At 42.5% G+C, this 144,179-nt stretch overlaps 1 protein-coding gene and 1 long non-coding RNA gene across 3 annotated transcripts; one reads left to right on the top strand and one right to left on the bottom strand.

Annotated features, from left to right (window-relative positions):
• Positions 1–49,182: 49,182 nt before the first annotated feature.
• On the bottom strand, positions 49,183–62,779 carry LOC144504403 (uncharacterized). Its single transcript, XR_013499618.1, has 4 exons — positions 62,530–62,779; positions 62,102–62,191; positions 53,324–53,456; positions 49,183–49,292 (listed from the first exon to the last, which is right to left on the bottom strand). It is a non-coding gene; the product is annotated as an uncharacterized LOC144504403 (long non-coding RNA).
• On the top strand, positions 62,629–126,711 carry foxn2a (forkhead box N2a). 2 transcript variants are annotated; one of them, XM_078229656.1, is made up of 8 exons: positions 62,629–63,044; positions 69,714–69,786; positions 83,356–83,908; positions 98,600–98,727; positions 108,699–108,760; positions 110,921–110,989; positions 116,226–116,340; positions 118,312–126,711. In XM_078229656.1, exons 3-8 carry the CDS (start codon positions 83,369–83,371, stop codon positions 118,805–118,807), a joined length of 1,410 nt encoding a protein of 469 aa, XP_078085782.1. In that variant the 5' UTR covers positions 62,629–63,044; positions 69,714–69,786; positions 83,356–83,368; the 3' UTR covers positions 118,808–126,711. The 2 variants fall into 2 exon arrangements, with proteins under 2 accessions (XP_078085782.1, XP_078085783.1); XM_078229657.1 differs by lacking the exon at positions 62,629–63,044 and adding an exon at positions 63,777–63,902.
• Positions 126,712–144,179: the final 17,468 nt, after the last annotated feature.

Raw genomic sequence — 144,179 nt, 5'->3', positions numbered from 1 at the left:
TCGCTGTGGCACATCGGAACTGTCGATCGATGAGTCGAGCGCCATATCCTGTTCTTATGAGGATATCTTTCAGCATCAGGAGATGTCTGTTGCGATCCTCCTCATCTGAGCAGATCCTGTGTAAAGTGCTTTACAGCCAATAGAACTCCGACAGTGCAGAAGGCCATTCAGCATATTGAATCAGCACCGGCTCTCCGAAAGATCACCATATCCGGGCCCAACCCCCACACATTTACCATCACTAATTCACCTAACCTACACATCTTTGGACACTAAGGCGTAATTTAACATGGTCAATCCATCTAACCACATCTTTGGACTGTGGGAGGAAACCAGAGCACTCGGAGGAAACCCATGCAGACACGGGGAGAAAGTGCAAACTCTACACAGCCAGTGACCCAAGGCCAGAATTGAACCCGGGTCCCTGGCGCTGTGAGGCAGTAGTGCTAACCACTGCCACACCAATGTACTTATCATTGTCTGCTCTGCCTCTAAAGGAAAATACGGCTCATAATCAACAGCACAGAAATGAAAGGCGAAAAAGCAGCTGACTTGAAAACCTCAAACACACATTAGGAGGTGCTGCAAATGGTGGCTCGACAAACAGAAGAGGGTGAGGTTGCAAGGTGGCAAGACAAGTTTGAAAATAGCTTGGGAAATGCTTGTTGCAAGTGATGTCAACTTTATCCTCTTTGTTAACACCCATATTACTGATTTACTATTTCTTCAAAGGGAGGGTCACTGTGCACAGCTAAATAGGCTCCTCTGTCTTTTACACAATAGGGATTGCACTGACAATTGGGCAATCTATTCTCTGTGCACACTCCTCACATCATACTGAGGGAGCTTCTGCTGTCACAGAATCATAGAATCCCGACAGTGCAGAAGGAGACCATTCAGCCAGTCAAGTCTGCACCAACCACAATCCCACCCAGCCCTTATCCCCGTAACCCCACATATTTACCCTGCTAGTGCCCCTGACATTAAGTGGCAATTTAGCATGGCCAATCAACCTAACCTGCACATCCTTGGACTGTGGGAGGAAACCGGAGCACCCGGAGGAAATCCACGCAGACACGAGGAAAATGTACAAACTCCACACAGTGACCCAAGCCGGGAATCGAACCCGGGTCCCTGGTGCAAATATCCTCCATCATCATCAGCTTCAGCTTCCAGAGTAGCAAGCCTTTCTTCATTACCCTCTCCTGTGTTACGCTGTGGGTGCTGCGGAACAGCAGGAAATGCTGGGGCAGCCTTCTAGCAGTGTAACAGCAAAACCTGCCATTAGGGGAAAAACCCTGACTGTCCTAGGAGGCTGCCAGAGAATGCATGTTGAAAATGAAAATTTCCCAACACAATTGGGTAGCCAGCCTGTCAATCACGTCAAAATGAGGCCTCGGTATTGACATTTTCTGGGTCTTGCACTGATGACATCATGTACGCTTTTGGTTCAGGTAAATGAAGGTCGGGAGGGGAAGAAACTGAATCCAGCAAGGGTGGGAAATGATGGGAATGGACAACTAGAAGCTGCAGATGGAGATCAGATTTCAGGGGGTGCGGGGAGGGGGAATCACATGAGCTGTAGATCCGTTTATCCACTCATCATCCTGACTTGGAAATATATCGCTGTTCCTTCACTGATGCTGGGTCAAAATACATAGAAACATGCATAGAAAATAGAAGCAGGAGTAGGCCATTTGGCCCTTCAAGCCTGCTCCACCATTCATTATAATCATGGTTGATCATTAAATTCAATATCCTGATTGCTCCCTACCCCCATACCCCTTGATCCCTTTAGCCCCAAGAGCTATATCTACTACACCAATTACATTCTGTGGTAGTGAGTTCCACACATTCATCGCTCTCTGGGTGAAGAAATGTCTGCTTACCTCAGTCCTAAAAGGACTACCCCTTACCCTCAAACTATGACCCCTAGTTCTGGACTCCCCTCCCATCGGGAATATTCTTTCTGAATCTACCCTGTCTAACCCTATTAGAATTATATAAGTTTAAATGAGATACCCTCTCACTCTTCTGAACTCCAGTGAATATAACCCTAACTAACTTAGTCTCTCCTCATATGACAGACCTGCCATCCCAGGAATCAGCCTTGTAAACCTGCGCTGCACTCCCTCTATAGCAAGAACATCCTTCATCAGATAAAGACACCAAAACTGCACATAATACTCCAGGTGTGACCTCACCAATGCCCTATGTAATTGCAGCAAAACATCCCTATCCCTGAACTCAAATCCTCTCGCTTTGAAGGCCAACATGCCATTTGCCTTCTTTACTGCTTGCTGAACCTACATGCTTACTTTCAGCGACTGATGCATGAGGACACCCAAGGTCTCACTGAGTATCCACCTCTCTCAATTTACACCCTTTCAAATAATAATGTGCCTTCCTATTTTTGCCATCGTAGTGGACAACCTCACATTAATCCACATTATACTGTATCTGCCATGCATATGCCTACACACTCAGCCTGTCCAAATCACGCTGAAACATCTCTGCATCCTCCTCACAGCTCACCCTCCGACCCAACTTTATATCATCTGCAAATTTGGAGACAATACCTTTAGTTCCCTCATCCAAATCGTGAATATATCTGAACAGTTGGGGTCCTAGCATAGATCCCTGTGGCACCCCACTAGTCACTGCCTGCCAATTGGAAAAAGACCCATTTATTCCAACTCTTTGCTTCCTGTCTGCTAACCAGCTTTCTATCCATCTCAAGACACTACCGGCTATACCTTGTGCTATACCTTACTTTATATAGTAATCTGCCATGTAAGACCTTGTTGAAAGCCTTCAGAAAGTCTAAATAAACCATATCCACTGGTTCTCCCTGGTCAACTCTACTAGTTACATCCTCAAAGAATTCCAGTAAATTTCTCAAGCATAATTTCCCTTTCGTAAATCCAAGCTGACTTTGTCTGATTATACACTGCTCCCTTGCACGCTATGCTATGAAATCCTTGATAATGGACTCAAGTAATTTCTCTACTACTGACATTGGGCTCACTGGTCTATAGTTCCCTGTTTTCTCTCTACCTCCTTTTTTGAATAGTGGGCTTTCATTAGCTACCCTCCAATCTGTAGGAACCATTCCAGAGTCCAAAGAATTTTGGAAAATGTCTATCAATGGATCTATTATTTCTAGGGCCACTTCCTTAAGTACTCTGGGATGAAGATTATCAGGCCCTGGAGATTTTTTGGCCTTCAATCCCATTAATTTTCCCCAAAACCATTTCTCTACTAATACTGATTTCTTTCAACTCCTCACTAAAACTTGTGTTCTTCTGAACTTCCGGTACATTATTCATTCCTTCCTTTGTGAAGACAGAAGCAAAGTACGAATTTAGTTCCTCAACCATTTCTTTGTTCCCCGCTATGAAATCTCCCGTTTCTGACTGTAAGGGGCCTATGTTCGTTTTTGTCAATCTTGTGGAAACTTTTACAGTCAGTTTTTACGTTCCCTGCTAGCTTACTTTCATACCCTATTTTCCCCTTATTAATCAATCCCTTGGTCCCCCTTTGCTGATCCTCAGGTCTATTGTTTTTGCTTGCCAATTTGTATGCTTCTTCTTTTAATATAATGCTATCTCTAATTTCCCTTGCACGCCATAGTTTGGCCTTCCCCTTTCCACTCTTGCGCTGAATAAGAATAAACAGCTCAGCTCACCTTCTCAAGGGCAACTCAGGATGGACAATAAATGCTGACCTAGCCAACGAAGCCCACATTCCATAAATGAATAAATAAATAAAACTCCTGCCTGTTCCTGCTGGAATTAAATTTCAACCCTTTCTACTGTCAGGGATAATAAATATCTCCATAATAATATTATATTATAATACATGATAGGAGCCATAGAATCCATCCCTACAGTGCAGAAAGAAGCTTATTGGGTCTGCAACGACTCTCCAAAAGAGCATCCCACCTAGGCCCTCTCGTCTGCCCTATCCCCGTACCCTCACGCATTTACCATTGGCAATCCACCTAACCTGCCCATCTTTGGACTGTGGGAGGAAACCACAGCACCCAGAGCAGACATGGGGAGAATGTGTAAACTCCACACCAAAGGATGGAATCAAACCCGGGTCCCTGGCACTGTGAGGCAGCAATGCTAACCATTATGCCACCGTGTCACCTGATATATTGATTATTTTATACTGATAATAAATTGCTAATGAAGAAAGTTACCAAAAAACCGCTGCACTAAGTTAAATAACATGAAAAGAAAACTATAATTTATTGAGGAATTACTTAGAAGTGACTCTACAGTGACCAGGAAGCTGCCTAGGTCTATGCATAAGTGTAGTATAAGGGTGCTCGGGCAGGACAACGGTTAATGTGAGACTGGGGAAACAGTACCACCCACATTTTGATGTGGAGAGTCACATGATGGCAGACTGTGTGTAGAGTCTGGAAGGAGCCAGCATGGAGATAGCACCTGTGCAGCGCTGTATATGCATATAGTTGATGGGTATCCAATTACAGTTTATGTTCAACCATACAAGCCTCCAGACTTCTCTGTGAGACACCAAACAACCTTACAATTTGGAGGACAAGAACAGGCTCACTCGCTGTGCTCCTTATGGTCAAATAGACTCATCATCTGGCTTCCTGCATGAAAATTAGCCACCTGGGTATGGTATTGGGTGGCAGCCAGCACCGACTGAACCAGCAAGGAGTGAGGAGAGGAACAAAGAAAAGGGAAAAAGTGCCCAAACGTGTTTTCATAAATCTGTGAGGATAAGGAAATAAAAAATATGATAAATTCTTTAGGAAAAATCATCAGTCAAAAAATATTTTCCTCACTGTCATCTTGTTATATCCCACACGATAATCCCAGGAATATTAAGTTGATCTGTGTCTTCTCGCTTTTCTGTTTATAAATTGTCACAGCTAGAAAACCCCATGACAACTACCATATGGCAACTGTGAGCTGAAACACATTTGTTTTGACAGAACTAATGAGCGCCTAATTCCTAATAAACTTACCTCTGTGATTAGCCACCAAATAAAATGTTATTGATTCATATGTTCAATTTGTAGGTAAGTAGCTGTTATTAAATATATATAATGATATAAAACATGTAAAATTAACTGTAATCCCATTGCAGACTTTGTCACAATAAACCTTCACTGATGCTATTATCTAGGAGTGTCTGACAGCCAAATCTGACAGCAACAATACATTTGACTTGATTTATTATTATCACACGTATTGGGATAAAGTGAAAAGTATTGTTTATTGCACGTTATACAGACAAAACATACCGTTCATAGAGTACATAGGGGAGAAGGAAAGGAGAGGGTACAGAATATCGTGTTGCAGTTACCGAAAGGGTGAAGAGAAAGATCAGCTTAATATATGATGGAACCATTCAAAAGTCTGATGGCAGCAGGGAAGAAGCTGTTCTTGGGTCAGCTGGTATGTGATCTCAGATTTTTGTATCTTTTTCCCGATAGAAGAAGGTGGATGAGAGCATGTCCGGGGTGCGTGAGGTCCTTGATTATGCTGGCTGCTTTTCCGAGGCAGCGGGAAGTGTAGACGGTGTCGATGGATGGGAAGCTGGTTTGAGTGATGGACTGGGCTACATTCACAAATATATAACGCTTCCCCAATGGTTTCATGGGGAATGTACTAAGTGATACAGACCAGAAGCTCCCAAACTGAATCCCAAACACATGCTCCAGAATTCCTACTTCTATAAAATAATGTCGACTGAAAAATGCACGTGTGGAATAGGTTTGAGCTGTGATGTGTTCTATGGCCGAATAGTCTGCCCAAATCCATTTTCTGGACTTGTCCTACGAAAAATAACTCATCAGGTAAGGAATTGAAGGGCTGTCGCCAATGTGGAGCCAATAGTTAGCATCTTCCAAAAGAGAGGGAGAAGATCTATTTAATAGTATGACCTATTTCATTCAGTTGCCGGTATCATTCTGAGTATTGTAAACAGATTGATAAAAATATAAATACATAAAACATGCATTTTTCTTAATATATTCATTGCACTGATGCTTTGCGTTCCACTTAAGCCATACCCTAGATGCATAACAGAGCCCTTGTCATGTAGTTCAGAAATTAATGTGTTAAATACATCACAAACCACAGTCTCAGGGGTAATCTGTTAATGGTGGTTCAGTGGAAATGTTTAGGGATTAGAGCATCTGGCACCTTTTCTTAGATTCTGATTCCCTTTTAAACTCGATATAGATGCATGTTTAGATTCTAATCTATGATTGCTTTAAGTGACATAAGCCAAAAGGATGGTTTCTATTTGTGAAGGACTGTCACAAAACTCAAAATCCTGACATAATAATGTGCCGCTTGACCTCTTGTTTTGCTTCAGAGATACTGCTGGGAAGTCAAGGAAATCATAGGGATCAACCAAATATATCACTTTAAAATCGTGCTCAAACAAAGAGTGAACTGTGCCTTTGTGTGATCCTTAAGCAAGCATCAATTCAGAGCTGCGTGCTTATTAGGTTTTATCTAAGCAGGGTCCCTCTTCGTACTCAGCGTCACTTCATGGTAAGGCGGTTTCTGGTGAGCTGGAGCTCTCAGTAAACGCAGATCCTCTCACTCATTTCTCCTAATTTTAGAATAACCGACTGTTTGAAAAGACTTCTATTCTGTGGGAGTGTGAACATCTTGGGCTTTTGTGGAATAAATTTCTCTATCAAAGGTTCAGCGATAATTTCAATAAAAGGTTTGAACTAAAGATTTGAAAGTGCAGCAATACATCAAACCAGGTCAATTCAGGGTCAGATACTGCCAGAATTGGGAGTGGAATCTGGAAGAAGAGCCATCAGGGGGGTGGGGGGTGGGAAAGAAAATTAAGGTAGGGATATCATCCTGTCTTAAAATGGACATGACTCACACATGTGGGTGTTGAGATTAGATTCTCTGACAAGCAGCATTGATTCTGGCAAGCAGGGGCCATGAATAGTGTGAATTTTAATTTTACTGATTCTCTGCTGGACTCATTAAGCATGTCAGTTTCCTGTGGGTTTTTTAGGTCAGTAAGGATTATCTGTAGCTGATTTCATGACAATGAACTGTGGTTCTCCTTCCCAGGTTGTATGTACTGGCACTCAGCACATCCACATCAAATGGGGCAAAAGGCCATGAATATTCTGGGCTTTCAGAAAGTAGCTTCATGAACTTGCTCCCTTATGGACAGCATAGGTGGTTAGCACTGCTGCCCTACAGTGCCAGGGAGCCGGGTTCAATTCCCGGCTTGGGTCACTGTCTGTGCGGAGTCCGCATGTTCTTGTGTCTGCGTAGGTTTCCTCTGGGTACTCTGGTTTCCTCCCACAGAAAGGCATACTGTTTAGGTGCATTGGCCATGCTAAATTCTCCCTCGGTGTACCCAAGCAGGTGCCTGAGTGTGGCAACTGGGGGATTTTCACAGTAACTGGTTGGCTCGTGGTTGGCTCGTTGGTCTAGGGGTATGATTTTATGGCGGCACGGTAGCACAGTGGTTAGCACTGCTGCTTCACAGCTCCAGGGTCCCGGGTTCGATTCCCGGCTCGGGTCACTGTCTGTGTGGAGTTTGCACATTCTCCTCGTGTCTGCGTGGGTTTCCTCCGGGTGCTCCGGTTTCCTCCCACAGTCCAAAGATGTGCGGGTTAGGTTGATTGGCCAGGTTAAAAAATTGCCCCTTAGAGTCCTGGGATGTGTAGGTTAGAGGGATTAGCGGGTAAAATATGTGGGGGTAGGGCCTGGGTGGGATTGTGGTCGGTGCAGACTCGATAGGCCGAATGGCCTCCTTCTGCACTGTTTCTATGATTTCTATAATTCTATGAACTTCATTGCAGTGTTAACGTAAGCCGACTTGTGGCACTAGTAAATAAACTTTCAAATGATTGAAACATGGCAGTCTTATCACCAGAGGACTACCGAAGTTCAGGAAGACAATCACTTGCATCATTTCAGTCGACAAGGATAGACAATAGCTGCAGCACTCCAGGCGGGAGAATATAATTTTTACAATGCCCAACTACTGGAGTTTTTTGCTTGCTGCAACCAAGGTTGTTAAAAATGTGTCTCGTATTCAGTGTTTCTCCACCCCTGAGGTTTATGGAGGCTGAAGAAGATGAACGTGCCGAGGAGACTTGTCTGCATTAGTGATGGTCTTTCCAGGTGGGATCTTTATTCTTTCATAGGTGTGGAAAAGGGAGCAGGCAGTTGCTTAGACCCTCTCCTCAGGTCAGCACGCTGTTTACCCAATGCGAGACCAGCGTGCACTGTGTTTAAAAGCTTGCACCAAGAGCCAGAAGAGGCAATCACCTATTCTATGCAAGTGGCCACTTCAATCCAAGCTTGTTAGCTCATAGAAAGGGCCGGTTTTGTATTTTCATTCTCCTTCAGAACCACAACAGAGAAAAGGAGGCAGTGACACAGTGAGCTAGAACAATGGAGAGCAGCAAGAGGCAGCACTGAAGAGGGAACATTGAAAGAAGGCCCTCATTCACAAACAACCAGTTGGTTTCAGTGAGAAGATTTATCTTTCATATCTCTGTACTCTTGACAAAGGCACTAGGAGGGTTGGGAATTTGGGAGCATGGGGATGGTGTTCCCTCAGGTTCATGACAGCAGGAGGAGCATTTCAGGAAGAGTCCACAACCTGATGCCAGTGAAGAAAGGGCAAGAAATGCAGTCAAGTATCTCCATCCAGCGATAATGATGATTAATGATGGAGCTTGCTCCATCCAGCAGTGAGGAGCAGCATTTGCCAGAGTAGAAGCAGACTCTGGGTAGTGTTGAAGGGGTGAGGACAGAGAAGCAAGATGGTTCCAGAGTCTGCACCAATACAGGCTTCACCGAAGAACTCTACCATCTGCCAACCCTCACTTCTCATTCTCTGGAGTTTCATCAACATGAAATAGACAGACAGAAGTCAGCCTCAGTGCAATAATTTTCCCAGTACTTTATTGCTTATTATTTACATCATAAACACTCCCTGGCCTCCTCTTGACCATCTGCTGAAGCTTCCCCTCACTTCTCTGTCCAAAGTCAAGAGTAGTTTGCTTCCATCCCGAATCCTTCAGCTGCCTCTTGTTTGTTCACCAGGGCTTCCTCAACCAACCTGATGCCCAACTGATGGCACCAGTTTCGTGTCGATCTCATGACTCCAATCACTCTCTGTTCATCAATACAAGCCTTTCAGCACCAGCAATGGCAATTCGGTGAAGTTGCATATAAATCTGTTTCCTAAATGTGTTGACCAATGCATCCATTCACCCACCTGGATCCCCATTGTGTTCACAACAGCTGTACTCTGATGTGTCCCAGACACTGCATGTTCCCCAAGCCTTACTATTGAAAATTCAAAACCGCGGCTCTGAGGGCTGTTAATGAGCTTCTCAACTGGCTCAACAACCAATGAATTGGAGGTGAGTGGCTGCTGTCTACCCACCCCCTCCCTGCACCTTTGAAAATTGTGTCAAGTTCCGGAGGCATCGGGATCCCGTGACACGATCCAGAAACACTATTGTCAATGCACACCCACTGCCATCCTTGAGAATTCAGCCCCAAGAGTGTCAGTGATCAGTTGCAGCTGTAAAGTTGTGTATCCTTCTTCTGCAGTACTGATATGCATGATAAACATTCAGAGAGCTGTAAAGCAGTTTGAGTACTATGCATGTAGCAAAAGCCAATGTACACGTATACCACAGTGCAACAGAACTACTTAATGTGATATACTTGGGTTATGACTATGATAGCAAGATACAGCTGGTGCATTGTCTCACCTTGGCTAATTCATTTAAATCTAAATGCTTCCCAATTTGACACTGGCACCTCTGGGTGCCAAAGATTGCATTGATAGACTTTGGAATACTTGATAGTCCAGAGCAGAGGGTGCCCTGCATTGCCAAATGGAGCAACCCTAGTCCCCCATTTCTTCCATTTGGAAAGATTCTCACCGCTCTTCCTCCCCCCTACCCCTCCTCGGAACATTAACAGGTTGCCCATTGGGTTTTATGGGGCTGATTTCGCATTCCTATGACACAAAGAAACACAACAAAACTATATGAAAAAAATATCTTGTTAAGTTTTCTACAGTCAACTTTCTCTGGCATATATATCGTGGTGATGTGGAGATGCCGGCTTTGGACTGGGGTAAACACAGTAAGAGGTTTAACAACACCTGGTTAAAGTCCAACAGGTTTATTTGGTAGCAAATGCCACTAGCTTTCGGAACAGGCTGTCCCTTCGTCAGGTGGAGTGGAGAAATGCTCACACACAGGGCATACAGAGACACAAACTCAATTTACAGAATAATGATTGGAATGCAGTCTTTACAGATAATCAAGTCTTAAAGGTACAAACAATGTGAATGGAGGGATCATTAAGCACAGGTTAAAGAGATGTGTGTTGTCTCCAGACAGGACAGCCAGTGAGATTCTGCAAGTCCAGCCAAGCTGTGGGGGTTACAGATAGTGTGACATGAACCCAAGATCCCGGTTGAGGCCGTCCTCATGTGTGCGGAACTTGGCTATCAGTTTCTGCTCAGCGACTCTGCGCTGTCATGTGTCGTGAAGGCCGCCTTGGAGAACGCTTACGCGAAGATCAGAGGCCGAATGCCCGTGACCGCTGAAGTGCTCCCCTCTCCAGAGTCAAAATGGGGTGTAACGGGGCCCTTTAAACAAAGGCAGGTAAGCTAAGTCAGGAAGTGTTCTGACTTGAGCTACCCACCTTTGTGGTGAAAATCTGGCCCAGTGTTTAAAGAAACCACCAGAATTATCAAATGATAAAATATAAATTGTACCCAAACCACTGAAGTGTTTAAAAGAAAAAAAAAATCAATGTAATGTATGGGGTACTTCAAACAAACTTTCATGTATACCATTATAAAATTTTGTTCCAATTTTCTCCCCTTTGCCCTACTGAAGGCACAGATTTCTTGTATTCACTTTCAGAGTTATTGGCAGCCACTTGGTACCCTGATAAATAGCCATTCTTCATTTGTGACCCTGCTTAACTGTGGAGCCATGACAACTGAGGCTGAATTTACCCTTGCATCCAATTTCACAAATTTTCCAACTGGGTCACTGCGGAGTGAAAAGGAATGCTGACTGATCTTTCCGTGCCTTAGTCCAGGAGCACTCAATGCAGCACTTCAACTGATGCTGTACTTTAGACAACTAACTCAGCAAAGATCAGAAATTACTAAACATGGGAGAGAGAGTCAGGCCATCACATTCACTCCTCAGAAAAGAGTATGTGCTTAATGACTCTGCTAAACCTGAATAAACAAGAAAATCTTGAATTTAGCGGCTTTAATCTAGTACAAATGTCCCAACGAGCTTCAAAGGAGTTGCATCAGACATAATTTGACACAAAATCACATAAAGAGATATTAGGAAAGATGATCAAAAGCTTGATAAGTTTTAAGAAGCAAATTAAAGGAATTGAGGTGGAAGATTTTAAAGAGCAAGTTCTAGAGCTTTGGACCTACTGGGACTGTTCATAAGGTGGAGATGCCGGCGTTGGACTGGGGTAAACACAGTAAGAAGTTTAACAACATCAGGTTAAAGTCCAACAGGCTTATTTATACACAAGCTTTCGGAGCTCCAAGCCCCTTCTTCAGGTGAGTGGGAATTCTGAGGACAGAATTCCCACTCACCTGAAGAAGGGGCTTGGAGCTCCGAAAGCTTGTGTGGCTTTTGCTACCAAATAAACCTGTTGGACTTTAACCTGGTGTTGTTAAACTTCTTACTGTTCATAAGGCCAGAAAGGAGATTCAAAAAATTCTCAAAGAGTTGTAGCCTGGGGGAGGTCACAGTGTTAGGGAAAGGTTTGGGCACAAGGATGGGAATTTGAAAATGGAGATGTTGCCAGACCCAGAACGAATGTACATCAGCAAGCACAGGGATGATGGTCAAATGGGACTTGACACAAGTCAGGTTAAGGGTAGTAAAGGTTTGAGTGACTTCAAGTTTACAGAGAGTGCAAGGTGGGATGCAGGCCAGGAAATCCTTGTAATAATCAGAGGCAACGAAAACATGGATGGGTTAGGTGGCATAGTGGTTAGCACTGCTGTCTCACAGCACCAGGGACCGAGGTTCAATTCCGGCTTTGGGTCATTGTCTGTGTGGAGTTTGCATATTCTCCCCATGTCTGCGTGGGTTTTCTCCAGGTGCTCCGGTTTCCTCCCACAGTGGAGTTTGCATGTTCTCCCCATGTCTGCGTGAGTTTTCTCCAGGTGCTCCGGTTTCCTCCCAAAGATGTGCAGGTTAGTTGGATTGGCCATGATAGTTTGCTCTTTAGTGTCCAAAGATGTTGAGGTTAGATGGATTGGCCATGGCAAATGTGTGGGGTTATGGGAAGAGTGTGGGGCAGAGGGCATCTTAGTGATGGAGAATATATGGGGCCAGAAGCTTAGTTCAGCCCCTCCATAGGCCTGTGGAACATCCATTTGGATGAGTAATGGAAGGAATGTGCTACCAGGGAATTCTTAGTCCACAAAGACTCAATCTACCCAGACTAGAGTGAGTAAGTTGAAAGAAGGATGACAAAGAACATGGAGAAAAAAAATATACAGCATATGCTTGGGACAAATTGGGTCAAAGGTTAGCTGTTAGTTTTTAAAGCTGGAATCTTGTCCTTGGGACACAATTTGAAGCTCACAAGTTACTGGTTTCCCCTCATTACCTCAGTAAAGCAATTCTGAAGTCACATAATCTTGTAATACTCGTTACCAGAGCGAAGCACGTACACCAAATTAAATTGAAATGAGTACATGCAGCAATTCTCAGGATGGGATCTGCAACCTCATTTATTCTACAAACCTAACATCTTAATATATTTAAGCAAGTCCATTTGTTCAAAGTTTCTATTTTTGATGCAAAAGAAGTGTAATTCTGGGTAAAAGGAACTGGACTTTGCGGTGTACCCAATACATCGGATTATGTCCATTCTGAAATAAGCACCAAATCTCAGTAGAATTGGTTGGTCAGAGAAGAAACGCTTGCCTCTCAAAGTGGTGCATGAATAATGTGAGAAGAACTTGTTGTTCCAGAAATTCCATCATTTACACCAGAACTCCATCTTACTTAAACTTGTCTTCAAAGTGGTTGAGACTGCGTAGCTCCATCTGGAGAGGATCGGACTTTTAATCTGAGAATCCAGGATTCAAGTCCGTCTGGACACTACTTTTGCCTCAAGGCGTTCATTGCCCATGAAATAACAAAAGAAAAAAAACAACCCTGTCCGCTGCATGTTTCAAAGAGAGAGGAATGGTATCCCTGTGTGTAGGTCAATAACCAAGGGTCGTGGATTCAAAGTCATTGATAAATTATATAGAAAGGAACGGGAGCTGAGACATCATTTTGAGGAAGACGGGATCAGGATATTGAATTTGATGATCAAAATGAATGGCGGAGCAAGTTGGAAAGGCCAAATGGCCGACTCCTCCTGTTCTTTATGTTTCTCTGAACTGATAGATTATGAATTTGGATTTATTAGTAACTGTCTCATATTAATGAAACCTAGTTCTCATCTCCACCGTAGATGGAAATCTCCTCTGAATGCCTGCCCAATCAAAGCCTTGCATAATCCTAAAACCTTCTAGCAAGTCTTTGTATATTGAAGAATTGATGTTAGGAAGCACAGAGGTTTAACAATAACGGAGTTTTATTTAAAAGGTGGTGTTCACGGCATGGTTGCTTCGTCACTCTGGCAGCTTCCCGCACTAGTGACCTGTGACATCACGTGCGGTGGTGAATATATGAATATTAAGACACACAGCTTAGTACAGCTACCAGAAAGCAATATTGATACATAACAAAGTCATTCCTCAATCTCATTTCCAGATTAAAATAACCCCAATTTTAACTTGGGCAGAAATCAGGTTTGAGGGTGCCAAAGCAAATGGCACCCCAGCAGTGTAAACCTTGGGAGGTCTTGACTCAATGGGGTCATTTAAATTTCCTGGCACTGACACCTGTTTGAAGCTGGCAAAAATGATTTCAAGGCCGGTGGCGCGAGTGGAAATTTGGGTGACTGAGCGAGGGGAACAGTCCACAGCAGGTAAGGAACTGGGGTAAGGTGGGATTTCTGGGGCAGTCATGGCCGCAGGAGGGGAAACCTGGTCAGAGGTGGCCCAAGATTTCTTTGTTGCACCAGGGGACAGCCTAATCCAGGGACCACAAGGGACATCTCAAAAATGTTTGATACCAGTTTTTGCTGGAGGCTTGGAGATGATGAGTGATTTTCACATTTCAAAGATAAATTGGTGTCAGTTAAGAAGCCCAGAAATAATCCATGCTCCCAGGTGTTGGGGGTTAGTGGGAGGGAGTGCAAGATTTCTGCGGAAATTCCACCTGTCCTCCATTATAACCCCTCGCCCATACTGTTCCTGCAAGATAAGTGGGGTAAAGTTTTGAATTGTAAAGTACACTGTGTGGAGTTTGCACATTCTCCCCATGTCTGCGTGGGTTTCCTCCGGGTGCTCCGGTTTCCGTCCACAGTCGAAAGATGTGCAGGTTAGGTGGATTGGCCATGCTAAATTCTCCCTCGCTGTACCCAATCAGGCGCTGGAGTGTGGCGACGAGGGGATTTTCAAAGTAACTGATGCACCATCAATTATGCAAAGACTCGTTGTTGCAAAATAACAGGCTTTTATTTACGAAAGAATTGGAGCACATGCGAACCGATAGCTAATCCGACCTGAGGCAAAAGGGGCGGAGAGCAGTCGCCTTTATACCCAGAGAATGGCGGAGTCCCAGATTGAGGCAGCAGGGGCGTGTCCAGGCATATCACACAAACAGACAATACTAGTGGTTCACCACAGTAACTTCATTGCAGTGTTAATGTAAGCTGACTCGTGACAATAATAAATAAATACAATTGCTTCCGAACCATTTGTGTTGCAGAAAGCTGAAGATTTTCAATACACCTGAGCTCATCTCTGAAGATTGTTGAACAGAGAGATTCCAGATCTCGTCCCATGAAATAAATGCTGTATTTTGTTTATCGGAGCCAACTCCAGTGCCAGGGACAGGGCATCCACTGCCTAAAGAACACGTGTCTGCTCTTTTAGTCTGAGGTCTCACTGATGACCTTTCACCTACCAGCATTGCTTCGTCACTTGAACCATGACCTATTTCTGTTCCAATGGGACATCTGTAGTAAGAGATGTCAGTTCAAATTAACTTCCACAGACAAACAAAAGATGGTATGGCTGGATGCGGTCAGGAATGAGTCGCCATTTTATCACCGCTGACCTTTGACAGTGAGCAACAGTGGACTTCAGCAAGTAGCCCAAGTTACCAGTTCTCAGTTTCAGGGACAACATGTTTTTTTTGTCTCAGAATAGTAACACTCTGTACTCTGCAATCGCCTGTGCTGACTGTATTGATTTGTCTTATCTATGGGTCACCTTCAAACACCAGGACAATTCCCCTCAGTTTCCAATTACTGTGCGTTGTATTTATGCCTGCACTTCCATTACTGGAAAACAGGCTGAGTTGGCAAACAGATTGAATTCTGATCCATATTCCACACATTTTCCCAAGTTATTTTCTCAATGACAGTGAGACAAAAGATAATTGTCAGCCTGAAAAAACATTATGAAATCCCCACAGCGGGTGATGCCAAATTTGTTTTGTATTTTTGTGGTACTTCAAAGAAAATTTTGAAACAAAAATATCAATGTGACAGATTGAGTATGTAATTAGATGTTTTGTATTTAAATTTAACCTACTGTACCCGTTGGTTGTCATAGAAACTGAATAACATACCCTATAATGATTACCACAGAGGGACGTTGGTTAACTATCAGACCTTGTGCGTTTCTTTGTGACTTTTTTTGTAAACATCAAGGTGATAGTTGTCAAAGCACTTTTTCACTCACCTTACGTCAGCATCAAGTTGGGTTTAGAATGTGCCACTTCAACAATGTATCTCCTCTCGGTAATTGACAATATTCAATTTCTGAGGTCAAATTGGGGTGGGGTCGGTGTGGTAATTGTTTTTTTAAAGTTTATTTATTATTGTCACAAGTAGGCTTACATTAACACTGCAATGAAGTTACTGTGAAAATTCCCCCGATGCCTGTTCAGGTACACTAAGGGAGAATTTAGCATGGCCAATGCAGCTAACCAGCACGTCTTTCAGAACTGTGGGAGGAAACCGGAGCACTCAGAGGAAACCCAGCAGACACGAGGAGAACACGCAGACTCTGCACAGACAGTGACCCAAGCTGGGAATCGAACCCGGGTCACTGGTGCTGTGAGGCAGCGGTGCTAACCACTGTGCTACTATGCCGTCCCTGTGCACTGGCAAAGGCCTGGTGGTATTTGGGCATTCTAGCTGTTGTCTGAAATGACGGCCTGATAGCCTCCAGACTCTCAGTGGTTATGGGAAGACTTCGAGCTGAACGTCTCAGGCAGCAACATTCTGCCTATGCTGAGCAATCCCAAGGAAATTTGCATTAGGCATAGCTGGCATTACATATTTGTCACGAGTTTCCCTGCCTAAAGCTCTGGAAACCAGGGCATACTGAGCGATCGGTAATGGCGTTGAAAAGTCAGCATCTCAACCAATGCATCTTTCACTCAGCTGTGCCCCCGAGGACTTTTCTGCTGACAGTGTTTCTCTGGGAGAAAATCTCTAATGGGTCTATGCTCCAAGTCCCAAAATATATATCATCCCATAATCTATGTTTACCATTAGGGGAAGTTTTAACCCCCCACCCCCCTGCACTCCAAAAAAAAGCACATGTCAATTGAAGTGAAAGTGAAACCGAGCCCCAACCCAGACACACCCTGTTTTTGGGGAGGCAGGACAGGGAGTTGGGCAACCAACAGACTCCCAAAACGCAGGCTGACAATTTAGAAATTACAATGAGTCTTCATGCCTCATATTTATCAAATTTAACTCCGGCCAGCTCGATTTCTGGGACATTTGGAGAACAGTCAGCTAGAGGGAGGTTGGGCTGATATATCCAGGAGGTAAGTACCTTTCAACTTAACAAGTGGATTCAGCTTGCTTGACCAAGCCACCCGTGATTAGATAGACCACTGTCTCTTCAGATAACCCCACTAAGCCCTCCAGTTTCCCCCAAAACACCTCTGAGGCCTCTCAGCAACCCCCCATCTCACAACCATCCTCAGCCTCCGATCCCTCAGGCCTTCAATCTCCTATTTTCCTACCCCAGGTCTAGACATCTCCACACAATGCTGGCAACAGATTCCACCTCTACAACTGGAATTGGACATTCCTCATTCAGGGTCAGGGCTCAGACTTACCTGGACCTGCGGCTTCTTCTCCAGTGCTCCCTGCCTGACTGGGGCACTCTGAAGAATTAAAAACACTGACCTCAGGACTTCCACCAGGGTCCCCTTGTATCCTACACTTGGAAGGCAAAAAGTTAAAAATTCCTTATTTGTCTCTCATGTGGTCCATCATACTTAATTGTTATATAAGCCAAATGAACATCATACTTATTTTTTAAACATGGTGTTGCAAATCCACAAACATTCCTGTAGAGTACATCCATAACTTTGCATATAGTCTGTCAAAATATTCCAAACCTAGGCTATGATCCAGATATACAGGGAGCTCAGTGGAATTTAGTGCTGATGTATCAAGGTAACGTGTATACCTTAGTAACAATTGGTAGTTGTAAGCCCCTGGGAGGAATATGCAAGATGTTCACATCAGTGGCCAATGGCAAGAACATCTGTGTTGACTATGGGGAAACTGTTTGGTGTGAATTTTATGGGGGAATGATTCCCCTCCCCACGATCCGAGCTAAAAATTGGTTAGTACCTAGTCAACGTTAAATCTGAACGTCCTGCAATGATAATATGCTTGGGGTGGCCTTCATTACTGGAGAGTGAGAATACCAGCCCTCAGTGACATGAAGTCCCACCCTTGACTGCTCCAATCCCAGTAGCACCAGAAGACAGCAGTGGCCACTGTTAGGACTACAAGCAGTTCCCAAGAAGGAAGATGATGTCTCTAAGGCTTGAGGTGGAGTTGGAACATTTAGGGCAGGCAGGGATTGGAGACCCCAGCAAGGGAAAGAGAGCGTGGATGGGCAGTCTGCGTTTAGAGGCACGGGTAAACACGATGTGGGATGCCATCTTGGGGTTTCCCTTGATGGGCACAGGGGCTGTCCCAAATGAAGTAACCCCACTTCCAACCCAACAGCAGCCATGGGCTCAAACATTGTTGGGCTAATCATTTTCCATCCATCTTCCCCTGCAGGCTGAAACATTGTGGCAGAGGCAGAATGAGGCCCTGAGAGTGGTAGTTAATTGTCTATTTAAGGGTCTCAATAGGCCTAATGATGAGCAGCTGCCTGATATCCTGCACACATGTCCTGTAATATAGGGAACAGTTTGGGGATGGGCAGGAAGGCAGTGGATGACCACCTACATTATTCATTTTCAAATACGCCAGTAGGGAGGGGCTATAAATTTCAGCCCTTAGTTACTGACTCACAGGGAGATTTTAGGAATGTCAAGTTCTGATAACAGTTATCTTTAAACTGTATATTTAATTCCAAACAAGTATGAAGCTGACAATTGGATGATAGCTAATTGGCATTTCCACCTGGATATAAGACCCATGTGATTCATGTTGCCAAGGAGACCAGTTTTGCGCAGGGAAGTGTCCAGTGCAAAGTCTTGTCATATCAGGTTTCAGGGTTTCCTCAGTAATCGCTAAACCCCACAGACCCAAGTGAGTTTGCAAGAATCTGAGAGAGAAGAGAAGAGGAAAGAAAGGCAGCTATTCCTGCACCTGAAACAAAGAAAATGCTGACCTGATCGTTCACCACGCAGAACCTGGGCGTGAGCTAGTGCTCAGGATTGAAGAGGCTGAGTTTGTGAAGGTTTAAAGGTGGCTGGAAGATTCGCCTAGTCTGGTGTAGAAAAAGGAATCTCAGAGAATACCTTGGGACTAATTCTGGGAGATTAAAGGGCTGGATTTTTGTGCAGTCAAACCAATTTAAAAATGGTGGGTGGTGCCCGATTATGGAATTCCTGCCGCCATTCCCACTGCTGGTTATTTTTGCGAGCGCAGGGTAAGGGTACGGATAATGAGCCGGCACTCTGCTCTCCCAACCTAGCCAACTCCATTGAGGGGGTAGGCATCCCCCAGCGCCCTGCAATTTTTATGGAGTTGGGCCAGCTTCTCCCTGACTCATGGTTTACAACCCCTCAGAGGAGCTGTGAACCAAGTCTAGATTAAGAAACCTTTTGAAAGACAAATCCCAGAGAACCACCGGTGACCTTTCCAGCCAGTCTTCCTCGGCACTCAGCCAACTCCATGGCTGCTTGTGATCTGCTTCTATGATTGGCGGGTCTGACTCAATGCACCTGCCCCACCCAGTGAAAACTGTATGTGATGATCATTTGAGGGACAATGTAACAACCATGGTATGGGATTTTTGGTCATGTTAATAGGGGGATCTTTTCTGTAGTTTAAAGTATCTTGTTTACTGAATAGTATTTTAATCAATGTTGCTTTTAGTTTGTTTGTTACAGTAAAAGTCTTAAAACTTAAATTTGGTGCATGATCCTTCCAATGAATCATTGGAAATTCAAATATCTTTTTAAAGGTTATTGGTCTCTATGGAAATTGTAACAGAATAAAACATTTTCTAAAAGCTTTTCAATATGACACGGGGTAGGTGATTCTTTGGCCACTGCACTTACATTCCAGAAACAGTTTGAAGAACAATCGGTGAATCCGACCAGCTGTGTATCACTAGGAGAGCCTCACTCCAAGCTCCCGGCTACACCTCCTCTACTCCCATTGACTCTCTGACGTAGCCAGGCCCCATGTAAAATATCTTTATATACGTCTGTCGTAGCAAACTTTGAGTTATCACTCGATAGCTGTGCTGTGGTTATCTCAGAATGAGTAATCTTCCAGTAGCATTGTCAACACACAAACTGTATGAAGCATCTTGGATTTAAGTGCTTGCTTGTACCTAGAATGTGTACAGGGCAAAATTATGACACAAAAATACAGACTCCTGCTGCATTCCTGTATAGATGCACCTAGCATCCCCCATGACGATGGCATTGCTGCAACGGCCTCAGTGCTCAGTGCCAACAACTGCCAGTTTCCAGATGCAATTTTACATCTCATCCGCTTCATCCTGGACCACAATATCTTCACCTTCAACAACCAGAGTCGCTGAGCAGAAACTGATAGCCAAGTTCCGCACACACGAGGACGGCCTCAACCAGGATATTGGGTTCATGTCACACTATTTGAAACTCCCACAGTTGCGTGGACCTGCAGAGTTTCACTGGCTGTCTTGTCTGGAGACAATACACATCTTTTTAGCCTGTCTTGATGCTCTCTCCACTCACGTTGTTTTGTTTCTTAAAGACTTGATTAGTTGTAAGTATTCGCATTCCAACCATTATTCATGTAAATTGAGTCTGTGTCTTTATATGCCCTGTTTGTGAACAGAATTCCCACTCACCTGAAGAAGGGGCTTGGAGCTCCGAAAGCTTGTGTGGCTTTTGCTACCAAATAAACCTGTTGGACTTTAACCTGGTGTTGTTAAACCTCTTCCTGTATAGAGCCAGTGGGAAAATAGGCTGCAAAGGTCTGCATTGCTATGCTCCAAACATAGTGGAACAACCTAGAAATACTTACTGGACAGCGATTCAGGAATCTCTTCGTCTCCCCTCCCAGAGATTAGTGGCCACTGTTAGGATTTTGCTTTGACTGTAGCATGCCTGTAGAAGGAGAAGAACACAGTAAGATGTCTCACAACACCAGGTTAAAGTCCAACAGGTTTATTTGGTAGCATAAGCCAATAGCTTTTGGAGCGCTGCTCCTTCATCAGGTGAATGGGATTTCAGTTCACAAACAGGGCATATAAAGACACAAGCTCAATTTACAACATAATGTTGGAATGCGAGTCTTTACAGGTAATCAAGTCTTAAAGGTACAGACAATGTGAGTGGAGAGAGGTTAAGCACAGGTTAAAGAGATATGTATTGTCTCCAGCCAGACAGTTAGTGAGATTTTGCAAGCCCAGGCAAGTCGTGGGGGTTACAGATAGTGTGACATGAACCCAAGATCCCGGTTGAGGCCATCCTCACGTGTGCAGAACTTGGCTGTCAGTCTCGACTCAGCGACTCTGCACTGTCATGTGTCGTGAAGGCCGCCTTGGAGAACGCTTACCCGAAGATCAGAGGCCGAATGCCCGTGACCGCTGAAGTGTTCCCCAACAGGAAGAGAACAGTCTTGCCTGGTGATTGTCGAGCGGTGTTCATTCATCCGTTGTCATAGCGTCTGCATGGTCTCCCCAGTGTACCATGCCTCGGGATATCCTTTCCTGCAGCGTATCAGGTAGACAACGTTGGTCGAGTTGCAAGTGTATGTACCGTGTACCTGGTGGATGGTGTTCTCACGTGAGATGATGGCATCCGTGTCAATGATCCGGCACGTCTTGCAGAGGTTGCTGTGGCAGGGTTGTGTGGTGTCGTAGTCACTGTTCTCCTGAAGGCTGGGTAGTTTGCTGCGGACAATGGTCTGATGGAGGTTGTGCAGTTGTTTGAAGGCAAGAAGTGGGGATGTGGGGATGGCCTTGGCGAGATGTTCGTCTTCATCAATGGCATGTTGAAGGCTCCAGAGAAGATGCCGTAGCTTATCCGCTCGGGGGAAGTACTGGACGAAGAATGGTACTCTGTCCGCCGTGTCCCATGTTTGTCTTCTGAGGAGGTAGGTGCGGTTTTTCGCTGTGGCGCGTCGGAGTTGTCAATCGATGAGCCGAGCGCCATATCCTGTTCTTATGAGGGCATCTTTCAGCGTCTGGAGGTGTTTCAAATAAAGACACCAAATAAAGACAACTCCACACCCATCCCCACACCCCCACATCCTACCTTCAAACAACCGCACAACCTCAAGCAGACCATTGTCTGCAGCAAACTACCCAGCCTTCAGGAGAACAATGACCACGATACCACACAACCCTGCCGCAGCAACCTCTGCAAGACGTGCCAGATCATTGACACGGATGCCATCATCTCATGTGAGAACACCATCCACCAGGTACACGGTACATACACTTGCAACTCAGCCAACATTGCCTACCTAATACGCTGCAGGAAAGGATGTCCCGAGGCATGGTACATTGGGGAGACCATGCAGACGCTATGACAACGGATGAGCACCGCTCGACAATCACCAGGCAAGAGTGTTCTCTTCCTGTTGGGGAACACTTCAGTGGTCACGGGCATTCGGCCTCTGATCTTCGGGTAAGCGTTCTCCAAGGCGGCCTTCACGACATACCACAGCGCAGAGTCGCTGAGCAGAAACTGATAACCAAGTTCCGCACACACGAGGACGGCCTCAACCAGGATCTTGGGTTCATGTCACACTATCTGTAACCCTCACGACTTGCCTGGGCTTGCAAAATCTCAGTAACTGTCCTGGCTGGAGACAATACACATCTCTGTGCTTAACGCTCTCTCCACTCACATTGTCTGTACCTTTAAGACTTGAATGCCTGTAAGCACTCGCATTCCAACCATTATTTTGTAAATTGAGTTTGTGTCTTTATATGCCCTGTTTGTGAACAGAACTCCCACTCACTTGATGAAGGAGCAGTGCTCTGAAAGCTAGTGGTTTGTGCTACCAAATAAACCTGTTGGACTTTAACCTGGTGTTGTGAGACATCTTACTGTGTTTACCCCAATCTAACGCCGGCATCTCCACATCGAAGCAGAAGAAATCAGTGGGTGGCTCTCATCACTGGCAGCAAGTATGTGTGGGCAAACAACAGAATAAGCATCCCAAAGCATTTACCCCTCACAGAGGGACTGGGACCGACTATTACTGGCACAGAGGCAGGACAGTTTGTGTTTAAAACATGTCAGCAGAATTGTAGATAGATCATCGGTGTGATGAGGGCACCTGCTTCTTTCAATTGGACATCATTTAGCAGTAGTAGTGCAGGCAGATTTACAATGAAGTACACCGCGCCAAGGCAAAGGAATGCAAACAAACTCTCAACTGGCTTGACTAATATTTGAGAAAAGGGGAGAAGATGCTCATCCAATCATAGGCTGATTCCTCCCTACATTTGCTTTTTGAATCTATCAACAGTAAATGCAGAGCGAAAGCAGATTACAATTGGACAAGAAGCAAAATGTGGGAGGAAAGGTCCTAAAAGAGGGAAAAAATTTAAAAGCTTGAGTTGGGTTTGGACCCGAGCAGCAGGCGGGGAAATAGACCGAGCACTGAGCGAAGAATACACCGAATGCCAAGCGGGAGAAAAGCACCAGGCGCCTAGCGGGGGGGAATGGCACCGAACGCCGAGTGGGGGGAATGGCACCGATGGCCGAGTGGGGGGAATGGCACCGAGCGGGGGGTAGGGCGTCGAGCGCCGAGTGGGGGTAGGGCGTCGAGCGCCGAGTGGGGGTAAGGACGCCGAGCACCGAGTGAAGGTAAGGGCGCCGAGCGGGGGGAAAAGGCGCCGAGCAGGGGGGGAAAGGCACCGAGCACCGGACGGGGGAAAGGGGCGCCAGGCGGGGGAAAGGGGCGCCAGGCATGGGAGAGGGAGCGACGGATGCGGTGGGGAGAGGGGCACCCAGCGGGGCGGGGGAGAGGGGCACCCAGCGGGGCGGGGGAGAGGGGCACCCAGCGGGGCGGGGGAGAGGGGCACCCAGCGGGGCGGGGGAGAGGGGCACCCAGCGGGGCGGGGGAGAGGGGCACCCAGCGGGGCGGGGGAGAGGGGCACCCAGCGGGGCGGGGGAGAGGGGCACCCAGCGGGGCGGGGGAGAGGGGGAGAAATACTGAGCGCCAAGCGGGGCAAATGCACCAAGCATTCAGGCTTCACTTGTGAATCCAAAAGCCATTTATTTAATAAGAAAACAGCAGCGTCATGGCTGCACCAAGCTCCCTACATGTCTCTTGCTGAAGAGGACTCCACCCCCTGGAATGATTACCTATTGAGTCCCAATTGGGTGCCCCAACATAGGCGACCCTTACTCTGCTGTGTTGCCCTTAAAGGAATAATCACCACAAATCACCATGCCCTCCAAGTCACAAACTGTTCTGACTTAGATATACATCACTGTGCCTTCATCTTCACTGGTCCAATATCTTGCAAAACCCCACCAACAGCACTAAAGGGTCATTATAAATGCACAAATTGCTGAGATTCAAGTAGAAGGCCCATTGCTACTTTCTGATGGCAACAGTCAGTAAATGCTGCTTTATCGTTGTACCCCGTATCCCAAGAACAAATATTTTTAGATGAAAGAGATCAGAATGCTCTAATGGAAGACTGGCGAAGAATAGCAGAAAATGGCCATATCTTCATGGAGCAGGGATGCTCCAGATTCAATTCCTGCTATATTCTGAATTAGGGAGCTTCGGACTGGGTACAAGTGGGGCACTACATTTGGCTTCCCCAACCATATGCCCCTACTTGAAGCACATGTGTGTGAATGATGGACCAACCTCAGCCTTGAAGATTTCTGAAATGAAACAGCTAGTGACATCTACGATGAAGGCCCAGACATGATGAATGGAGATTTAGGTGAGCAACTGCTGGAGGAGCTTCTCTTACCTCTGATGGCCTATTGGTGCCGACGAAAGCAAGAAATCATTGCATAAATCTGGTAAGTACAGAAAACTGCAGAATAAAATTGAAGCAAATAAAAGGCGATCTTAAAAAAGTGCAATAATCATTCAGCTACTCATCACACAGTATCTTGTTCATAATTATTCAGTCATAGGTGCTGCAGCAGCTATGTCTGCAGTGTAATATTACTGGATTATAGACATATTCTCAGAGGGCTCCACTTCTGGGTTCAAACTGCAGCTGAACTAATATTCAGCTGTGAAGTATTTGTCACTCGCTCCCATTGTATCTGAGGTGAAATGTGTACAGAATTAAAAGGAAAATCACGAAAACCTCTGCACATTACACAAAAGGAGTAAAGTTACAGCTCATGTTTAGTTTTCCTTTGTGTCATCTGTCCATAGAGGCACTGAATTCAGCTTGCTTTGTTGCAATCACCCACTATGGGTGAACTAAATTAGGTTATGTTGAAAGACTAATGTCCCTTTCAGATGGCAGCAATAGATGCTTGGTTACAGCTGCACTTTGCTTGGTTACATTTCCATCTTCTCACAGTAGATTTTATGTGGCCTGTGGTAATTAACCAGCTGCCATTGACTCTTCTTGCTGAATCAACTCAAACCGACTGCCCAAAATCAAAAACCTGTAAGTTAAGAGTGATTTTTCTTGTTCATTTTTGGCACTGAACTTTGCATCTTGTAATTATTTTTTGCTTCTAATTTTCCCAAACGCTGTGGTTAAGGAACAGTGGTACAACACTTGGTGTATTACTGCACCAAAGCAACCTCCTCGAGTGAGTGTAGACTAGTTAGTGCCATCTGGCTATCCAGTTTCTGAAGCATACCAAAACTCATATGCACAGCAGTCACCTTCCAGGAGGAATTATAGATTAATGTCATCCAACAGAAATTGTTGACTTGTCACAGGTTGTTCTACAGCAACACCGGTAAAGACAATGCCAGTGAGGAACTCTGCCATTTAGACCAGGAAAGTGCCAGCTTCAATTGATAGTCTGTACTGTTTCAGCTAAACAAACATTAATCCAATAGAAAGGAAGAACTTGCATTTCATGACCTCAGGATGTACCAAAGGGCTCTACAGCCAAACAAATACCTGCATATGTGAAATGGGATATCTGGTGCATCATAGAATGGTTAAAGCACAGAAGGAGGCCATTTGGCCTCTCATGTCCCTGCTGGCTCTCTGTAAGGGCAATTCCCCTCGACCCACTACTCCACCTTTCCTCCATAGCTCTGCAATTCCATTTCTCCAGCTAATGATCTAATTTTCTTTTGAAGGCCTCAATTGAGCCTGCCTCCACCACACTCTGCATTCCACATCCGAACCACTCACTGCATAAAAAACTTATTTTCACACATCAGCATTACTTCTTTTACCAATCAACATAAATCAGTGTATATTGGTTCTCAGTGCATCTGCCAACGGGAATAGTTTCTCCCCATCAACTCTGTCCAGACCCCTCAGGGTATTGTACGCCTTTGTCAAATCTCCTCTTGACTTTCTCTTCTCCAAGGAGAACAGCCCCAGAACTCCAAAATACCTAAGTAACTGAAGTTCATCCTCTCTGGAAACATTCTCGGGAATCTTTTCTCAAGGGAACGTAGTAGTTTGGTGGTAATTTCACTGGTAATTCAGAGACCCAGGTTAATGTTCTGGGACATGGGTTCAAATCCCACCATGGCAGCTATAACTTCAGTTTAGAAATCTGGAATTAACAAGCTAATCTTGGTAATAGTGACCATGAAACAATTGTCAATTATCATAAAAACCTGTGAGGTTGACTGATGTCCTTTAGGGAAGGAATTCTGCTGTCCTTACCTGGTCTGGCCCATATGTGACTCCAGACTGATAGCAATGTGGTTGATTCGGCCACTCAGTTGTATAAAATTGCTACAAATTTTGAAAAAAGGAATGAAACCGGACAGACATCCGGCATCAACCTAGGCACAGGAAAGAATAACGGCAAACCCAGCCCTGTCGATCGTGAAAGTACTCCTTACTTGGAGATGTGCCAAATCTGGACAGCTGTCCCCTAGAATGGTCAAGCAATAGCCTGACAGTCATAGTCGCGGAATCATATCTTACAATGTCCCTGACACCACTAACACCATGCCTGACTGTACCTTGTCTCACCATAGAATACACCCGGTAGAGGTTGCGGCACAGTGGTATACAGTCAGGAGGGAGTTGCCCTGAGAGTTTTCAACATCAACTCTGGAACCCATGAAGTCTTATGGCATCAAGTCAAACATGGTCAAAGAAATCTGCTGATTACCACCCTACCATCCCTTTGTTGATGTTGAACACCATTTGGAGGAAAACTGAGGATGGCAAAGGAACAGAATGTACTCTAGGTGGGGGACTTCAAGGTTCACCAAGAGTGGCTCAGTAGCACCACTGGCCATGTCCTAAAATAAATAGCTGCAAGATGGTGTCTGCAGCAGGTGGTGAGTAAACCAACAAGAGGGAAAAACCTATTTGACCTCCTCCTCACCAATCTATTTGTCGCAGATGTCAATGACAGTATTTGTAGGCATGGCCGCCACACAGTGCTTGTGGAGACAAAACTCCATCTTTACATTGAGGAAAGCTTCCATTGTGCTGTGGGGTACTACAATCATGCGAATTAGAATAAATTTCAAACAGATCTAGAAACTCAAATCTGGGCACCACAAGGCACTGTGGACCATCAGTAGCAATTGTATAAAACCACAATTGTAACTTCATGGCCCGGCATATCCCCATAATGTCCAGGGGATCAACCTGTCTCAATGAAGAGTACAGGAGGGCATACCAGGAGCAGCACCAGGTATAACTAAAGATGAGGTGTCAACTTGATGAAACCACAACACAGGACTAACTTGCAAGCCAAGCAACAAAAGCAGCAAGTAATAAACAGAGCTAGATCTAAGTTCTGCAGTCTTGCCATATCAGTCATCAATAGTGGTGGACAATTAAACAACGCACTGGAGGAGGAGAGCCCACAAATATCACTGCCCTCAATGATGGGAGTCCAGCATAAGACAAGGCTGAAGCATTTGGAACAATCTTCAGCCAGAGGTGCTGAGTGGATGATCCATCTCAGCCTCCTCTGGAGGTCCTGAGCATTACAGATGTCAGTCTTCAGCCAATTCGATTCACTCCACGCGATATCAAAAAACAGTTGAAGGCACAGAATACTGCAAAAGCTATGGGCCTTGACAACATTCCAGCAATAGTACTGAAGAATGTGCCGCACCCCTCGCCAAACTGTTCCAGTACAGCTACAACGCTGCCATCTACCCGGCAATGTGGAAAATTGCCCAGGTATGTCCGGAACACAAAAAGCAGGACAAATCCAACCTGGCTAATTACAGCCCCTTCAGTCTAGTCTTGATCTTCCGCATGATGGATGGTGTTGTCGACAGTGCTATCAAGCAGAACGTAATCAGCAATTACCTGCTCAGTGACACTCAGTTTGGGTTCCAGCAGGGCCACTTGGCTGCTGACCTCATTACATAGAAACAAGGAGCAGGAGGAGGCTATTCCACCCTTTGAGCCCATTCTGCCATTCAATATGATCATGGCTGATCCTTGATCTCAATGCCATATTCCTGCTTTCTCCCCATACATTTTGATGCCATTAAAATCTAAAAACCTTTTTATTTCTTGAATACATTCAGTGACTTGACCCCCACAGCCTTCTGCGGTAGATAATTCCACAGGTTTACTACCAAACATGGACAAAAGAGCTGAACTCCAGCAGGAAGGCGAGAATAACTCAAAGCACCATTTGCTCAGAGAGAGAGAGAGAATTACAGCTCAGAAACAGGCCTTTTGGCCTTTCTTGTCTGTGCCGAACCATTTTTTGCCTAGTCCCACTGACCTGCACCTGGACCATATCCCTCCACACCCCTCTCATCCATGAACCCGTCCAAGTTTTTCTTAAATGTTAAAAGTGACCCCGCATTTACCACTTTATCCGGCAGCTCATTCCACACTCCCACCACCCTCTGCGTGAAGAAGCCCCCCCCTAATATTCCCTTTAAACTTTTCTCCTTTCACCCTTAACCCATGCCCTCTGGTTTTTTTCTCCCCTAGCCTCAGCGGAAAAAGCCTGCTTGCATTCACTCTATCTATACCCATCAAAATCTTATACACCTCTATCAAATCTCCCCTCAATCTTCTACGCTCCAGGGAATAAAGTCCCAACCTATTCAATCTCTCTCTGTAACTCAGCTTCTCAAGTCCCGGCAACATCCTTGTAAACCTTCTCTGCCCTCTTTCAACCTTATTTACATCCTTCCTGTAACTAGGTGACCAAAACTGTACACAATACTCCAAATTCGGCCTCACCAATGCCTTATATAACCTTACCATAACACTCCAACTTTTATACTCGATACTCCGATTTATAAAGGCCAATGTACCAAAGGCACTCTTTACGACCCTATCCACCTGTGACGTCACTTTTAGGGAATTCTGTACCTGTATTCCCAGATCCCTCTGTTCAACTGCACTCTTCAGAGTCCTACCATTTACCCTGTACGTTCTACTTTGGTTTGTCCTTCCAATGTGCAATATCTCACACTTGTCTGCGTTAAATTCCATTTGCCATTTTTCAGCCCATTTTTCTAGTTGGTCCAAATCCCTCTGCAAGCTTTGAAAACCTTCCTCACTGTCCACTACACCTTCAATCTTTGTATCATCAGCAAACTTGCTGATCCAATTTACCACATTATCATCCAGATCATTGATATAGATGACAAACAACAATGGACCCAACACCGATCCCTGCAGCACACCACTAGTCACAGGCCTCTACTCAGAGAGGCTCAGGTGTGACATCAAGGAGCTCCAGCAAACCTGGAGATAATGGGAATCGGGGAAAACTCTCTGCTGGTTAGAGTCACATCTAGCACAAAGGAAGCTGGTTGCTAGAGGTCAATCATCACAGCCCCAGCACATCACTGCAGGAGTTCCTTAGGGTAGTGTCCTAGGCCCAACCACCTTCAGCTGCTTCAATGACCTTCTTTCTATCATAGGATCAGAAGTGGGGTTGTTTGCTGATGATTATACAATGTACAGCACATTTCCGACTCCTCAGATACAGAAGCATTCCATGCCCAAATGCAGCAAGACCTGGACAATATTCAGGTTTGGGCTGATAAATAACAAATAATATTCGCAACACGAGCGCCAGGCAATGACCATCTCCAACAAGAGAGAATCCAACCATCTTCAATGGCATTGCCATTGCTGACTCCCCCATTATCAACCTCCTGGGATTACCAGTGACCAGAAACTGAACTCGACCAGCCATATAAATACTGTGACTACAAGAGCAAATCAGCAGCAAGTAACTCAATTCACCAAAGCCTGTCCACCATCTACAAGGCATCAGCCAGCAATGCCCACATCCCAAGAAAAGAATTTTTAAAAACCCTCTCTAATGCCTTGACATCCTTCCAAAAGTGTGGTTCCCAGAACTAAGCGTAATAATCCAATTGAGGCTGAACCGTGTTTTATACAGATTTATTATAATTTATTTGTTTTTGTCCTCTATGTCCCTGTTGTAAAGTGAAAAGGTGAGTGAATGTACCCTGACTAACCTTGACCAGTTTGCTGTAACCTTTTTTAACTTGGGTGCGATACGCGGTGAGATAGACAAAGGGGACAAGAGTAAGGTGAAGGTCCAACAACTTTACTGAACACTTTCTCAAGGAATAACAATTCAGAGCCTCCTTTTGTCTTTTAATTTAACTCTATCAATCTCTTCACAGGACTCTTCAGTAAACAGTCTTAAATCTCTAAGCAAACAGTCTCAAAATCTACACTGATGTGGAGATGCTGGCATTGGACTGGGTTGGGCACAGTAAGACTCACAACACCAGGTTAAAGTCCAACAGATCTATTTGGAATCACGAGCTTTCAAAGCTCCGCTCCTTCATCAGGTGACTTACCTGATGAAGGTGGCACGGTGGTACAGTGGTTACCAGTGCTGCCTCAAAGCGCCAGGGATCCAGGTTCGATTCCGGCCTCGGGTCACTGTCTATGTGGAGTTTGCATATTCTCCCCGTGTCTGTGTGGATTTCCTCCGGGTGCTCCAGTTTCCTCCCACATTCCAAAGATGTGCGGGTTAGGTTGATTGGCCATGATGAATTGCCCCCTAGTGTCAGGGGGACGAGGAGGGTAAATATGTGGGGTTATGGGGATAGGACCTGGGTGGGATTGTTGTCGATGTAGGCTCGATAGGCCAAATGGCCTCCTTCTGCACTGTAGATTCTATGATACCATTCAATAAGGCTGGGACAGGCTGTTTTTCATTCTTTTGAATGGTGGTTGATGTTTCAGGATCTGGAGTCATCAATTTGGACTAGCCCTCTCGTCTAGGGCTGGTTCTGGTCTTTGGGTCATCTCACCAGATGGGCTTCTGGGTGTGGTCAATCTGATGATACTCGCTAAGAGGTACATGAAGCTGGAGATGCTGTGCTGCTTGGCTGCCAGTCAAAGGTGTTCTCCAGAAATGCCACTGAAGAAAATACAAAAGGCAGCGAGCAAGCTGGGACTCCAGGTTTCCCCTTTTATCCCCCTCTTGGGTGCCCTTTTCCAAGCTTCTGTGGCCTGTGTCGAATACTAGCATCGGGCAAAGGCAGGAAGATCCAATGAAGTGACTACTTTCCATATTTGGAGGTCGCAGAACATGGTTTTGAACCTTCAACTGCTGTCCTCGTCATGTTATGCCTCTGGCCTCCTACTGAGCTGGGTGCCACCAAGTCAGCATAGCGTTCTTCTAACAAAGCAGGTTCACCGGAGATGTAAAAAGTTTGCAAATTGCAACTGTCTGGCTAGGTTTAAACTTGGCTTCCACGTTTTGAGTTTTTATCCAGGCTCATGAAAAAAATGTCAATTTTCCTGCACAAACCCTGGAGATCATGTGTTACCTGACTACACCCTGATTTATAAAGCCCAAGATTCCTTTACTTCATTAGCCACTTTATCAACCTGCTCCATCCATCTTGAATGATTAATGCACATATACCTCATGATCTCTCTGCTCCTGTACCCTTTCAAAACTGTATCTGTTATATTGCCTCTCCTCATTCTTCCGACCAATATGAATTACTCCACACTTATCTGTATTAAATTTAATCTACCATGTGTTCCCCCATTTCACCAGCTGTCTCTGTCCTTTTGAGGTTCATCATTATCTACCTCACATTTAATAATCACTCCAAGTTTTGCATCACCAGCAATTTTTAAAACTGTGTTGTACACCCAAATTTAGATCATTAATGTATATTTAAAAAATAGGTGTCCTAACACCAACCCCAAGTGAAGTCCACTACATATCTTCATCACTACTCTCTATTTCCTGCCACTCAGTCAATTTCATTTCCAAGCTGTTATTGTCCCTTTTATTCTATGATCTCCAAAGTCAACGACTGTAAACTTTGGGACATTATGATGCTGTAAGAGGTACAATGCAATAATGCAAGTTCCTTCTTTCCACTCATTAAACGGAATATTTCCCCTTAAATGACTGAGTGAAAGCAATGGTGTTCTGTTAATTCCAACAAGTTAGCATGCAATGAGCAAGTACAGAACACATATTGTATTCCACTCTGTGCTGATTACAGTGAGGCAAGGGCTCGAGCTCCATTGGGTATAACTGCCTTTAAACAAAAGTGCATTGACTACAAAATGGCTGTTTCATGGTTTAAGAGAAAACGAAAGATAAAACAAAGCACTTCCTGTTTGTATCAGTGCCTCAAATAAGATTCTATTTATAGCCCCACAACCGAATGGGTTTCTTTAACAAAATTGTGCCTGCACTGAATTGTTGCTCCTCCTCTAAGGTCCAAATAGTCTCCTTTGGGCTTGCTTGCAGTGGATTAATTTGAAAATTTCTTCCAAGATCTTTAACACTGTAGTAAAATTGTTTTCTGTGGACTAAATATCTCTATTGATGGAACTGTCATGGTTTATCATATTCAACTTTTTTTTGAACGAAAGGATGTTGCAAATGAGGTTTGGGGTCCTTCAAAGGGATCTTTTCTTTGGAACTTGTGAAGAGCAGCCTTACTGCTCTTTACCACTAAGGGCAAAGTAAAATTGGTTCTTAGTAGTGTGACAGACATTTAAAAAGAAACACATGCACAATAAACGCTCACAAACCACAATGTATACACAGCTTTAACCCATGTACAGATTGTCACAACAAATAAACATGGCAGGAGAATGCGCTTATGATGCTGAAGTACCATTAAAGAAAAGGGGAAAAAAAAGGAAAAATTGCATTTATTTTATAGTCTTTCAAAACCACCAGATGCCCCAAAGTCTTTACAACCAATGAAGTACTTTCAAAGTTTTAATACTGTTGTAATGTAGGAAATATGACATTTAATTTACACAGAGCTAACTCTGAGATAGCAATGTGATAATGACCAAATAATCTGTTTTTGTGATATTGATTGAGGGAAAATATTGGCCTGCACACAGGGGATAGCTCACTGGTCTTCCTGAAATTGTTCCAATCTTTTCCATCTACCGGTGAAGGCAGACTTGGTTTAACATTGCTTCCAAAAGGCAGCTCCACTGACAGTGCAAGCACTCTCTCAGTTCTGCACCAGAGCGTCAGCCCAGATTTGATGCTTTGTCCTCGAGTGGTACCCAAACACACAAGTTTCTGAATCAGAGTCAAGAGTGCTACCAACTGAGCCTCAATACCATACCCAAGACGACCTACTTCCATCTCTATAATGTTGCTTGTCTTCACCCAGTCCATCTCATTTTCTGCTGTAACCCTCATCCATATCTTTATTATGTCTGGACTAAACTACTACTCCAATACTCTCCTACATGGCTTCCCACCTCAAACCCTCCATAAACTTGAGATTATGCAAAATTCTGTCTTCTATATCTGAACTTGCACCACGTCCTGTTCACATATCACTCTTTAACTCATTCAACTACATTGGCTTCTGGTCTGGCAAAGCGATTTTACAATTCTCACCATTGCTTTCAAATTCCTCACTTGTCTCACTTCTCCCTATTTCTGCACCCTCGACAGCACCACAACTCTCTGAAATCTCTGTGCTCCTCCAATTCTGTCTCTGAGCATCCCACATTTTCTTTGCTGCAGCACTGGTGCCATGTTTTTAAACAACCTCAGCTCATCCTCCACATATCTCTCTGCCACTAAACTTGTCTCTCCTCCTTTAAGGCGCTTTTAAAAATTTATCGCTTTGACCCTGTCCTGATGTCTCCTTATCTGACTTGGTGTCAATTTGTTTGCTAATCACTCCTGCAAAGAACCTTGGAATGTTTTTTTTTTACCATTTTAAAGATGTTCTATAACAGAGGAAAGCTTTAGCCATGAAGTAGCTGCAAACAATCAAAACTTGCAATGAGGAGTGCGTTGAAAAATTAGATGTGCTATTTCACAAGCCACAAATGTGCAACTCAAAAGCTGGACAGCAAATTCCATCACTATCCACCACAATGCTTCCAAATCCATTTTCAAGAAATTGGCTGCAACTCCAATTAAACCCTTTGTGCACTATGCAGAGACTGCCCTAACCCATCTATATGCTTAAATCCATGCATGCTGTGCCTCACCTGAAATACTCCACTCCCAGCCATCTGTGCATTGCCTCCAGCATAGTAATCAGCATCATCACTCTGAAGCTATGTTGCTCAGTATCTCTAGGCTTGAAAGGTTAAAGTTCTGATTAAAACCGAGATAGAATTGCCAGTGGCAACTGGCCAAAATGTGTACTTCTATTCCTCAGAATGACATTAAGATGCCTAGCATCACATTAGCTTTTACTGACAAGCTGAGATCCTTGTCATACGTGTCTAAGCCTGCACATTTTAACCCATTTTTTGTGGTTTGTGTAACATTAATTTCGCCAGGTTAGCAGAGATATATGAAATTTAGCGTGCTGGTCCCCAACCAACTCTGTGTTAACTTATCACAGGTAAATTTAGGATGGCAAACTAGTGGAAATTACTAAACTGACCTCAAATGAAAATTAGTCATGCAACCAATTGCAGGTTTGGTTGCTGGAAATGAAATATATTATAGTCATCGAGGTTTACAGCATGGAAACAGGCCCTTCGGCCCAACTTGTCCATGCCGCCCTTTTTTTTTAAAACCCCGAAGCTAGTCCCAATTGCCTGCATTTGGCCCATATCCCTCTATACCCATCTTACCCATGTAATTGTCTAAATGCTTTTTAAAAGACAAAATTGTACCCGCCTCTACCACTACCTCTGGCAGCTTGTTCCAGACACTCACCACCCTCTGTGAAAAAATTGCCCCTCTGGACACTTTTGTATCTCTCCCCTCTGACCTTAAACCTATGCCCTCTAGTTTTAGACTCCCCTACCTTTGAGAAAAGATATTGACTATCCAGCTGATCTATGCTCCTCATTATTTTATAGACCTCTATAAGTTCTTGCAAGGAAACAAAGTAAGCCATGCCTTCTGTGGCAGAATTTAAAATTGCCATTGAAGGATTCAATAAAACAAAAATTGCGAAAGTCTTGGTAACCAGTAAGGACCATTGACAAGCCGGAAAAACAATTATCCACAAAGCTTTTAAAAGCATTTTTTCTATCCTCATCTTAAATTGCTAAATTACAGCACCAACCATACACCAATACCTCACCCTGGTGTATAGTAAGATGAATTGTTACAATAAGCCAAAATATATAACTGGTTGAGCTTGTTTTTTCAGGTTGTGCAATTACCTGGTACCAATTTATGTAACATGAAGCACGATGAGTCAGAAAATATTGATAGTGCAAGTGAAGCATCCTTGTTTAGAAATACAGTCCAAAGACTATTCAATGATTTAAAGAAATGAACATGCAAATCTTGGTGTCTGAAAGCCAGTACTTAGCTCTTACGATGAGTCAGCGGATTTAGTCTGTGAGTAAATGAGCCATAATGTGTAAAGCTGAGTTAGATCGAGCAAGTAAATATCTTTGTACTATATAAATGCATTCTGTATTAAGACATTTCTTTCCTATTATGTTACACTGGGTATGAAGGATAACTACATTAAAATCAATCCACCCAAACTAAATAAACAAGATCTGAAGTAGAATAACAAATAAACTAAAAATTAGAACAGAGAAACAGCCTCTATGAATTCTGCAGGGAAACAGAAGGGGTCTCCAGATTCAATATGGGAGAAAGTAGACAAACGTTAAAAGTGTAAAGAAGGGCAAAGCAGCATTAGAGCGGTGGTTACACATAACATTCAAAGTATTCTTTTACTACAATCAACAGTTAGAGGTAGTCAGAGAGGGTAGCCTTAAGCATAACTGTTTCTCGCTTCCCAGATGTTGCCTGACTTGATGACTGCTTTCAGTGGTTTCTGCTTTTATTTCAGATTCTCAGCACCGCCATATTTTGCTGTTCTGTCCACTGTTGTTTAGCTAACTGGGACAGCTCTCACATGGTTCCATTCTTAGCTAACTGTAGCCAGAGAATCACTTACAACAGGTTCCTCTTCCTGCTCTTGCACTGTTACCTCCACTGTCCCACAAGGATCTATCCTTGGTCCCCTCCTATTTCTCACCAACATGCTGCTCCTTGGTGGGATCATCTGAAGGCATGCCGTTACTTTTCACACGCATGCTCTCCCAACTCCTCCACATTTATTGGATTATCAGACTGCTTTTCCACACCCAGTACTGAATTAGTAGAAATTTCTCCAATATCGGGTAAGACTGAAACCATTGGTTTTGGCCTGACACCAAACTCCAATCCCATAACTACGGACTCCATCCTTTTCCCTGGCAACAGTATGAGACTAAGCCGGTCTGTTTGCAATCTTGGTGTCACTTGAAACCGAGTGGAGCTTCCCAGCTCATATTTGCACCATCTCTGAGGCTGCTGATTTCCACCTTCTTAACATCACTCAGCTTTGCTCCTGAAGACTGGGATAAATTCAGAATTCAGCAAAGGAGAACTAAAAAGATAACAAAAAGAAAGAAATTATGAGGGCAAACGAGCAAGAATATAAAAAGTGACAATAAGAGCTTCTTTAAACATATAAAAAGGAAGAGAGAGGTCAAAGTGAACATAGGCCCCTTAGAAAATGAATTTAGGGAAATAGTTATGGGGAACAAGGAAATGGCAGAGGTGCTAAACAGAAATTTTGCATCCGTCTATATGGTGGAAAATATTTTGAACACCCCATTAATACCAAAGAATATGGGGGAGCAATTAAGTACCATCACCATCACTAGAGAAGTAGTATTAGAAAACTAATGGGCCTAAAGGCAAATAAGTCCCCTGGTCCTGATGGCTTGCATCCTAGGATCCTAAAAGAAATAGATACAGAGAAAGTGGATGCATTGGTTGTAATTTTCCAAAAATCCTTGGAGTCTGGACAAATACCAGAGGATTGGAAAACTGCCAATGTGACACTTCGATTCAAAAAGAGACAGGGAGGCAAAAAGCAAGTAACTATCAGCCGATTAGCCTAACATTGATTGTTGCAAAAATGTTGGAATCAATTATTAAGGAAGTAATAGCAGCACATTTGGAAAATCATCATCTAATCAAGCAGTGTCAGCATGTGTTCATGAAAAGAAAATCGCATTTGACTAATTTATTAGAGTTTTTTGGGGAATTCTCAGCCAGAGTGGATAGAGGGGAACCAGTAGATGTGTTGTATCTGGACTTCTTAGAGGAGTTTGACAAGGTACCTCACAAAAGGTTAAGTCCCATGGTGTTGGAGATAATATATTGGCATAGATAGAGAATTGGCTAATGGGCAGGATACAGCAATTGGGGATAAGGGGTTCTTTTTCAGGTTGGTGACCTGTAACCAGTGGGATTTCACAGGCATCAGTGATGGGACCACAACTGTTTACAATATATATTAGTAACTTGGAGGAAGGAAGCGAATGTACTGTAGCCAAATTTGCAGATGACACAAAAATAGGTGTAAAGGCAAGTTGTGAGAGGGATACAAACAGTTTACAAAGAGATATTGATAGGTTAAGTAAGTGGCAAACAGTTGGAAAATGGAGTATAATGTGGGAAAATGTGAAGTTGTTCATTTTTTCCTCCTCCCTTGTGTCTGATTCTATTAAATGTTTGAATATCCTCCAATCTTTTGAAGATCTAATGAAGAGACACCTGAAAGATTAACCAGTTTGACTTTCCATCGATGTTGACTGACCCACTGTGTGTTTAGCACCTTTGGTCTGTTTAAAGGCAAGGGGGAAAATCCAGCTCTTTCAAATTGCTTTCCTGTGAACAGTGCTAGAAAATGCAAAGAAGTAGATGTTGGGTGAGAAGAGCAATGGCCTCTATTGAGATGCCCTCTGTATTTAACTAGCCAGCTAATTCTCAAAATCACACTCATACACGATGAATGGCCACCTGGCACTTGTTAACAATATCCTGGCAAAAATCACTGCTGTCAGGAGAGGAGGCCAGACAACTGGGAAAAAAATAAACAATGGTTGGGAGGGGGGGTTCGGGAGGGTTGTTGTGCATTTGTAAAATATATGCCTCGCTTCTCAAATTAAGAGTCATTGGAGTCGGTTGAGTCGACAGGCTTGGAATGTCCAAAAGCTTTGTTTTAAACATTAGCTTTGATTAAACTAAAAAAATCCTGTGCTATCAATAAGGGATCTGGTAGCTGCCTTTCAGCATTTTCAAATGGGCAGTCTCTTCTGTCATAGCATTCTTACTAGGCAGACTATGAAAGCAGAACTGTTTAAACTTTGGTAGATAAACAGAGAAGAAACTTTGTGTGCATTGAAAGCTGGCCTCCAAACATCTTTCAGAGTTTAGGTTTAGGGTATTTTTTTTCTTTGCTGAGTGCTTCATTGTACACTGTGCTGTCCCCTGGAGCCTCTTGGTACATGCTAATATTGGGAAACATGTAATGTTTTGCTGTGTTCCCTGAGTTTCTTAGGTTCAAGGTGAACATCATCTCGAGGCTGGGAGAACTCTTCAGGGGTCAAGTGTTGGCATTGGAATTACTTGGATAACCTGATCTTGTAAGCTGACACCTGCACGAACAGGCAATTGTTGTATGGTACAAAATGATAGGATAGCATAAAGGTGAATTTTAGTAATACTGCTTATGATGATTGTCCACTGGTCAGCAGAAGGACAAACCTGAAGATATCAGTTGGATCCTGCAGACCCAGAGGTAACGGTCTGTTTCTCTCAAAAGCCACTTTCGCTCATTGCCTCCAAATGGTTCCCTGGCCAGAGGGGTCAGTGCTCAGAGCATTCATTTTGGAGGTCTGAAGGCTTTACCAACAGGAGGAATATATGTGGATGGGCTTTGTACCACCAACTACCCCATGTATCACTGGACAGCGTCAAATACTCTTTGGATACGGGCACTGGGACTTTCGGTGGACCTTACTATAATTCTTGCCATGTCTCACATTCTCCAAGGTATTCCTTAGTGCTCCATGCAAGTCTGATGCTCATCCAATATTATTCCGAGAGCTGAATCCCAGAGTTGTAAGTTTTAAGTTTGGAAGTTTGAAGGGGACAAGCAGAACATCCATTCCACTCTAGCAAATTCCACTTTGACTTCTGACTTATCTGGTATTATGAGGGTCATGAATGAAAGAGTGACACAAATATAAAGAGACTGCGAGGAAGGGTTATAGAAGCAGGCAACTTGCCTCGAATTTCTAGTGAAGTTATTTAAATTTCTTCACACGTTGAAAAGTAGTTCTGATGTTTGGCAACACACTATGCAGAGAGTGACTGCAACAAAATGTGCACCATGTTCATGATGGGACTACCATAAACATATGTTTTCTCCTGTTCCATATCTCTGTTAAGAGGACTTGCAGGTTTAGTGTCCTGAGGTTTGCCACGTTTTTCTCCAATCTGGCTGTGATTTTTGCCACCCAGATTGCTGGCTCCCTCCAGTGTTTACTTATCTTTTAATCAACTGTAAGTTGTACATTCTACTGTTTCACAGGTCACCTCCATATATTTTCCGATTCCCTTCGCTCAGTTTTTGGAATGCTGTATTGTGAATTCTCATGCCCCACTTTCCCCAGTGTAGCTGCAGCATTACCGGCGTATTTAGGCAGACAACACCTCTACAATATTTAAATCATTTGTCCTATTTCATGCCACGACCTTGAACAGTGGTGTAATTTGGGCCGCTGTATATTGTGAGCGATATGGAACTGGATGAAAATGGTAGTGTATTCTTGGAACTCTTAGCGCTGAATCTCACCAATCAGTACTTTTCAAATGTGGGTGTGGAATCTGACTGAGTCAATAAACAGACAAAAACAGATTTCATTTTGGTAATCACCTTGTTCTAAGAGCTTGATTGAACACAACGTTACAAAGGACTGTGTGCTCTTAACTAAATAACTGCCCTATTTTTGCCAAAGATATAATTTCATTGGTTTCCCATTGCAGATGGGAAACCTAGTGTTACTGATATTGTCCCTTTCCTGGAGAATTAAATGAAAAAAAGCAAAAAAGAAACCACACTTAATAAAATCACTGCACTACTGTTACAACAAACATTAAAATTAAAAGACTATTATTCAGCCATATGATTGGGACAGCCCTGCCCAATGTAGACAAATGTTAAAGTCCAAACCAGCCAGATTTCCCTGACGTGTATGCTACACAAATATATTACTTGTACACATGCAAAAAGGCATTTAAGCAAGAGTTTAAAGTTATTCACAATAAATGACCATGTAGGAACTCCTACTTCTTTCAACCTTGACCTGCATTTCTTTCCTTCAGTCAGATTTTCAACAAGCATGCAGTTTAGAACAAAATCAAAGCTCCTATTATATATAGGTAAGCAAGGAGGAATGTTGAAGGCTTTAGAATCAGAGGCCATAATCTAAAAATTAGGGCCAAGCTGTTCAGGAGAGATGTTAGAAAATACTTCTACACTCAGAGATTGGTGGAGATTTGGAACTTTCTTCCTCAAATGGCAGTGGATGCTGGTTCAATTGTTAGGTTTAAGTCTGAGATAGACAAATTGTCATTGAGCCGGTGTATCAAAGCAATAATACCCTCCAGACTCATATGGCCACTGGTCATAGAATGCCTCAAGCATACCAATGGACACAGTGGCATACTGGTTCGCACTGCTGCTTCACGGCGCCAGGGACCCGGGTTCAATTCTGGCCTTGGATGACTTGGTAGAGTTTGCACATTCTCCGTGTGTCTGCATGGGTTTCCTCCGAGTGCCCGGTTTCCTCCAACACTTCAAAGATGTGCAGGTTAGGTGAATTGGCCATGCTAAATTGCCCCTCAGTGTTCTAAGAACAAGGAGGGAAAATTCACCTTTGTCAGTCACATACAATGTCATTTGTGTCTCTGGTGGTCAGACATCTAGTTTTGTACTGGTCAGTCCAGTTGCCAGGTATTGGATGGCTTCACATGTATATTAACCATCGGTTGACTTACCTTTGTAAAGTACCAGCTAAAAGGAATGTGCTCATTCCTTCCCCTGTCTGTAGCAGCCTACATGCAATGGGGATGCAAAAGTCAGGTTTGTTTTCATACTTGTTTTTTCTCACACACCACCTTGTTGGAGATTCTGTGTCATTGAACAGACAAATTAAGTAATGTCACAGTTTAAATATTGACATCACCCCATGTGTGATTACATCACCTTCATATGAGGTGATATTGTCCCACGTGTGATGAAATCACCAAACATGTGTCACAAAGTTGTCTGAATTCGGTGGCCTTTGGCACTGGCCAGCCTGTGGCTTTGATGAGTCATTCGGTATTGTGGCAGGGGCAGAAACATGGTTGTAGAAATTCAAACATGGAGGTCCAGGAAAGATGGACATGGGAGGTGAGCACACGTTCAAAAGCCTTGGAGAGAAAAGGGAAGATGGAGATGAACGTTAGTTAGAAAGAATGGAGGGATCAAGAATTGTTTCTTTGAGCCGGTTGATGATGGCAGATTTAAAGGAGAGAAAGAGTAGATACATTGCTTAATGCATTCGCATCAATTCCTGACAGAGCTATTAGGACACATTTTGATATAAATCGATTAATGACTGCACTAAAATGGCAGAAACAAGAACTTACACAAACATGTTAACCAATGCAAATAAAAATAGCACATGGTGTGAGTTCACAGAAGTAGCTTCTGAAATCAAGGCTGGAGAAAATGAAAGAAATTGAGGGGAGGAAGGGTGTGCATTGCAATAAAAGAATAATACAGGTACATCAATGAAGGGTTTTTTAAATAAACTGTAAAGTCTCTCACTTTCTGTATGTCTCCCTAATTTGCATTAAAAACACCTTTTTCGGTTGTATCTGCTGAGAATCCGATCATTTGTTTGAACTGGAATGTGAAATGTCATTCACTAAGTTGTTTCCTGTTCTACCCCTGCTGTTTTCTCTTGTTTGCACTCCAGCTGAGGTCTACTAAATCATTTGACTAGATACTTGGCCTCTTGCTCTTTATTCCTTTGTTTCCTATCCTGGCAGACGGTCTATTAAACTCTAACCCATTCACATTTAAACGGCCTGGTGCTTTGGTATGAAGAATACCAATGTTCCTTCAATTACTCAATACAAACACAGCCACCAGGTCACTGGGAAACATTTTAGCTTTTTCTTTCTTCATTTTTTCATATACAAAGCACTGAATGAATAATCAACTCTGTCTGAAGCTCTGGTGTCACTGCTGATTAAAAATTACTTTATTTATGATTTATAGATCTACCTCAATGGTTTGGGGTAAATGTAGTTGGAAATGGGGGAATAAACAACTTGTTGAACCCAGTCAGGACAGAGATGGGGCTATTAAAATTGGTCTCAAATGCCTGTGAGTCACGGAGGAGAAAAATACTTAGAGAGTGAAATACTCCCTCTGCCCATCCCCAAAAGGTACAAATGGACATCAGGCAAGGACGCATCACAATTGGCTGTGATGCTCACTGTCATCACTTGTGAATTCGGATATGGTACTGGAGGAATAATCACCAGTGGGTTTAATTTTCAGAGACAATAAATGTATGGAAGTTTACATGGTGAAGGATGGTTACTAGCAAAACATACCTGCCAACTACTAGTTTTCATGAACTGTACCCCAGCAAGTGTCAGTGACTGCAAAAGAGCCAACTGATGGTTGAACCTGGGATGACACATTGTGCAATTGTCAACTGGAGTGCAAGAAAATTTTATTCAGTAGTTTTAAAAGCTCAGACAAAGAGAATTGCTTCACTCCCTCCTTTTTGAGGTTTTTTTCTCCCTCCTATCTCTCTGTGCCTGAGAAGGCAGGTAGCCATGTTCCAGTGGTCTCTTAGTAAATCATAGAATCATAGAAACCCTACAGTACAGAAAGAAGCCATTCGGCCCATCAAGTCTGCACCGACCACAATCCCACCCAGGCCCTACCCCCATATCCTACCCACTAATCCCTCTAACCTCCGCATCTCAGCACACTAAGGGGCGATTTTAGCGTGGCCAATCAACCTAACCCGCACATCTTTGGACACCTTGTCAACTATACCCTAACTGTGGATGTCACAAGATTCCTGACATCAGCCGGACAAACTGTTGCCTTTTAGTTTTCACTATCTGGTTTCATTGCATGGCTGAGATTTGCAATTCACTATTTATAACATTGCACTGCAAACATATGTTCCACCATTCCCTGGCACAGAATTCCAAAACCTGTATTCCTGTACCAATTACCTTTTCTTCAGCTGCACAATTTTCCTCAGTAGGGCATGTTTCCAAGTTACACAGAGGATTTTTAAAAAAAATTGTAGTATGTCCATCCTTTCTACATTCGGCAAAGGTTACATATTCCAATTTTGCCATACTACCATTCAAATTAAGGACTTAGTACACCATAACCACATTCACCCCTGCCAACTAAACACAAACTGGTAAAATGCAGGCCATAGATTTGCAGTATGGTTTTCAACTGGACTGTCTTTTCATCACATTGTACAGGTGCAGGCTCTGTAGTAGTTTGTAAGTAAATGCACTTTCTGTGGTAGTAAGCTGTACCGAATAGGGAGGTCAGGGAGGGTTGTCAGGGAAAAAATCGGACCTCTCAGGGACAAAAGTGGGGAATTATGCTTGGGGCCCAAAGAGGTAGGGGAGATCCTAAATGAGTACTTTGTGTCGGTATTCACAAAGGAGAGGGATGTGTTGACTGGGAGTGTCTCGGGGGAGAGTGTTGAACCGTTGGAGAAAATCTCCATTACAAAGGAGGAAGTGTTAGGTTTGTTAGAGAATTTAAAGACTGACAAATCCCCAGGGCCTGATGGAATCTATCCAAGGCTGCTCAGGGAGACGAGAGATGAAATCGCTGGGCCTCTGACGCAAATCTTTGTCTCGTCACTAGACGCAGGTGAGGTCCCAGAGGATAGCTAATGTGGTCCCGTTATTTAAGAAGGGTAGGAAGGATAACCCGGGTAATTATAGGCCAGTGAGCTTGATGTCTGTGGTGGGGAAGTTGTTGGAGAAGATTCTTAGAGATGGGATGTATGCGCATTTAGAAAGGAATAAACTCATTAACGATAGTCAGCATGGTTTTGTGAGAGGGAGGTCATGCCTCACTAACCTGGTGGAGTTTTTTGAAGAAGTGACCAAAATGGTTGACGAGGGAAGGGCCGTGGATGTCATCTATATGGACTTTAGTAAAGCGTTTGACTAAGTCCCTCATGGTAGGCTGGTGAAAAAGGTTGGATCTCATGGGATAAAGGGGGAGGTGGCTAGATGGGTGGAGAACTGGCTTGGTCACAGAAGACAGAGGGTGGTAGTAGAAGGGTCTTTTTCCGGCTGGAGGCCTGTGACTAGTGGTGTTCCGCAGGGCTCTGTATTGGGACCTCTGCTGTTTGTGATTTATATAAATGATCTGGAAGGTGTAACTGGGGTGATCAGTAAGTTTGCGGACGACACAAAATTGGCAGGACTTGCAGATAGTGAGGAGCATTGTCAGAAGCTACAGAAGGATATAGATAGGCTGGAAATTTGGGCAAAGAAATGGCAGATTGAGTTCAATCCTGATAAATGCGAAGTGATGCATTTTGGTAGAAATAATGTAGGGAGGAGCTATATGATAAATGGCAGAACCATAAAGGGTGTAGATACGCAGAGGGACCTGGGTGTGCAAGTCCACAGATCCTTGAAAGTGACGTCACAGGTGGAGAAGGTGGTGAAGAAGGCATATGGCATGCTTGCCTTTATAGGACGGGGCATAGAGTATAAAAGTTGGGGTCTGATGTTGCAGATGTATAGAACGTTGGTTCGGCCACATCTGGAATACTGCGTCCAGTTCTGGTCGCCACACTACCAGAAGGATGTGGAAGTTTTGGAGAGAGTACAGAGGAGGTTTACCAGGATGTTACCTGGTATGGAGGGGCTTAGTTATGAGGAGAGATTGGGTAAACAGGGGTTGTTCTCCCTGGAAAGACGGAGGATGAGGGGAGACTTAATAGAGGTGTATAAAATTATGAAAGGCATCGATAGGGTGAACGGTGGGAAGCTTTTCCCCAGGTCGGTGGTGACGTTCACGAGGGGTCATAGGTTCAAGGTGAAGGGGGGGAGGTTTAACACAGATATCAGACGGACATATTTTACACAGAGGGTGATGGGGGCCTGGAATGCGCTGCCAGGCAAGGTGGTGGAGGCGGACACACTGGGAACGTTTAAGACTTATCTAGACAGCCATATGAACGGAGTGGGAACGGAGGGATACAAAAGAATGGTCTAGTTTGGACCAGGGAGCGGCGCGGGCTTGGAGGGCCGAAGGGCCTGTTCCTGTGCTGTATTGTTCTTTGTTCTTTGTCCCAGGTTTAATTCCGGGCCTGCGTTGAATTTACTGACCTCAACCCTAATTGATAGCAGTGGAAGGGTAACAATTGGTCTCGGCACTAAATAAACTATGGAATGGAAGATCAGCCAAGATTTAAAGTAAAGGACTCGGTCTTCAGGAGAGAAGCAAAAAATGTCAAGGGGCAGAAAAAGTATAGATCTCATGGTTCAAAAATGACACTCCACTCCACATCCAGACAAGCTTCATGACTGCAGTGATTATCCCTTATGACCTCTGGCTTTCAACACATTTGAGTGCATCACCTTCTGAAGGTGTCATTCCTTCTTTGTACACTTCTTTGGTTCTTTTCTCAGATGATTTCATTCCTGTTTGTCCCCAGACATGCTCCTTTGCATCCAATATATCCCTCAATTACATCCATTGGCCTCCCCCTATGTCTCATATGTATTCTGCAACCCTGTGATACAATTTCACAGGGTTCTCTCAATCTTCCACAGTAACACTGAAGGCCAATTGTTGCCCTTCCACCACTGCTAGCAATTAGTGTTGAGGTCAGTAAATTCAGCATAGGTCTGGAATTAAACCTGGGACCTCCCTATTCGGTAAAGTAAAGTTTAAAGTAAAGTAAAGTTTATTTATTAGTCACAAGTAAGGCTCACATTAACACTGCAATGAAGTTACTGTGAAATTCCCCTCGTCGCCACAGTCCAGTGCCTGTTCAGGTACACTGAGGGAGAATTGAGCATGGCCAATGCACCTAACCAGCACGTCTTTCAGACTGTGGGAGGAAACCGGAGCACCCGGAGGAAACCCACAAAGACACAGGGAGAACGTGCAAACTCCACAGAGAGAGTGACCCAAGCCGGGAATCGAACCCGGAGCGGTGAAGCAACAGTGCTAATCACTGTGCCACCGTTAGAGGTTCCTGATCTCGTTACATCTGCTAGGTGGTATAAATATAGGTCAGGCGAGAAGAGTATATGTATGAAACACCAGAGGACTTCTGACACTGACGGAATCATCCAGCCATTTAAACTCTCTCTCCGGAGTTTCCAATCTCTATCAAAGTTATTGTGGGAACCCTGTGGAAATTGTATCACAGGGATGCAGAATACATATGAGACATAGGGGGAGGCCAATGGATGTAATTGAGGGATATATTGGATGCAAAGGAGCATGTCTGGGGACAAGCAGGAATAAAATCATCTGAGAAAAGAACCAAAGAAGTGTACAAAGAAGGAATGACACCTTCAGAAGGTGATGCACTCAAATGTGTTGAAAGCCAGAGGTCATAAGGGATAATCACTGCAGTCATGAAGCTTGTCTGGATGTGGAGTGGAGTCATGATGTGGAGATGCCGGCGTTGGACTCGGGTAAACACAGTAAGGAGTCTAACAACACCAGGTTAAAGTCCAACAAGTTTATTTGGTAGCAAACGCCGTGAGCTTTCGGAGCGCTGCTCCTTCGTCAGGTGAGTGGGAGTTCTGTTCACAAACAGGGCATATAAAGACACAAACTCAATTTACAGAATAATGAATAATGATTGGAATGCGAGTCTTTACAGCTAATCAAGTCTTAAAGGTACAGACAATGTGAGTGGAGAGAGCATTAGCATAGGTTAAAGAGATGTGTATTGTCTCCAGACAGGACAGCCAGTGAGACTTTGCAAGTGCAGGCAAGTTGTGGGAGTTACAGATAGTGTGACATGAACCCAAGGTCCCGGTTGAGGCCGTCCTCATGTGTGCGGAACTTGGCTATCAGTCTCTGCTCAGCGACTCTGCGCTGTCGTGTGTTGTGAAGGCCGCCTTGGAGAATGCTTACCCGAATATCATTCGGCCTCTGATATTCGGGTAAGCATTCTCCAAGGCGGCCTTCACAACACATGACAGCGCAGAGTCGCTGAGCAGAGACTGATAGCCAGGTTCTGCACACATGAGGACGGCCTCAACCGGGATCTTTAACTGTATCTGTAACTCCCACAACTTGCCTGGACTTGCAAAGTCTCACTGGCTGTCCTGTCTGGAGTCAATACACATCTCTTTAACCTGTGCAAATGCTCTCTCCACTCACACTGTCTGTACCTTTAAGACTTGATTAGCTGTAAAGACTCGCATTCTAATCATTATTCATTATTCTGTAAATTGAGTTTGTGTCTTTATATGCCCTGTCTGTGAACAGAAATCCCCCTTACCTGACGAAGGAGCAGCGCTCCAAAAGCTAGTGGCGTTTGCTACCAAATAAACCTGTTGGACTTTAACCTGGTGTTGTGAGACTCCTTACTGTGGAGTGGAGTGTCATTCTTGAACAATGAGATCTATTCTATACTTTTTCTGCCTCTTGACATTTTTTTTCTTCTCCCCTGAAAATCAAGTCCTTGCTGAATCACAGGTCAATAGATATTATCCACTCCCGTCTAAGTGAACATTTTTCAAATGTGAGCCCTGGCAGTATGTGTTGAAAACCTGTTTAACAGCGGTGGAAAACTGTTTAACTATGGTGGATGTTAAATGTGAATCTGATCTAGTTCATAACCAATAATTTCCAATAGTGGTCAATGGATAGTGATAAGGAATAGGAACTCTGCCTCATTTTCTCTTATCTACCCAAAATAGACTAAAGCTTTTATAGTCTTTCTTGTTCTTCTGACTTAACTCAACTAATGAAGCAAGATGGGGAATCAAACTAATGAATTGCCTGGTCTGTGTCACTCAGTTACATGCTGGATAAAATCACTGAGCAATCAGAATGACCAAACTATACATTTATTTACTACACTTTATTTTTCTTCCTTGTGCCACTAATTACCTCCTTCTACTGTGACTGAATAGATCTACTTCTATACTCTGTCTATCCATCATTTTGCCAAGAAGAGAGTTTCTAAATACTGTGTGGTAAAGCCTGCTGTGAGCAATATCACAATGTCTACACAGCTACATTTTTGTTCTTGTGAAATGATCACTCTCTGCATTTTAACTTCTTCCTGCTGGTAAAAAGGGAACAAAGAAACAGCACCCTGGTATCACTTTCATAACAAGGGCTGCACTATTCCCTTCATCACCCCTCACTACCACACATACAATCATATTAATTCACACCATTAAAATTGTGTTTCAAGTACAACAGTGCTCTCGCTGCTGAGATAAGGGGATTTTTCCATGACAGATTGATCAGTCTGCAAACTATTTTTAATAGGTTTTTAGGTAATTTGATACAGTTGAGAGTTTTGTTTGATGGACATTTTGCCTCTGTGATTTATTGGTCTCAATTATTTTAGGTGACTGCTGTGGCAGTAGGACAGAACATCTCTATTTTACAAGACAGGAAAATTATACCATGTAAAACACAATTATTATTCTGCTGTTAAAAGTGTAAGTTTGTGACCCGTAAAAGCTACAAAATCTAATTGCTGCTAAGTAGAAACTGGGGCCCTGAGAGTGCAAAGGCCATGATTCCGGCAATGATCATACACTGGTGTATTCTAGCACTATTACCTGTTTCACACAATCACACTAAGTCAAAAATCTACCCCCAAATGAAAGGGTAAAATCTAATTTGAGCTTCCATGCAAACAACAACGAATTTAGGTACCAACTGTGATTTGTGCACAAGTCTGACTCAGCTGCAGATTTGAGGCTGCCAGAGAGCTGATTCTATTGGCTTTTGCATTGCTTGGATAATTAGTGTCTTGTAAGACCACCGTTATTGATATTACTGTCAACTTGTCATATTATCTTGAAGATGCTAAAAATGAAAATTGCAGGTTGTACTTCATTTTGATAATTACCTTTCAATCTGTCTAGCTGATGTACTCGTTGTATCAAACAGGTAGGAGAGTGTTGATTGGACAGTGTGATACATTTCCCCGAGGGCAAGGGGCATCAGTTCCAGGTCAGCCTATAATTCAATACAAATAAAGGATAAAATGTGCTTGTATGACTTTGTGGTAAGCTAAAAAAAAAGGTTCCTGTGCATAGCACAGCAGATAGTTCAGCTGATAACTTTTCTCTAGTCAATAGGCTTGGGCACTGAACTGAATGAGAACCAGTCATGGCTCAGAATCTATTTATGTTGAATAATCACTTATCACCCAGTTGCTATGGTGCTGAATTAGACTTGTTTCTTTTGTGGGATGGGTTGGGTAACATTTTTTAAAATGTTCACGCACAAGTATATGTTCCCACTTGCTTAAAAGATGCATCCATAGTTTTATTATTCTGCGTCAAGTTTCATGAATTGTTGTCTTTTGAGGGGTGAGAGCTTATTGGAAAGTGGGATAATACAGTACCCATTCACCTGTTACCAGTTTCATATCCAGACATTTCTCCTCTTCCAGTTGTAATAACAAGTTCTAAGGAAAATTGATTTGGGAAGCATGCACCACAAGCTGTTGTAAAAAAAGTGAAAGGAAATAGGGGTGGGGGCGGTAGAGAGATCACCATGTTTTTAATATCACGGTATAGAATTAGAAGAGAAACAGATTTCTCCTATGTCAGGCAAATGTTTTATTCATTCAGAGGGTAAGTGTGTCTCCTAAACTTAACCTGAAATGTTTGATTTTGACACCGGGTGGTAAAAGTAAAATTATTTTCAAGTTACTAAAATTTCCCCTGATGCCTTGGTTGCCTCAGACAAAACATGGGTTCAAACATGGTCGATGCTGAATTCACCAATTTTAGCTGTAGGATAATGGCAGGGCTCTAATGTGAACATCCCAAGATAAGCATGGAATGAATTAGCTATGTACCCGATTGCTGATTATCATTTGCTAACCTGTCATGTTTCTCTGGGCTGGAAAATCTCAGCAGGTCTGGAGCATCTGTAAGGAGAGAAAAGAGCTGACGTTGAGTCCAGATGACCCTTTCTCAAAGCTTTGACAAAGGGTCATCTGGACTCGAAATGTCAGCTCTTTTCTCTCCTTACAGATGCTGCTAGACTTGCTGAGATTTTCCAGCGTTTTCTCTTTTGGTTTCAGATTCCAGCATCCGCAGTAATTTGCTTTTATTCCGTGTTTCTCTGGGCATTGGATGAGAACAGCATCAGGATCACAGCCAAACCCTTCATGGTGGATGGACTATTAATCTAGCAGGAACCACTGGATAAAATCAGGGGCAGGAAGTGTGGCTAATGATGCAATTGAAAGAGATCCAGGGGTCCTAAAACTCTCAACATACAAAGTGTCCAAGGCAGAATGAGAATGAGAATAGATAGGGATAACTAAGAGTAGCGCATAAAGTTGATGAGTCATGCTCAAAATGTATTTTGGTCAAAATGCACAAATACTGCATCTAGCTCTGGTCACAGGCACACATTTAATTGTTGGAGGCAGTTCAGTGAGCTACAAGGAAGATCCCTCTTGTAAAGGTCTGAGGTATAAGGACAGAATGGGGAAAACTAAGCTCTTCACTCTTGAAATAAGATCTTATTGAGCTATATAAATAGTAAAAAGCATAAAAGAGCAGATCCAGAAAATCAACTCAAATTATAATTCAAGAGCAGGACAACTACGAACTAGTAAAAGGCAATATTAGAACAGGTATCAAGAAGTAATTCACAGAGGGAAAAAATCTCGGGAATAATTTAAGAAAACATTAGTTCCTGCAATGAGGACTTACAGGGACACCCTGAATAGATGAAATAAGATGTCCTTCCTCACCTGTATTATCTTGTGAAAAATTAATTAATCTGCCTCAATAGCTATCTTGCTAGGAGGTTATTCTTTTTTTAAAAATGGCTAAGTATTTGCAAAGGAAGAATGTAAAATGAGAAAGGCAAATGTGAATAAGATTAAATGTGCAGTTGAAAAGTTTATCTTAATATTACATTAACTCCATGGGAAGGGTAATGGCTCTATTGAGCAGAAGATCTCAAGTTCAATTCTTGGTCTGTGTTGACTTAACTGTTCTCAACGAGCACATCAACTGGAACTCTACCGTTGGGTCCAACAGTCGTGGAGTTTGAGAAGGAATTATCAGCAAGGGTTTCAGGAAGATTTTCAATGGAAACTGTTGGAAACAACAGAACAGTGCTTGATTGAAAGGTTTCACCAGTTGTTTGGGCTCACACAAGAAGAATGGCCACAAGATGCTGGTTCATGTGGGACAATATCCTGGGATAAGGTTGCATCTTTAAAGTCAAAAGTGCCCTTCCAATTTACATTCAAATAAAGGGATGTCCCAGTGACATTACATGCGCTTTCTGTAAGTCTGGCTCTAGAATTCAGTCAAAAATCATTTCACTGTTTTGCAAATTAATCTAACATATTCTTGATGTGCTCCTTTTCTGTTCATTGATAATCAAAATTGAAAGCTTCATTAGATACCAGTTAACTATGGAATATTCTAAGCCTCTAAACGTCACAACAAAGCAGCAAGCTCAAATTAACTACACAAGTTTTTTAAAAACCTGGAGTGAAAAAGGCTTCATTAATAGAGTGTTTATGAACACACTAACTCCTAAATGAACTAGGCTACATGTACTAATACCATTATCTCACTTCAAGCTGAATGCACACACTGTAAAATTAGTCTCTCTATTTCTGTTTGAAAAAGCTCATTGTGTCAGGTTGTCAGTGAGATGAGACTAGAACAGATTTATAGGCAATTAAAGCTACAAGACTCCTCCACGCCATGTAACATACAGAAGCCCTCTCAGTTCGCAGCTCCCCAGGTCATGATCATAATCTGAAATAATTGACCCCCAAAGTGTGTATGGCTTTACTTATCTATTCTTTATAACTTTTATTCAAATTTTACGTGAATGAACAAATAAATGGATGTAATTTTATTAAAATATTCATGGTATTTCTAGGTTTTGTACAGGATAAGGAAGCAAGCAGAGAACGTTTGCAGTGTCCTTCCACTTAGAATGCCCTTTCAGAAAACAAAAGATTGCTGTGCTACTGAGGGGAAAATCAGCTCCCGTTTACTACCCAGTGACTCTTGCTAAGTGTGTGTGTGTGTTGGTGTGTACGCATGTGTTTGCATGTGAATTTCATGCACGTGTGTGTGCAACAGTTTCAGGCCCACTTATAACGTCAGTCCCCTGCTGTCAAATCATAGAATCCTGCAGGCTGGGAAGGGGCCATTCATCCCATTGTGTTTTAGTGGCTCTCTGATACAGCAATCAATCAAACCCATTTCCCCCTCTTTCCTCAAAGCACCACAATTTTCTCTGCGACAATAACTTCTTGGACCTTACATGAAAAATGGGAGTTTGGATGTGGTAGCAGAGGGCCGACAGATCACATGGAACGGCGCATCAACATGAATCAAAATCGATCAGGAGAGTGGAGAAAAAATGCACAAAGAAAAATTAAACATTAATTCTTGCAATCATGCAGTGCCTTTCCACTAAACACACTTTATACCCAATGGTTTAATTTTGAAGAGCATTGATTTTTACTTAGCCAAACATGGTAGCCAGTATCATCACACAGCAGCATGGAGTCAAACTGACAACCAATCATGTTTGATGGTTTTGGTTAAGGAATGAATGTTGACTTAGAAAATCTGAATAATACCACAGGTCTCCATACACTTGGACATATGATATATTTAGGTCTCCATACACTGACATATGGGATATCTAATCCAAAGAGCATCTGTGAAGAATCAGTGCAGGGTTCAAAATCAAAACGTCAGTTATGGGGACAAAATGCTTTAGTTTCCACCAAAACAATTGTGTGATCATGCATAAACTAGGCTTGAGAACAACCTTAACTAACATTTGCACTCACTTCAAACATCAGCAAAACTCTGGCAACCTTTTTTGGAAAAGGACCACCAATCGGTCAAAGTGAACAGTATTTTCCCACCAATACATTTTATTGTTACAGTATTTTATTCTCGAGAAGCCCAGGAGAAAATCGAACAATTTGTTAGGCATTTATATATTACTTCAGCAAAGCAAATGAGACAGTGAAGTACCTTACTGATGAGGCTGAATCCATGCTATATTGTTCAATTTTCAACCTGGAACCAGCAGTGCAGAGGTTGAAGGCCATCTGTGAAATCCACCTGTGCTTTATGATTCTGCACCAGAAACACTTTAAAGTAGCATCTATAGGGATCAGGTTCAATAATCAGTTCTGAGTAAGTAACATATTTTCGTGCTAGTGACGACCAATAATCATGATTCTTTTAAAATGAAAATATTCATTCAATATATAGGGGATGAAATTCAAGTTTGGTGGGATTCAAAACAAGTTACATATCCCACCTGACACTCCTTGTTAAAACTGACAACAGCAACTTGTATTTAGATGGTACCTTAAAGTGATAAAATATGTCTAGATGGTTCACAGGTTACAAAGCAAAAGTTGACATTGGGGTTTAAGGAGGGTATTCCAGAGCTTTGGGCCTAGGCAACTGAAGAAGCATGTTGAAACAAACAACCATCTATGGTGGAACAAATAAAATCGGGGATGTGTACAGATATCTTGGAGAGAACAAAGAAAAGAAATACAGCGACTTTCACAACTTTTAATACGTCCCAAGGTGCTTTACAGCCACTGAGGTACTTTTGAAGGGTAGTCACTGGTGTAATACAGGGAATGTGGCAGCCAATTTTGTGAACAGCAAGCTTGCACAAACAGCAATCTAATAATGACCAGAAAATCTGTTTCAGTGATGTTGCTTGAGGGATAAATATTGGCCAGGACCCACCCCAGGGGTAACTCTTTTTTTTCCCAAATAGTGCCATGGGATCTTTTACATACACCTTAGAGACCAAACATTACCTCAGTTGAATTTCTCACTTGAAGGACAGTGCAGCACTCCCTCAGTACTACATTGGAGTTTGAACCAGGGTTTTTGTACTCAAGGTTCTGGAGTAGGACTTGAATCCACAACTTTCTGATTCAGAGGTAAGAGTGTTATCAACGGTGGCACAGAGGCATGATGGGCCGATAACCCCCTGTTCTGGTGTATGATTTTATGACATCAATAGATGGCAAAATCAAAAGGAGGTGAGGATAATGATGTCCCCCAAAGGGCAACTGATGCGAGATTAATTGTTAATCTTAAATCTAAGATCGATAGATGTTTGTTATAACAAAAGAGATTAAGAGATAAGGGACAAAGGCAAGTGCACAGAGTTGATTCACAGATCAACCATGATTTCAATGAATAGTGGATTAGGCTCGACAGGGTAAATGGTAAATTGGTCCTGTAACAGACACCCGATCCACTAACGCTTGTTTTCCCCCCTTCCTGAAGTTAAATTTCAACCTCACTATATTTATATTTTAGAGCTATGTAAAATTATTTCCTTTTTTTCCTCCTGTTTTTTCCAAAAATATACTTCATTCACTAAATTTATAAAAGTACATTGTGAAACGTCAACATTGAACTTTGACATAAAGTGCCAAACAGATCAGTTTCTTTCAATATAGTATGTGACACCATGAAGTGCCTCACTACACTTATAATTAATTACAAGTTATCTTTACATAGTACTGGATGTTGGGATATGCCAGCCTGCAGTGCTTATTCATTGACAGGTCATTGCAGTGGAACAATAGCAGGTTTTGGGCAGACTGAAGAGTGTCTTTCACTGAGTTGCCAGTCTTCCGACAGTAGCTGATGTTTACCGAGGTGTTTGTCTCTGGAAGTAGCCTGTGGAGCAGTGTCTTGCATTATGAGCTGTTCAGAATGAACCTCAACAAAAACTGCTGCACATCTCTCCAAATCTACTTTACAAAAGCACATTCCAGAAGGAGATGGGTGATGGTCCCTTCCCCACCTTAACTGACTTGAGAGCAGTTTGCAGAGGGATGGAGATTCCGGGTGTGCAGGAAGGATCTAATGGGGAGAACCATTCTCACCACCAGCCAAACTAAATCTTGGTGCCCATTTGAAAGTCCTGACAATGAAGCATTCTGCCAAATTAATTTGAATGTTTGCTCAAGGAACCATCTCCTTTTCCCGCATGGCCTCAGGACGTTAAGTGTAGACCACTACCTAATGGATTTGTGGTCAAACGTTTCCACAAGGAATTGGTGGTATGGCACTGTCCAATTGAATGGAGCATTCCACAGCAACATGACGAGATCCATCCTTCATAACATCAGGGACAGACAAACCCTCAGCACATTGTGACAATTGGTGTATGTGTCTCGAAGGTCTATGCACAGCTTGATTCAACCACGTAAAGAGATGGTCATCAGGATGAGGGCAATGTTGCGTATGACTATTTCTCCTTTGTCGAGAGATTTGTACATCGTATCCCTGTGGACACAGTCAATTTGCGATCCCCAGCCAAAGTAGATGATGACTCAGATGATCAACATATAGGAGTAGGGTAAGGGCCAGACCTACGCCAGCATATAGCAACACCAAGAGTGCCAAGCACCAGATGACTAGCTCTTTATCTGCAGAAGAGAGGGAGCTTCACGCCCACATAGCAAATGAAATTCTCCATTTTAGCAGGAAGGATAAAAAAATACCTATTATCTAAATGGTGAGAGATTATAGAACTCTGAGGTGCAGAGGGATCTAGGTTTCCTGGTGCAGGAATCACAGAAGTTCAGTATACAGGAAGAGCAAGTAATTAAGAAAGCTAATAGAATGTTTTTATATATTGTGAGGGGAATTGAATACGAAAATAGGCAGGTTATGCTTCAGTTGTACAGAGAGAGGTGAGACCACATTTGGTGCATCATGCACAGTATTGGTCACCTTATTTAAGGAAGGATGTAAATGCATTGGGAGCAGTTCAGAGGTTTACCAGACCAATACCTGGAATGGGTGAGTTGTCTTGTGAGGAAAGGTCAGACAAGATCTGCATGAAGAGTAAGAAGTGACTTGATTGAAACATAAAACATCCTGAGGGGTCTTGACAGGGTAGATGTGGAGAGGATGTTCCGTCTTGTGGGAGAATCTAGAATCTAGGTTAAAAATAAGAGATCAACCCTTTAAAAAAAAGATGAGGTGATTTAAAAAAAAATAAAGAGTGGAGTCTTATGAATTATCTTCCCGAAAAGGTTGTGGAAGCAGAATCTTTGAATATTTTTAAGACCGAGGTGGATAGATTCTTGGTAAGCAAGGGGGTGATAGGTTATCTGAAGTAGACGGAATGTAGATTTGAGGTTACTATTGTTAGGGTCCAGATCAGAAACTCCAAGTTTCTGTGAAGTTAGCCTAGACCAAACATTTCCTTTTGCTTGTGGCATTAGGGTGAACATAAGGTGTTTTGCTCCAGATATTATTCAATTGATACCTGTCTTCTGACTCTCAGTAAGAAGTTTAACAACACCAGGTTAAAGTCCAACAGGTTTATTTGGTAGCAAAAGCCACACAAGCTTTCGAGGCTCTAAGCCCCTTCTTCAGGTGAGTGGGAATTCTGTTCACAAACAGAACTTATAAAGACACAGACTCAATTTACATGAATAATGGTTGGAATGCGAATACTTACAACTAATCCAGTCTTTAAGAAACAAAACAATGGGAGTGGAGAGAGCATCAAGACAGGCTAAAAAGATGTGTATTGTCTCCAGACAAGACAGCCAGTGAAACTCTGCAGGTCCACGCAACTGTGGGAGTTACAAATAGTGTGACATGAACCCAATATCCCGGTTGAGGCCGTCCTTGTGTGTGCGGAACTTGGCTATCAGTTTCTGCTCAGCGACTCTGCGCTGTCGTGTGTCGCGAAGGCCGCCTTGGAGAACGCTTACCCGAATATCAGAGGCCGAATGCCCGTGACCGCTGAAGTGCTCCCCAACAGGAAGAGAACAGTCTTGCCTGGTGATTGTCGAGCGGTGTTCATTCATCCGTTGTCGCAGCGTCTGCATAGTTTCCCCAATGTACCATGCCTCGGGACATGCCGCTCGACAATCACCAGGCAAGACTGTTCTCTTCCTGTTGGGGAGCACTTCAGCGGTCACGGGCATTCGGCCTCTGATATTCGGGTAAGCGTTCTCCAAGGCGGCCTTCGCGACACACGACAGCGCAGAGTCGCTGAGCAGAAACTGATAGCCAAGTTCCGCACACACAAGGACGGCCTCAACCGGGATATTGGGTTCATGTCACACTATTTGTAACTCCCACAGTTGCGTGGACCTGCAGAGTTTCACTGGCTGTCTTGTCTGGAGACAATACACATCTTTTTAGCCTGTCTTGATGCTCTCTCCACTCCCATTGTTTTGTTTCTTAAAGACTGGATTAGTTGTAAGTATTCGCATTCCAACCATTATTCATGTAAATTGAGTCTGTGTCTTTATAAGTTCTGTTTGTGAACAGAATTCCCACTCACCTGAAGAAGGGGCTTAGAGCCTCGAAAGCTTGTGTGGCTTTTGCTACCAAATAAACCTGTTGGACTTTAACCTGGTGTTGTTAAACTTCTTACTGTGTTTACCCCAGTCCAACGCCGGCATCTCCACATTCTGACTCTCATACAGCAGAATCTCAGAGATTTATTTCCTGGCAGATTCCAGTCTCCAACTTCAGAGAGGAAAAAAGAGGCACTGCTCTCCAACAACTCCAAGCAGCATCTGACTTGAATATTCTGTGTAAGCCTAGCTCCAGTCACATGATTTGTTTCCTATCTATCATCCTAATCGAGCCCTACTTCACAAAACCCCCCAGAGAAATCACCAAAACGGCATTAGTTCCGATTAAAACAAACATTCTAGCATATAGGAACAATTATGCTACTGCAGGAACAATACAGGATGCTGTTTATAGACCCAGCGCCGGTTAGAACAGACTGTTTTAAAAAAAAAAAATCCTGCACAAGATACATGACTCAAATACATTTCTTAAAGGTACAGTATCGTCAGTCTATCAGATCAGCCATTATCTTATTGAATGGCAGAGCAGGCTCGAGTGGCAGAATGACCGATTTCTGCTCTTGGTGCATATAGTCGTATGTAGTCTGGGAGGACCGAGTCCCATACACACAAGTGGAGGTGGAGTGTGTTTCAGACTGGGTTGCTTGTTCAGTCTCACTTCTGACCAATCAGAGACTGCTCGTGGGTGTTATCAGAATGTGGGGGCTCAGATTGGCTATAATCAAACACTCAAGTCAAAAAAAAAATCAAAACACCTGCTCCTCTGGCTAATGTTATACAAGCAACGGCCCACAGTGCCACAGAGGGAAACAGCTTCACCCTGTCTGCAGGGCACTTCTCATCAGATGACAACTCAGAGTAGCAGGTCCTGTATGACAAGTCCATCAGCAGCAAATGCAGGAATCAGCCTGTGATGGGCTGAATAGCTTCAATGCATTTTTTAAAAAAAAAACAGCAGAGCAGTCTGCCAATCAGTCATGGCTACACTGGAAAGCCTGGATTGTCAGGTTTAATTTGACACTCAGAGTCCTTGCGTTGTTTTGCCGATATTTCACGGTGGGGTTCAGGAGGAGGAAATTCTGTTTGGTTTCAAGAATGAAAAGGAGGGAATGTTTTGAAACTCATTAATTTGGGGCACCCGTGCCACTGCACAGTGTTTTTCATTGTAAATCTGTCCCAGCCCAGTTCCCAAAGAACATGGCCTTGCTCTTACCACAATTTACTTTGGCACCTGAAGCCAGTTCAAACTGGTCACTGTCTTCAGTTTCTGAACTGACAGCGGATCAGAGCAGAAGGCAATGACTTTGTCCATGACAAAGGGGCTTTGTCTTGTCCGTCTCCACTGCCTTGGATTATCACTCCTCTAATGCCCAACCCTCCTGATGGATTCAGCAAAACGTTTGAATAAAACACGTGTACAAGACATGGGAGAGAGGACAGCTGTCTGACTCCAGATTTGATTAGAAAACTATCTGAAGCCCACACATGATTGAAACTGCACCACTGATATTTGTGTAGACCAGTTGGATCCAATTGGGAATTCCCTCCCCAAACTCCATTTTGGAGTATATCCATCATATAGGCGTGCGATATTCTGTCAAAGGCCTTCTCCTGATGAATCAGGTGTCCATCCTCCTGTCCCACACACATAGGCAATAGTGCACCTGAGTGATACGAGGCATTTGGAGATCTTCCTGCTGGGTGCAGTGCAGGTGTGCTCAAGGTGGATCACGAACTCCAGAACACACTTGAGCCAATTGATGATGACTTTGGATTGAAATTAGGAGCAAGGAGGTTAAGCTGAACTTATACAAGACACTAGTTAGAACTCAGCTCGAATATTGTGTACAGTTCTGGGCGCCACACTATAGGAAGGATGTGAGCACTTTGGAGAGTGCGCAAAAAAGGTTTACAAGAATGGATCCAGGGATAAGAAACTTCAGTTATGAGGATAGACTGGAAAGGTTGGGACTGTTCTCCTTGGAGAGAAGGCCAAGAGGAGATGTGATAGAGATGTTCAAAATCATGAAGAGGCTGGACCGAGTAGATAGGGGGAAACTGTCCGTCCTCTTGTGAAAGGATCAAGAACGAGAGGGCACAGATTTTAAATGATTTGTAAAAGAAGTAAACTTTTTCTCACAAGTGTTTCAGGCCTAGAATGTACTGTCTGAGGGGTGGTGGAGGCAGGTTCAATTGAGGCATTCAAGAGGGCATTAGATGATTATGAAACAATGTGCAGGGGTAGGGGGAAAAACAGTAAGAAGTCTCACAACACCAGGTTAAAGTCCAACAGGTTTATTTGGTAGCACAAGCCACTAGCTTTCGGAGAGCTCGCTGCTCCTTCGTCAGGTGAGTGGGATTTCAGTTCACAAACAGGGCATATAAAGACACAAACTCAATGTACAAAATAATGGTTGGAATGCGAGTCTTTACAGGTAATCAAGTCTTAAAGATACAGACAATGTGAGTGGAGAGAGGGTTAAGCACAGGTTAAAGAGATGTGTATTGTCTCCAGCTGGGACAATTAGTGAGATTTTGCAAGCCCAGGCAAGTCGTGGGGGGGTTACAGATAGTGTGACATGAACCCAAGATCCCGGTTGAGGCCGTCCTCATGTGTGCGGAACTTGGCTATCAGTTTCTGCTCAGCGACTCTGCGCCGTCGTGTGTTGTGAAGGCCGCCTTGGAGAACGCTTACCCGAAGGTCAGAGGCCGAATGCCCGTGACTGCTGAAGTGTTCCCCAACAGGAAGAGAACACTCTTGCCTGGTGATTGTCGAGCGGTGTTCATTCATCCGTTGTCGTAGCGTCTGCATGGTCTCCCCAATGTATCATGCCTCAGGACATCCTTTCCTGCAGCGTATCAAGTAGACAACATCGGCCGAATTGCAAGTGTATGTACCGTGTACCTGGTGGATGGAGTTCTCACGTTTGATGATGGCATCCGTGTCGATGATCCGGCACGTCTTGCAGAGGTTGCTGTGGCAGGGTTGTGTGGTGTTGTGGTCACTGTTCTCCTGAAGGCTGGGTAGTTTGCTGCGGACAATGGTCTGTTTGAAGGCAAGAAGTGGGGGTGTGGGGATAGCCTTGGCAAGATGTTCGTCTTCATCAATATGTTGAAGGCTCCGGAGAAGATGTTGTAGCTTCTCCGCTCCGAGGAAGTACTGGACAACGAACGGTACTCTGTCCGCCGTGTCCTGTGTTTGTCTTCTGAGGAGGTCGGTGCGGTTTTTTGCTGTGGCGTGTTGGAACTGTCGATCGATGAGTCAAGCGCCATATCCTGTTCTTATGAGGGCATCTTTCAGCGTCTAGGGGTGTCTGTTGCGATCCTCCTCATCTGAGCAGATCCTTTGTATACAGAGGGCTTGTCCGTCGAGAATGGCTTCTTTAACGTGTTTAGGGTGAAAGCTGGAGAAGTGGAGCATCGTGAGGTTATCCCTGGTCCATGGTGAGTCTGATGGTGGGATGGAACTTGTTGATGTCATCATATAGTTGTTTCAGTGATTGTTCACCACGAGTCCAAACCATGAGTTCTGTTTGTGAACAGAACTCCCACTTACCTGATGAAGGGGCAGTGCTCCAAAAGCTAGTGGCTTGTGCTACGAAATAAACCTGTTGGACTTTAACCTGGTGTTGTGAGACTTCTTACTGTGTTTACCCCAGTCCAACGCCGGCATCTCCACATCATGGCTACTGTAGACTGTCAGTGTGATCAAGTGATTCCATTAATTAAGATACCTCAGCCAATACCTGTGATGGAGATATGATCTTACAAGGGGAGGTTGGAAAGGCTAGGTCTGTATCCATTGAGTTTAGAAGATTGAGAGGTGGTCTTATTGAAACAGAATATCCTGAGGAAACTTGATAAGGTGGACACTGAATCTTGTGGAAGAGCCCAAAAATGTGCAGTTGGGTTGATTGGCCATGCTAAATTGCTCCTTAGTGTTAGGGGGATGTCAGGGAGATTAGTAGGGCAAACGTGTGGGGTTAGGGCCTAGATAGAATTGTTGTCGGTGCAGGCTTGATGGGCTGAACGGCCTCCTTCTGCGCTGTAGGGATTCTATGACAAGAACCAGGGGAAGTTTTAAAAAAAGGGGTCACCCAATAAAGATGAGAATAACTCATTCATGGATTATGAACCTTTGGAATTCTTACCCAGACAGTGGTGGAGACAGGGTCAATTAATCTTTTTAAGGCAGAAGTAGATAGTCTCTAAATTAATAAAGGAATCAAAGTTTATCGGGTGTTTGTAAAATGTGGAGTTGAGGCCACTATCAGATCAGCCATGATCTCAGAGTGGCGGAGCAGTTTCGAGGGCCCGAATGGCCTACACCTGGATGTTCCTGTGATAGCAACAAACTTTTACACTTTCCAACATTATTCACTATAACATTAGGTGATTTCTTTTCAAATCTACTTACTCAGGTTAGTTGTGGCCACAAGCAAGATCTTTTACACAGCTGTCATTGGGAGGAATCGTTGCTTCCGTACGTTTTCCTTTGTGGAGATGTCTGAAAATATAAAAAACTAGTTAAAAATACGTTTTTGAATTAAGTAAAGCAATCAACACACCATTTTAAAATCTAGAGTAATGCTCAGTAGATACCATGCATACCCTGAACCCTCCTTTCCTTCTCCCCTATGTATATACTCTATGAACGGTATGTTTCGTCTGTATAGCGCGCAGGAAGCAATACCTTCCACTGTATCCCAATATATGTGACAATAATAAATCAAATGCATATTAGTGTCATTGGTAAATTGGGAACACCAGCACACTTTAAGAGTCCAGAAGCGCCTTACATTCTCTGAATCAACCACTCGTCATCATTTCCCAAAAAACCCTTACCGCCAAAATGACGTGGAGGAACCCCGAGGCCAGCCATCTCATTGGCTGACGCTTTCTGCCAACTGCACTCCCCGACTTCCACCACCTCCGCTTTTGGATACAGAAAAAAATTAATAACTTTATATGCAAAAAAAAAGAGGAGGATTGACGCTTGAGAGTTTACAACTGTATTGGTCGGAGACGCAAAAACCGGCCGAGTGACTGCAACCCCTGCGTTCCCTCTCTGTGTCTGAAGGAAGTGCCTGACTGTGGGACAGACACACACAAAGCGGCGAGTCCGGAGCCATCTGCTGCTGGCAGGGGAGGGGCTGCAGGCGGCGGCACGTTACCATGGCAACATTAGGGGATTTCGTGGCGTTCTTTTGGAGTTTCTCTCGCTTCGGATGAGCAGCAGCTGCTGGCGCAAGACGCGGTTGGCAAAAATATATCTATTATAAGTATAGGGAAATATAAATAAGCAAAACAAACGAAGAAGTAGCAGCTCCACAGACTGCAGCGTTACGTGCCGGAAGATCGTGAGTATGAATCTATATCTGATTTGAAATGGAGTGAGAGTGTGTTTAATTGAGGAGCAGTGTGGTCTGTGACTATAATGAGAGGCAGTGGGGTTCCCTCGTGCTTCGAATTGTATCCGTTCCTTTCCTCCCCCGCGTTCGAAAGGAACGTTGCCCGGGAATCGGTGTCTGAACGTTCCAAGGGCGCCGGGCTGAGCTTGCACTTTACAATCACATCCGAAACCTTTCGCCTATTTACACCTACATTATCATTGAAGGCCGCAAGTGGACTTTTGACCCCCCCCCCCCCCCCTTGAGATGGATAAGCTGTTTATATCAAGCGGTGATCCACTATTTTTGTATTTTTTTTAAAATTGCAAACTTTAATACTCGTGATTCTGCGTGAGAGGTGGTAATTTGGCTAGATTCGGAATCGCGTAACATTTTCCGCTCTGGTGTGGCGCGTTTGACTTCCTCATTTTCAGTCGTTTTTTATTGTTTATTTGTATTTTTTCTGGGTGGGGGGGCGGTGTTAGCGAACTGGCCGTTTAAATTGGCGGGTTAACTGCAGAGAAACAAAATCGAAAGTAAGAGTTTGCCGATTTTTTTTTAAAAAGCAGTTTGTGTTGAAATGGGGGCCCCGGATTCTAGGCCTGGTGGAGAATGGGAAGGCCGGTAAGCTGCGTTCTCGATCGTGTCAGTTTCCTGAATGTTACAGCCTGTCGAGAGAGCGCTGGAAACTGACAGGTCCACGTGGTCGGAATGAGGAGACAGGAAGCGCCACCGCCCGGCCTCAGTGAGGTAGCCCGCATCCCGATTCACCCCCTCCCCGGGAAAGACGCACGGTGTAGCCGATCACACGGTCCCTTCGCCATATGCGTACGTATCTCCCCTCCCCACCCAAAGTAAATGATACACAATCGCATGCGGCTTGGCTTAAGCAAACACAAGACGATTAATTTTCTGCGGAGATTGGCCTAAGAATCGAATTCACTCCTTCAGTACTTTGCAAATTACCGAGCCTTGGCCGGAATACTATTTTAAATGCTGGATAATGCGATTAGCAGTCTATAAGAAATTCAGTATTATTGGCGAACCAGTACTTAGACGATTATCATTACTATACACAGAAAGTTTAGATGCTAAAATCCGTATTTGCAGACTTTATTCTGGATTTTTCAGCCTTCAGTATTTCCCTCTCTTAAAGACAACAACTTCATACTATTCACGTCATTCAGATAGTCTTCCTTAATGTGTTAGCCTGGACAGTGAATATGGGTGGAGGCAGTTATGGAGCATCACAGCCAAGTTTGATCTTGCCCTTGACGTTTAACCATGCATATGCAAACAATTCAGTTGGATCCTCCCCTTGCGGAATAGTGGTCAGTTGTTTCTACTGTGGTCTTGGTTGAGATCAGTAGTTGATTTGATTTTTAAAAAAAGTTTGGATTACCTTAGCCTATGTCAAGTACTGGTCAGGAATATGGTGGCACAGTGGTTAGCACTGCTGCCTCTCAGCGCCAGGGACCCGGGTTTGATTCCCAGCTTGAATCACTGTCTGTGTGGAGTTTGCACATTCTCCCCGTGTCTGCGTGGGTTCCTTCCGGGTGCTCTGGTTTCCTCCCATAGTCTGAAAGACGTGCTGGTTAGGTGCATTGGCCATGCTACATTCTCCCTCAGTGTACCCGAACAGGCGCCGGAGTGTGGTAACTAGGGGATTTTCACAGTAACTTCATTGCAGTGTTAATGTAAGCCTACTTGTGACACTAACAAATAAACTTTTTAACTTTACATTGGATAATCAGCCTAGCCAGTCCATGTTCTACACGAGACTCCTCCATGTTCCCCTTAAATGCATTTATATTATTCGCTTCAATCAGCTCCACATTCTTGCCAAAATAAGAGCAAAATGCTGAAAATCTGAAATAAAACAAAAACTGCTGGAAAAAATCCAGGCGATCTGGCAACATCTGTGGAGAGAGAAGCAAAGGTAATGTTTTGAGTCCAGTATGGCTGGTATTGGACTGGAAATGTTAACTCTGTTTTTCTCTTTCCATGGATGCTGCCAGCCCTGCTTCCAGCACTGTGTTTATTACACATTCTCAGTGCTCTTCAGTATATTGAATACTGCTGCTTGAAATGTAAACATGTGCGGGTTCCAGAGATTAGCAATAAAATTTACCCCCTGTGGGATCACTGAGGTGTGATACACTGTCATATGTGACAGTCTGCTGACTCCAAATCCTGCTGAGATAAAATGGGTGTTTTATCACTGGTCTGATGGTGGGGGGAGGGTGTAATTTGGATGGAATTAACTTCCTGTAAATGTTGTCTGGTGTATACTGTGGTGTTTATTGAACTTCACAACTTCCATAAGAATGGAAGAAAAAAATCCTGTCATGTCTTTATATGTCCTTGCCTTTTCCCACAATACATTGAATTTATTTTGTTTTGGGTATTTTGGTGCTTTTTACACATTGATAATTTGAACAGAATATACACTAACTTCTCACACTTGGGACTTTTATAAGTTTATAATCTATATTTCCATCTTGAGTGCTCCATTATTTTAGTTTAAAGAGCAAGTTTCTGCCAGTGACAATATGGCTATTAGCAGTCATTCACTATTACACCAGGGGTGACGATCTTACCATAAAAGCAATACAAATCAGAAGGGGCAGGGTTTGACTGCTCTTTAAATGGATGTCATTTAGGGCAGAAATTGGAATACCACAATTGACCTTTACCTATGAAGGAAAAATATCAGTTAGGGCCTTTTGGCTAAGATCAAGTGTGGTATTGGCATCCTGTACTTGGTTGAAGTCATGAGGATACATTCGGGCTTCATTTGAAGCAATTTTTTCAAAGTGCCATCTAGGCTTTTGGCTCAGATGCAAATGAGAACAAGCCTTGGAGGAGGTGCAATGCCTACTCCAATCAGCTTGGATCATGTAGATCAAGCCCAAGACAGGAAGTGGTGAGCCTGTCTTATCAGCTTGGATCTGGAATGTCTCACTTACTGAGACTTTGAATTGGACTTTGATTGGATTGAATTGGATATAAACAAAAGAAATCAGCCAGGGTCCACTGGGGAGGGAATCTGCAATTGGATCCAACTGCCCTACACAAATATCAGTGGGGCAGTTTCACTCAAAGGGTGGGAATCAGAAATCTTTTAGTTCAGATCTGGAGTCAGGCAGGGCTGCCCTCTGTGTTTTGAAGTTTATTTATTTGTCACAAGTAAGGCTTACATTAACACTGCAATGAAATTCCCCTGGTCGCCACACTCCGGCACCTGTTCAGGTCAATGCACCTAACTAGCACGTCTTTCAGACTGTGGGAGGAAATCGGAGCACCCGGAAGAAATCCACGCAGATATGGGGAGAACATGCAAACTCCACACAGACTGCGGCACAAGCCGGAAATTAAACCTGGGTCCCTGGTGCCATGAGCCAGCAATGTTAACCACCGTGCCACTCATCCTGTTTGTGTATTGCATTGAACCCTTTGTCGAGTCCATCAGAAAGATCCCAGGCATAAAAGGAGTTACGACTCGGGCAGTGGAGACATGCAGGTCAAAGCCGCCCTGTACATGGATGACTTGGCTGTCTTCTGCTCGGACCCATTGTTTGTTCGCAGGCTCCTCAAAGTCTGAGACCAGTTCAAACTGGTCTCAGGAGCCAAGGTAAACCGGGGCAAGAGCAAAGTCATGTTCTTTGCGAACTGGGCTGACCAAACCTTTGTCCCCTTCACTGTCAGACCAGATTACCTCAAGGTGCTGGGGATACGGTTCAGAGCAGCTGGCGCGTGTGCCAAAAACTGGGAAGAGTGGAAGGTAAAGCAGAAACTGGGCATGTGGGAGCAATGCTCCCCCTCTATTGCTGGCAAAAACCTAGTCATCCAGTGTGAAGTACTCTGTTTTGTTGTATGTAGTCATGATGTGGAGATGCCAGTGTTGGACTGGGGTGAACACAAATAAACCTGTTCGACTTTAACCTGGTGTTGTTAAAACTCTTATTGTTGTATGTAGTGCAGGTCTGACCCATACCCCGGTCCTGTGCAGCAGCAGTCACCTGAGCTATCTTCAAATTCATCTGGAGATCCAAGATGGATCGTGTCCAGAGGGAAACCATGCATAAATCTCTGGAGGAGGGAGGGGAAAAAGGTTCCTAATGCCGCCCTCATCCTGATGGCCACCTTTGTGTGTGGCTGCATCAAGCTGTGTGTAGATCCTCAGTATGCAAACACCAAGAGCCACTACTTTTTGATGTTCTACCTGTTCCTGGTGTTGCGAATCATAGAATCCCTACAGTGCAGAAGGAGGCCATTTGGCCCATTGAGCCTGCACCGACAACAATCCCACCCAGGCCCTATCCCTGTAACCCCATATATTTACCCTGCTAATCCTCCTGACACTAATGGACAATTTAGCATGGCCAATCAGCCTAACCCACACATCTTTGGACGTGGGAGGTAACTGGAGCACCCGGAGGAAACCCACGGGGAGAACGTACAGACTCCACACAGACAGTGACCCGAGGCTGGAATTGAACCCGGGTTCCTGGCGTGTGAGGCAGCAGTGCTAACCACTGTGCCACCATGCTGCGAAGGATGGGTCTGGCCACGTTGCTCCAAATAGTTGGACTGTACTGCATCACCTGTCCTTCGTGGAGAAATTTATTCAGAAACACACCTTTGACCACATGATGATCAAGCAGTGGTCAGCGCGTAATGTCCTTGAGGCCCTGAAGGAAAAGGAGATGGCAGATCCTGTCGGATGGTTCGCTGAGCAGACTGTCAGTGTTGTCTGGCAGAACGCCTCACACCAGAAATTTCAAATAAGCACTAAGGCCTACTTGGCTGGTGGTAAGAAGGGCACTTCCCATCAGAACCTTCATGCACATCCTATGTCTAAACGCCACTGCACATTGCCCTTGAAACAGCTGCCGGAGGTGGGGGGGAGACGGTCGCACACCTCCTGGTTTGCAAAGAAGGTCTGGAGAGAGATGCAGTGGTATTGGTCGAGGTTCATCCCGAGCAGCTCTGTGACGCAGGACTTTGCTCTATGGACTGTTTCCAGGGATGCACACCAAGACAAATATCAACTGCTGCTGAAGGGTCATCAACTCAGCGAAAGACACTCTTTGCTCTGCCCGAAACCTACTGATCTTCCAGTGCAAGAATTGTCCCCCACTGAGTGTTGCAGACTGGCATGTTCCAAGGTCCAAGGTTGGGAACCTGTCTCGGGGGCAGGGAATTCATATGGTGTTCGTGGAAGTGGAAATGAATAGGGTTGGGAAGCATTTTCCGATCAGGGCCAGTGTGATCTCCTGGACTTGTTTCGATCGCCTCGGGGTCGGAGAGGAATTTCCCAGATTTTTTTTTCCCCATATTGGCCCTGGGGTTTTCACTCTGGGTTTTCGCCTCTCCCTGGAGATCACATGGTCTGGAATGGGGGGGTAGGGGTGAGTTAATAGGTTGTGATGAACAAAGCATCATAGCTGTGAGGGACAGCTCGGGGATAGGATATTAGTATGTAGATAGGCTGGAAAATTGGGCGGGGATCCTGGATTCAGGATTCAATCCTGGACCGGGGAGCGGCGCGGGCTTGGAGGGCCGAAGGGCCTGTTCCTGTGCTGTATTGTTCTTTGTTCTTTGTCCAGGATTACATGCTGAGGGACGCTCTCAAGCTTGGGGCAGCTGCCGCAAAGGCACAATGGGGAAAGGCCACCGTGTAACGCCTTTCAACCAATGCAGACCGAGGGGCTAGTAACTGTTTAAAAACAAAACCTTGGACTGCATAACTGTGTGTAACTCTGTAAAAGCACCACAAAGTGTAATGTGACGACTGCATATAGTTTGATAAAGAACTTTGGATCATACTGTGATATATGAAACGTTTTTGCACTGAACACTCTAAATTTCGATCTTAGGGAAAATGTAAATATGACCGTTTTCACTGTTGTAATGATTGGAAATGTTTCCTGTAATGTTTTTCTTTCAGATTATATATGAATAAAGTATATTTTTAAAATCAAAAAAAGTCAGTCAGGATCCACACTGGTCTTTTGGCTAAGATCAAGCCCAAGGTGGGGTGCAATGCCTTTATCTTGTCAGTTTGATCATGTTTCTCTTGTGGGACCTTGAATTGGATCCAGTTGGAATTTGAATTTGGTTTTTTGAACAAGCAAGGAATGGATTTGGGTTTGCCCGGTCCATTCCAAGCATTGGCTTTGTAACTTTTAAGGATGGAGTAAACATTTTTTAAAAATCAGTCCACACTTCCAATCCTTCCAGAAGGTCCCACTGGAAAGTATGGACAATGAGATCAGCAAGGATTAAGTTTGATCATGATATTCTATGAGGTCGCCCACTGATTTAAAAAAAAACTCTTTCACAGGACATGGGCATTGCTGGCTAGGCCAGCATTTTTATTGTCCATCCTAGATACTCGCTTCTTGAACTCTTGCAAGTCTTAAGCAAGATACTTGACTGCAATCTCTAGTTGGCCATCGAGCCAGTAACTTCAGAACAAAAGGGAAGAAAATTAATTTTAATAAACTTTCTTATTAAGTTGGTAAATGTAATCATGGTTAACATTATTATGGGTGATTAAGCTTGTTTTTCAACATTTGTTGGGAAAGATTTGAAATTGTACCATAATCTTGCATTTTCTTATTTACATTGCAGACATTGAATTGAAATGACTGTTGTGCTGATCAATTGAAGTTGTATTGAGCTGATCAGAATACAGTTCTCTTGGGTAAGTGTTATAGATTGTGTGACATTGTTGTGTTCTGCCCCCAGCAGTTATTTTCTCTCTCTCCTACGGCAATTTTGTACAGTGGCAGAAGCATGCACATGTATTTGTTGTCCACCACTGGTAGCGCTTATCTGGATTCAATGATGTGAGCTAGTCCAGCATTTTCTTTATCCAGTGTTTCAAGCCAAGTATCAAATATATTGAGATATAAACAAACAGTATGCTATTTAATTGGGGAAGACTGCAGGGATGAGATACAGAGGAGTGTCCTGGTACTTGAATACAGAAAGTAAGTATGCAGATACAGCAAGTGAAACGTCATTTATTGCAAGGGGAATAAAATATAAAAGTAGAGATGTTTTGTTACAGTTGTACAGGGCATTGGTGAGACTACATCGAGAGTACTTGGGGCGGCACGGTAGCACAGTGGTTAGCACTGCTGCTTCACAGCTCCAGGGTCCCGGGTTCGATTCCCGGCTCGGGTCACTGCCTGTGTGGAGTTTGCACATTCTCCTCGTGTCTGCGTGGGTTTCCTCCGGGTGCTCCGGTTTCCTCCCACAGTCCAAAGATGTGCGGGTTAGGTTGATTGGCCAGGTTAAAAATTGTCCCTTAGAGTCCTGGGATGCGCAGGTTAGAGGGATTAGCGGGTAAAATATGTGGGGGTAGGGCCTGGGTGGGATTGTGGTCGGTGCAGACTCGATGGGCCGAATGGCCTCCTTCTGCACTGTAGGGTTTCTATGTTTCTATGTTTACTGTGTACAGTTTTGCTCTCCTTTATTTAAGAAAGGATATAAATGATTAGAAGTGGTTCAGAGAAGGTTCAGTCCATTGATTCCTGGGATGAAAGGTTGAGAAAAGCTTGGATATGCTGGGGCTCTATGTATTGACGTTTAGAAGAATGACAACTGATCTTATTGAAACATATAAAATCCTGAGGAGACATGAATACCAAAAGAATGTTTCCCCTTATGGAAGAGACTAGAACTTGGGACACCATTTTAAAAAATGAAGGTCTCCCATTTAAAATGGAGATGAGGAGAAGGTTTTCTCTGAGGTCATGAGTCTGTGGAACTCTTCTGCATTACTGCCTCAATTGTTCTCTGCAGAACATCTTCTGCAGAGAGCAATTGAGGCAGGGTTGATAGATTCAACTTGACTGACAAGGGAGTCAAAAGTTATGGGAGTAGGAAGGAAAGTGGAGTTGATGCCACAATCAGATCAGCCATGATTTTATTGAATGTTGGAGCTGACTGAGGCACTGAGTGGCCGAGTCCAGCTCCTAATTTGTTTGCTCTCATATGTATGATATGAGATATCTATGTTCATCTGGCCTCCTGTGCATTCCCAAATATAATTGCACCAAGTTTGTGGCCATGCCTTCAGCTGCCTCGGGTCAAGTTCTGGACAACTCTCGGCTTCTCTATCTTTCTTTCAGCCTTTAAGACACTCCTTAAAACCTAGTTTTTTGACCAAGCTTTTGGTCATCTGACCTGATGTCACTGTCCGTGACTCAATGTCATACTTTGTTTTGTGAAGCACCTTGGGACATTTCATTATGTTAAAGTTGCCATATAAATACAAGTTGTTGTAGTATACTTCTATAAGGCAGGCATCTTTCATTCACTTCTTGAGGATTAAAGTGCAAAAGTGTTTCTAATCTTCTCACGTAGCTCAATTCTTTGATAGTTGGAATCTGGTTCTGAAATAAAAACAGTAAGTGCTGGAAGAACTCAGCAGGCCTGGCAGTATCTGTGGAGAGAGAAACAGTGCTAATGGACTCTAACCATTAACTCTGTTCCTCTCTCCACAGCTGATGCCAGACCTGCTGAGTTCTTCCAGCACTTTCTGGTTTTATTTCTGATCTCCAGCATCTGCAGTATTTTGCTTTTAGTCTTGTGGTTCTGCTGTATACTACCTCCATGACTGCAATATTTTGTTTACATCTTTGTACCTTAAATTAAACATAGTATTGAAAGTGATGTATTACCTTGTTACCATTTAATAACTTCTGCTGCAGTATGCATATGTGAATGCCAGGTGGGGATGAGGTGAAGCTCACCTGTTGTACTGACCAGAGTCAAATACCTTGCCTACAGTCCAGACTTGATCATGAAGAAATTATTGGGTCTAAAACCATCTCCCCTGAACTTGGTTTCTTACACTCCAGGGTTTCAGAAAACTGCAGAGAGAGCAGATGCATTGGTTTTCAGAATTCCCTAGATTTTAGAACGGGTTCCTGTGGTTTGGAAGATAGCAAATATATTCCCTCTGTTTGAGAAATGAGGAAGAGGGAACACAGGGCACCATAGATCAGTTAGGCTGCCATCAGTCGTAGGGAGAATATTGGAATCTGTTTTTAAAGATGTGGTACAGCACATTGGGAAAATTGCAATGTGATTAGGCACAGTAGGCATTGTTTTGTGAAAGAGGGGGTTGTGTTTGAAAACATGCATTCAGGATGAATAAGGGAGAACCATTGGAAAGTTGGATTTTAGAAGGCATTTGAAAAGGTGTAACATGAGGTTGTTACACAAGATTAGGGCTCCCAAGATTAGAAATAATATATTAGCATGGGTTGAGGATTGGTTGATAAACAGAAATAGGTCAATTTCAGAATATCATGCTGTAGCTCCTGCTGTGTCACAAGTTTCAGTGCTTGGGCTTCAGCTCTTTACAATCTATAGTATTAACTTAGATGAGAGGATGGAGTGTAATGTATCTAAGTTTGCTGACAGGACAAAGCAGAGTGGGAATGTAAACAATGAGCAGTATACAAAAAGACTGAAAAGGAATATAGACCTGTGAAGTGATTGAGCAAGATAGCAGATGGGGTAGAATGTAGGGAAATGTGAAATTAACCACTTTGATAGGAAGAATGGAAAAGCAGAATGTTTTTAAGTGGTGAAAGATTGCAAAATATTGAAATTTGGAAGGGGTTGGGAGTCCTTGCACACACATCACAGAAACTAAACATGCACATACAGCAAGCAATTAGGAAGACAAATAGCATGTTGGTCTTTAATGCGGGGGGGGGGGGTTAGAATATAAGACAGAGGACTCTTGCTGCAATTTCATAGGGATTTGATGAGACTACAACTGGAATATTGCCTCCTGTTTCAGCCTCCTTACCTAAGAGTGGAAATAAGAGTAGGTCAGTGACTTAGAATTTTGTGGTGTTAATTTGCCTCCTGACTTCCCAAAGCCTGTCCACCATCTGCAAGGCACAGGTCAGGAGTGTCTTGGAATACTCTCTGCTTGTCTAGAGGAGTGCTGCTCCAACAACACTCGAGAAGCTTGATACCATCCAGAACAAAGCAGCCCATTTGATTGGCACCCCATCCACAAACATTCATTCCCTCCTCCACCGATGCACAGCAGCAGCAGTGTGTACCATCTACAACATGCACTGCAGGAACCTTCCAAGTCTCCTTGGACAGCACCCACTAAACCCACGACTGCTACCAATAAGGACAATGGTGGCAAACCAATAGGAACAGCACCACCTAGAAGTTCCCCTCCAAATTGCTCACCATCCTGACTTGGAAATATATTGCCGTTCCTTCACTGACACTGAGTCAAAATAATGGAACTCCCTCCCAACAGCACTGTGGATGTAGCTTCATCACATGGACTGAGCAGTTCAAGAAGGCGGCTTGCCACCACTTTCTCAAGGGCAATTAGGGATGGGCAATAAATGCTCTACCAGGCAGTGTCACCCACATCCCATGAATGAATTAATAAAAAACACCTTCAAGGGGGGTGCAATAAAAGTCAATTGGATTGATTCCTGGAATGATGCGGCTGTCGTATAAGGAGAGATAGATTAGAATGAGCCTATGGAGTTAAGAAGATTGAGGGAGTATTCTCATTAAACATAAAATTCTTGAAAGGCTTGACGAGGCAGATATTGAATAGCTGTTTCTCTAGGTAGAGAATCTAAAACTAGGGACTACTGAGTTAGGATAAATGTTTGACCCTTTAGGACTGTGATAAGAAGATACTTCGTCACTCAGAGGGTTCTGAATTTTTGGAACAGCCCCTGAGGGCCGCGGATGCTCATTCGATGAGTATAAGACTGTTAAATAAGTTAAGTGCCCATGGTGTTAAGGGTCAGATCCTGGCATGGATAGAGGATTGGCTGACTGGCAGAAGGCAGAGAGTGGGGATAAAGGGGTCTTTTTCAGGATGGCAGCCGGTGACTAGTGGTGTGCCTTGGGTCAGTGCTGGGACCACAACCTTTTACAATGTACATTAATGATTTGGAGGAAGGAACTGAAGGCACTGTTGCTAAGTTTGCAGATGATACAAAGATATGTAGAGAGATAGGTAGTATTGAGGAAGCAGGAGGACTTAAACAGGTTAGGAAAGTGGGCAAAGAAGTGGCAGATGGAATACAATGTGGGAAGGTGTGAGGTTATACACTTTGGAAGGAGGAATGGAGACATAGACTATTTTCCAAATGGGAAATCAGAAACACAAAGGGACTTGGGAGTCATTGTTCAAGATTCTCTTAAGGTTAACGTGCAGGTTCAGACGGCAGTTAGGAAGGCAAATGCAATGTTAGCAGTTTGGATACAAGAGCAGGGATGTACTTCTGAGGCTGTATAAGGCTCTGGTCAGACCCCATTTGGAGTATTGTGAGCAGTTTTGGACCCCATATCTAAGGAAGGATGTGCTGGCCTTCGAAAGGGTCCAGAGGAGGTTCACAAGAATGATCCCTGGAATGAAGAGCTTGTTGTATGAGGAACGGTTGAGGACTCTGGGTCTGTACTTGTTGGAGTTTAGAAGGATGAGGGGGGATCTTATTGAAACTTACAGGATACTGCGAGGCCTGGATAGAGTGGGTGTGGAGAGAATGTTTCCATTAGTAGGAAAAACTGAACCAGAAGGCACAACCTCAGGCTAAAGGGATGATCCTTTAAAACAGAGATGAGGAGGAATTTCTTCAGCCAGAGAGTAGTGAATCTGTAGAACTCTTTGCCACGGAAGGCTGTGGAGGCCAGGTCACTGAGTGTCTTTAAGATAGAGATAGATCGGTTCTTGATTAATAAGGGGATCAAGGGTTATGGGGAAAAGACAGGAGAATAGGGATGAGAAAAATATCAGCCATGATTGAATGGCGGAGCAGAGTCGATTGGGCCGAGTGGCCTAATTTTGCTCCTGTGTCTTGTGGTCTAAGACTGAGATCACCAGGTTTTTGGGCCCTAAGGTAGTCAATACATATGGCAATAGGACAGAAAAGCAGAGATAATGTAAATTTCAGCCATGATTGTATTAAATGGGTTATAAAGCCTACTCCTGCTCCTATTTCTAATGTTCTTATGAAGCAAAAATAATTGAATGAGAGAGACAACAGAGGGTCCTGTCACCCATGGAACCAAATGCTTCAGCATGATTCAATGCATTTGTTTGGTAAAGTTGGCGGGGGGGGTAAATTGGAGGATGTGAAGGTGGGGGGGGGGTTAATTTAAAGTGGCTGAGTTCTGAGGAATTTATTTGCAAATGAGAAACTAGTGGAGAAAGGATTTTTATTGTCGAATTCAGTTCAGTACAGAGCCAATGTGTCTGCAACTGTCAGCAACAATACCCTTACACATTCAATGTTATAAGAAGGACATTCAGTTCACACAAAAGCTTCAGAGCTTTGTTTTGTGTAAACTAGTCATTTATTCTTTTTCTCTGGTTTGAATTTAAGTTCCTTTTTGGGTGAACTTTAGTTCTCTGGGGGAGGGAAAGAGGAAGATGAAGATAAAGAAGAATATGTAAAATTTACAGTTCATTCAAACCAACTAATCTATTCTGGTATTGATTTTTTCAATATGCCAGATTGAAGAATAATTGGAGATACCAAGCCCTACTGTTCTCATTTTCTCCCTCCAGGTATCCCCTGGTTTTTTTTTTGCTCCTTTCCTTAAACTGCTGACTTGCTGGGACCTTGTACAGGGATGTTGGCAAATCTGATGTCTCTCACATAGTTGCCATGCTTTATTTGTGTGCCTTGGTGTTGTGTTATTTGATGAACAGGGTTGTACTAATCCCTGCTCTCATCCAACATCCCTGCTCTCATCTGACATCCATGCAGGCACACCTTGCAGTTGGAATCACTGGATAACAATCAGTTGGCTGTTTCTGTCCCTCCCCGAACCTAGAATGTCATGTTTTCTGCTACTTAGACTATGATTGTCAGGTTAAACATAGTTTGTAGAGTGTGTTCTGGCAACAGTGCCTTCAGTAATCTTGTCTCTCATTTCTGGGGTTCCCTCCCTAAACCTTTCCATCTCTCGTCCCTCCTTTTAAGACATCCCTAAAAACTTGCTTGCCTGATTAAAAATAAATACTTTTATATAGAGCTTTTCATTACCACCAGAGATGGTTCAAAGGACTTTACAACCATTTAAGTACCTTTTGAAGTGTGGTCTTTCCTGTAATGTTGGAAATGTGACACGTACTCCAACAAACAGCAATATGTTGATCTGTTTGCATGATATTGATTAAGAGTAAATATTGGCCAGGACACTGGGGAAAATTTCTGTTTTTCTTCGAAAGAGTGCCGTGCAATGTTTTGCATCCACCCAAACAAGCAGATGAGGCTTCCGTTTAACATCCCATCCAAAAGACGATACTTCCAAAATTGCAATGTTCCTTCAGTATTGCAGACATACAAAATAAGAGCTGAAGTAGGCCATTCGGCCCCTCAAGCCTGCTCTGTCATTCATTTCCACTGGAGTGTCAGCTATGATTTTTGTACTCAAACACTGGAGTGAGACCTGAAACTGGAGCACTGTGACTCAGAGGCAACAGTGCTACCAACTGAGCAAAGACTGATATTTAAATTCCCCTCGTTTTACTCTGTTAATTTTTACCGGATTACACTCCTATGAATGATTTAAGAAGATTTACAATGTTAAAAGAACTATATAAATGCAAGTTGTTAAATCTGAGACTGCCATTCTGTATCATTAAATACCAGACCAGACAGTGCATTTTATCAAGTAAGCCACAAGAGTGCTTCATTTTGGTAAACTCAAAAAAAGGTTATTTTATCTAAAAAAAATAGATATTTTGTGCCTTGTTCTGGAGCCCAAACGGCTGCCAAAATTGTTAACACCCTTGGGACTGTTTTGTTACGTTAATTCTCTCTCTCTCTCACCTCACAATACAGGACTTCATTAGGCTTCTTAAACTCGCTGTTCTGCATAATCTCGGGTGACAGTGAATGGTTGGGTCAATTTTTACTCTAATGACAGCTTTAGGAATACTTTATCAGCATTAAGAGGCCTTTTAGCTGGTATCTTGAGTGTTATGTTGACTCCTTATTAGGGGGTAGAGATTGATATGGTCTGTTGATGAGTATGGGGCGTTTTCATGTTTATGAAGGAGAGGCTGGGTATATAGTGGGCCACTGGGATTTTTTTAGGCATTTAGTGTTTCTGTGGTTCAGTTAACGGGAGACTCGTGTCCACACATCAGTTCCCTGCTTCTGCATCTGCTATTATGAGGCAGCTAAAAACAGTGCATGTTATTTGTGTTAGATCTGGTTTCCCAGTTAAGGAGCCACATATAATTATATTTTTCACAATGGTAGAAAGGAGCAGCTTTCTTGGTTGCCTCTCCCCAACCACTCAGTAAAACTAACCTTTTTTTAAAAAAGCAGGCCTATATGCAACGCTGCATTAACTTCTCTGTCCCCTGCCATTTTGACTCTTGTTTTATATAGTCATTATGGATGGGCCTTAAATAATGCATGTTCTTTCAGAGGTTCCAGCATATCAAAAGGTGCTTTTATACTCTGAGTGAAGGTGGAGGGTGATTACCCGCTACTGTGCATTCCATTATGTGAATTAAGATCCATTTTCTTATCCTGGTGACGTTGTGGATCCATTCATGGTGTACAATTTTGCCTTGGAATGAGGGAACTGAGTTTAATAAGCTGTATAGGTGGGGTAAAATGCACATAATCACAAAAGATGTGATTTGTGGCTTTGATTAGGGCTGTTTCAATGTTGTGGCAGGAGCAGATGCCTGTTGAGAGAAATTTAAACATGAAGTTGTGGGTAAGATTTGAGAGGCAACAACATGGTTAAGCAAAATTGGAGATTTGGGTGGCTGTTTGCAAGGATAGAGATGTTGAGAGTAAGGATTTAGGGAAGGGCCACAGTATGTGAGAAGAGGGGATCAGTTGTAGTTTCAGCTATCATGGGGGTCAAGAAGTAAAGTTCGGATAACCAGCAGTTTGATGGCAATGGGGTCAAGGCAGCAGTGCTGGAGACAAGGCGATCTTTGAAAGGGCATTAAGGGAGATGGGAGTCCAAGAAGAACAAATGTTGCCTTGATGGACAGGTAAAGTCGCCAAAGTCCCAGATGACCAGAGGCTCTCCTCTCCTTTTGAGGGGAGGAGCTGATTGGTGGTGTTTTAACCTGAGGATCACCACACCTCAGGCAAGGGGCAGTGTTGAAGAGGCAGACCTTCATGAATAAACTCATCCAGTAGGGAATTGAACCCATGCTGTTGGCCTTGCTCTGCATCATGAACCAGTTGTCCAGCCGACTGAGCTAAATCGACAATGGGCAGGGGAGGGTAGAAAGGATGGTCTCAGTCTTACAAGGAATATCATGAGAACTTTTCACTTGTTGGAACTGATGCAGGACAAGGAAAAGGGATCAAAGGTGAAAGTTGGTGGTAGAGAAAAGAAGCCATGGGCTATCTTTGGTCTTCAAGGTGGTTCAGGAACAGTAGGTGGTTTTGGGATAGGAGGATGAGGCCTAATCCATCTGATGATGGATGGCTAAATCAGCTCTATGTCAGTTGCCCTTGAGCAAGTGTTGGGCAAATGGCATGAATGGGAGAGATTTTTACGCGGTATAAATGGCATTAAGGGTAATGTGAGAGGGGGTGAACAGATGAATAACTGCAGAGGTATTGTGGTGACTTGAAGGCCAAAGGCATTTCTGAGTTTGAAAGTGCAGTCATAAATGACTATGGGGAGATTTTTCAAACACCAGATGCAGGAAGATGTGGATGTGGAATGGGACAGGAGGATGTAGATAGTGAGTGATGCAAATAAATGGTCACTTGATTGGCACCCCATCCACCAACTTCAACAGTCATTCTCTCCACCAACACGCACAGTGTCAGTAGTGTGTACCATCTAAAAGATGCACTGCAGCAACTCAACAAGACTCCGTCGACATCACCTTCCAAACCCGTGACCTCATCTAGAAGGACAAGGACATCAGATGCATGGGAACACCATCACCTGCAAGTTCCGCTCTATCATGCTGATGTGGAACGATATCACCACTCCTTCAACTGTTCTGGGTCAAACTCCTTGAACTCCCTCCTCAGCAGTATTATGGCTTTACCTACACTGCATAGACTGCAGCAGTTCAAGAGGTCAGCGCACCTCCACCATCTCAATTTGAGATTGGTAATATATGCTGGCCTAGCCAGTGACACCAAAGTCCCGTGCACGAATATTTTTTAAAAAGTATGGAAGGAAACCATTTGGTCTGTCATGGCTCTAGCAGATCTCAGAAATCTCAGCCTTCCCCCCAATAAACATGCAAATTAGTCCTCTTCTAATGCATGTCCAATTCCCTTTTAAAAATTCCTATGGAATCTGATTGCACCACCCTTTCAGGTAGCGCAGTCCAAATCCTAACTTCCTGTGTGAAGAAGTTTTTCAGTTTCCCTCCAGTTCTTTTGCCAATTATTTTCATTTTGAATACATCTATTATCTTCTCTGATTGAAAGAACAATCCCAGCATAGCAGCATAGAATAGTGTGGGACAGAAGGAGGTCATTCAGCATATTGAGCCTGCTCTGGCTCTTTGGAAGAGCAATTCAGTCACTCCCACTTCTTTGCTCTTTCCTTTTATCACTCTAATTTTTTTATCCTTCAAGTAATTATCCATTTAATTCTTTTGAGTGCTACTATTGAATCTATATTCGCCATTCTTATCAGGCAGTTCATTCAGATCACTTCTCCAATCACTCCATAAAACTGAACTCCCTCATCCTGGTGAAGCTTTTCTGTGCACTCTCCTAGGCCTTGACATCTGTCTTACACTGTGGCACCCAGATTTGTGCTCAATACACGAGCTGAGGCCTAACCAGAGATTCGTAAAGATTTAACATAATTTCTCTTGTTTTCGTATTCAATGTCCCTACCGACAAGCCAAGTATCCCATATGCTTCCTTAACACCTTCTCTACTCACAGAATCCCAGCCGTGCAGAAGGAGGCCATTCGGCCTATCGAGTCTGCACAACTTTCTGACAGAGTACCATACCCAGGTCCTATCCTCGTAACCCCATGTATATACCCTGCCAATCCCCTTAACCTGCACAACTTTGGACTTTGGGAGGAAACCCACGCAGATACTGGGAGAAGGTGCAAACTCCACACAGACAGTGACCTAAGGCAGCAGTGCTCACCAATGCACCACCATGCTGCCCTGGTTGGATAACAATGTAATGTGTAGAAATGGATTTTTAACTTTTTAGTCTTTCCCAAGAGATGACTTGGCTTTTGGTTAGTTCTGAGTGTATATATTTTTGATGCACACAGTATTGTCGACAAGTTTGAATGTTGGATGGATCTTTTCCTGTCCATTCTTCCTTATTTCTGTAACCTTCTCCAACCCCTACAATCTTCCAATATCTTAGCTGTACCAATTCTAGCCTCTGGCACATCACTGATTTTTATCATTCCAACAGTGGCAGCCATGCTGGAATTCTCTTCCTAAATCTCCCCATTTTTCTACCCCTCTCTCTTTTTAAATTCTCTCCTTTATAATCTCTTTGACGAAGCTTTTGGCCACCTGTCCTGATGAACTTTTGTGGATCGGTGTCAAATTTGGTTTGAAAATTTGAATTTTCAAACCAAATCCTTGCCTTGAATGTTTTTAAGGCAAGGATAGAAAAATTTTTGAACAGTAAAGGAATTAAGGGTTATGGTGAGCGGGCGGGTAAGTGGAGCTGAGTCCACAAAAAGATCAGCCATGATCTTATTGAATGGCGGAGCAGGCTCGAGGGGCCAGATGGCCTACTCCTGCTCCTAGTTCTTATGTTCTTATTAAAATAAACTGAATCATTTTGGAACATTTTACTATGTTTAAGACACTATACAAATGTAAGTTGTTTTTTTTTTGTTCAAATTGCACTTGTGGTACCAGAGGATATTGGAAGCCATGGAAATACACCCCAGTACAGGTTCAGCCTTCAGGAAAGGAAAAGCATTGTGAAGGGTGAGATCGACACTGACAGAACTGAAAAGAATAACTCATACATCAGCGGAGTTGATAAATTTCAAGCCTCACGTGTACAAAGCCATGTAATGAATTCATGGAAAAATGGTGGGACATTGAGGTTTCAGATTGTTTTTGTGTAGGTGCCCTCTTTGTACTGGAATGGGTGGGGCAGAGCCTAATGGCTGGCTGTTGAGTTGCTGAAGCAGGTGAGCATTGTGTTGCTAATTGGATATTTTAACTAAATACCTACTCAACGGTATGGCTGATGTCTTTAATGGAAATGCTCAGGGGAAAAGGATAGCAGTCAGAGCTGTAAATAAAGCACTTTTATCTCTGGTATTATCTTGATTAAGTGTATTGTTCGGTGGTGTATCATACAAAAGACTGAATATTTTGAACTGACCTAGTTAGCAGCTTCATAGAAAAGAATTTAGAAAAACATGACTTTTTTATGGCCTCAGAATTTATTTTGATATAATGTGCAGTTAACATAAAATTTGTTTTTATTTTGTCAATGTAAGGATGATTTTTTTTGTCTGCCTTCTTCAGTGAGATCGTTCTTTGTTTTTTCCCCCCTTCCCCCACTTTAAATTGTTGTAGGTCTTTGACGCTCTAATTAGTGAGCAGTTGAGTTAAACTTATTTTGTTCACAATGGTGATCAGATTAGATTAAACTCAAGCACATTTAATTTAAATTGAATCCAGTCTGCCAACTGAATTATCTGGAAATATTCAATGGTGCTTTTATATGTGCAGGAAGAACAATTGCGAGTTGGGTTAGTGGTTTATAGGTCTAATACCTTGGTATGAGATTAAAACGTGATTTACAAGGGTCTGAAATTCTTACCCCCACTAACAGAAAAAAGTAGACCAGTGAAAATGGTGAAGTGCTATATTTTCTCCAATTTTTTTTGTTACACATTTCAAAAACTGGAATTTGTGTCTCAGTTTTCCAGCATATCTTGGTTTTCTGCTGTATCATAAGCAGCCATTCCACAGCCTAACTGTGGTTCCTTTGTGCGATTAGGGTAACATTTGCATGTTTGGCCGTTTTCGCTCCTAAAGGTTCCCTATCCATGGTATGATTTGGGCTATTCTCACAGGTTACATGATTCCAAACCCCCCAAAGCTGTTTTCACCTTATATGCACATGCAGGGCAAGGAAATGCACACTCACTTCTCAACAGCAGCTGCAAGGGGGTGCTTTAGTCGAATAGTTCCTATTAACAACTTGTATTTATATAACACCATTAATGTGGTAAAATGTCCCAAGGTGCATCAGAGGAACATTATGAAACAAAATATGACACAAGCCAATGACTCGCAAACGCTTACTCTATAATCAACCAAGAAATTTCTAGGTTCAAGCCCTGCTGTTTTCTTAGCTGCTTTCATCTATGACTAGGCTAACATCAGTCCGTGAGTATGAATCATCAGGGTTTAAAGTTCAGAACCAGGAAAACCACAGGCAAGGTTACCACAAAATAGAGATGAATGCTGAAAAGGGCTGAGTTAGATGACTACTTGCCTTGAGGTTATGAAAAGCATTTTATAAGGGCAACCTCTTTCTCCCAAAAGAAACAAAGGACAAATTGTTCTGGGGTGATGGGGAGTTAGTGGGATGGGGATCATGAATCAGGTGCTCCAGTGCTTGGTGCTGGAACCAGTCATTTACTTCAATGATTTTGAGTTAGAAACTGAACAAAAAAAATGATTGCTTTTTCAGATGATGGCAAACAGGGTGGGGCAGTGGAATGAGAGGAAGCAGTTCAGAAATTAGAAAATGAGTTGGATAGAAACTATCCATCAGTGGTGATAGCAGATAAAATTATTCCACATAGAAAGGAAAAATAGGTGGCAATTGTCCGAGCTGGTAATGGTCACAGCTTTGGGAGCTGCTGTCGAAGAAACCTTAGCAGGTGGTGCACTAGTGGTGGAGGGAATGAGCATTTAAGGAGAGGTAAGATGGAATGTTAATTAAGCAGGCTGCTTTGTCCTACACCTTCATGTGACAACCTGTTATCCTGAACCTGCCCATCTTATTCTGTACCTTTTTTGTTAAAAACTTTTGTGCAGTGGTTTATTTGTATTCCTCTTCAATCCGAACAACTGAACCTTAACCCATGAGAAATTGTGACTGTCAACCATATCTGACTATTTCACAGAGCTGTCATCTTTCACTATCACTAAGGACGGCCATTTTAGGGATAGAACTTGTATTGTTGGCTGTTAAGAATACAATGTGTTATGATAGAAGTGATTAGAGTGGAAATAACAAGTTTGTCCTCTCACTACCTTCATTTTTCTTTGCCTGACAGATGTGACGCTTAAATGGGTCCAATTATTGGCATGTCTCCAACAAAGAAAGCTGAGATCCCAGGTATAGGTGAAACTTGCAACTTGAATTCAAGTTGCCCAGTGGACATTCTTCCAGAGATGGCTGGTGCCACAAGCATGAAAGCCATTTCTGAAGATAAAGTAATAACCGATGATGAGGAGCTTACAAACCTGAATTGGCTTCATGAAAATAAAAACCTCCTGAAGAACTTCAGCCTGGGTAATGAGATGCTTCGCAGTGTTAGTCCCACACGTGACATCACTGAAGGAGATGCGTCGCCTTCATCTCTTTCAGATTCTCTAAACAATGACAATCGTGGATTGAACTCCAAGCCTCCTTATTCTTTTAGCTGCCTTATTTTTATGGCGATTGAACACTCAGCCAGAAAATGCCTTCCAGTTAAGGATATCTACAATTGGATCTTGGAACGTTTTCCGTATTTTACCAATGCACCCACTGGCTGGAAGAACTCTGTTAGGCACAATCTCTCCTTGAACAAGTGTTTCCGGAAGGTGGAGAAAGACCATGGCAAGGTAAGTGTACATTGTTCAGTGTCTCAGAGTAACAACATAGAAAAGGTTGCTGCTTCCTTAATAGCTCAGCTGGTAGATGTACTGAACAGTGTGAGTACATATACCAGCAAGGCCAGATTTGATTTCTGGTCTGTATATGCTGATCCTGTGCTTCTTCATGTTCGGGACAATTCAATAAACATGAATATTGGTGGGGGAAACTGAACCAGAATCCCTGCTCCAGATATGTTAGTTCATGACAGAATTCCTAGGGTGAAGGGTTGTCTAATGAGGAAAAATTGAGCAGGTTGGCTCTTTGCTCATTGAAATTTAGAAGAAGAGGTGATCTTGTTGAAATATTTAGGATTCTGTGGGGGCCTTCACAGTGTAGTGCTAAGGAGATATTTCCCCCATGGAGATATCTGGAGCTGGGGGTGTGGTTTCAGAATAAGAGGTCTCTTGTTTAAGATGGAGATGAGGAATGTCATGGATGAAACTTGTGTTTTCTTACTGCTGCAATCAATATGTTTTGTGTGTGAGGAATGTGTTTTCTTATCCTCCAAGTGATTGTCCCAATTTAAATAAATCCAGCAGCTTGTTTTTTTTGTGAATTTTTGGAAATAAGTAAGATTGGTTATTATACACTTGCCCTGGAGGTTTAGAACATGATGGGAACTTGGCCACTTTTCACTCACACAAAGATTAGAAACAGATGAGGGGGAAAAAATACAACTACAATTCACTTTCCTTCAAAGCATGCCTGTAGTTTCTTAGATGAGTTGATGCTTTGGTTGAAGTAAAGTTCTTGTAAGGCGAAGGATTTGCAACATGCTGAAAGATTTCTTATGATGAATTTCCGGGAACATGGTTCTTAGGTGAACTTGAAGTTGGAACAGGTTGAGGAAAGTCCTCCTCTCTGTTAGGCATTTCCCACCTTTGAGGTATTGCTGTTTATTCATAGAATCATCATAGAAACCCTACAGTACAGAAAGAGGCCATTCGGCCCATCAAGTCTGCACCGACCACAATTCCACCCAGGCCCTACCCCCATATCCCTACAGATTTACCCACTAATCCCTCTAACCTACTAAGGGCAATTTTTAGCATGGCCAATCAACCTAACCCGCACATCTTTGGACTGTGGGAGGAAACCGGAGCTCCTGGAGGAAACCCACGCAGACACGAGGAGAATGTGCAAACTCCACACAGACAGTGACCCAAGCCGGGAATCAAACTCAGGTCCCTGGAGTGAAGCAGCAGTGCTAACCACTGTGCTACCGTGCCGCCCAGTTTATTGTCTTTGCTGCTTGGATGTCTTTGCAGCTGGTTAATGGCTTCCAATGGAATCTATCTGCAGAATATTTCCTTAGTGTTTTAAAAGCAGGCAACAAATATTGTTGTGACCTGTTACAAGTCCAAAGTCCTTTTCCAAATAAGGTGGGTATACATCTTTAAAGTTTAAAAGTGTATTCATTGTGTCACAAGTGGCCTTGCATTTAACACCACAATGAAATTGTGAAAATCCCTTAGTCGCCACACTCAGGTGCCTGTTTGGGTAAACTGAGTGAGAATTTAAACATGGCCAATGCAGCTGCACAGTGGTTAACACTGCTGCATCACCACACCAGGGATCTGGATTCAATTCCTGGCTTGGGTCACTGCCTGTGCAGAATCTGCATGTGTCTGTGTGAGTTTCCTCCAGGTGCTCTGGGAATCAAACCCGGGTCCCTGGCGCTGTGAGGCAGCAGTGCCTCACTGAGGCAGCACTTTGCCACCCTTGAGACAGATAGTGTCTTTGTGTCTGAATGACCCATTCAATTTGAACTTGCTCTTTTTGAATTAGTGAAAAGACATGGGGGTGCATTTTCCGGTCCCGCCAGCATCACTGCGAGTGGGTTGGTAAATTTGGTGGAAATTCAAAGGCCTCAGCAGAGACTTTTGGTCTTGGGCGGCCCGACTGGAAAAATTGCACCAAGGTGTCAACATCAGTGTGGAAAGTTCCTTTTGTTCCCTCTTGAGACGGGAGTATTTAAATCTACAAGACAAGTCAGATGATTCTCGTGCCACCATCTTTCGCAGCCTTTTGTGGTTTTTGGAATTATAAAGTATTGACTGAAAGTCCATAATATACAGAAGGAATTTCTTCTCTGAGGGTCTTTAGTATTTGGCTTTACACCTAGAGAGAAAAGGAGGCTGGGTTATTGAATATATTAAAGGCTGGGTTAGCCAGACTTTTGATGTCCAGGGAAGCCAAAAGTCATGTGGTGGGGTTGCAGGCAGGAAGGTGGAGTTAAGGCCATTATCTTATTGATTAGCAGAGCATGCTCAAGGAGCCAGCCTACTCTTCTTTCTTGCATATCTAAGTTTGCTTGTGATTTTTATTTGTCTGAGCTCATTAAGAATGGACACCGGGGGGAGATACTGTAGGAGTTCTGTAACTGTTTTACTGAGCTCCTACATCGATCTGCAGGAGAGTGGTTGATGTATGTAAACATACTGAGAGGTTATTAGTTATGATGGAGTTGCAAGTCTATGGAGTGATAGTATTTGAATAATTAATGGTAAATAGCACAATGAATTTATAATGAATTTTTAAAATAATATAGTAACTTGTAGGAGTACTTGTATTTACTAACCTGTCCTTTTAAGACAATGGTTCTCAAGCTTTTTTTTGTTTGAAAAATCCTTTTTCAAATGGATTGGTAATCCTGGACCTGCCATCTAAATTACAGTACTTTCTGATGATACTCATAATGTGAAAGTAAAGAGTTTTAATAATGCTTTAAGAAAACAGGATTTACTTCGAGATCACTGAGATGGGTGTGCCTGCTTTTTGTGGCAGAATGAATCTATCCCGGAGGAGGCCTGGGAAAGCAGGAGTATGAGGGAAGCACATCCCCGGAGAGCAGGAGTACTATGGGAACAGAGCCTGGAGAGAGCAGGAGCACTGGAGGAGTATAGCACACCTCCTGCTGCCACTCACCTTGACCACAGAGCCCTCCATGGTTCCCTTTTTGCTCAGCTTTAAGGTTGGCACTGTGTCACTGATCTGCTGGAAAATCTCTGTAAACTCCAGTTTAAGGACCACTATTGGGTCATAAGTCTCTTGTCAAATGAAAGCAAATTTCTTTTGCTACTGAAAAGTTCTCCAGATAGGCAGCCATTTTTCTTCTTGTTAGGGAAGGGCCAGGTTATCTCATAGAAAAAACAGCAGGAAATGACTGACTTTTTCTTTGCTTTTTTAAAGATTGTTGAACTGTGATCATTTGCTGTTTATCTAAAATGCCATTTCAAAGGTGACTCCTGAAGTATGAAGAATGTGGATCAAAACTTTTTAATGTGCATTTGTTTATACTTTTCTGTTATTCAGTATTTTTTAGCCCTTTGGCATTCGAAAGTAGAATTTTACTCTCAAAAAGGCGAAAATCTGTATTTTAAAATGTTCCTCCCACCTGCCCCTGTGATGCTAATAGAGAGAGAATCTGATGCAAGGGGCATCCAATTAGTTAGACTTCAAGAACATAATGTACATAATTAGTAGACATTGGCACGTCTGGTAATTCTGGGTTGAGCCACACATACTGTGTCCGAGGATCGACAAGAAGTGGAACCTGTAAACTACTGCAGAATCTTATATCAATAGGAGTTCTGCCGGTCATTATGGTGCTTTTATCAGATGTTCTGGAGAAAAACCGAAAGCACGTGACAGGATTTCTCTTGCAAGTACTGTTAAGGATAAGTAAACTTTCAGAAAAGCGCTGCTAATTTTGAGTGGGCACTATACAGCCTTTGGACTCAACATTGAGGTGAACAATTTCAGGTCATTTTCTCTGCCCCCTTATTTGCCAATAGCAACTGTTGATGATTCTGCTAGTTCTTATTGACCCCTCTTCTAAATCCACCTTTTATTTCTTGTCTCATCACCATTTCCTTTTGCCTTGCACCATCATCCCTTTTCTAATTTAATCTCTCCTGCCTTCCACCCCATCAGAGACTTTCCCTTTTGTTCTTCCTGCTTTCCCTGTTTCTGTACTTAAAACATTATGGGCGGAATCTTCCCAAAAAAATTCGAAGTGTCATAAAAGTTTGAAAATGGGAGTGTTCCACACTGGTCTTTTGGGTGAATTTGGCACTGCAACCTCCTGGCACTGTATAAGTTTTTCTGACTGTTGGGAGCTTTGTGACCTCGGGGGCTGGGGGCAGAGCCTAAGTACGCCAGAGAAGCTGGCTGCAGAGCACTCGGGTACCATTGCAAAGGGCGTCCCGGGAAATCTTTTCCCACAGACATCGGATCGCCTCCACCCCCCAAAACTATCACTGGCGGCATTGCTAGCCCCAAACCTGTACATGTTGCCGGCATCGGGACCCTCCTGATGAGTCTCCTGGCGGACCCTCGACATGTACAGACTCAATTTTGAATACCAGGTCGACAACAAAAGAACAACGGACTTCACAAAATGTCAGTGGAAGAAATTGATGGGGAAGCAAAATATTTAGTATGGACTGAAAGGAACAGAGTGTCCACCTGCAGTTTAAAGCAAAAAAGACAGTTATTTGGGGAAAACTGTTTTTCTGAACTCCTGTCTGTTAATTTGCTTTTTCTTTTTTCAGATGCTAAGAGGCCTGCTAGGTTGATATTCTGATCCCTGCAAAGTGCAGTTGACAGAGGCTATAAACAAGTGTAGCTAGAATGATTGTCTCATTGCTCTCTAACTCTGTAACCTCATTCAGTCTTCCAACCTCCCACTAAATCTTTTATAATCCTCTCATTCTGCCCTGTTGTGCATGTCCCCCATCCTCAATCCCATTGTTGACAGCCTCAGGTGCCACATTCAGAAATTCAATCCCATCTCCTCCTTTCAAGACTCTCCTTTACTGAGATTCTGATCCCTCCTTGGAGCTCGTCATCTATTTTTTTTATTATGCTTCCGTAAAGTGCCTTGGGATGTTTTTCTATGTTAGATGCAAGTTGTTGATAATGTAACATCTTGATTACATTCAATTTTTTGTGGTCAGGTCATGAGTCTAATTATATTTTATTAATTCATAAGACTTGGGCATCTCTGGCAAGACTAACATTTATTGCCCATCCCTAATTTCCCTTGAGAGGCTGGTGACAAGTCACCTTCTTGAACTGCTGCGGTCCATGTTGTGAAGGTACAACCCAAATGTTAAGCGGGGAGTTCCAGGATTTTGACCCAATGACGATGAAGGAATAATACATTTATTTCTAGATTAAGGTTGAGGTCCACCACCTTTTCTGTATCCAATGAGCCTGGCATTGATGTCAAGTGGAGTGAATTGAATTGACTGAGGACTGGCATCTATAATGGTGGAGACTTCAGGAGGAGGCCAGATGGATCATCTATTTGGCACCTCTGGCTGAAGATCATTGCAAGTGCTTGTATCTTGTATTTTTGCACTCGTGAGCTAGGCTCGCCATTATTATGGATGGAATGTTCATGGACCGTCCTCGTCCTGTTAGTTGTTTAATTGTCCACTGCCATTCATGTCTAGATGTGGCAGGACTGCAGAGATTTGATCTGATTTCTTGCCAGTGGAATTGCTTAGCATTGACCATGGCAGGCTGCTTTCGGGGTTTAGCATGCATGTAACCTTGTGTTGTTGCTTCACCAGATTGGCACCTAATTTTAAGTTTGCTGATGCTGTAGCTGGCATACCGTTCTTCACTCCTCATTGAATCACGGTTGGTCCCACGATGAGGGTAAAAATGTGGGATTTGCTGGGTCACTGGTTGGAAATTGTGTTGTATATGTTGTCTCTCAAGGTAACGTGCTTCAAAAGGATGTTGGCAACCATACATCTCCATGTTAATCATACTCCAGAGTTATAGATCATCTTCGTTGGCGGTACAATCACCTAGTTTGTGAGGCTTATAAAAAAGATTGTTCTTTTACCATTGATCTTTACCATCAGGATTAGGCTTTCTCTGTATCATTTCTTACTACATGCCCAAGAAATTCAAACTGTCTGTTCCTGATTTTGTTCAACAGAGTCCTTCTGGTCTCATATTTTACTAGCACCTCTCACTGGCAGTGTGGCCTGTCCAAGATAATTTCATTAATACCTAATGTTCATAATTCATAGATTTTAGAGGTATAGCTTTTTAGTTTTAAAAATTGAATTTAAATGCAATTTCTGTGGGCAGGGGGGGGAGAGAGAGAGAGGAGGAACCCAAACATCTAGAGGTTGGCTTCTGATTACTTGATAGAGCAAAAGGGTGAGAGTCTTTAAACAGCATGTAAAGTTTTTGAAGTTTATTTATTAGTCACAAGTAAGGCTTACATTATCACTGCAATGAAGTTACTGTGAAATTTCCCTAGTCGCCACGGTCCGGCGCCTGTTCGGGTCAATGCACCTCACCAGCACGACTTTCAGAATGTGGGAGGAAACCAGAGCACCCGGAGGAAACCCACGCAGACATGGGGAGAATGTGCAAACTCCACAGTGACCCAAGCCAGGAATTGAACCCAGGTCTCTGGCACTGTGAAGCAGCAATGCTAACCACTGTGCTGCCCCATGTTGTCTTACTTAGCTAAAAACTAGAGATTTGACATCAGCTGTTATTCCAGTAAACGATACAATTTATTCATATTGTTTCCCAAAATTAAGGAAAGCTTGGAATTAAAAGGGAGTTAACTTGTATTTCTACCTGGGAACAGCTGTGTGTGTCAGATAGCCATGGAGGTGGGTGGAGTTTAATGAGATTCTTTGTTTTGAGTTATCTTGATGAATTCAGTAAGGGAATAGCCAGCAGGCCAGACTGGTTCAGAGAAGTAGCTTCGAATCTTTGTCAGCTTTGGGTCTTATGTCGCTTCTAGTTCCTTGGAAGTCAAAAGGTAAAGTCAGACTTGCATCTGAACTGAGGTAAATGCTAGATCTATCATCCGTGACTCGGGGTGCGAGTGGGAGCTGGTATTCAGTATAAGATAAAGTTGGTAAGAGCAGAAAATACCCAAAGAATTGTTTAGCTGGATGCTAAAAGAAGAAATCTACAGTAATCTTTGCAATAAAATGCTGTTAACATTGTTGCGGGTGGAGCTCTGGAGTAATCAGTCTGGTTGCTGTTTGAATCCATAACAGCGGTCTATTGGAAACCAAAGGTGTTTTCTGATCTTGTAAACCACTTCCCAGGAGTCGCGGGGAGGCCCATGGGTGAGCTGGTGAATGGTTGAGGTCAGGAAAGAAATCGAAGGGTCGCCAAGCCAAAAGCTTATATCTTGGCAAATAGTTGCAACAGTGAAAAGGAATTAGTGAGAGAGGTGAGATACCTTTTGGTTTTAGTTCCAGCGAAGAAAAGTGAATGAATGTTAAAGATTTTGTGTGATAAGGATATTTTATGGTACATGTCTTTAAAAGCTATTGTCAAATTAATAGTGCTTACTTTGTTTAATTTGATATACAAAAATATTTTCCATGAAATCGTATGGCAGAGCTCTATTGATTAATTTTGGAGTGTTTGGATTTTTCCTTTAAATTTCAGCAGTCCCTAACAGGATTGTAATACAGTTTGCTGTAGCTAATGGCCCGAAGAACCTCATGGATGCTCAGTTCAGAAGACAGAACAAATCTATCTGCTATCTGCTATCTCATTTAGCGTGGTGGCAGTATCACACAGCATGAGGTAATGGAGGAATCTGGGACATTAGCTGAAAGATACCAACTGCAACTATTGCTATTTTGGGCTGTTGCTCGACTAGTCTCTGGGACAGTTCTCCTGATTTTGGTATCACTTCCAAGATTAAGGGGACTTGTCAGGGTCAACTGCGCTAGCTGTTTGTTATGCCGGTGCCTACGTCCTGTTTTATTCTTATTTGACTTTTTCATAACCGTTTGATACAACTGAGTGGCTTGCTAGGCCATCTCAGAAGGCAGTTAACTGTCAAATGTAGGCTATACTGGGTAAGGAGAGCAGATTTACTTCCCTAAAAGACATTGGTGAACAAGATGTTTTTTTTACCCAAGCAATCCAATAGTTTCATGGTTATCATTACTGAAAGTAGCTTTTCATTTAATAAACTAAATAAAATTCCCCAGCTGATAACTGACAACTCGCATAGCTGAATTACTCATTCAGTAACACCAGCATTATGATATCATACCCGTCCGTATATGTTTACGGCTTTTGTGCATCTTTGGCCTTGTGTAGGGAAGTAGCCAAAAGGGGGTGGGTGAGATCTAAAAGGATGTGGAAACATCTCCTTGAATGTTCACAAACTTCAAATAGGAATCAGTGGTCAGGAACAGCAATCCTGGCTGATTTCTTTTGCACTGGGTTTAATTAAAGCATCTATTTCAAAGGTCCATATGAGCTCAGCTATCTTCGGAAGGATAAAAGCTCACATCCGAGGCCTTCCTGGTTTCAATAGCCCAATGCCACAACATCTGTGGGCTATCATTTTGTATGCTTATCGTGCACACAATTCCAACTTTTTTCAGATTGCTGAGTGTAACAAATGAAATTAGCTCACCTAACCCAGTTAATAACAGTATTGTTTACATTAACAAATTTATTTTTTATATTTTTCTGATATAGAAACATAGAAAATAGGTTTGGGCCTTTGAGCCTACACCACCATTCAATATGATCATGGCTGATCATGCACTTTCAGTATCCCACTCCCGCTTTCTCTCCATACCCCTTGATCCCTTTAGCCACAAGGGCCATGACCAGCTCCCTCTTGAACATATCTAATGAAGTGGCCCCAACAGCTTTCTGTGGTAGAGAATTCCACACGTTCACAACTCTGAGTGAAAAAGTTCTTCCTCATCTCAGTCCTGAATGGCTTACTCCTTATTCTTAAATTGTGACTCCGAATTCTGGACTTCCCCATAATAAATAATATTTTGCTTTTAATTTTCAGAGTTTGGTGGTAGAATTTTTATATTACTTTTAACGGGGAGGAGGGGTGGGGGAGAAAACCTTTACAATTGGTTACATTTGCAAAGCATTCAGGAAGTTGCTAAGCGGGTATGGGTTTCATTTTGTGGCCTGGTTTTGAGTTGCCTTGGTAACGCTTCCTTTAGCTCTATCAGTTTTTGACCTGCTGGTAATATAATACATGACTGTGATCTGGCTTAACTGGATAAGAGTGTTAATGCTTGTCGGCAAAGCATGTGCTTCCTGTCTGTCGAAATTTGTTCCTGATTCAGGCCAGATCAGAATAACTTCACACAAATGCAGTGACCAGAAGTTTATTCAGAAACTTATGGATACTACTGTTTGTGATGAATCAATCTCAATCGTCTCCTCCCCCATTAAAAATATAATCCTTCCAGCATCTGAATTACTCAGACTTACTTCACAGTCTGAGAATAAGGGATAAACCATTCAGGACTGAGATGAGGAAGAACTTCTTCACTTAGAGGGTTGTGAACCTGTGGAATTCTCTACCATAGAAAGCTGTTGGGGCCAGTTCATTAGATATGTTCAAGAGGGAGCTGGACATGGCCCTTGTGGCTAAAGGGATCAATGGGTTTGGAGAGAAAGCGGGAGTGGGATACTGAAAGTGCATGATCAGCCATGATCATATTGAATGGTGGTGCTGGCTCAAAGGGCCGAATGGCCTACTCCTGCTCCTATTATCTATGTTTATCTCTCAATTTTAGGACATTCCTGACCTTTATTATTGTAAACTTGATGTATTAATGAACTGCCAGAGTACAGGCCTTAATAGAACATGTGTCAATCTGTGAGAGTATGCAGCTTATCTGAGAATGTGCAGCTTATAGTGTAATTATGTGCCTGACGGTGGCCTAACTTATGAGAATAAGGATTTTGCGATGTAATGGTGTATCAATTCAGTAAGCATCAGTTTCCCACATCAGTTAAATCACCTTTGGTGGCCTTTTGTCTTACGAGATGATTGTTTGCACCTTGGTGATCAACTCTGTATTAAACATCGCCTGGTGTGATTCAAGATCCCCATTCTGGCATGGCAATCTCTCACATTCGCTGCAGAGGAAGACAATGAGCTGCGAATGTGCAGTATTCGCTGGGCTCTGTTTGCTCGGTGTCCTTTTTTCAGTCCGCTGAGCGTTCGGTTTCTCCTCGCATCTTCCGATGCCTACGGTCATTTTCCAGTTGTCAATGACAATGCCCACCATATTCATATCTTTCTTCCATACCCAGTCCATATGGTTGTGGCCCAGTGACCAGTTTACTGTACAAAAATGCTAGATAAACAACCAACATCCATCCAATGGCTCAGCCACATGCTCCAGGACTTCCGAGATGGTTACTTAGTCCTGCCAAGACATACTGAGGATACGTTTAAGACAGTGAAGGTGGAAAACTATGCAACCTCTTCTACCTAGTATATGCCAGGTCTCGCTACATGAAACAGGTGCACTGAGGATGCAGACTTGGTCGACTCAGTTTGGTGTTCTAGGTCAAGTTGCTGCTGTTCCACACTGTTAAAGCACAGTTTGCATTATGTGTAAACAAAACACTACTTGACTAGCACAAAGTTTGTTCCGTAATATGTTCATCATGATTGTGACTTGCAATAAATGGGGTAAGCTCAAGACAGGAGCATTTCGTCGAATAAAATGGAGCAGTTGCATCCCACTGGGCAGAAGATTGTGATTAACAGTTTAAAATTGAGAGCGCCCATACGAGTAGTAACAGCCTAAATTGGTAGTGTATTACCTGGAACCCTGGTGTTTTATTTCTGATTGACACTGACTTTGAAGAGTTTAAATGGTGCAATAAGTGTCCCATTGAAAGCTGTGATATTTGTGACGGGCTTGTTTTCAATGTAGTGAAAACAGCGCAGCATATTGTTTATGCAAGCTGCAATGAAGGGTGATGTTTCCACAAAGTTTCTAAAGCATACAGGTGTGCCCTGTGATCTGGCTGTTCAATACAAAATCTACTTCCAGACTGGAGAAGAATTATCTGTTCATAGAAAACCACCTTAAAGAGACAAAATCACTGGACAAAGAAATGAGAAAGCAAAACCATTCCAGTCCTGTCACAGCTTTCAACAATGCCAGGACTTAGGAGTTTTGTGTGTGTGGCTTTGTTTGAAGCTCAGTTTCTGTTTTAAGGCACTTTTTCCCTTCTTCATCGCAGTCAAGATCAGAGAAATGTTGGTTAGATTTATGATCAGAGAGTCTAATCAATAACAAAGCCACGCCTACTTTTAGAAAACACATTCAAATTGATTGCAGTTTGAAACCAAAATGAGAGAGAATTGTGCATATGTTTCCTTTTGCATCTTGCTTTCTGCATCATCACTGACAAGGGTGGGGAGATGGTAAACCAGTCTCAGTCTATCATCACTTGAAAGCTAGATGCTAAGGAGAGTGTTAATGGCTATCAGGAATTATGTTTGTTAATTAATTTCCCTATTTGGTCATTTTTTTTTAAAAAGGATTTTCATATGGTAGTTCCCACAGTGGGATAGTTAAAAGCAGAAATACTACGTTACATCCTACACTGGTTGACATATGCTGCACCTGACACTCTATTAACTGTTCAGTTTAGGAAAAGTGTTTTTTAACGATTTAGTTAATTTTCTTTCTCAAATACACTGTGAAACAAAGACTGAGTGGTTTGGGGGAAGAACCAGAAGTTGAAAAATGGAGGAAGAATGAAGGGGAACCAAGAGAATATTGGAGGTTGGTTCTAAAGAAACTGTACTGCCCTCAGAAATCTGGCACGATCCCCTGCCTAGTTCAAGATGAAATGCAAGCTACGATCCTCACCAATGGAACTACCATTAAACCTAACTCATTAAAGATTGGGGTCAAGCAAGGCTGTGTCATTGCACCAGTCTTCTTCTCCATCTTCCTTGTTCACCTCTTGCAAATTACCCACAGCCATGGAGATAATTTGCAAAACAGACAGGAAACTATTCAACCTTCAATCCAAAATCACTCCAGCTCCAGCATGTAAATGATGCCTGTGTATATGTTAACTCAGAAACTTTCTCTGGAGAGCATGAGCAAATGGATCTTCTACTAAACACCATGAAAAATAAGGTCCTCCTCCAATGAGCGCTTCAGCACAATAGCTGCCCCCATCAGTTAAAATCCTGGAAAATGTGAGCCTTCCCTCAACAAAGGCAGATATAGACTCCAGAATTAATTATTGCCTCCAACGTTCCAGCTCCGCCTTTGTCTGACTGAGGAAAGAGTTTTTGTGGGTCAGGATCTCAAACCCAAGACCAAGGCCATGGTTCACTGTGCAGCAGTGGTCCCTGTGCTACAATATTCTTTGGAGACTTGGAACTTTAAAGCAGGCACCGCAACAGCAAGAACCATCAACAGGACAGCACTGCACAGAAGTAACAGCCCAGAAAGTCACTTAATTTGACCATAATTTTTAAGTTACATTGGAATGTCAGGATTAAACTTTTGTCCTAGTCAGAAATACTTATTGAAGAAATCAATAGTATGTGCATCTAGTAGGGAAATGAATAGTTTTATGACGTATGAAAGGTGTTATCCACATTGTGCATTACATTCTGTCTCCCTCTAAAACATTTCTGGAATGTCCAGATCCCTTCTAGTAATTTTCACAATGTTTGATAACCAGAGTCTTGGAGTAATCTTTCTTACGTAAGAAGCGAAACAAGAGAGGAACCAGTGGGTAATGTGAAATAAATCAAAGCAGATACAAGAAGTACCGCAGGGCAAAATCTAGGCAACAGTAGTAACTTAATGAAGTTTCAAATAATTATTGAAAAAGACATGACTAAGACAAAAACCAAAGTAACATTGAAAAAAAAGTTGATTCAATGGAGATGAAAATAGATAAACTGGATTTTTTTTTATATGGAGTGATAGAACAGCAATGGAAAATGTTTAAAACTGTGATCAGTAGAGTTCAGGAGAAATCTATTTTGCTGGAAAACAAGGACAAACCAGCCAGTAATGAAATACTGTGGCTGAATAAAAAAAATCAGGGTAAAATTGAAACTGAACAAAAAGGCAGACACTAAGTGTACAGACAACAAAGAAAGGATAGGATGATGAAAGGAATATAAAAGGGTTAGGAAATAAGTCAAACAACAATTAGGAAAGCAAATAGGAACTACGAAATTAAGTTATCTCAGAGTATAAAAACATGTAGTAAAGTATTCTACACCACAAATAAAATAAAAATAAAAATTGGGACAGGATCACAAAAGGATAAAGTTAATGGCAGCTAAATGGTATAAATATTGAATGCATTGCCTCAGTATTTACCATAAAATGAGGCAGGCATGACATTAGAAGAAAAGTTTAAAATAAAGACTTATTAAAGACATTTTAAGATTAAAATGGGAAGATAATTGATAACTAATCATACCTAATGAGAATGAAACTCTTGGTTTGGATGTATTGCATCTGCAAATATTAAGTTGGGGGAAGACAGTAGAGGCACTATTATATATATTATGTATATGTAACAATTCATTAGAAACAGGAATAATGCCAGAGGGATGGCAGGTAGCTAATGTTATTTTCCTCAAAGCCTGTCCACTATCCATCCACAAGGCACAAGTGAGGAGAGTGATGGAATACTTGCCATATGCCTGGATGAGTGCAGCTGCAACATTCAAGAAGCTTGGCACCATCTGGGACAAAGTGGCCCACTTAATAGGCATCCCATCGACCACTTTCAACATCCACTGCCTCTACCGCCAACGCACAGTGGCAGCAGTGTGTACTGTCTACAAGATGCACTACAGCAACTCACCAAGGCTTCTTTGACAGCACTTGCCACCAAGAAGGACAAGGACAGCAGATGCATGGGAACTTCACCACTTGCAAATTCCTCTCCAAGCCCTACACCATCCTGACTTGGAACGATTTTGCCGTTCCTTCACTGTCACCGGCTTAAAATACTGGAATTCTCTTTCTAACAGCGCTCTGGTGTATCTAAACCACATGAACTTAACAGTTCAAGAAGGCAGATCACTACCACCTTCTCGTGGGCAATCAGGGATGGACAATAGCCAGCAATGCCCATGCCTGTGAAAGAATTTTTGAAAAATTAATCCAATAGGGAATTCAGGAAAAACTTATTTTATCCAATAAGTGGCTATAATGTGGAATGTGCTACCACAAGGAGTAGTTGAGGCAAATAGCATAGATGAATTTAAGGGAGAGGCTAAATATAAGCACATGAGGGAAACCGAATAGAATGATGTGTTGATAGGGTTAGATGAAGTAGGTGGGAAGAGGCTTGTGAGGAACACAAACCAGCATAAATCAGTTAGACTAACTGTTCTGTTTCTGTGCTGTACACTTAATTCTGTAGTGTAAAATTAGGGAACATAGTCTCAAACACACTACGTAACATGCAGAGACATGTGCATGCAAAATAATCTCCAATCCTAGATTTGTTTTGGGAAAATTCCATTATCACGTTTACTCATTATTATTAATAATTACAGCCATGGATGAAAATGTCAGTATCAGAAATTTATGTATGTTGTCATGTTTTTGCGATAGCGTAACCTCCAGGAGAGGAGTGGAAAGAAAAAATTGGCTTTGGCAAGGAAATAAAGTAAATTAAAAGCTAAAAAATGAGATGTGCTGTGGAAGAATAACTGAGACAAATGCGAAAGGGCATGTCCGTTAAACTACAAGATCATTGTTTTATTGTTGATCTAGGTTATGAATATTAGCTGGTGTATGGCTGATGTATTTGATGGCATGAAATAAGATTTTGCTATTTGTGATTCTCTCTTACAGACTGTTGGGAAGGGCTCACTGTGGTGCGTCGACCCACAGTACAGGCCAAACCTCATTCAGGCCCTAATGAAGACTCCATATTATTCAACCACACAAGTCTTCTGTACACCTCCAGCCTCGCCTCCAAGGTAAGCACACAATTCTCATCAGCTTTCTCACTTTTTTCCCCCACAGGAAAACGTACAGGTATTTGATTTATTATTGACACATGTATTAGTAAACAGTGAAAAGTATTATTTCTTGCGTGCTATACAGACAAAGCATACTGTTCATAGAGAAGGAAACAAGAGAATTCAGAATGTAAAAGAGTTAGAATGAAGTTTTGGAAGCATAGAACGAGAGTAAAAAAATAGAATTAAAAGGTATGCTGGGCACAGCTTGCAAGAAGTTGCCTCGCTCCTGCGCCCAATTTGGGAGAAGGTATTGAGGATAATGCTTTTTTTAAAAAAATGCTGCTTTTGTGATTTGTCATATCAATTGCATTATTTACGCCAAGAAGATCCTGAGTTGAAAATCTCCTGAAATGGGAATTTCTGGATTGTCCAGGAGTTGCTAACTGGTTTGTACCAAGTTATCTTATCTCAGTTGGTGCAGTGCTTCAAGAGCATAAGAAATCAGAGCAGTAGTAGGCCATGAGTGATTTATATTTCCGCCTGCTACTCCAATCCCTTGACTCCCTGAGAGAACAACAATCTTTGACTCCCTGAGAGAACAACAATCATCTGTCAATCTCAGCCCTAAATATTACTCGACACATGCACAACCTGCTGGGGTAGAGAATTCCAAAGACACACAATCCTTGCAGTAAAGAAGATCTCAGTCCTAAATCCACCTCTCTTCATGAGACCATCTCCAGCGAGAAAGAAACCAAACATCTGCTCTTGACTGAACTGGACCAGCCATATAAATACTCTGGCAATAACAGCAAGTCAGAGGCTAGGCACCCTGTGGTGAGTAACTCACCTCCTAACTCCCCAAAGCCTGTCCAGCATCTACAAGGCGCAATTAAGGAGTGTGATGGAATACTCTCCACTGGCGTGGATGAGTGCAGCACGAACAGCACTCAAGATATTTGACACCATCCAGGACAAGGCTGCCCACTTGATTGGCACCCCACCTATTACTTCAACATTCTCTCCCTCCACTGCTGATGCACACTGGCAGCATTGTGTACCATCTACAAGATGCACTGAAGCAACTAACCAAGGCTCCTTTGACACCACCTTCCAAACCCATGACTTCTACCACATAGGTCAAAAGTGGCAGATGCATGGGAATACCACCACCTGCATGTTCCCCTCCAAGCCACACACCATCCTGACTTGGAATTATATCACTATTATTTCACTACTGCTGGGTCAGTTTCCTGGAACTCCCTCTTAACTGCACTGTGGGTGTACCTACATCACATGGACTACGGTGGTTCCAGAAGGCAACTCGCCACCTTCTCAAGGTCAAGTAGAGATGGCCTAGCCAGTGATGCCCTAATCCAGTGATTCCCAAAGTGTGCGGCGCGCCACACTGGTGCGGCGAGAGAGGATGGCAAGTGTCGCGGGAAGATTCAAGGACAATCAAAGAAACATTTAAACATGGTTTAAACAAGCATTGTTTTATACTTTCTGGATGTCCCATGATTATATTATAAAGTAGTTGTGTTCTATGTTATGAATCAAGCACTGCTGTGTTTTTTTGTTTTTGAATGTATTTCTTATCAATAAAAAATTTGGTGTGGTGCGAGCAAATTTTTATTTCGAAAGTGCGGCCCAGTGAAAAAAATTTGGGAACCACTGCCCGAATCCATGAAAGAATAATATATAAAAAAGATGCATTACTGTTAGTCTCTCTGTCTAAGTCATTAAGATGGCTGTAAGGAATTGCAGCCCCTGCACTGATCTCTCTGCTTCCTGCCCATTAACCAACCTTCTGTCCATGCTAATATATTATCCCCCAACTTCGTGCTCACTTATCTTGCCGATTTGATTTATTGTTGTCGCATGTATTGTTATACAGTGAAAAGTATTCTTTCTTGCGCATTATACAGACAAAGCATACCGTTCATAGAGAAGGAGAGTCTGCAGAATGTAGTGTTATAGTCATAGCAAGGGTGTAGAGAAAGATCAACTTAATGCTAGGTAGGTCCATTCAAAAGTCTGATGGTAGCGGGGAAGAAGCTGTTCTTGAGTCGGTTGGTACATAACCTCAGACTTTCGTACCTTTTCACCGATGGAAGAAGGTGGAAGAGAGAATGTCTGGGGTGCATGGGGTCCTTAATTATGCTGGCTGCTTTTCTGAGGCAGCAGGAAGTGTAGACAGTGTCAGTGGGTGGGAGGCTGGTTTGAGTGATAGACTGGGCTTCGTTCATGGCCCTTTGTAGTTTCTTGTGGTCTTGGACAGAGCAGGAGCCATACCAAGCTGTGATACAATCCGAAAGAATGCTTTCTGTGGTGCATCTGTAAAAGAGAGTCACAGTGAACATACCAAATTTCCTTATTCTTCTGAGAAAGTAGATGTGTTGGTGGGCCAGGACAGGTTCCTGGTGATCTGCATCCCTAAAAACTTGAAGCTCTCGACCATTTCTACTTCGTCCCCATTGATGTAGACGGGGTATGTCCTCCACTAAGCTTCCTGAAGTCGATGACTATCTCCTTCGTTTTGTTGACATTGAGGGAGAGATTATTGTCCTCGCACCAGTTCACCAGATTCTCTACCTCTTTCCTGTACTCCGTCTCATCATTGTTTGAGACCTGACCCACTATGGTGGTGTCATCAGCAAACTTGAAAATCGAGTTGGAGGGGAATTTGGCCACACAGTCAGGAGTATAGTAAGAGGCTGAGGGGCACCTTGTGGGGTACCTGTGTTATGGTCTGCTTTGTGTCACCACATAGAGTGCCTTTAAGAAACAACATGTTTAAATTATATCCACTGGTTCCTCTTTTCTAAGTAACATCCCCACCAAAAATTCTAATGAAGTTGTCAAATATGATTTCCCTTCTGCAAGAAAATGTTGACTTTGTATGATCGTACCATAATTTTCTCAGTGTATTGTTAAGACTTCCTTAATAGAAACCAGCATTTTCTTGATGACTGATATCAGGCTACCTCTCCTGTAGTTCCCTGTATTCTCTCTCCCTCCTTTCTTGAATATGCTGTTACATTTGCTAACTTCCAATCTGCTGGGACAGCTCTACAGTCTAAGAAATTTTGGGACATCATAACCTGTGCATCCACTGTCTCTGCAGCAATCATTTTTAGAGGATGAAGGCCATCAAGTCCTGGGGATTGTTAACTTTCAGTCCCTTAAGTTTCTCCGACACATTTCCTCTGCTAATATTAATTATCTTACATTTTTCATTCTTATTCACCCCTTGGTTACCCTCTATTTTTGGTATGCAATTTGTATCTTCCACTGTGAAGCTGGACACAATATTTGTTCGTGGTCTCTGCTATTTCAGGTTTATCGGCAATATCTCTAAAATTATATTTAGCACAGACTTCCATAGCAATACCGAGGACGGGGTAGCATTAAATTGTATGCTCGATGAAACAGGTTCATTTATATGATCTGGAACTTGAATTTGCTGTGAAGTGACCTGCTTTAACAGCCTGGAAGTGAATTGGGATGTTACACTTGATAGAATATTCCATATCAAGCTTGTCCAACAGTCAGTCTGTGTGCTGGACAATGGCCTGCTACAACACCTCTCTGTCAGGCCTGGAGGTGTGACTGGGTCCTGGAGCTGGAGCAGGGCCTGCAGTGGGGCCAAGGCTTGCAGATGGACCTGAGCCTGGAGTGGAGCCTGGCCCAGAGCTGGGTTGGGATCTGGCGCCAGGGCCAGTAACCATGCAGGGCCTGGAGTTGAACCCACTGGACGCTGGGGGAATGTGCAAGGGACCTACAGAGAGACTGCAGTTATGTGTGAGTGAGAGAGAGACTGTGTGTGTGTTTCAGACTGCGGGTGAGAGAGCGAGAGACTGCGGGTGAGAGAGAGCGAGACTCTGCGGGAGAGAGAGCGAGGGACAGACAGACTGCGGGTGTGTGTAAGTGAGAGAGAGAGAGAATGCGGGTGTGAGTGTGAGAGAGAGAGTGACTGCGGGTGTGAAAGGCTGGCTCACTCCCAGTTTCAAGGTTCTCATTCACCCTCACCTGCAAACATCGCCACACACACACACTCTCACCTACTCACACACAGGGTGAGTGAGTACCGTGAGACTGGAAGTGAGCCTGACACACACGCGCACACACACACACATCCCCTCTCACACACTATTGGGCATCTTTGTTTATTACTCATCTTTTAAATGATCAATTTTTTGCTCAGCCTACCTCCGCTTTTAAAAAATAATTCATGTTCAATGTTGTGCCAAACCATCTTTCCGAAATTTGCTCATTGGTCTCTTGAATGAGGAAAAAATATTGAAATGTGTTTCCCCTGGCCCACATGAGAAAAGGTTGGACAAGCTTATCCTATATTTGTAGTGTTTAACTAATGTGAAATGGATGTGCAAGAGCAGTAAGATGTTTTAAGGCAGTGATTGATTTCACTTCATCAGGACAGAGGAATCAATTGAGCTAGTTGGCGTGTTACTATGGGAACACTTTGGGAAAAATTGTGTTTATTATATTATGTTGCTTGGCGACTAATCATGTGTGTGTCATACTGGAATAATCATATTTCTACACCTCTTGTCTGAAAGACTGACTCAATGAGACTTCACTGACAGCAACTTCCAAATATGGAGATTGTGAGAGAATTTTTTCACCTTGCAAAGGTCAGGGCATCTCCATTAAAAAGTATACTGTTCATTATCAACAGCTATGGCCATTTAGGTATGCTGTCTGATGTGCACGGCATCAGGAATGTGGCAGATGGGTGTGGTTGAAAGGTCAGTGTTCTGCTGCATAACCAGGAAATATGTGGCCCAGATAGCGATTCATTTAAACACAACTTCCCAGAATTCAAGATCTGCTTTTACATGCATTCTCAGCCCAGATAGAAATTGTAGGATACAGGATAATAGATAACTGTCTCTTTTTATTATTTAAGGGTGGGCAGATGAACAGAAACCTATTTTGATTTCAGATCACTTCAAAAGATGTTTTCTTTATCTTCCCGGTGCTCTCTGATGACTTACTGTAGTAGAGCTCTATTGAACAGGAGACAGTGCTGGGTTAGCCAATATGAGCTGGCTCAGAAGTTGTGGTGTGTTCATCAGCTTCAGTCTTGGCCTGGCTTAGGGAATCTGTGTTCCTAATAATTACCTAATGACCCCTGCTGGAGAATGTGGGTTTGTGGATATTGGACGAGAGCCTGTTGGTCTAAGTTGCATTGTTCTTTCATGATAAAATAGCTTGTCAAAGAGAATTGCCTAGGTTCACATATCTAGAACAGCTGCTTATGTTAGAGGGTTATCATTGTCCTTGGAACATTATCCCAGCAGCAATTACTTGCCAGCAACCATAGGAGAGTAGGGGAAATGTCAGATTAGGGAATACTTCATTGTGAACTCGGTGTTAGTTTAATACAAATTTCCATTAAAGAATAGAAAATTACTTCCATGTAGTCAGACACCATTCTCACTTAAGACAATGCTGCATGATGGTGAGCACCATTTCAATACTTATTAAGAGATAAAGTGGCAAGGATAAACAATCCTTGCTGCAGTAATACACTTCCTGATAATTAGTGCAGAAGAGCAAGTGATGTATGAATAGGTTGCATGCTTGTTCTTATCCTGGGAACTTTTAAGATATATATAGTATATATTTTTTTAATAAATGACTGACTTTAAACCATGGTCTAAAGTTTTTCTGGAGAGGTAATAGGATGGTTTAGAAGGAATGCTGGCTATGTGAAGATTGCTATGGTGATTGTATTGCATCAATGTTTCCTGCCTTGACATGTTGCTTAAGGGATACTTAAATATTCTTAACTGTTTCAAGCCCTGCATTTCAATAAATTTATTTTTATTTTGCCATTGCTCCTCCTCCTGTTCCAAGTACACAGCCTTTTCATACATTGTGTTTGTAGCTCCCTCTTACCAGTCCAGATATGCAGATGCCAAGTGTCCCTGCTGCTGCCTAGTTTAGAGCAGCTAACTTAGCCAGACAGAGAATTGAACCTGTAATGTTCCAGCTCTGTATGGTCCAATGCTTTGCTACCCGGTAATATGAGTATTGTGTTCAATTCTGGGTACTACACTTCAGGAAAGATATGAAGGCTTTATAGAAGGTCATAGAGGTTTACAGCATGAAAACAGGCCCTTTGGCCCAACTTGCCCATGCCACCCAGTTTTTACCACTAAGCTGGTCCCGATTGCCTGCATTTGGCCCATATCCCTCCAAACCCATTTTACCCATGTAACTGCCTAAATGCTTTTTTAAAAGACAAAATTGTACCTGCCTCCACTACTGCCTTTGGCAGCTCGTTCCAGATACTCACCACCCTCTGTGAAAAAAATTGCCCCTCTGGACCCTTTTGTATCTCTCCCCTCTCACCTTAAACTGATGACCTCTAGTTTTAGACTCCCTACCTTTGGGAAAAGCTGTTGACTATCTAGCTGATCTATGCCCCTCATTATTTTATGGACCTTTTAAGATCACCCCTAAGCCTCCTACACTCCAGGAAAAAAGTTTATCCAGCCTCTCTTTATAACTCAAACCATCAAGTCATGGGAACATCCTAGTAAATCTTTTCTGCACTCTTTTTGGTTTAATAATATCCTTTTTATATTAGGGAGACCAGAACTGTACACAATATTCCACATGTGGCCTTACTAATGTCTTGTACAACTTCAACAAGATGTCCCAACTCCTGTATTCGATGTTCTGACCAATGACTCCAAGTATGCCAAATACCACCCTGTCTAACTGACTCCACTTTCAAGGAGCTCTGAACCTGTACCCCGAGATCTCTTTGTTCTGTAATTCTCCCCAACGCCCTACCATTAACTGAGTTGGTCCTGCCCTGATTCAATCTACCAAAATGCATCACCTCGCATTTATCTAAATTAAACTCCATCTGCCATTCATCGGCCTACTGGCCCAATTGATCAAGATCCCGTTGCAATCCTAGATAACCTTCTTTACTGTCCACTGTGGCACCAATCTTGGTGATATCTGCAAACTTACTAACCATGCCTACTAAATTCTCATCTGAATCATTAGTCTAAATGACAAATAACAGTGGACCCAGCACAGATCCTTGAGGCACACCATTGGTCACAGACCTCCAGTTTGAAAAACAACCCTCTACAACCACCCACTGTCTTCGGTCATCAATTTTATATCTAATTGGCTACCTCACCCTGGGTCCTATGAGATTTAACCTCATGCAACGACCTACCATGTGGTACCTTGTCAAAGGCCTTGCTAAAGTCCATGTAGATAATGCCAACTGCACTGCCCTCATCTACCTTCTTAGTTACTCCTTCAAGGTGCAGAAAAGATATACTAGAATGGCTCTAGGAGTGAGAGACTTCAATTATATGGATAGATTGGAGATGCTTGAGTTATTCTCCTTGGAGGAAAGAATAAAAGGCAAGGAGATTTGACATCGAATTTTAAAATCATGAGTTTAGACAAAAAAGATAAAGGAACTGTTCCTGTTGGCAGAATGATTGAGAGCCAGAGGACATAGATTTGAAATGATTGCCCAAAGAACCAAAGGAAATACGAGGTAAAATTTATTCTTGCAGTGAGTGGTTGCAATCTGGAATGCACTGCCTGGAAATATGAAGATATAAGATATAAAGATTCTCAACTGTGGCTTTCAAAAGGGAATAAGGTATGTAGTTAAAAGGGGGGGGGAAATCTGGGTTATGGGGAAAGAGCAGGAGAGAGGAACTAGTTGGATGAGTCATGCAGAAAGTCAGCACAGCTCAAGCCTGCCAAATGACCTGTGTTGTAACTATTCTATGATTTTATGGTAGCATGTTTACATGGAAGGTACAGTCGGCCATTCACCCAACTGAGTTTTGGGAAGTCAGGTATGCTTGTTTCAAACAAAGTAAAATGCTGGCATCAAGAGCAGTGACCAAGAAGCAGTGGAACAAACAGCACTGTCCTTTTCTTGCTTGTGAGGACAAATCATCTAACTTCCTCTCTTTCCTCTTTAATCACTGACATCAATCAATCCCTATCTTCCAGCTTAGTTCTGATTTTTCAAAATCTCTTCTCCACAGAAAATTACTTTTAGCCCATCATTAACTTCCCAACTGTCTAAAGTCCCATATATGTTTTCTTATCCATTTAAGGCCGCTCCATTAGTTTTTTGGTCCAACCACAACAATTAAGACCACACTGGCCAAAATGACAGCACCACGCAGTATAGCTGCAATTCAGATTCACAATTCCCTCCTGATATGTTTAATTTGTACCATCCCCAACTGTCTCTGCATATCCTTTGATCTTCTGACAATGAACTACTTGTTGGTCCATGTTCCCTTTGTTTCATCATGAGTGACCACTCATTCAGCCTCAATTCTTCCCCCTGAACTCCTTGTTATTGCCATATCCTCTCTGCCTTTAATAATCTCCGTCAATTTTTTTTTGTGACCTTTTCCCCCTTCTACCCTTCTTCGGTATTCTGTAACTATCCTCAAAGTACTTTGCAGAGCAATGATGTTTCCCATTGCCCAGTGAATATAAATAAATGCAATGGGTGTGGTAAAATACTGATGCTGGATTACAGCCCCTTGTCTTGTCATAGCATGTTATAGCAAAGTCCAAACTAATAGAGGACTAAAGACATTTTGGGACAGCTGAGTTTTTTAACTTAATTTTTAGCTTTAATTTGCTGGCTGAAAAATGAATATTTATGCATTTATATTGTTGTATCTGATATTGCTATAAAGAAGTGAATTCAGGTAATCCAGCTATGGTTATCCCTGTATAATAAGAGTAACGGGTTCTTTTGTAAAACGACTTGTGTTCTGTTGTAATTCAGTCTCAGTGTGACCTGGTACTGTGATCACAAGTCCAAAGGGTCTTTTGGCAGCCCTTATTTGAAACAACACAATGGAATTATCCAGATGGTAACAACAGGAAGCAGTAAACAAACTTTATAACTGAAAGGAACTTTTAAAAAAAAAATCAACTGCATTCTGATCATTACATTTCTAATCTCCCTATTCATCTTGAGTACCAAAAATTAAATAGCTCCAGTAACCAATGTGCTATCTAATTTTGCTGTCCAATTTTTCCCGACACCTTTTGTCAGGTTCTTCTCCACCTGCTGTGGCTGACTATACTACTCATACATGTATTCAAATGTTAAGAATGATCATTGCAGGAAGTAGCAGAGAAAGGCTATTGGCTGTGGAACGTTACCATAGTCTAACTCAATGTCTTCAGGATGGAAAAGGGATGAGGAATTAGTACAATGTACATAAGGTGCTGGAACTTGCATGTGATGGCGCACCTTGGAGTGGTTGACATAGGTTATTTTGTGAGTCTTTACAGGGTGAATCAAGTTACCTCAACTTGAGCTTCCATCTACTTTCCAACAACATTGATAAAGGGTTGAAGACAAAGTCTGTTCCTTTTGACTGCAACCGCATAGAACCTCTAGACACATGGTTTATAAAAATGCAGAAAATATTGGGAAGTACGTTGTCTAGTGAAAGCTTTGGCTTAAACAGTCTCAGTTAAGTGAAGGTAGAGCAGAGAATGTAATCATGATCATCTGGTTAATTTGTTATGTTCCTACATATTTGACGGATTTGGTCCTTTTTCTTGACTGATCTTAGTTGATCTTAGCTGAGGAAGCAATGTGGATGCTCGCAATTACACTTGGTGTCAGTGTACCAAGGCAAGGAAATCAGCCAGAGCTTCCATTCATCAGTAGCTGAGGACTAGTACTGAATAGTGTGCTCGTGTGTGGATATCTGATGAGCAAATAATTGGGCTCAGTTGTGATCTCCCCCATCATCAAACAGCTTGTCAAGATTCATTGTTTGGTCTCGCAACAAAGAATGGCTACATGGGCAATAGTTTTTGTGAAACGGCAACTCAGCAAGAATCAGTATCGTCAGGAAACTGGTGGAGTTATTTGAAAGTATGTTTTTAAAAAAATATACATCTATTGATGTTTCTTTCAGTGCATCGCCACCTCATCACCTCACAGCAATGTCACCACAGCTCCAAGGCTGCCTTCAGAACGGTGAGTATACTTTTTAAAAAAGGTATATACTTTGATAAACAGAGCGTGCAAGTGGAAATGCGCAACAAGTTAATCATTCTTTCATTGGAAATGCTTTTTGGCTATTTTAAAAGTCGTGATTATTTGTGATAGAAAATAACTGATACATTTCTATTTTAAAAATATCAACGAAAATGTTTTGAAATTTCCCCAATGTATACTTTAAGCTTTTTTTGACAGGTGATAAACTGCCATTTAACTGAATTGGCTAAAGGGGAAAGCTTCTGTTTTGCTTTTCCCTGCCATCTTTCTAACCTTATGGCTTGAAAACATTGACTCCTTATGCAGCACAGTTCTGTCAACCTCCAATATCCTATTGAGCTTTGGCACCAAGGTTCCTTAACTGCAGAGAGTTTCTCATGTAATGTCCCACAATAGGCTCCTTTCCAGCAAGGGTTCACTGAATAGTGATTTGGGCTGGAATTTTCCAGCCCTTCACTCTGATGGGATCTTCCAGTCCCACCAATGTGAATAGGGATATCAATGGCTCACATGCTCTGCAGGGAGCTGAAGGATTTCGGCCTTGGAGTTGAAAGCTTTGCAAGTATTATCTGTTGTCCTCTCTGACTTAAATGCTAAACCAGTTTGATGCCCTACTACAGCCCTGGCTGAGCCTAAGTAACTGGGCTCAGATCAGGGCCTTGGTAGTCTGCAAGGCTTAGGTACTCAATAGATAAACTTGGTAAGACATCGAGGAAGGGAGGAGGCACTCCAGATAAAACTGTCCCACTGCCTTAGCAGAATATGAAAGAACCCATTTGGGTTTTTTTACTGAACCACTTGTACTGGGAAATGGTTAAAAGAAAATGCATGGCTGCTGTTGCTCTGCAATTCTACCTGCTTACATTGGAGTATTGATTTCAGAGAAATCGTGATAACAATAGAACAAATGAGTCTGTACAAGATCATGCATACTCATGGTTCAAAAGTTACAATCCCTGATGTATGTTGATTAATTGATCTTAGTCAATACGCTCATGGGGCATTAAAATTTTCTCCAGTATTTTTGGACCCGAGAAGAAAAATTGGCCAGAGTTCAGCATTTCTATCGAGCAATTCTTGAAAAGCATACGTGTCTTAACATTGGATGATAAGGATCTAAGCCTTCACTTTGATTTCCATAACGGGATTAATGAGTTTGTGCCAAATAAATGGATGAGTGGCTCTGGCCACATGCCTCCACCGGGAAAAAACATCTATAATTTACTGCAGCTGTTTTTTTTTAATTCTCTTGCCCAAACCAATCAGTGATCAACCTGCATTTATTATTGCTCCTTTTCACCTTTCTGTCCTGAAGACTGATCTTTTAGGTATATGCCAAGTTTGCCACTCTTACTTCAATTCTGCAATCAAGTAATTTGTAAGTTCACAGATGTTCATAAGTAGCTATTTTTCATGTGAGTCTAGCTGATGTGTTGGCAGACTCATTAACAGCATGGTGAGCCCAGTTCTCTCATATCACACACATGTACTTACTCACAAGTATCACTGGATAGTGACCAGGAACAAAAGCCTTGGGATTCCACCAAGGCTTATCCTTTTTCCTTATTCTGGTCAGTTTTAGTAATCCAATTCTGCCCCAGCTAAGAACAGCTAGCTCATCACAGAATATGAACTGAACTTCAGACATCCTGGGTTGTTTACATGGTTCCTTTGTCAATTTATGCATTGAGAAGATGACTTAAATCTTTTAATATCAATGTAAACAAGTAACAATATGCTGCATTTTGCCAGAAAAGTAATGCATTTCCTTCCCAGATTGGGGTTTGCATTGTACTGCGAGGAAGCTGTATGTAAATATCCTTTTCACTGTTGGCAGCACAGGACTGTTGTGTCTAGAATTTCTATGCTCATGTTTGTTACTATGCCTACCAAATCTTAGCACTATAATTGGCTGTTGGCAGCTGACTAAAATCTGGCCAGTTACAGTAGGTTGTTCATAATTTATATTACTGCTCTCCCAGGAGAATAGAACTGTTATGTTATTGACTTGCCAGTGAAGAGCCTTGATTGCAGGTTTTGGCATTTTTATATCCCTCTGCAAGCAGGCTGGTTATGTACGTGGAGGTTGATAAAGTTGATTGTTTATGACCCTTTGAACTTTCATATTTCTTTTGTTAGGTTCGGATATCGATGCTGCCACTGCTATGATGTTGCTGAATTCGTCTCCAGAGCAAAGACTTCCTCAGTGTAAGCCTTAATTTTAAAAACATTTCCCCTTTATTCCCCAACAGGTTGTGTTAATAAGGCAGTAATGCCCTCTCCTGTGGTCAAGTTGAAGACATTTAATTAAGAATGTAGAAAACTGTCTTGTTATATTACTGCAAAGTGAATCAAGGCAACAGCTTTAGGAGTTCCTCTTTTTCTCACTCCACATTTTCTGCCCATCTCCCCTGAAGCTGCCAACTCCATAAAAGATTACAGTATAGAAGGAATCCCATCTTGTCTGTGCCAACAGCAATCAAAAACTAATCCCACAATCTCACCCACAGCCTTTTATCTTCCACTGTTTCAAATATTTATCCAATTTTCACTTAAAAGATGCAATGAGCCATGTCTCGAGCATTACTTGTGGCTAAGCAATTCTCTTTGTAAATTTTTCTGCTAAACATTCTCCTAGCTCTCTACAACAAAAACAGAAAATGCTGGAAAATCTCAGTAGGGCTGCTGTGGAGAGAGAATAGAGCCAACGTTTCGAGTCAGGATGACTCTTTGTCAGAGCCCCTAATAAGAGCTCTCCAAAAAGTTTAAATTAATGATGGCTTCATCATTGATTCTTTAATGAAAATAAACATTCTTTCCCTCTATATGAATCTTGCTTCATTTCAAAAAATCTTCTTGGCTTAGCTTTCCATTTTAATTGGAAAAACTTGCAGTATCTCCAGTTGCTTTTTATTGCAACATTTTCTCACCCTGACATTATTCTGGGTCAGTCTATATCAGGCTTGTCCAATGTGTCACCTGTGGGCCAGATGTGGCCTGTAAAGCCCCCCATTGTGGCCCAGAGGTAGTTTTCAAAAGGCCAGCAAGTGCAGTGAAAGATTCTGAAACAAAGTGCTCCACCAATCATAGGCCATTCCTCTCCCAAATTTAGTCTGCGATTGGAGGAGCAGTAACATTGGCGAATATACTCCAGAGAAGCTGGGGGAGGACCGGGGGGTGGAGTGAGAGAGACTTGCTCTGGGCTGGGCTGGTTAGGGAGGGGGAAGGAGAGAGGCTCGTTGCTGGCCTGTAAGAGGCTGAATATTATGATGTGGGTTGCATGGTGGTTGGGTTGCACTGTGAGGATGAAAAGATTCACAGCCCAGGGGTGTGGGATTTGTGTGTGTGCATGTCTGGTTCATTGGCAGTCTCAGGATTCCCACTTGCCCACAATCACATTCACTTACATGGTGGGTGAGGGTGAGTGAGTGAGCATCAAGGGAACCAGACAAACAGACTGTCTTTCTCATACTCTAATGGTGATCTTTATTAATTACTCTTTTTAAAATTTTCAATTTATTGCTTTGGCCTTGCTTTATTTTTGCTCAGCGAATTGTTTATTTTCTTTGTACCTCAACTTTAATTTGAAATTCACATTTGATGCTGTGCCAAACTTTATCTTTCTGAAATTAGCTCATTGGTCCCTTGTGGGCAGCACGGTGACACAGTGGTTAGCACTGCTGCCTCAAAGCGTTAGGGACCCAGGTTCGATTCTGGCCACGGGTGACTGTGGAGTTTGCACATTCTCCCCGTGTCTGCATGAGTTTCCTCCGGGTGCTCCGGTTTCCTCCCACGGTCCAACGATGTGCAGGCTAGGTTGATTGGCCATGCTAAAATTGCCCCTTAGTATCAGGAGAATTAGCAAGGTAAATGCGTGTGGTTATGGGGATAGGGCTTGGGGTGGGATTGTTGTCAGTGCAGGCTCAATGGGCCAAATACCCTCCTTCTGCACTGAAGGGATTCTATGAGTGAGAAGAAAATGGAAATGTGGCCCCCAAGTGAAATGTTTGTACAAGCCTGATCTATATTGTGTGGTCTCTATCCTAATTGTGCAGCCGAAGTGTACATAATACTCTAACTATGGCATAATCAATGATTTAGATAAATGTATCATTATTCTTTGCTTTTGTATGCAATGCCCTTATTTATCAACCTGGACTTGGCCCTGGAGATCTAACTTATGGTTTTCTCTACCTCCACATCTCTTCGCCAAACTTTCAGTGTCTTTTCGTTGAATGTATTCTCTCATTCCTTGTTTTTTGTTTCAGCTCTATATTGTCTTGTACTTCTTTGCACTAAATTGCATCTGCTACTTGTTTGTATTAAAATATATGTAGGTTAATTGAATAGACAGTCATTTACAGTCCTGTTTATCATGTTTTCAGTAAATTAAGATTGTCACTTTTGTATTCCAATCTAAATTATGAGTATATGCAGAGAATAAAGTAATTCCAGCACTGACCCCTGGGATAAACCACCTACAAATCATCTCTGATCTAGTGTTGGCCAAAAGAAATTTCTGACTAGCTGCAGGTACTAACACTGCTTTAGCCATATGCACTAATTTCGGTAGAAAACAGCTTTCATACACACTCACAATATGGATAAGTGTACTACACATGTAGTTACTTAACCAAGTGCCAGCATTAAATAACCAAGTAAGTCAAGCACTCAAAATGATCAAACACTCCTACATTACTCTTCATCTTATCATTTTAAGAAGGAATACACAAAAATATTATGAATTTCCATGGAAATTAGTATTTAAGATCATAATCTCAATAGTTCACTTCCCCCCCCCCCCCCCCCAAAAATTGTTACATAGCATATTTAATTGAGGAGAATTGAAACATAATTAAAGCCTCCATCTATTCTCTGGCCACTTTTAACTGCCTAGGGGCACCCCATCAGGGTCTTAGAACTTAAGTTCTAAGAACTTTTCTTGGGATGTGTGGTCTACAGGGGCCAGCAGCCTAAGTGATTGATATTCAGATGTGAGTCCAGACAGTGAGTTTTGTCAAACTAGTCCGTAATAATTCAGCCAAACGCCAGTTTCCCATCACCAAGCACCCTTTATTATGTATCAAGAAACCACTCCCACGGCTCACTGCCAGGTAGCGTAACACCTCGGGACCTCCAACACTGGCCAGGTAAAGGACGGGTTTAAAAGGCCCCGCTGAATGCTTCCTATTGGACAAGCCTCTGCCTGTTCAATAAGGGAGCTTGTACTCCAAAGCCCATGGGAAGATCTATCGATGATCCCCTGTGGCCTTCATGGCCATCATAACATCATTAATCCTTGGGGTCCATAGTTGAGTTTAAATAAGTCCTTGTTCAACATGCACATATGTGCATTTTGCAGCAGCAAACAGTGGGTACAGCTAATGTTCAACTGCCTTAGTCATGGATATTTGGACCAATTGTTGCACCTCAAGTACTGCCCCAGCTGTTTTTTATTTGTGGGATATGGTGTCCCTGGCAAGGTGAACATTTATTACCCATCCCTAAAAGCTGAGATCAATTAGCTCAACTTCATAGGCCTCAAAATAGATGGGTGGAAGGGAGCATTGTCTCTTCGTCTGCTCTGGAGTTTTAACTCCATGATATGCAACACCAGGATCTCTGGCCAGAAATCAGCTTGATTGCTAAGCTTGGGTTCCAGTCAGGTGAGTGCACTGAGGCTACAAGAGAGGTAGGATACCTCCAACTGCTGGTGGTGGTGCAGTTACTGATCACACATACTCTGTTCAGGGACGGACCAGGAAGATGGGCTATTGTGGTTGCATTTGAGATTTTTAAAAAAAATTAGTTCTCACCCAAATTGTGGGTTAAAATTCACCCCATAGTCTCTGTCACAGACTTTATTTATGAGTCACAAGTAGGCTTACATTAACACTGCAATGAAGTTACTGTGAAAACCCCCTATTCGCCACACTCCAGCGCCTGCTCAGGTACACTGAGGGAGAATTTAGCATGGCCAGCATGTCTTTTGGACTGTGGGAGGAAACCAGAGCACCCAGAGGACACCCACGTATTCATGGAGAGAACATGCAGACTCCGCATCGACAGGGACCCAATGCAGGAGTTGAACCTGGGTCCCTGGTGCTGAGAGGCAGCAGTGCTACCACTGTGCCACCGTGCAACTGAGCCATGGGAGAAAGACCCTGTCATATCAGTTCACTGCACTTTTACAGAATCACAGAATATTACAGAGCAGAAGAGGCCCTTCAGCCCATCGAGTCCACACCGATGCTTGAAAGGTCCAGACCTGTCCACCTAATCCCACTTGCCAACACTTGGCCCATAGCCTTCAATGTTATGGCACGCCAAATACTCATCCAGGTACTTTTTAAAGGATGTGAGGCATCCCACCTCCATCACCCTCCCAGGCAGTGCATTCTAGACCATCACCAACCTCTGGGTAAAAAAGCTTTTCCTCACATCTGCCCTAAACCTCCCACCCCTCACTTTTAACTTGTGTCCCCTCGTAACTGATCCTTCAACTAAGGGGAACAGCTGCTCCCTATCCAGCCTATCAATGCCCCTCATAATCTTGAAGACCTCAATCAGGTCGCCCCTCGGTCTTCTCTGCTCCAGAGAAAACAACCCAAGCCTCGCCACCCTCTCTTTATAACCTAAATGTTCCATCCCAGGCAGCATCCTGGTAAATCTCCTCTGCACCCCGTCCAGTGTGATCACGTCCTTCCTATAATGTGGCGACCAGAACTGCACAGTACTCCAGCTGTGACCTCACCAAAGTTCTGTACAACTCCATAAAGACCTCTCTGCTTTTATAATCTATACCCCAATTGATAAAGGCGAGTGTGTCATATGCCTTTTTCACCACTCTATTAACCTGCCTTTCAGAGATCTATGGACAAACGCACTAAGGTCCCTTTGTTCTTCGGAACTACCCAGTGTCAGACCTTTCATAGTATACTTCCTTGTCAAATTACTCCTTCCAAAGTGTATCACCTCACACTTTTCAGGGTTAAATTCCATCTGCCACTTATCCGTCCATTTGACCATCTCGTCTATATCTTCCTGTAACCCAAGACACTCAACCTCATTGTTAACCACCTAGCCAATCTTTCTGTCATCAGCAAACTTACTGATCCTACCCCTCACATAGTCATTTATATAAAATGATGAACAATAGGGGGCTCAGCATGGATCCCTGTGGTATGCCATTGGTGGTGGTGCAGTTACTGGCCTCCAGTCACTGAAGCCGCCATCTGTCACCACGCTCTGTCTCCAACCACTAAGCCAATTATGAATCCAACTTATCAGATCATCCTGTGTCCCATGTGCATTTTAGGTAAGACTAATTTTAAGATAAGGTGATGGGCCGTCCCAAACTCAGAATATAAAATGGAATTGGTTCCTTCAAATCATCTTCAGTAAGTGATTATCATCATGTCTCCACATTTACTTGTTTTGTCAGGTGGGCCATCACAGCAACACAGTCCAACACTGAGCCGAAAACGGAGTCATAAACGTGCATTTTCAAAGCTTGCCCCCATGATGGTGAAAATGTCTGAAGTCACGTGCAGAACAAGGTAAAGAAGTGTTCAGTTTGCTGCTGTACAGTGACTGATCAAAGGAATTCCAGACCCATAGGTCCAACGGTAGGGCTATCATAAGCAGGAATACATGAGAGGCCAGAATTGGAAGAGTGCTGAGATCTCCGAGGGTGAGAGGAAGTTACAAAAAGGGGAGGGGCAAGGCCATGGGTGGTTTTACAAACAAAGATGCAAATTTTTAAATCGGGAATTGCTGGATTGAGAATCAATATGTTTCATCAAGTGCAGTGGTGGTAGGTAAATAGGACTTGGTGCAAATTGGAACACTGGCAGCAGAATTTTGTATAAGTTCTAGTTTACAGAAGGTGCAAGGTGGGAGCCCAAACAGAAGTACAATAGAATAGTAAGTCTTGAGGTAATAAAGGGCTTTATGGGTCAGGGCTTCAGCTGCAAATAAGCTGAAGCAAGGTGGTGTGACATAGTAGTACAACTGATATCTATGTTTTATATATATATAGTTTTTTATGTTTAAGGGGTATGCTTAAAAATTCAGCTTTATGTTACACAGGCAGTATGTCTGGTCAGAATGCAGCTCAGATTTTGGGAGAGCAGGATAATTATTCATTTCAACATTGCAAGTGCTTATTTTAAGTAAACAAAAGTCCATTAGCTCTACTTCCAAGTTCCCCTGGAATTTCTGATTAGAGTGATTGAGAGGATTTTGTGGTGATCTGGTTAATATGCAGAGCAGGGTCTATAGGAGAGAGAAAAAAGGCTTTTGCAGAATGCAATTATTTGCAGCTGAAGTCTGATTAAAGTTAGAAGGATTTTGCAGGCTTCTGAAACTCGTCTCTCTTTGAAAACTCCAAGACTGTTAACAAATTGTAAAGCAAGTATGCCTGGAGTTGCCAACTATACTTATTTTAAAGTGAGTTTGATCTGTGCATAAAGGTGGCTTATTTGGAACTGGAACAGTTATAAGGTAGAAAGTAAAGTTGTTTCCTTTCATTTTTAAATATTGTTCAACTGTTAATGGTTAAGCTGATGCATTTGTTAGCAATATTCAAACTGTTATTAAATTAAGTTTGTTTCGCTATAAAAAATCCCTACCTTGTCAGTGGTATCATTCCTGGAAAGAAATATCCTATCCTCACGTTTATGTCAAAAAGCAAAGATTGTTGGCTTTCTATTGTTAGTTGGGGTTCTAGTCCAGGATCCTATCAGTGGAGATGAGTGAGTCACAGAGGTGGAAATAGATGGTCTGGGTAACATAGTGGATATGTGGTCAGAATCTTATTTTAGGGTCAAATAGGTTATGAACGGTCTGGTCCTACAGTGGTTGGACTTAATGAGCAAGAAGTCTTTTATGACTCTTAAATCTTTCAACATTATCCTTAGCTAGAGCAACACCATTCATGGAGTACCTGTGCTTGGTTGGATATATTGGTACTGTCTAACTCACTTTATGCTTCCTGACATTTTTCCTTTTATCTCACTGTTCTTCCATTTGACCAATTTGTACTGAGTTTCCGCAATGAAGTCAATTGCAGTAATCAAGAGTGGTTACCACAATTGTTCCTGCAGCACCCCAACTCTGCATTTCCCCATACTAACATGATCCCTCCAAATAGTGTCTGCTTATTTCTATCCTTCAGACAATTTGTTTTGTCTATTCCTGATATTTAACCTAAATCCCCATTTAACCTAAATTTTCGGCTTAAGTAGCAGCCTAACTTAACTTTATCAAATGCTTTTCAGAAGTATTTATGACTTTCAATCATCCACTTAAGATGCCACTTCCTAAAAAGTATAGGAGGTTAATAAGGTAGGCGTTGCTGCCTTTGAATCCATGTTTACTGCATTATTATTGTAGAGATACTCCTCAGGTTTACTCCTTATTGAATCCATAATTAATTTATTATCGCTGATCTGGACATTTTGAAAACGGGCATCATGTCAATAAATTTTGAATTGCATTCATTCATATTTTATTTTCCTGTATTTCAGGGACAATGTGGAAAATTCTCCATCGCAGAAAGCTGACAAGAGTCTCTCTGGTTTACCAGTCATCAATAATGATCCTAAAGAAGAACACAATTACAGTGCAAATGATACTGTGTCTCACCGCAGCGAGTCCAGGTCTAGTGTTTCATCCTTTTCCTCTGTCGAGGAAGCCTATGAGTTCATTCCGAAAGCAAGTCGTGGGGGGAGCGACGGAAGTGAAGGCTTCCATAGCGATGAAGAGTCTGAGGTAGATGACTGTGAGCATGAGTCAAATGACCTGTTAGGTGCCAGGGCTTACAAATCCCAGCGATGTGGAAATGACTCCGCTAGCGTTTTAAGTTTGTCTGGAAAAAGCTGCAGAACAATGCAGCAAGAAGTTGATGAAGAGTTGAAGGAGGCTGCTGGTTCACTTTTGCACCTTGCTGGAATCCATATGTGCCTGGACTCTATAGTCAGTAAACCAGGAAAAAGCCGGAATGAAAATCAAAGTGTGAAATAGCCTGTCTGCTCCCTTCTCTGCCATTATGCGTCAATGTGGCAATATTCTTCAATATAATTCCTGCTCAAAAGGAAGAAACAAGCCATACAAAGACTGAGGTGTTTCCCCTTCTATGTAAACTGCCATTTGTTTGCACCTTTCTGAGACAAGAGGTTCTTTATGAGGTTGTGTCAGTTCTTTAAAAAATGGACTTTACAGCAACCAACACATGCAATGGATCAGCCTGCATGCCAAAGTCGGTCTTCAGGCTGTTTTATTGGCTAACATTTCAAGCAGTTGGAAACAGAAGTTCTTTTTAAACTGAAGAAATTAATTTAAGTATTCAGGGTTGAAAAGGGGTAGTGGGGCTTGGCAATATTGTAGGCTGTATTTTTCAACCTAACATGTTGATGTTTTAAAAATTAACCCCCTCATTTTTTTTTCTTTCCTTAATTTGGTTTCCAGAGAACAATGAACTGCCTCTTGTGGTACTTCACTGCTAAATGTCCCTAGATTTAAATAATTCTCTCTCTCAGGTTTTTGGGGCACAGTACACTGACATGAGGAGCTCCCAGTAAGCACCATTCTTCGTGCACAGACTAATTCAACCGACTATTTGACTGAATGGGATATCACAGTAAGGCAATTCTGTTCTTATTGCTGTCCAAATACACACACTTTTCAACACGGGTCATTGGATAGTCATCAGATGTTCCCACTCGTTGGAGAGCGTGTATATTTTTCCCTTTTTGCAATGAAAGTAATTGTAGTACCTCTTAACTGCTCCCCAGGCTGTGAAGAGCTAAATTAGTGGAGGCCGTGAGAAGGCTGCACTTTACATTGGAATGAAGTTGAAAAAAGAAAAATGAAGTTGACTTCGCTATGCAGTTTGTTTTTCTTTTATTTTTTTTATAAAAATGTCATCACCAATGGTTGTGCTTCCATGATCTTTGGAGAACTGTGATTGCCACTTGCAGAAATTATTGGTGTATAAATCAAATTGTTCAATCAGAAGCTACAGTTGGTTATGTTAAACTGGTAATATTGTATACCCTATAATAACCTGGGAGTCATGTGATAGCAGAGGCCTGTGGTGACTCAAAGGACTGTACTGTCGTGGTTACATCAGAGGATTGGATTACCTGTACGTAAGCAAGCAATACCTCTAAACGTCACTGAGCATGTGCTTTAGATTTAAAATCAGCATGCAATGCAAAGACAACACACTATCATTTTTAAAAGTTCTACAAAATATATAAAATAACAGCTGTGTTGAGGTGCAATGCTGTTGAATTCTGGACTCAAAGTGACGTTTATGCTGTGACTTATGACCTCCTCTGAATCAACTGATGAGGGTTGGGCCTTGTAACACGTTTAAATGTGCTTGTATTTTTTTCTTAACTGTTCTTCAATGAGTATTTTTGTTCCATCTCCAGCTGCAGAAGTGGATGGAAAGGTTGCCAGCTGCCAGGCCTTTACCTAATGCCAGAAATTATCTGTAGACTTAACCTCTCATAAGTTTTTCCTCCCTCGCCACAATGGGAAGTCCATAATGAAAAATCAACCTGATACAACTCAGTGGTAGTTTATTAACACTGTGTGCTACCTCTTTTGTGCATTTCTTAACTTCTAATTCTTGATTTGAACTGGTGATCATGACTCAAGAACAACCACACTATTGCGATATGGAATTATAATCTAGTCCAAATGCTTTGGGTACAATGTTCGATAAGTCCTACTTATTGGCAGTGGATTCAATATCATGTTTTTTATGCAGTGGATGGGTTTGCAACTGGATCCATTGATTTTCTTTACTTGCTAATGTTAGGTTATTATGCTAGAAATTGCTGACAGACTGCTCTGGAAGCTCACTAGAGCCACATGCAGAAATTTTGATGGCAATGTGATAGTAAAGTGCATTGTTAATGGCCCCTTTGCTGATGCAGGTACATATAAAACATCCTAATGAAAATTCACGTAATATGCTTTAACTATCATGGACAATGGCAAAGGGAGAAATTTTCCCAGTCATCAGTGGAAACCAGCTGGGGATGGGGGTGGCTATTGTAGCGTTATCGCCCCATTTCTGCTGACTACCACTTTAATTGCTCACTGTGGTTTCATAGATGGCATGCTCACTAGAAACAGACAAGAGCCTTGAATGTAAACATTTGCTAATCAGAGTCCCTGATTAGATTTTAAATTGGGCTAGAGCAGAGAAGCCACTGCAACCATGCTTGATGTAGATCAGCAGTAGTCAGGAAGAACAAAAGGCCATTTAAGTCAAGCCAAGAGTACTACTTTGGCTCCCACAAGGAAAGTTGCATACTTTCCTGCCCCGAACTCTACCTTCTCCCCACAATTAATCTGCTTGCCTTCGAGGCCATCTTTGCTGGGTAATGTTCAAACATCCAAATGCCATCCGTCAGCTAGCTTCTAATTTTCACACTCGCAGATGAGGCACATTAGTAAAAATGTTATGGGCCTAATATTTGGGCCTATGATTGCATTTGGCAGTTGCTTCCCTGCCCTACTCGAAATTCACTGGAAGTTAAAATCCAATCCCAAAATATGCAAGACTTGTAGATTTACATAATAGAATCTCACTTTCAAACTTGAGAGTGTTTGGTGCCAATGCCTGCTCTTTTACCATTGAAATTTATGGGCCAACACATCAACTTTCTTGTGTTTGGAATTATATTTTTTCCAATGACAAAACTATATTTCTTGAAGTGAACCATTGGATGTCTGGGAAACACCCCTTGAGAAGTACGTACTTCTCATTGTCTCCTTATCTGTGCCACTGGAGTGAGAATTCTGCTGCCCTTGGATAGATTCCTTTTTTTCTTTTTTTTACAATATTTTCTGATTTTGGTAATTTTTGAGGCATAATTAGTGCTGCAGTTTTTTATTGTGGGGTTGGGAGGCGAAACATGAATAATGCAAAAGATTTTTCACTAAAATAAGCACTGGGCAGCTGGCACAAAACAATCTGCTTCTTATTGGTCATGTAGCAATATACAAGTAATAACAGGAATGTACAGTGAGGGTGGGTTATTTGCCAATAACAGAAAATAATGCCCTTTCTGAATAAAAGGTTTTTCTCTTTCAAAACAAAGTATACTTTTTAAACTCGTGTTCTGATATAAGCCAAGTATAGTAGTTTTTGCTGAACTTTAGAGGTTTCTTAACAGTTTCATGTTGACATGCTCCGAGGGAGGGATAACAAGTCTGATACAGAAATTAAAACTTCTTGTAAGATCAGTGAAAAAAGAACACTGTGTACCACGGAAGATATAGGGTGGGGAGCTTTCTTCATGTTTCATTGTATGGAGTGTTGCATCACGCATTCAAACTGCTTGGTAATAGTCATTTCCTGTCAGTAACCTGTTTGCCAGATTTTAGTTGTTTGCCAGTGTTTTCACAAAGAAAATCCACATTAACTAAAACATATGTTTATAATGAGGACATACCTAGCGTACCAAGCAACTAACTCAGTCGCATTGGATATGTGCAGACCAATACACCTTTGTCATGGCCAGGAGGGTTGTCAGTTTGACTTTCATTTACTTAATTTTCTGAATTGAGGTCCTTTTTCCATTCCCTTGTCCCACGTGAATGGAAGAAGCCTGAAGGCAGATTGCCACAGACAGTGGTAAACTTATTTTCACACCATTTGTACTACTTGTGGGTCTGTATGCTAATGTTTTAAAATAGCTCCCAGGTCACATTTTCCTGTTTTCATTATACGGGTAGATCAAAATAAACTTCAAAAAAATGTAATTGTGGTATAGTTGTCCTGGGCATTGAGATGCAACAGCAAAACTCTCTGACCTTTGTCTTTCTCATAACTACCGGCAGTTGAGTGTTAATGTAAATAAATAATTTAAATTCCATTTTTTTTTAACCAACTGGTTTTTGGTTTGCAGAAATCCATCATCAAGTGAGAATTTCTGTCCAATAGTTGAGAAATCCACATGAGCTCATTTTCTGTTGGTTTGTTACAGAATCTATATTTGATTCCCGTCAGGGCAACATTACTTAAAATCTGAGACTTGACAGATTGCTTTGAGCTGCAATTCAGTCAACTAACATGATGCAAGTTTTCAGCACATACAAATTTACAACACTCTCTTTGCTGGCTAGACATATAAACAACTATATCTATGTAACTACTGCTGCACACAAAATGGTGGCCAGATTCATGAATTGTTTGCTTAAGCAAAATTATCCTAACTTTATTTTCAACTTCAATTGTTCATTCACAGTAATAGCATAAAGATAAAAAAGTAAGTACTGTTTATAAATAAAATATTAAATTCCCTAGGAATTAATATATTTATAAAAGCTGCAACAGCAAATAAAATGGCCACCTCTTCAACAGTGGCATTAATGATAATGGTTACCTGTACCTCTGTAATCAGTTGATCAAATCTCCCAAGCAAATTATAATGATTTATTAATTTGTTAACTCGTAGTTTGACAATATTGTAGGTTTAATATGTGGGTTTGAGAACAGCAAGCACTGACTTCCTCCTTTGAATTGGGCTTTTTCATGCTTGCTCGCTACCCTCTAGCACACCTCACTCAGGCAGATACTCACATACAAAGATAGATTGAGGACTGAAACTGGGACAGTTCTTCCCGGGCTATGGTTACACTGAACAGAGTTCATTAATTGAACCAGCAGGGAAAGCCAGAAGTGAAGAAGGAATTCCTCCAGAGTCAGCAAGTTTTAACAATTCTTTCTTTCTGCCACCCTCTAAAGCCATTGATTACTTCCTGGGATGCAATTCCATAAGCATTGTTTAATGAATTTGATCCTATCAACACCAGATCTGCACATTCCAGTGGGGTACGGTAAAAGGTGGTTTTAGGAAAGTGAACCATCGCTGATTTTCCTCTCCATAGAAAATTGATGCTAAGACTGATCCCAGCTGAGACCAATTAATTCAGTATAGACCAATATGGGGAGGCAGTGACACTGTGATATTGTCACTGGACTAGTAGTCCAGAATACCCAGCAGCATGGTCTGGAGACCTGGCTTCAAATCCTACCATGGCAAATGGTGAAATGTGAATTCAGAAAAAATCTGGAATTAAAAGTCTAATGACCACAAAACCATTGTTGATTGTTGTAAAAACCCATCTGGTTCACTAACGTCCTTTAGAGAAGGCAATCTGCCGTCCTTATCTGGTCTGGCCTACAGTATGTGGTTGACTCTTAAAATGTCCTCTGAAATAGCCGTGCAAGGGAAATTAGGGATGGGCAATAAATGCTGGTCTTGCCAGCAATGCCCACATCCCAAGAAAGAATAAGTATAAAAACCAGTTGCATGCTGTCTTCATGAACCATTGAGACGGCGATGAAAGAATTGTTACTTCTGCTTAGCAGGCATTCCCTTGTGTGGAAATGATACCCGTTGCATCTAACTTCAGTTATGTATAGAATGCCATGCTCTCAGTATTTTGAAGCCATGTGATCCACTTCAGGACAGAGGAAAAGATTCAATCTTATTTTTCTGTTCTGCACATTCATGTTTATATTGCATTTCTGCCCAGGACTGTCATGTGGATCAGATCAATATCATGCATGGTACCTGGGCGGAAAATTTACAGAAATGCTTCAGAACACAGTACAACTGGTCGTCTTGCTTCGACACCAGTGTTAGGAGTGGCCGAATCCTCCATTGCTATTGTAGTAAATGAATCTGTTGAGAATTGTGCAAAATCAGCTACAGTGTGAATATAGCACTGCTGTAATGCAAAATGGAAGAATGTCAAAGTTTCTTCCTCTGACCTTATATGTAATATTTAATTGACATGTGGATGGCAGTGTTCTTATTTTGTTTGGTGTATATATAAAATCTGGGGCTTTTTCCCTTTGATGCATAATTTCTCACCTTAAGGTGATAGTTCATACTGGTGTATAGTTCTGAGAGATCCAGCTGTCGACCTTTATTTACAGTGCAGCAGAAGTGAAAATTATTCATGCCTACACAGCAAATGCTGTTGCTATGAAAGTGGATAATATCATATTTAAGACTTCATTTGTCAAAAAAGCCATATCTGCTTCCTAACAAGGGTCCTTGGAAAGAAAAAGTCTTCAATAGCTGGAGTCATACCAAACACAAAGGAAGATGGTTGTGGTTTTTGGAAACTAATAATCGCTGCAAGAATTCTTAAGGAGTGTCCTCGGCCTAACAATCTTCAGCTAAGGTTGGAAGTGGGGATGTTTGCTGATGAATGCAGTACTTAGTCCCACTTGAAACTCCTCATAGTGAAGCGGCCTGTGCCTGCATGCAGCAAGATCTGGAAAACATGCAGGCCTAGACTGATAAGTGCCAAGTAATATTTGTGCTACACATGTGCCAGGCAGTGACCATCTCCAAATAGAGTCTAACTACCTGCCCTTGACATTCCATCGTATAATCTTCCATCAATATTCTGGGGTGTCGTCATTGACCAGGACTGGAGTAGCTATGTAACTACTGTGGAGACGAGACCAGATCAGAAGCTGCATATACTGCAGCGAGTGTCTCGCCTCCTGATACCCCAAAGCCTTTTCACAATCTACAAGCCATAAATCGCAAGTGTGATGGAATGGTCTCCACTTGTATGGATGAGTTCAACTCTAACAACATTCAAGAAGCTTGACACCATCCAGGACAAATTGTTCCACTTGATTGGCACCCCATACGCCACCTTTAACATTCATTTGCTGGGTCAAAATCTTGGAGCTCCCTACCGATTGCAGCATTTTGGGAGCATGTTCATTACATGGACTGCAGCAATTCAAAAAGATAGTTCATTGCCATTTCATGAGTGCATATAAGAATGGACAATACATTTTTGTCTTGTAAGCAACATCCACATGGCCGAAATGACTACTAATTTTAAAAAATCAGATATGGGAACCACGGCAGTTTTTACTCTGTTTCTGACTGTCCCTCCCCCACACCACCTCCAGCTTGAGAACTGAGAACAAGTTTGGGGCTTTCATTCTCTCCTTTGAAGTAAACTACAGAGTTTTTAATTCCTTTTCCCAGCAGGTTCCTGAAATTATGAACAGTCACCCATTAAAAATAGAAGCAATATCTGGGGGTGTAATTCTAGATATTGATAATTCTAGTATATATTTTCTAATTGTGCGGGAGATATGTTCAACACCTTTTTGACCACTACGTTTTGGAGTGGAGTAAGAACTTGGAAAAACTCTTCTGATAATACAACCAGTCAGGAAGTATAATGAGTACGTTTTGTATTGGGTGATTTGAGTGAGCAAAATCTGCAGAGTAGAGGTTTACTGCCATAGCTATGTATCCAAAAGCTGTTCATAATGCTATGCGGTTTTTTTTCTCAAGCTAGTTGTGGCATTCTGCCTGAGCTTACATTATGCAATTTATATCCTGTTCCATTGCTGTATTGAATACTGTGTGTTCTAAAGCCTGAATGGTGTTCGCTCAGGTAGTTGTAGAATAATGAAATATTTTAAAATAAGCTGGTAGTGAAACAAATCAATACAGCTGAAAAAACCGAATGGATGCAAAATGCCACTTCTTTTCATATTTCTAACCAAAAATATGGCATGCTTAACATTTCAAATGCCTACACAACTAGTTTCTTTTTTAAAAATAAATCAGTAAAAATTGGAGGTATAATAATGGGGAGTAGAGGAAGCATTTGAGGCACTTGGTGATTGGTGTTACAAAATATGTACCGATTGTCTGCTTGCCTGGTTGCAGGCCATACCAAAATTTTCTGCCAATCTGATTCTTAAAGGTTATTGGAACTACTAGTTTTAAAACTTTAATTACACCACCACAACCATGCATGTTACCCTGTGTTCATAAAATGTTTTATAATGTTTATTTTCACCAAAGATATGCAAATTGCATACATATGGGATTGTTAAATAAACTTTTATTTGTAAACTGCTGACTATAATTATTGGGTTTTCCTAAATGAAATGTCTGAATTTTATCCTCAATCACTGGTCTGCATTAGCCAAAACAATAGATACGTTCTCAGGCCTGTGCTCACAATAGATTAACTCATTGCTAAGATTCCTGTGACATTAGCCTCTTGAAGAGTATAGTCCAACTATAAGCTAACACATTTGGAACATCTTTTATAGAAGGAGAGATTAGAATCGATACCACTAAATCTGAAGTGTGTGTGTGTGTGGCTAGATGTTAGCTAACCTATGATGCTGTGGAAGCATCTGACTATACAGTAAGTCTGCTGAAATCAGGAACTTTTAAAAATATATATTCATACAATTCCTACACTGCAGAAAGGGGCCTTCACCAACTTTCTGAAAGAGCATCCTGCCCAGAGGCACTCCCCTCCACCCTATCCCCCTGCACATCCACCTCACCTAGACAACTTTGGGAGGAAACCTATGGGGGGAATGTGCAAACTCCACAGTCATCCAAGACCTTTCCAAAGAATAGGCCAAGGCATATTCTTTCATGGATTTTGAGCATTGTTGTCAAGACCAGGATTTGTTGCCCATCCCAAGTGTAAGAATCTGGAGGCCTGGCTTTGTTGGAACACTGCAAGAGGCCAAGGTTGGACTGGGGGCAAGGTGAGCAATTGAAATGAAACTACCAGAAGCTGGTGGAGGGGAAGAGGGGTGGTCATGTTTGCGGATTGAATGGAGGGGTTCCACAAAGCAGTCATCCAATTTGTGTTTAGTTTCCCTAATGTCAAGACTGCAGTGAATACAGTATAATAAATTGAACAGGGTTGCAACATTTGCAATTCTTTAATCCTCTGATAGTAATCTCGTATCCAAGAAGAATTGAAGGAATGTGGTCAGAGCCTCTATTTCTGTTCCGACTTCTCTCAGCAACTAGGATGCATTTCATTCAGTCTGGGTGATTTTGACTGCAGACAGATGTTTAAATATCTTGGGCGAAAGCCTCCCCAAAAAAATCTAAGTGTTATAAAAGTTTGAAAATGGGAATCATTTGGGCAAGTTCAGCGCTGCCATCTTGCATAACCCCCCGCCACCCTCTCCCCCCACGAACAAGCCCCTTGACATTGTGCACAGCCCCACCCTCACCCAAGCCCACAGGCCCCACCCCAACTCAGGCCAGCCCCTTGGCACTGCTCTGGCACACTGGGCAGGGTGCCAGGTGGGCACTGCTCAATGGGTACTGCCCGACCTCGCTCCCACCCCCCCAACCACCCCAAACAACTTTAGACCATGAACTCTCTTCTCTATTCTGAAGTTTCTTCTCCCTCTTTCCAGTCTGCATCTTGTTTTTGCTTTGAACACGTTCTGCTATTCTGCTTTTAGACAGTGCTGACCTTCACCTGCTCTGGACTAAAATATTTGTCTTCAATACTATCATCACCACTATGTCTTGCGTTCAACAACATCTCCTGCCTTCTAATTTAATCCTGAAGTTTTATTTTGTTCCACTTGCCCCTCCCCACTTTTTCAGCAACATAAAATCTATCACGTTTCTACCTCTCGACGGTTCCAGAGAAGAGTCATATTGGACTTGAAATGTTAACTCTGTTTCTCTCCACTGATGCTGCCAGACCTGCTGAGTTTTTCCAGCATTTTCTGTTTTTAGTTCAGATTTTATTCTCTTTACTTTTATTTCATTTAATCTCGCTACACCCTCATCGTGACATTGGCAACATCCCCTTCTTTTGTGGAGACAGGTGCAAAATACACTTCCAGTCCCTGATTCATTCCCCCTGCTTCCAGAAGAAAATCTCCTTTTTGATCAAGAGTTTTTGCAGCTGCAAGGACTTGATACATTAGATATACCAGTCAGCTACAATTTAAATGGAACAGCTTAATGAATCAGTTTATCTTTTAAAACCTTTCAGGAACTGATTCAAAGCTGCAGCATTATTTGAACAGACATAATCAATTCCGTTACTGTTTGCTAATACAAATTACTCAAGCCTGTTTGGTAATAAAATCTTTTATGCTGGTATCCAGTGCTACTAATATTGTCTTCTGAAGGATGTGGCACCTAGTAGAAATACCACATCCATGTATCAATTAGCTACTGTTAGTAGCACTCTTATCTTCGTGTTAAAAGCTTGTGGGTTCAAGCTCCAATATGAACTTGAGCACATATTTTGGGAGTGCCATTCATTTTTTTTTGGAGATGCCAACTGATATCATTTAGGAGTGAAATTAGCAAGTACTTTCTCAGGCATAAGGTAATGGAAATCTGGAATTTGCTCCGCCAAAAGGCTGTGGATGCTCCAATCAAACTTACAAGACTGAGATCAATAGATTTTTGTGAAGTAAAGGTATTGTTGAGACATGGTAAGAAGTTAAATTGAAATATAGTAGAAAGGACAGTTTGAATACATTGATAGTGATTGATTAGCAGAAGACAAAGGTCCTGACAATTTCAGCAAATGATTACATTAGTAGTTTAAAAATTAATTTACTACAGGCTGCAAATGAGAGTGGTTGAGGGTGATGCACTATAATGCAATGCACAAACTTACATTCAAATCTCCCATTTATTCACTTAGAAGTTATCAGATGGGATGATTCGATTAAAGATTGAAGAGCCCATGCCAAGGCGTGGCTGTATCTTGCTATTCTACTGTTACATTGAAGGCAAGACAAGAAACAAGTTTGCTTATCATTTTAGCTAAAAGCTTTAACTGAATTTAAGCAGGGAAATGGAACAAAGGAGGGTAAATAGAGTTGAGGTACAGATCAGCCTTAATCAAATTAAACTGGCCAAAACAGGTCATTTCTTTATTAGAGAGAGATACAATTGGCTATATAGCTTGATGGTTACCACACTGCATCAGTGTGAGGAGGCAGGTCTCAAGTCTACCTCAGCCAGAACAGGAATTGAACCTGCACTATTGACATTACTGTGAACCAAATCTAGGCGACTGAGCTAACACTTCCCCTCCTGTTCCTGTATTGCTATGCAATTCTAATGTTTTTTGTTTTTGTTAAAACAACACATTACAGGGCAATATGACAGACTTGCTTACCTTGTCCCATCCTTTCACGTGTCTGTTAAATAAAATGTTGCCAGTTGTAGCTTAAAGAACATGGAGTGATGTTAAAGAACATGTAGATACAAGATTAGATGCAATGATATTTAGAAAATATGGCAGGAAAAAATTCTTTACATGGAGTTGTGAGGCTGTTAAAGTCATTTCCAGCGTTAGTAATTGAGGCAGAAACTATGTCAATAATCAAGACTAGAATGGGAAACGGTGGGTAAATATGATTAGATGTATTTGCATATCTGGAGGGCAAATGGCTGCAGAGCCTTGTTTTACAAATAGCCTGTTGCTATTTTGTAAGACCTATGAATTTTCTCACTGGTGCATTAAATTTTAGATAAGGAACATGAATTGCACATTCAGAACTTATAATATTTACTGATTGAAGTTCCTTGGAATTGCTATCAAGCAACTGTGTCAAAAAAAGGGGCTCTCTCTCTGTACCTATAAGAGAATGGCCACTAGCCCAGCAAGAAGCCACGCTTGCAGACAGTGCCAGTTTGATTGGTGTACAATGTGGTCCTACTTCTCCAGTCTTTGCTCCTTGAGAATCCAGCTTCCAGCAGGGCTGTGGAATTACCATTTCAGCTCTTTTCTGTTCTCTATTTTATTATGTCTTCTTTTTATTCATTGTTCCGTCTCCTTTTTGAGTTGTGCTTACACACTTGCTCTGATCATCGTAAAAACATCTTCAGGTAATATATTTGTACATATTTGTATCTGACCTGTTTGCTCCTTCATTCTCTTTCACTTTTTGTAAATAAATAAGCATATATTCACTTTTTTAAAAATCTATATAACTCTGCTATGATCCAATTCTAATGCTGTTGTGGGGGATGCGTTGCAGAATGGAGATACAGCAGGGAGTTATGCACACCTAAATATAGAAGAAAAACCATGTCAGTCTGGAAGGCAGAGCAAAGACATGAACAGAGACATGTTAAGGCACAAGGGAATATGACAAGACTGGATGGCATTTATTTTAATCCAAGGAGTCTTATGGGTAAGGCAGATGAATTGGATGTGTTGATTAATTTATGATATGATTGCTATCAGAGACATGGTTGAGGGACGGCAGGACTAGCAGCTCAACATTCCTGGGTATAGAAACTTCAGACGAGATGAGGGGCGAGGGGTGTAAAAGAGCAGGTGGTGTCACAATATTGATCAATGAGTCAATTACTGCAGTGAGGAGGGATGATATCTTAGCAGGCTTCTCAATTGAGTCCATTTGGGTGGAATTTAAAAACGGTCATGTTGCTGGTAGTGTGCTATAGGCGCCAAACCCCAGTCAAGCAGAGATGGAAGAGCAGATATACAGGCTAATCTCAGATAAGTGTAAAAATGACAGGGTAATAACAGTAGGGGATTTAAGAGTGTAAAAGGCTTAGAGGGTGCGGAATTCTTAAAGTGCAACCAGGAGTACCTTTTGAGCCAGCACATAGAAACTCCTACAAGAGAGGGGTCAGTACTTGACCTAGTTTAAGGGAATGAAGCCAAGCAGGTGGTAGAAGCATTAGTGACGAACAAAGCATTTTGGTGATAGTGACCATAACTCAGTCAGATTTAAGATAGTTATGGAAAAGGACAAAGATGGACCGGAAATAAAGGTTCTGAATTGGGGGAAGGCCAATTTTAATAGGATAAGACAGGATCTGGCCTAAGTAGATTGGGAGCAGCTACTTGTAGGAAAATCAACATCAGAGCAGTGGGAGTCACTCAAAAAGGAAATAAAACAGGTACAAAGCCATCATGTTCCTGTTAAGGTAAAGGGTGGGACCAAAAGGTCCAGAGAACCCTGGATGTCAAGGGAAATACAGAACTGGATAAGGAAAAAAAAGGCATATGGCTGATACGGGGGGCTGAAAACAGTGGGTGCCTTAAAGGAGTATAGAAATTGCAGGGGGGTACTTAAAATAGAAATGAGGAGAGTGAAGAAGCGGCATGAAAAAACACTGGCAGGCAAAATCCCAAGGTGTTTATAAGTACCAATTTTTACAGATGCACCATAGAAAACATCCTTTCCAGATATATTACAGCTTGGCATAGCTCTCAACCATTTCCACTTCATCCCCAGAGGCATGTCCTCCACTACTGTGGGATTCTTTGTATGGTTTTCCTCAGTTAAAAGACTTAATTTTAAGATGTTTCTGCCTATGCTAAGCTTTAAAACTAACTTAGCCTGGAATGCTGGGGTGAGCTTGGAGAGTTGACTGCTTTCTTTGAAAGTAATCCTGCAAGCAAGGCTTTCTCATAAGCCGAAATAGAAGCTTTCACAGCCACACAGCTGCCAATTGTTTATGAAAGTTAGGGACACAGTTTGTACCAGCAATTTCAATAACACATTACGAATAACATATTGTGCATTTCTGTGCATTTTCGAGTCCAGTGAGTATTCAAGATTAGTACAGGGCCTGGCTACGAAGCCGGTCCCAAACTTTTCTCTTTTTTGTTTCTGTAGTTTAAATTTTAAGTTTTATTCAATAAAGAAAATCATTTTTTAAAAATCATCCTAAGTGCTGCCTACATCTATTCTAAGAAATGAATGGACCCTCCAACTATGCTTCCTAACATCGATGACTATCTCCACTCTTTTACTGACATTGAGGGAGAGATTATTATCGTTGCACCAGTTCACCAGATTCTCTATCTCTTTCTTGTACTCTGTCTCATCATTGTTTGACATCTGACCCACTACAGGTTATCAAGTTAGAGGGGAATTTGGCCACACAGTCATAGGTGTATAAGGAATCACCCAGAATCTATGTAATCCACCCTGTATAGATAAGACATTCTGTCAGAGCTTTTCATCATATTTCTGAACAATTCTCTTTTTCAGTTGTAATTGTTTTCTTCCATACTCCAAATGCAGCCTTACCAAGGGTTTTATATTGCTGCAACATGATTTCCCAACTCTTGTACTCAATGTCCCGGCTGATGAAGGCAAGCATGCCACATGTCTTCTTAATCTACTTGGCCACCTGTGTTGCCACTTTTAGGGAACTGTGGACCTGCACGCCCAGATCTCTCTGTACGTTAATGTTCCTAAGGGTTCTGCCATTTTCAGTATAATTCATACCTAACTTTGATTCCTTCAAAATGCATCACCTTGCATTTGTCCGGATTAAACTCCATCTGCCATTTCTATGCCCAAGTCTCCAATCTATCTATATCCTGTTGTATCCTCTGACAATCTTCAGCACTATCAGCAACTCTGCCAATCTTAATGTCATCCACAAACTTACTAATCAGACCAGCCACATTTTCCTCCAGATCATTTATATATATTACAAACAACAGAGGTCCCAGCATTAATCCCTGCAAAACATCACTAGCTATAGATCTCCATTCTGAAAAACACCCTTCCACTGCTACTCTCTGTCTTCTATAACCAAGCCAGTTCTGTATCTATCTAGCCAGCCCACGCTGAATCCCATATGATTTTAGTTTTTGTACCAGTCTGCCACATGGGATCTTGACAAATGCCTTACTAAAGTCCATATAAACTACATCCACAGCCTTTCCCTCATCAATTTTATTTGTCACCTCTTCAAAAAACTCAATCAAGTTGGTGAGACATGAACTACCCTGCACAAAACCATGCTGTCTGTCACAAACTAGTCAATTTTTCTCCAAATGTGCATATACCCTGTCCCTCAGTATCTTCTCCAAAAGCTTCCCCACCACTGATGTCAGGCTCACCTGCCTATAATTTCCTGGATTATCCCTGCTTCCTTTCTTAAACAAGGGAACAACATTGGCTATTCTCCAGTCCTCTAGAAGAGGATGTGAAGATATCTGTTAAGGCCCCAGATATTTCTCCCCTTGCCTCCTGGGATAGATCCCATCCGACCTCGGAGACTTGTCAATTTAGGATACTCAACACTTGCTCCTTTGATGTATTGATGTTCTCAAGAGCGTTCACACATCTATCCCTGACCTCAACATCCGCCATGTCTTTCTCCTTGGTGAATACTGATACAAAGTACTCATTCAGGATTGCATTCACTTCCTGTGGTTCCACGCATAACTTCCCTCCATTGTCCTCGAGTGGGCCCATTCTTTCTCTTGCTACCCTCTTGCTCCTAATATATGCATAAAAAGCCTTGGGATTCACCTTGACCCCGTTTGCTAAACAAATTTCATGGCCCCTTTTCGCCCTCCTAATTCCACGTTTAAGTTCCTTCCTACTGTCATTGTATTCCTCAAAGACTTTGTCAGTTTTTAGATGCCTAGACCTATCATATGCTTCCTTTCTCCTTTTGACTAAGCTTAAAATTTTCCTCGTCATCCATGGTTCCCAAATCCTGTCATTTTTATCCTTCATTTTTCCGGGGACATGCCTGACCTGCACTTCAATCAAATGGCCTTTAAAAGCCTCCCACATGCCAGATGTGAATTTGCCCTCCAATTGCTGCTCCCAATTCACATTCCCCAGTTCCTGTCTAATTTGGATGTAATTGGCCCTCACCCAAGGGCCACTCTTGTCCTTATCCATGACTCCCAAACTCTTATGGAATTATGGTCGCTAAGCCCAAAATGCTCCCCCACTGAAACATCGATCACCTGGCCTGGCTCATTCCCCAATAAGAAGTCTCACAACACCAGGTTAAAGTCCAACAGGTTTATTTGGTAGCAAATACCATAAGCTGTTGGTAAATAAACCTGTTGGACTTTAACCTGGTGTTGTGAGACTTCTTACTGTGCTTACCCCAGTCCAACGCCGGCATCTCCACATCATTCCCCAATACCAAGTCTAGTCTGGCCCCCTCCCTGGTTGGATTGTCAACATACTCTTTCAAAAAATCCTCCTGGGCATATCTAAAAAATTGCTCTCCATCCGTGCCCCTGGCTGCAAAGGATTCCCAGTCAATATGGGGAAAGTTAAAGTTACCCATCACAACTGCCCTGCTTTTTTTGCACGTTTTCAGTAACTGACTACATAACTGCTCCTCTGTTGTATGTTGTAAATTCTTTTTTTGTAGAATGTAACTTGTTCTTCTTTAAGATACCCAGATTCTTCTTCTGAATATTCTTCACAGGGGAAGCTAATCTGGCCTAATAAGCTTTGGCGATGTGATCCCTTTTGCCAAAATTCTTGCATTGACTATCCTTGTTCCAGCATTCAGTCACTGAATAGCCCAACTTGGCACATCTGTGACATGTTTGTTGCTGTTTTGACTTCTTATGGGCGGTTCCCAACTTATGGATCTTCATTTCTGCACCAAATTGTGAAACCTCTTTCGTAGCCAATTCCACCGACACCGTGATTTATACTGCCGTCTTTAAAATTAAAACATGTTCAGTAAACAGTCTTCTTTCGATAGCCTCATTTTGGTTACCACAAACTAGACAATTTCAAAGAGTATCTTCTATCGATTCACCAAACTCCACAATGTTGTGTCAGCCTTTTTAAAGTTGCCACAAACTGAGCAATGCTTTTACCTTCCATTTGATTCCTTTGTTGAACCTGAACCATTCCGCAATGATCAGTGGCTTTGGAGAGTAATGTACTTCAAGAATCTTTATCATTCTACGTTTTGATTCATGGATTTACGAGGTGAACCAAGCTTCTGAGCAAGAACCAAGCTTCAGAGCAAACTAAATGTTTTGCATCTATTGCACTGAGAAAAACTGGTACGAGCAACTCTTTTGCAATTTTATTCAATTGTACAAAGTACTGACAATGCTCCACATAGGCACTCCATGATTCACTGTCTTCACTGATAAGGTCCCACAGATCCTAATTGACCCACCATTTCTTCTGCAGGCACCAGTGATTTGAGAATGCTCAGCATATATTTCTTTATTTACTGTCTTCCCAGTACTCCCCTGGGGACATTGACTTGATTTTTTTTCCCAAACAACCCCAGCCGTAAAGCAAAAGCATCCCATTCTATTTAAATATGCCAGATATTGCCTGGAATCTCACTCTTCTCAGATCGGAAAAACCCCCTCTTTTAAAACCACACAGAAAGCTTTTTTCTTACTTGGCCTTTCTGCACTGACAGTTCAATCTTTGATCCTGTTGTTCCTTTTCCCCAGACTTCTAATATTCAAAGTGTGAGAACCGACCATGATTTTCTCTTGGGATCATTTCTCGATGTTTTCAATGAAACAAAATCCCATCTCTTCGCCAATTTTCTGTCCTAACTATGTGGGTTTTGTGCACAAAAAGAAAAGATATGGTTTGCACACATGGATTGAAAGTAGCACACAACAGGTTTTACTGAAGAGCAGTTCTCTGCACAGAACACAAAACTTGAAGTAAAACAGCCTCTGCAACACCCTCATGCCCTCAAATCATCTGATCGGCTCTTAAAGCAACTTGCAACTCTTTAAAATATATAATTTCTTACATGGCTGCTTCTTCTTGCCTTTTCCCAATCTAGGGGCTCATGATGTGACTTCTGGCAAATATATGAACACATTAATACAGCAGAGCTTAGTAAACCAATAGGGATTAATACAAATGCATAACAGTACCTTGTATAGATGATGTATCTCATATATATATCATAGAATGGTAACATTGTGGTAATGTTACTGGTCTAGTAACCAAGAGACATGAATTAATGATTTGGAGAATTAAGTTCAAATCCCGTAGCAGCTAGGGAATTTAAGCTCAATTAATCAAATAAAGCTTGAATAAAAAGCTAGTATCAGTATGGTAGCCATGAAAGGATTGGATTGTTGTAAAATACAATCTGGTCTTATGTCCTTTGGGGAAGGAAATGTGCTGTCCTTGCCTCAACTGACCCATATGTCATTCAAGTTGCACATCAATGTGGTTAACTTTTAATTGCCCTCTGGAATAGCTTCTCAAGGAAGTAATGCACCACCGCTACCTTCTCAAAGATCATGACTGCTGGCTTTGCCGTGGATGTCCACATCCTGTGAATGAGTAAAAGAAAATTGTGTGTGTTAATTTGGCCCTGGATTAATTCTGATTTGATGCATTCCTAGGCATCATATCATGGCCTCTCACCTCAAACAACTCTGCCCACTTCTTCCAACCCTCTATCTTCAATTTTTATTTTACAATTATTTTTGTACTTTTTCTCTGATTGCTTTTTGTGGCGTCCAAGTGATTAATCTTTCGTTCTTGTAAGCTCTAGGACAATCCTGGAGAGTCAGCAACCTTAGCCTGACTGGGGGAAAAAAAATTGTTCACCTTTCAGTGTTCAAGGTAATTTTTTAAAAGATATTTTTCAATGATTTTGTAAGGGAACCTGACAGCTCCAGCTGCATAGTGAAACTCCAATTTGTATTGGGCTTGCCCCTAAAGTTTAAATACATTAAAAATATGTTTTTCTTTATTCCTTCATGGGATGTGATCATTGCATGGCCAGCACAAGACCAACATTTGTTGCCAACCCTAATTGCCCTTGAACTGAGTGCTTCCTAACAATTTCAAAAGTGTTAGGAGTCAACCACATTTCTGTGGGTCTGGACTCATGCAGTGAGTGGCTGATTTCTGTCCCTAGAGGACATTCATGAACCAGATGGATTTTTACAACAATCAGCAATGGTTTCATGGTCATAATTACTGAGACTAGCTTTCACTAACGCCTCTACTTTCTCAGCAGACAAAGGAAATTTGGCATGTCAGCTACGACTCTTACCAACTTTTACAGATGCACCATTGAAAGCATTCTTTCTGGTTGTATCACAGCTTGGTATGGCTCCTGCTCTGCCCAAGACCGCAAGAAACTACAAAAGATCGTGAATGTAGCCCAATCCATCTCACAAGCCAACCTCCCATCCATTGACTTTGTCGACACTTCCCGCTGCCTTGGCAAAGTAGCCAGCATAATTAAGGACCCCACGCACCCTGGACATTCTCTCTTCCACCTTCCTTCTTCGGGAAAAAGATACAAAAGTCTGAGGTCACGTACCAACCGACTCAAGAACAGCTTCTTCCGTGCTGCTGTCAGACTTTTGAATGGACCTACCATTCATTAAGTTGATCTTTCTCTACACCTGAGCTATGACTGTAACATTACATTCTGCACTCTCTCGTTTCCTTCTCTTTGAATGGTATGCTTTGTCTGTATAGCGTGCAGGAAACAATTCCCTTCACTGTATACTAATACATGTGACAATAATAAATCAAATCAAAAATCAAATTCAGTTTCCGATTATTAATTGAATTTAAGTTCCATCAGGTGCCTCGATGGGATTTGCTCCCTTATCACCAGAACGTTAGCCTAGGCCTCTGGATTACGAGTCCAGTGACATTACCACTTATGCCACCATCACTCCTGCACAGAAATTCATCTTTTTTGAAAATACTGATGTTCATGACCTTGTATTTAGGAACAGAATTTCAAGTGCCTCATGAATTGTGTGTGTATAGGTCAGAAAAAAATGGCTGACTCAACAATAAATAGCAATGAAGACAGCATAGCTCTGACAAAGAGTCATCGAGACTCGAAACGTTGGCTCTATTCTCTCTCCACAGATGCTGTCAGATCTGCTGAGATTTTCCAGCATTTTCAATTTTTGTTTCAGATTCCAGCATTCGCAGTAATTTGCTTTCATTATAGTAGTGGAGGGGCTTTGTTTCCAGGAACTGTGAATAAAACCATCTTGCTAATGAAATTCCTACTTCCAAAGATGTGCAAACCATGTTGCTAACACTACAGTGCTGATTCCAGAGACAATATTGCAATATAAATTATTGGTATACATTCCTCCTGAAAAAAATAAAAAATTATGTTCAAATTCTAAATTGATTTGATCTTAAGCTGGAGATTCAGATTGTTTGCATTTTGATACGAGAACACATTTTGCCATATTGGACAACATACCATCTTGTAAGGATATGCATGAAAACGCAGTGACGATGGAAGTTGATTACAATACAGCAGGGTGAAAACAATTATTTTGGTTTGAGGTAGTCAGAATTGCAGTTAGAGTGCCATCTAGTGATACATCCTTATACAGTCCAGCAAGTGAGATTGAACCTCCAATTAGGTAGCACTATTGAATTGTCAGTACTCAAAGCACTTCACAGCCAATTAAGTACTCTACAGGCGCGATCTTACCAACCCAATGTGCTGGTTGATTGACGTGGTGAGCCGGGAAGATAAGGCGCATATTAATGTCACGATTAACACAATATTAATGTGTCCTGCACTGCCGTTTACAGTCTCCTGGATGCTTCCCCCCTCGTTGGCAAGAGATCTTGCTGATGAAAATGTCACATGATCCCCACCAACGGAGATCAGACGTTTTGTCCACGCCCGGGGTGGGGGGGTGGGGGGGATGGAATCTGGGGAACATTGAAGCCCCGGGTGGTCGAGGGCATAGCCTGGCAGTGCTCATCAGGCACCATAACTATGCCATGGGCAGTGCGAAGAGATAGGGGCCAGAGTGGGGGTGTGACTATGAAAGGCAGGGAGCTCTGCAGTGAGGATACGCAAGGGGGGGTGCTCTGCAGGGAGGGTATCCAAAGGGGGGATCTCTGCGGGTGGATATGCAAGCAGGGGGGAGCTCTGCAGGAGGTGTATGCAAGTGGGGGAGCTCTGCGGGGGGGGGGGGGGGATACGCAAGTGGGGGAGTTCTGCAGGAGGTGGACACCAGCAAACTGGGGGTGATCAGGAAACAGAGAGAGAGGCATGCAGGGGATGCTGCAGATGGGGTGGGCTGTGGAGGGGTCGCGACAAGAGACTCATCGGGAGGATCCTGATGCCCGATGATGGTGACCCGTGTTGCTATGGGGGAATTATACAGTAAGAAGTCTCACAACACCAGGTTAAAGTCCAACAGGTTTATTTGGTAGCAAATACCATAAGCTTTCGGAGCACTGCATCTGACGAAGGAGCAGTGCTCCGAAAGCTTATGGTATTTGCTACCAAATAAACCTGTTGGACTTTAACCTGGTGTTGTGAGACTTCTTACTGTGCTTACCCCAGTCCAACGCCGGCATCTCCACATCGGAATTATACAGGACAGGGATGTGGGCCTGGGTAAGATGCTCTGTCAGAGTTGGTGTAGACTTAGTGGGTCAAATAGTCTCCTGCACTGCAGGGATTCTATGGTTCTATTCTATGGTTTTGTGGAGTTGATTTGGGGTTAAACATTGGGCAGGATGCTTGCAGACTTCTCCATTCTTCTCAGGACAATATCATGGGATAGTTTAGATCAGTGATTCCCAACTTTTTCAGCAACGTGGCACATTTCAATGAGACAAACAATTCCACGGCGCACCCACGGGGCATGGGGAGACTTCAGATTGAAAGCCTCTCCTGGCTGAACTGCCACAAACTTCGGTTTGTAACAAAAACCGTTTTAAAGCCAGGGTAGGGCACTGTGATGTTAGCTCCTTTCCTGAGTCCCTTAGTAAGATGTCAGCACCAGATTAAAGTCCAACAGGTTTATTTGGAATCACAAGCTTTCGGAGCGCTGCTCCCTCCTCAGGTGAGTGAGTGCCCACCCAGTCCAACGCCGGCATCTCCACATCCTGAGTCCCTTTTGGCTGGGGTTTTGTCAGTCATGGAAAGGGACAGGCTCTGTGTCTCTGGCATCGCTGATTGGCTGACCTGCGGATGCACTTGCACTTTCATATCTGATACATCCAGACTGGCTTCAGACTCCCCAAACCAAAGCCCAGACCCAGATTAACACAATCAAGCCAAATCAAAACAAGAGCATAAAGCTTCTTTGACAGTCTCACAAGATCCAGCTTCCACTCTGGTCCAATGTGTAATCTGCAGACTCTACCATATGCTGTTTATTTGATTTGACTTATTATTGTCACATGTATTAGTATACAGTGGAAAGTATTGTTTCTTGCACGCTATACAGACAAAGCATACCATTCATAGAGAAGGAAAGGAAAGAGTGCAGAATGTAGTGTTACAGTCATAGCGAGGCTGTAGAGTAAAATCAACTTAGTGAATAGATTGAATGAGAGCCTTGTTAGAGAATTTGAAAGAGTTGAATGAAGTTTTAGAAGCATGGAACAAGAGTAAAAGATAGAATTAGATGGTATGCTGGGCACAGCTTGCAAGAAGCTGCCTTGTTCCTCGTAGATGAGTTGTTGGGAGTGTTGTGCACTCTTTGATGCCTCGACTTCATCTCTGTGTACTTCCAACGAGGTCTCTCAATGTGTTTAGTACCTTCCCAGATGAACCTTCTCCATTTTGGTTTATCACAAGACATGGACTCCCATGAGTAATCAGAGATGTTTGATCTCTCTGTGGATATCCCTAAAGTGTTTCCATTGTCCCTCTGGATTTCAAAGTGGAACAGTTGCTGGTGTCAGGCAAAAGTACAACATGTACCTACTAACACCTCAATAACGGGCTTGGAAAAGGATGTTGTGGTTCAGCATTCACACAAGTGTTGTCTACATACTGAAGCTCAATGACTGAGGTTGGGGTGATTTTAGCTTTGAACAGTTTCCCTTCAGATCTGTGGAATATTTCCACACTTGTGGGTAATTTTTAAAAAATGCCTTCATGGGATGTGGGCGTCGCTGGCTGAGCCAGCATTTATTGCCCATCCATAATTGTCCTTGAAGGGGGCATTAAGAGTCAACCACATTGCCCTGGATCTGAAATCATATGTAGCCAGACCAGATAAGGACAGCAGATTACTTTCCTTAAAAGGACATTAGTGAACCAGGTGGGATTTTTCGAGCCCAATTACCAACTTATATTAATTTCCTTTGCTATTTACATTTCTTAAACAACAGTGACTACTCTTCAAAAGTACTTAATTTCCTCTAAATCACTTTGAGACATCCAGTAGTTGTAAATATCTTTACATAAGTGCTAGTCTTTCTTTTATTTTCTTTTTACCTCAGATAACTGGTTTGCCCCTCAGCCCACTCACCATGCACCTAGCGGCTGGATACAATTCCAGACTGCGTGACCAAGATCTCTTTCTCCCTGCCACTCCCTGAGCTAACAATAATCAGTTAGCTTCCCCCTCCTCCTCTGAGCCACATCTGGGCCAATACAAACCACAGCACTGATCGACAATACCCTACTTCATTGACTATGTTTGGTCAATGTTCCCTTTATTCCCGTGCCTTCAGCTCGTTTTCTCTCCCACTAAGAATTAATTTTGTCCTTCCACCCATAACCAAAGAAGTTTTCAAGCCCAGCCTGCTCAACAGGAGTAGCATTTTACTATTGGTTCCCCTCCCAAAGGCTCAGTCCTGATTCATGTTTTTCCTACGCCCGACTCAGCAGGGATATTATTCCTAGATTCCTGCTCCCTTCCTCCACAGCCTGTACACCCATCTTACTGACCAATAAACATCCAATCTCCTTCTCCCATTATCTGAATGGATGTAAATTGAGAGAGGTGGATACGTAGTGAGACCTTAGTGTCCTCGTGCAGCAGTTGCATTTTCTTGTTTACAAGCTTATGACAGGCTTGGATAGAGTTCATAGTCAGAGTCTTTTTCCCAGGGTCGAAGGGTCAATTACTCGGGGGCATAGGTTGAAAGTGAGAAGGGGAAAGTTTAAAAGCGATGTACGGGGCAAGTTTTTCACACAGAGAGTGGTGAATGCCTGGAACGCGCTGCTGGAGGTGGTGGTGGAAGCAGATTCTATAACAACATTCAGGAGGCATCTGGATAGATACATGAATAGACAGGAAATAGAAGGATATGGACCACGTAGAGACAAGAAAATATTAGATTAGCGAGGCATCTGTGTCGGCACAGACTTGGTGGGCCGAAGGGCCTGTTCCTGTGCTGTACTATTCCTTGTTCTCTTTGAAAGTAAGTACGCAAGTACAGCAGACAGCAAAGAAGACAAATGGTATGTTGGCCTTCAGAACAAGAGGATTTGAGTATAGGAATAGGGATGTCTTACTGCAATTGGTAAGAAGTCTCACAGCACCAGGTTAAAGTCCAACAGGTTTATTTGGTAGCAAATACCATAAGCTTTCGGCGAAGGAGCAGTGCTCCGAAAGCTTATGGTATTTGCTACCAAATAAACCTGTTGGACTTTAACCTGGTGTTGTGAGACTTCTTACCGTGTTCACCCCAGTCCAAAACCGGCATCTCCACATCATTACTGCAATTGTACAGGGCGTTGGTGAGGCCACATCCAGAGTATTGTGTGAAGTTTTGGTGTCCTTATCTGAGGAAGGATGTCCTTCCTATAGATCGGAGTACAGTGAAGGTTCACCAGGTTGATTCCTGGGATAGCAGTTCTGTCATATGAGGAGAGACTAAGTCGATTAGGATTGTATTCATTGGAGTTTAGAAGAATGAGATGGGATCTCATAGAAACTTATAAAATTCTGACAGGATTAGACAGGGTAGATTCAGAGAGAATGGTCCCAGTAGTGGGAGAGTCCAGAACGAGGGGTCATATTTTGAGGATAAGGAGTAAACCTTTTAGAACTGAGGTGAGGAGAGATTTTTTACTCAGAGAGTGGTGAATGTGTGGAATTTGTTACCAGAGAAAGTAGTTGAGGGCAAAACATCGTGTGATTTCAAGAAGAAATTAGATATAGCTCTTGGGGTTAAAGGGATCAAGGAATATGGGGGGGAGCGAGGGGGCAGGGGGAGAGGTGGGATCAGGATATTGATTCTGATGATCAGCCATGATCAAAATGAATGGCGGAGCAGGCTTGAAGGGCCTGCTTCTATTTTTTATGTTTCCTGCCTATTTCTCTCTCTATCCACCACTGGTCACCTTTTGCTCCATTCTCTCTATCTGCTCCTCCCATCTGCTGTCGACCTTCATTGTTATGGGCCCCGTCACTTTGTTATTGGAGCCTACATGCAACATCACAGGAGCTTAACTATTAGTCATATAAATTCAAAATATTAAGATTGATATAAAGTGCACATATAGTCACAATGCATTCTTAATAGTAATTTCCAGCCATAACCCCAAATTGTACATTGTCAACTGTCAGTTTTGCTGTTGGAGTGGTAATTCTGCCACATCTCCTAAACCATCGCACCCCTCACCTGAAAAGTTTTATTTGGTCCACAACCTTATCATTAATTAAAAAGGGTGAGTGAAAAACAGGTTCCAGCAAAACAAGAAGTCTTGATAATTTGCAAAAGAAGGGGTTCTCACCAGCAAATGCTAACTTTAACGACAAATCTAACTTTTTCCTGTGCATAAGAAATGTCATTGGCCAGAAACATCAACTGCTTCTTTTTCTCTCACCGCAAGCTGTTGCCTGGACCTGCCTTTTGTTTTCTGTTTCGTATCTACAAAATCGGATTCGGGGTAACCAAGGAAGTGTGGAGGAAACGGAGCGAAGGTCTCTCTCCTGCCTCCAACCGTTAACACTGTAACTGACTCCATGTTTGCGAAGTCAAAGAAAACCCACGACTGAGAAAGAACATCCAACGAAGCTGTGTGTGCATCACAGCCCATTGTGGAGGCGC

This window comes from Mustelus asterias, chromosome 15 (assembly GCF_964213995.1).
Source record: "Mustelus asterias chromosome 15, sMusAst1.hap1.1, whole genome shotgun sequence".
Taxonomy (NCBI): Eukaryota; Metazoa; Chordata; class Chondrichthyes; order Carcharhiniformes; family Triakidae; genus Mustelus; species Mustelus asterias.
The sequence above is the reverse complement of the archived record's forward strand: the minus strand, read 5'-3'. Positions and strand labels throughout refer to the sequence as shown.

What these genes read in the sequence shown, in the direction of transcription:
- foxn2a (XM_078229656.1), top strand. Translation starts at nt 83,369, where the DNA reads ATGGGTCCAATTATTGGCATGTCTCCAACAAAGAAAGCTGAGATCCCA. An exon ending in CCTCCAGCCTCGCCTCCAAG is followed by an intron (nt 98,728 to 108,698) that starts GTAAGCACACAA and finishes TGTTTCTTTCAG; the next exon opens with TGCATCGCCACCTCATCACC. An exon ending in AGAGCAAAGACTTCCTCAGT is followed by an intron (nt 110,990 to 116,225) that starts GTAAGCCTTAAT and finishes TTGTTTTGTCAG; the next exon opens with GTGGGCCATCACAGCAACAC.